This window comes from Arabidopsis lyrata, assembly GCF_000004255.2.
Source record: "Arabidopsis lyrata subsp. lyrata unplaced genomic scaffold ARALYscaffold_8, whole genome shotgun sequence".
Taxonomy (NCBI): Eukaryota; Viridiplantae; Streptophyta; class Magnoliopsida; order Brassicales; family Brassicaceae; genus Arabidopsis; species Arabidopsis lyrata.
In genome coordinates, this window is record NW_003302548.1 from 16,773,355 (window position 1) to 16,904,054 (window position 130,700).

General features: G+C 36.0%; 31 protein-coding genes, 3 non-coding genes and 2 pseudogenes across 43 annotated transcripts; 20 read left to right on the top strand and 16 right to left on the bottom strand.

Annotated features, from left to right (window-relative positions):
- The first annotated feature begins 3,621 nt into the window (after window positions 1-3,621).
- On the top strand, window positions 3,622-6,452 carry LOC9302136 (glucose-6-phosphate/phosphate translocator 1, chloroplastic). Its single transcript, XM_002864309.2, has 5 exons — window positions 3,622-4,360; window positions 4,771-4,996; window positions 5,161-5,383; window positions 5,643-5,856; window positions 6,103-6,452. The coding sequence occupies exons 1-5, from the start codon at window positions 3,875-3,877 to the stop codon at window positions 6,112-6,114; spliced, it is 1,161 nt and encodes a 386-aa protein (XP_002864355.1). The 5' UTR covers window positions 3,622-3,874; the 3' UTR covers window positions 6,115-6,452.
- A 552-nt stretch (window positions 6,453-7,004) lies between these two features.
- On the bottom strand, window positions 7,005-9,560 carry LOC9300432 (tryptophan synthase beta chain 1, chloroplastic). The gene is made up of 5 exons (XM_002866016.2): window positions 9,045-9,560; window positions 8,403-8,759; window positions 7,875-8,317; window positions 7,472-7,566; window positions 7,005-7,374 (listed from the first exon to the last, which is right to left on the bottom strand). The coding sequence occupies exons 1-5, from the start codon at window positions 9,387-9,389 to the stop codon at window positions 7,199-7,201; spliced, it is 1,416 nt and encodes a 471-aa protein (XP_002866062.1). The 5' UTR covers window positions 9,390-9,560; the 3' UTR covers window positions 7,005-7,198.
- A 4,038-nt stretch (window positions 9,561-13,598) lies between these two features.
- On the top strand, window positions 13,599-16,450 carry LOC9302137 (putative F-box/LRR-repeat protein At1g56400). Its single transcript, XM_002864310.2, has 3 exons — window positions 13,599-15,217; window positions 15,471-15,644; window positions 15,737-16,450. The coding sequence occupies exons 1-3, from the start codon at window positions 14,267-14,269 to the stop codon at window positions 16,040-16,042; spliced, it is 1,431 nt and encodes a 476-aa protein (XP_002864356.1). The 5' UTR covers window positions 13,599-14,266; the 3' UTR covers window positions 16,043-16,450.
- A 102-nt stretch (window positions 16,451-16,552) lies between these two features.
- LOC9300433 (putative F-box/LRR-repeat protein At5g54820) lies at window positions 16,553-18,649 on the top strand. The gene is made up of 3 exons (XM_002864311.2): window positions 16,553-17,652; window positions 17,957-18,130; window positions 18,213-18,649. The coding sequence occupies exons 1-3, from the start codon at window positions 16,705-16,707 to the stop codon at window positions 18,519-18,521; spliced, it is 1,431 nt and encodes a 476-aa protein (XP_002864357.1). The 5' UTR covers window positions 16,553-16,704; the 3' UTR covers window positions 18,522-18,649.
- A 142-nt stretch (window positions 18,650-18,791) lies between these two features.
- On the top strand, window positions 18,792-25,416 carry LOC110225793 (annotated as a pseudogene).
- LOC9300434 (cytochrome b561, DM13 and DOMON domain-containing protein At5g54830) lies at window positions 25,060-28,313 on the top strand. 2 transcript variants are annotated; one of them, XM_021033460.1, is made up of 2 exons: window positions 25,060-25,244; window positions 25,348-28,313. In XM_021033460.1, the coding sequence occupies exon 2, from the start codon at window positions 25,434-25,436 to the stop codon at window positions 28,134-28,136; it is 2,703 nt and encodes a 900-aa protein (XP_020889119.1). In that variant the 5' UTR covers window positions 25,060-25,244; window positions 25,348-25,433; the 3' UTR covers window positions 28,137-28,313. The 2 variants fall into 2 exon arrangements, with proteins under 2 accessions (XP_020889119.1, XP_002864358.1); XM_002864312.2 differs by having other exon boundaries at window positions 25,103-25,244; window positions 25,389-28,313.
- Window positions 28,314-28,761: 448 nt separating this feature from the next.
- Window positions 28,762-30,655, bottom strand: LOC9300435 (septum-promoting GTP-binding protein 1). Of its 2 annotated transcripts, none has more exons than XM_021016330.1 (6): window positions 30,189-30,655; window positions 29,968-30,085; window positions 29,752-29,872; window positions 29,605-29,644; window positions 29,111-29,194; window positions 28,762-28,965 (listed from the first exon to the last, which is right to left on the bottom strand). In XM_021016330.1, exons 1-6 carry the CDS (start codon window positions 30,540-30,542, stop codon window positions 28,795-28,797), a joined length of 888 nt encoding a protein of 295 aa, XP_020871989.1. In that variant the 5' UTR covers window positions 30,543-30,655; the 3' UTR covers window positions 28,762-28,794. The 2 variants fall into 2 exon arrangements, with proteins under 2 accessions (XP_020871989.1, XP_020871990.1); XM_021016331.1 differs by having other exon boundaries at window positions 29,752-29,851; window positions 30,189-30,653.
- A 5,195-nt stretch (window positions 30,656-35,850) lies between these two features.
- LOC9302138 lies at window positions 35,851-38,012 on the bottom strand. Of its 3 annotated transcripts, none has more exons than XM_021016140.1 (3): window positions 37,668-37,933; window positions 36,849-36,974; window positions 35,883-36,743 (listed from the first exon to the last, which is right to left on the bottom strand). In XM_021016140.1, exon 3 carries the CDS (start codon window positions 36,651-36,653, stop codon window positions 36,045-36,047), a length of 609 nt encoding a protein of 202 aa, XP_020871799.1. In that variant the 5' UTR covers window positions 36,654-36,743; window positions 36,849-36,974; window positions 37,668-37,933; the 3' UTR covers window positions 35,883-36,044. The 3 variants fall into 3 exon arrangements, with proteins under 3 accessions (XP_002866064.1, XP_020871799.1, XP_020871798.1); XM_021016139.1 differs by having other exon boundaries at window positions 36,849-36,995; XM_002866018.2 differs by lacking the exon at window positions 36,849-36,974 and having other exon boundaries at window positions 35,851-36,743; window positions 37,668-38,012.
- Window positions 38,013-38,099: 87 nt separating this feature from the next.
- On the top strand, window positions 38,100-39,787 carry LOC9302139. Its single transcript, XM_002864313.2, has 2 exons — window positions 38,100-38,376; window positions 39,362-39,787. Exons 1-2 carry the CDS (start codon window positions 38,217-38,219, stop codon window positions 39,640-39,642), a joined length of 441 nt encoding a protein of 146 aa, XP_002864359.1. The 5' UTR covers window positions 38,100-38,216; the 3' UTR covers window positions 39,643-39,787.
- A 94-nt stretch (window positions 39,788-39,881) lies between these two features.
- LOC9300436 (probable folate-biopterin transporter 4) lies at window positions 39,882-42,682 on the top strand. Its single transcript, XM_021016137.1, has 7 exons — window positions 39,882-40,257; window positions 40,663-40,790; window positions 40,896-41,117; window positions 41,213-41,656; window positions 41,738-41,935; window positions 42,031-42,168; window positions 42,248-42,682. The coding sequence occupies exons 1-7, from the start codon at window positions 40,177-40,179 to the stop codon at window positions 42,510-42,512; spliced, it is 1,476 nt and encodes a 491-aa protein (XP_020871796.1). The 5' UTR covers window positions 39,882-40,176; the 3' UTR covers window positions 42,513-42,682.
- A 274-nt stretch (window positions 42,683-42,956) lies between these two features.
- Window positions 42,957-43,028, bottom strand: TRNAM-CAU. The gene has a single exon. It is a non-coding gene; the product is annotated as a tRNA-Met (tRNA).
- A 1,555-nt stretch (window positions 43,029-44,583) lies between these two features.
- On the top strand, window positions 44,584-47,324 carry LOC9300437. The gene is made up of 7 exons (XM_002864315.2): window positions 44,584-44,950; window positions 45,264-45,404; window positions 45,495-45,860; window positions 45,950-46,195; window positions 46,288-46,380; window positions 46,637-46,837; window positions 46,924-47,324. Exons 1-7 carry the CDS (start codon window positions 44,624-44,626, stop codon window positions 47,137-47,139), a joined length of 1,590 nt encoding a protein of 529 aa, XP_002864361.1. The 5' UTR covers window positions 44,584-44,623; the 3' UTR covers window positions 47,140-47,324.
- Window positions 47,325-47,356: 32 nt separating this feature from the next.
- Window positions 47,357-48,746, top strand: LOC9300438. The gene has a single exon (XM_002864316.2). It carries the CDS (start codon window positions 47,452-47,454, stop codon window positions 48,658-48,660), a length of 1,209 nt encoding a protein of 402 aa, XP_002864362.1. The 5' UTR covers window positions 47,357-47,451; the 3' UTR covers window positions 48,661-48,746.
- Window positions 48,747-48,822: 76 nt separating this feature from the next.
- On the top strand, window positions 48,823-50,576 carry LOC9300439 (CRS2-associated factor 2, mitochondrial). The gene is made up of 5 exons (XM_002864317.2): window positions 48,823-49,394; window positions 49,565-49,692; window positions 49,796-50,021; window positions 50,106-50,233; window positions 50,323-50,576. The coding sequence occupies exons 1-5, from the start codon at window positions 48,908-48,910 to the stop codon at window positions 50,440-50,442; spliced, it is 1,089 nt and encodes a 362-aa protein (XP_002864363.1). The 5' UTR covers window positions 48,823-48,907; the 3' UTR covers window positions 50,443-50,576.
- Window positions 50,577-50,924: 348 nt separating this feature from the next.
- Window positions 50,925-53,923, top strand: LOC9300440 (polyadenylate-binding protein RBP45A). The gene is made up of 7 exons (XM_021016032.1): window positions 50,925-51,250; window positions 51,393-51,861; window positions 52,883-52,941; window positions 53,030-53,160; window positions 53,254-53,347; window positions 53,459-53,617; window positions 53,708-53,923. Exons 1-7 carry the CDS (start codon window positions 50,984-50,986, stop codon window positions 53,708-53,710), a joined length of 1,182 nt encoding a protein of 393 aa, XP_020871691.1. The 5' UTR covers window positions 50,925-50,983; the 3' UTR covers window positions 53,711-53,923.
- Window positions 53,924-54,897: 974 nt separating this feature from the next.
- On the bottom strand, window positions 54,898-58,241 carry LOC9300441 (DEAD-box ATP-dependent RNA helicase 32). Its single transcript, XM_021016029.1, has 8 exons — window positions 57,729-58,241; window positions 57,360-57,635; window positions 56,786-57,109; window positions 56,475-56,666; window positions 56,240-56,395; window positions 55,745-56,157; window positions 55,499-55,650; window positions 54,898-55,385 (listed from the first exon to the last, which is right to left on the bottom strand). Exons 1-8 carry the CDS (start codon window positions 58,110-58,112, stop codon window positions 55,057-55,059), a joined length of 2,226 nt encoding a protein of 741 aa, XP_020871688.1. The 5' UTR covers window positions 58,113-58,241; the 3' UTR covers window positions 54,898-55,056.
- A 250-nt stretch (window positions 58,242-58,491) lies between these two features.
- On the top strand, window positions 58,492-62,442 carry LOC9302140. 2 transcript variants are annotated; one of them, XM_021016030.1, is made up of 13 exons: window positions 58,492-58,805; window positions 59,028-59,149; window positions 59,235-59,380; window positions 59,565-59,688; window positions 59,973-60,007; window positions 60,262-60,325; window positions 60,409-60,436; window positions 60,534-60,757; window positions 60,894-61,157; window positions 61,488-61,586; window positions 61,703-61,753; window positions 61,858-61,945; window positions 62,037-62,442. In XM_021016030.1, exons 1-13 carry the CDS (start codon window positions 58,553-58,555, stop codon window positions 62,213-62,215), a joined length of 1,677 nt encoding a protein of 558 aa, XP_020871689.1. In that variant the 5' UTR covers window positions 58,492-58,552; the 3' UTR covers window positions 62,216-62,442. The 2 variants fall into 2 exon arrangements, with proteins under 2 accessions (XP_020871689.1, XP_020871690.1); XM_021016031.1 differs by having other exon boundaries at window positions 58,493-58,805; window positions 59,565-59,673.
- On the bottom strand, window positions 62,391-64,249 carry LOC9300442. 3 transcript variants are annotated; one of them, XM_021016035.1, is made up of 3 exons: window positions 64,145-64,249; window positions 62,683-63,553; window positions 62,391-62,591 (listed from the first exon to the last, which is right to left on the bottom strand). In XM_021016035.1, exons 1-3 carry the CDS (start codon window positions 64,177-64,179, stop codon window positions 62,553-62,555), a joined length of 945 nt encoding a protein of 314 aa, XP_020871694.1. In that variant the 5' UTR covers window positions 64,180-64,249; the 3' UTR covers window positions 62,391-62,552. The 3 variants fall into 3 exon arrangements, with proteins under 3 accessions (XP_020871694.1, XP_020871693.1, XP_002866066.1); XM_021016034.1 differs by having other exon boundaries at window positions 62,393-62,600; window positions 64,145-64,248; XM_002866020.2 differs by lacking the exon at window positions 64,145-64,249 and adding an exon at window positions 64,038-64,137 and having other exon boundaries at window positions 62,393-62,600.
- A 1,204-nt stretch (window positions 64,250-65,453) lies between these two features.
- LOC9302141 (protein translation factor SUI1 homolog) lies at window positions 65,454-66,484 on the bottom strand. The gene is made up of 2 exons (XM_002866021.2): window positions 66,377-66,484; window positions 65,454-65,985 (listed from the first exon to the last, which is right to left on the bottom strand). Exon 2 carries the CDS (start codon window positions 65,930-65,932, stop codon window positions 65,594-65,596), a length of 339 nt encoding a protein of 112 aa, XP_002866067.1. The 5' UTR covers window positions 65,933-65,985; window positions 66,377-66,484; the 3' UTR covers window positions 65,454-65,593.
- Window positions 66,485-67,911: 1,427 nt separating this feature from the next.
- Window positions 67,912-69,615, bottom strand: LOC9302142 (aconitate hydratase, cytoplasmic). The gene is made up of 4 exons (XM_021016232.1): window positions 68,644-69,615; window positions 68,474-68,572; window positions 68,135-68,377; window positions 67,912-68,056 (listed from the first exon to the last, which is right to left on the bottom strand). The coding sequence occupies exons 1-4, from the start codon at window positions 68,761-68,763 to the stop codon at window positions 67,988-67,990; spliced, it is 531 nt and encodes a 176-aa protein (XP_020871891.1). The 5' UTR covers window positions 68,764-69,615; the 3' UTR covers window positions 67,912-67,987.
- Window positions 69,616-69,708: 93 nt separating this feature from the next.
- Window positions 69,709-71,846, bottom strand: LOC9302143 (pyruvate decarboxylase 2). Its single transcript, XM_002866023.2, has one exon. It carries the CDS (start codon window positions 71,702-71,704, stop codon window positions 69,881-69,883), a length of 1,824 nt encoding a protein of 607 aa, XP_002866069.1. The 5' UTR covers window positions 71,705-71,846; the 3' UTR covers window positions 69,709-69,880.
- A 1,337-nt stretch (window positions 71,847-73,183) lies between these two features.
- Window positions 73,184-73,953, top strand: LOC9302144. Its single transcript, XM_021015640.1, has one exon. The coding sequence runs from the start codon at window positions 73,427-73,429 to the stop codon at window positions 73,826-73,828; it is 402 nt and encodes a 133-aa protein (XP_020871299.1). The 5' UTR covers window positions 73,184-73,426; the 3' UTR covers window positions 73,829-73,953.
- Window positions 73,954-76,465: 2,512 nt separating this feature from the next.
- On the top strand, window positions 76,466-77,414 carry LOC9300443 (CASP-like protein 2D1). The gene is made up of 3 exons (XM_002864321.2): window positions 76,466-76,832; window positions 76,909-77,020; window positions 77,113-77,414. The coding sequence occupies exons 1-3, from the start codon at window positions 76,618-76,620 to the stop codon at window positions 77,365-77,367; spliced, it is 582 nt and encodes a 193-aa protein (XP_002864367.1). The 5' UTR covers window positions 76,466-76,617; the 3' UTR covers window positions 77,368-77,414.
- Window positions 77,415-78,630: 1,216 nt separating this feature from the next.
- LOC9300444 (uncharacterized ATP-dependent helicase IRC20) lies at window positions 78,631-79,740 on the top strand. Its single transcript, XM_002864322.2, has one exon. It carries the CDS (start codon window positions 78,929-78,931, stop codon window positions 79,610-79,612), a length of 684 nt encoding a protein of 227 aa, XP_002864368.1. The 5' UTR covers window positions 78,631-78,928; the 3' UTR covers window positions 79,613-79,740.
- A 14-nt stretch (window positions 79,741-79,754) lies between these two features.
- Window positions 79,755-83,372, top strand: LOC9300445 (FH protein interacting protein FIP2). Its single transcript, XM_002864323.2, has 12 exons — window positions 79,755-79,797; window positions 80,049-80,119; window positions 80,572-80,681; window positions 81,092-81,226; window positions 81,323-81,469; window positions 81,861-81,944; window positions 82,070-82,116; window positions 82,205-82,278; window positions 82,385-82,443; window positions 82,610-82,669; window positions 82,829-82,909; window positions 83,067-83,372. Exons 2-12 carry the CDS (start codon window positions 80,074-80,076, stop codon window positions 83,118-83,120), a joined length of 897 nt encoding a protein of 298 aa, XP_002864369.1. The 5' UTR covers window positions 79,755-79,797; window positions 80,049-80,073; the 3' UTR covers window positions 83,121-83,372.
- A 295-nt stretch (window positions 83,373-83,667) lies between these two features.
- LOC9300446 (GTP-binding nuclear protein Ran-2) lies at window positions 83,668-84,739 on the bottom strand. Its single transcript, XM_021027889.1, has 3 exons — window positions 84,508-84,739; window positions 84,292-84,381; window positions 83,668-84,199 (listed from the first exon to the last, which is right to left on the bottom strand). The coding sequence occupies exons 1-3, from the start codon at window positions 84,645-84,647 to the stop codon at window positions 83,872-83,874; spliced, it is 558 nt and encodes a 185-aa protein (XP_020883548.1). The 5' UTR covers window positions 84,648-84,739; the 3' UTR covers window positions 83,668-83,871.
- On the bottom strand, window positions 84,667-86,436 carry LOC110229072. The gene is made up of 7 exons (XM_021027898.1): window positions 86,130-86,436; window positions 85,948-85,987; window positions 85,681-85,841; window positions 85,500-85,538; window positions 85,319-85,372; window positions 85,159-85,225; window positions 84,667-85,070 (listed from the first exon to the last, which is right to left on the bottom strand). Exons 1-7 carry the CDS (start codon window positions 86,130-86,132, stop codon window positions 85,012-85,014), a joined length of 423 nt encoding a protein of 140 aa, XP_020883557.1. The 5' UTR covers window positions 86,133-86,436; the 3' UTR covers window positions 84,667-85,011.
- A 6,139-nt stretch (window positions 86,437-92,575) lies between these two features.
- LOC9300447 (transcription factor MYB120) lies at window positions 92,576-95,716 on the bottom strand. The gene is made up of 4 exons (XM_021027914.1): window positions 94,443-95,716; window positions 94,225-94,357; window positions 93,105-94,145; window positions 92,576-93,016 (listed from the first exon to the last, which is right to left on the bottom strand). The coding sequence occupies exons 1-4, from the start codon at window positions 94,767-94,769 to the stop codon at window positions 92,751-92,753; spliced, it is 1,767 nt and encodes a 588-aa protein (XP_020883573.1). The 5' UTR covers window positions 94,770-95,716; the 3' UTR covers window positions 92,576-92,750.
- Window positions 95,717-95,885: 169 nt separating this feature from the next.
- On the bottom strand, window positions 95,886-100,733 carry LOC9302146 (bromodomain-containing protein DDB_G0270170). Its single transcript, XM_021027827.1, has 9 exons — window positions 99,759-100,733; window positions 99,306-99,330; window positions 99,137-99,218; window positions 98,994-99,039; window positions 98,791-98,889; window positions 98,511-98,579; window positions 98,080-98,410; window positions 97,820-97,965; window positions 95,886-97,730 (listed from the first exon to the last, which is right to left on the bottom strand). Exons 1-9 carry the CDS (start codon window positions 100,245-100,247, stop codon window positions 96,270-96,272), a joined length of 2,748 nt encoding a protein of 915 aa, XP_020883486.1. The 5' UTR covers window positions 100,248-100,733; the 3' UTR covers window positions 95,886-96,269.
- An 8,398-nt stretch (window positions 100,734-109,131) lies between these two features.
- Window positions 109,132-111,593, top strand: LOC9302147 (GDSL esterase/lipase At5g55050). The gene is made up of 5 exons (XM_002864325.2): window positions 109,132-109,525; window positions 110,012-110,157; window positions 110,474-110,704; window positions 110,792-111,047; window positions 111,205-111,593. Exons 1-5 carry the CDS (start codon window positions 109,252-109,254, stop codon window positions 111,426-111,428), a joined length of 1,131 nt encoding a protein of 376 aa, XP_002864371.1. The 5' UTR covers window positions 109,132-109,251; the 3' UTR covers window positions 111,429-111,593.
- TRNAF-GAA lies at window positions 110,360-110,432 on the bottom strand. Its single transcript has one exon. It is a non-coding gene; the product is annotated as a tRNA-Phe (tRNA).
- Window positions 111,594-112,169: 576 nt separating the features above from the next.
- TRNAF-GAA lies at window positions 112,170-112,242 on the bottom strand. The gene has a single exon. It is a non-coding gene; the product is annotated as a tRNA-Phe (tRNA).
- Window positions 112,243-113,499: 1,257 nt separating this feature from the next.
- On the top strand, window positions 113,500-118,419 carry LOC9300448 (rab3 GTPase-activating protein catalytic subunit). The gene is given in 15 exon segments (XM_021027833.1): window positions 113,500-113,820; window positions 114,081-114,121; window positions 114,463-114,663; window positions 114,777-114,874; window positions 115,108-115,301; window positions 115,405-115,586; window positions 115,774-115,786; window positions 115,789-116,093; window positions 116,173-116,237; window positions 116,494-116,542; window positions 116,653-116,788; window positions 116,913-116,997; window positions 117,091-117,160; window positions 117,513-117,653; window positions 117,882-118,419. Coding segments are annotated over 15 exon segments (1,977 nt in total). The 5' UTR covers window positions 113,500-113,711; the 3' UTR covers window positions 118,170-118,419.
- Window positions 118,420-119,212: 793 nt separating this feature from the next.
- Window positions 119,213-120,778, top strand: LOC110229059 (annotated as a pseudogene).
- A 1,754-nt stretch (window positions 120,779-122,532) lies between these two features.
- Window positions 122,533-126,080, top strand: LOC9300449 (dihydrolipoyllysine-residue succinyltransferase component of 2-oxoglutarate dehydrogenase complex 1, mitochondrial). Of its 2 annotated transcripts, none has more exons than XM_021027841.1 (15): window positions 122,533-122,669; window positions 122,919-122,987; window positions 123,077-123,148; window positions 123,328-123,382; window positions 123,456-123,474; window positions 123,559-123,626; window positions 123,869-123,943; window positions 124,040-124,095; window positions 124,208-124,252; window positions 124,334-124,594; window positions 124,712-124,806; window positions 124,922-125,012; window positions 125,103-125,213; window positions 125,332-125,526; window positions 125,620-126,080. In XM_021027841.1, the coding sequence occupies exons 2-15, from the start codon at window positions 122,931-122,933 to the stop codon at window positions 125,809-125,811; spliced, it is 1,392 nt and encodes a 463-aa protein (XP_020883500.1). In that variant the 5' UTR covers window positions 122,533-122,669; window positions 122,919-122,930; the 3' UTR covers window positions 125,812-126,080. The 2 variants fall into 2 exon arrangements, with proteins under 2 accessions (XP_020883500.1, XP_020883508.1); XM_021027849.1 differs by having other exon boundaries at window positions 122,533-122,646.
- Window positions 126,081-127,559: 1,479 nt separating this feature from the next.
- Window positions 127,560-129,689, bottom strand: LOC9300450 (GTP-binding nuclear protein Ran-4). Of its 2 annotated transcripts, XM_021027876.1 has the most exons (5): window positions 129,073-129,689; window positions 128,854-128,971; window positions 128,341-128,430; window positions 127,971-128,242; window positions 127,560-127,860 (listed from the first exon to the last, which is right to left on the bottom strand). In XM_021027876.1, the coding sequence occupies exons 1-5, from the start codon at window positions 129,368-129,370 to the stop codon at window positions 127,841-127,843; spliced, it is 798 nt and encodes a 265-aa protein (XP_020883535.1). In that variant the 5' UTR covers window positions 129,371-129,689; the 3' UTR covers window positions 127,560-127,840. The 2 variants fall into 2 exon arrangements, with proteins under 2 accessions (XP_020883535.1, XP_020883530.1); XM_021027871.1 differs by having other exon boundaries at window positions 127,971-128,430.
- Between the last annotated feature and the right edge of the window lie 1,011 nt (window positions 129,690-130,700).

The following is a 130,700-nucleotide window of genomic DNA, read 5'->3' on the forward strand; positions in this document are numbered from 1 at the left end:
GAAAAGAAGTGATGATAAAATCGGTAGCTGCAGCATTACCAACTTATGTTATGTCATGCTTCAGATTACCAAAAACAATCACTTCTAAACTTACTAGTGCGGTTGCTAATTTTTGGTGGAGCTCAAATGGTGATTCCAGAGGTATGCACTGGATGGCTTGGAATAAATTGTGTAATAGCAAATCAGAAGGGGGATTAGGGTTTCGGAACGTTGACGATTTTAATTCAGCTTTACTAGCAAAACAATTATGGCGGTTGATCATGGTTCCTGATTCTCTTTTCACAAAGGTGTTTAAAGGAAGATATTTTAGGAAATCCAATCCTTTGGAAAATATAAAATCATATTCTCCATCATATGGATGGTGGAGTATATGTTCAGCTAGATCTCTGGTTAATAAAGGACTTATTAAAAGAGTCGGATCTGGGACATCCATCTCGGTTTGGGAGGATCCCTGGATTCCAGCTCAATTCCCGAGACCAGCAAAAAGTAATGGTTCAATTGCTGACCCATCATTAAAAGTTAACGATCTTATAGATAGTCGGTCGAATTTTTGGAATATTGATCTCTTAAAAGCGATCTTTGATCCAGAAGATGTCGCGCTAATAAGCGCCATACCTGTGGGTGCACCAACAAAGGAAGATTCTTTGGGTTGGCATTTTACAAAATCCGGAAAATATACAGTTAAATCGGGATATCATACCATACGGATAGAAAAGTCGGAGACCAATTTACCTTTTTTTGGCCCTGACATCAAATTTCTAAAAGCACATTCTTGGAAAGTGCAATGTCCACCTAAGATACGCCATTTCTTGTGGCAAATCTTAACGGGTTGTGTACCGGTTACGGAAAATTTGCGAAAAAGAGGAATTGATTGTGACACGGGATGTGCTAGATGTGGCGCAATAGAGGAAACGATCAATCATACACTCTTTCAGTGCCACCTGGCACGGCAGATTTGGGCACTTTCACAGAATTCCTACGACTATAGGGATTTTTCCCACAGAATCAATTTTTGCGAATTTGGATCATTTATTTTGGAGAATACCTTCGGAATTTGATTCATCAGCCTTCCCATGGATTATTTGGTATATTTGGAAAGCAAGGAACGAAAAGATCTTTGAAAATTTAGACAAAGACCCAATAGAGGTATTACGATTAGCGGAAAAAGAGGCACAATTGTGGCAGTCAGCTCAAATTGAGCTCCATAATGAAAATCATGGGTCTATGGACTTGGTGAATCGAACTCGAGTGAGGGATGCTTTACTTGAGTCGAATTATTCTGGATACCGTTGTTTTGTGGATGGATCATGGAAAGAAAGTGATAAGTTCTCCGGTACAGGATGGTTCTGTACATCGTCAAATGGAGAACCGCCAACCATGGGAGGTGCGAACCTCCGTAGAAGTCTATCTCCACTCCATGCCGAAGTCGAGGCCCTTCTCTGGGCGATGAAGTGTATGATTGGTGCAGATCATCAAGAGGTAGCGTTCTTTACAGACTGTTCAGACCTGGTGAAGATGGTGTCTTCTCCAACCGAATGGCCGGCGTTTTCAGTGTATTTGGAGGAATTTCATAGCGAGAAAGAAGAGTTTTTATCTTTTTCTTTATCTTTAATTTCTCGAAGAGCTAATGTTAAAGCGGATAATCTGGCACGAAAAGTTCGTACAGAACCGCTTCATATCACATATGTAAACAACATTCCCCAGTAATGACTCTTTTGAGCTTTAATTAATTTCTAATGACAAAAAAAAAAAAAAAAAAAAAAAAAACTAGGTAAAAAATAATTTTATGGTAACAAATGATTTTATAGTACATTGATATATATCAATTGTCGTAATACATTCCAAGGTTATAAAAATAATAGATTAACATTCATTTTTGATCGAAATTTGATATCACCACATTATTTTTACAAATAAACCTCTAGAAGTTGCCTATTTAGTACATATACTAGGATCGGACCCGCGGTCCACCGCGGAAGAATATTGGTTTACATACGTTGATTTTAATAGTACGTGTTTTAAGTAGAGCGAATCGGATAGTGTACTTATAAATATTCATAATAACGAATTGTAGAGAAAATGTAAATTGTTTATAATTAAACCGATCATATTAATTATGATTAAAAAATAGAATTTTATGTTTTAGAATTCTAAAATTAGATGATTCATAGGAATTAGAGCAGTAAAAATAGGTCAAAAACCGTGGGTCGAGCCCAAATCAGCTCACTATGGGGCATATTTGTGAAAATATATTAAACCCGTAAATAAACGGGCCACACGGATTGATTCGCAGTGGATCATAGGTTTTTATCGGTTTTCGTCCGCGGGTTGGCGGATCAGCCCGCATGTTAGTATTTATTGATAAAAGTATAATTTATTCAACATTTGGTAATTTAAAATTTTTTTAATAAATGAAATTATAATATTCATAAATATAATGAGATATAAAATTATTTCCTCTAATTTTTATTTATTTATTTATTTTAGTAGTATTTAAAAATTTCGTTACTTTAAAATTATTTAAACAAAATCCACGGACAACCCCGCAAATCAGCATACATTCGCGGGACGGATTTGTGTTTTCATATATGCTATCTGCGGGTCGTGTGGACCAACTAACTATATGTCAAAATATATTTTGTCTATCACAAAACGGGCTTAACGGGATGAATCAACTCGCTTTGACAGCTCTAGTGGGAATATTATTTAGTCATACAACAAAATAGAGTTTGGACATAGGAATAATAGAATCTATATCCTATTTCTTAGATGAGATATTGAAAATTTGAAAGGTGAAATATAACGATTAATAATTAATTATTATTTTTCATGATTCGCAAAATTTAATAAATATTTATCATCTTGTTGAATAATTCTAAAAATCATATTCAAGAAATCTTTATAATTTTAAAATTAAATTTCTTTGGTAAGTTATAAATATGAAAATACCATAATTTCGTTTAATTTAATTAAATTTAATTTACACGACCAAAATAAAAATATCTATTTAATTTATAAAATAGATGGGTTAGTTGTGATAAATTTTCTAGAAATCTTTTGAAGCAAGTAAGATATCTTTCAATTAATGCTAATTGGCTAAAATAAGCAAAATTAATGACAAAAACGTTGATTATTATGGAATTAGTTCCAAAAATATATGAACAAATATATTATACGTAATTAATGTATAGTATTGTTCGGAATATGATTTTATAATTAGTTACCATAAATACAATCATATTTAATTTGATTTCAATAAATATTTTATTTTAGTTTGATTTTTTATTATTTAATATTAATTAGAAATCATAATCCAAAAAAAATTGAAAGATCCGATTTCAGAAGTTTGGGTCAATTTTCTGATTTTGACCCGACCCATTTACATTTGTACTTCTCTTTTAATAATATAGAGATTTTTGTTTTTCGAATAAGTTAACATTTTTCTTATGAACCTATAAAACCAAAAATACCAAACTGAAACTAAACCAAAACCTATTTGAAAGTACAATAATTCGTGAACCAAAAGTACATAACTTTGTATGTATTTTGTCAACAAATAACAATGCTTTAAGAAAAATATAAAACATTATTTTTTTCTTAAAAAGAAGTTCAATAGTGTTCTCTGCAACATGTAAGCATATATACTTATATACTCCTTAGTTTTTTTTTTTTTATATTATATTTCTCTTTCTCTAAGTATTGCGATCATCTAATTACTTAAAATCTCTCTCATTTGAATTCTTCTTCTGTTTTAGATTCTAGGTCAAAACACTTGATCCAATATCTTTGCGATCTGTGCCTAAATTAAGTTCTCTTTGATAGAAAGTTTTCAACTTTTAATTTTTTTTTTTATTCGACGAAAAAACCTCCGGCGATGGTTTTGTCGGCGAAACAAACCCTCCCTACGAAGATCGGACTTTTCCGACGAAACCCTTCTTCCTCACTACGAAGATCTCCTGTTTCTCTCTCGTTTCCATCGACGGAGCTTCCAAAACGTACCGTTTTAGCCGTCTCAAAGCCGCTTCATCTCTCTTCTCTGAGAGCTAAGTCTCCGGTAGTGAGATGTGAAGCTTATGAAGCTGACCGATCAGAGCCTCAGCCGATCGATGATGCTGCGGCGGCGGAAACGAAATCAGAGGCGGCTAAGAAATTGAAGATCGGGATTTACTTTGCTACTTGGTGGGCTTTGAACGTTGTGTTCAATATCTACAACAAGAAGGTCTTGAACGCTTATCCTTACCCATGGCTTACGTCGACGCTTTCTCTTGCCGCTGGTTCGTTGATGATGCTAATCTCTTGGGCTGTTGGGATCGTTGAGACTCCAAAGACTGATTTTGATTTCTGGAAAACTCTTTTTCCGGTAAGTGGGTTGGTGGGGAAACGAAGTTTGGTGGGTTGGTGAGAAAATTTTGGGAAAAAAGGTTGAAACTTTAGGTTTGATTTCGATGTTTACGATGATGGGTATTGAGGTTTAAGGTCAAATTGATGCAGATCTTGCAGGAATATTTGTTGTTTTTTTGTTACTTGAGTGATTTGCATAGTTTTGTTTGCTTCCTAAGAAAAAACTTATGGAGAGAGAAGAAAGTGATGTTTTTTTGGCTGTGTTTGTGTTCATAGGCTGCTGAATTTTAATAGCTAAATTCTGAAAATTCAAGTGTCAACAAAATCAGCTTGTTATTATTTAGCTTCTAGTAAATCATTCTTGTTTAAAGTATTGAACTTTTTGATATTTTGTTGTAGTAAAAGTGGTTTTTGTTTGAGTGTGTATAGGTTGCTGTGGCACATACAATTGGTCATGTGGCTGCAACGGTGAGTATGTCAAAGGTTGCGGTTTCGTTCACTCACATCATCAAGAGTGGTGAACCAGCGTTTAGCGTGCTTGTCTCGAGGTTCCTTTTGGGTGAAACCTTCCCTACTTCGGTTTACTTGTCCCTCATTCCAATCATCGGTGGTTGCGCTCTGTCTGCCCTTACCGAGCTTAACTTCAACATGATTGGTAACATATATCTATTGATACGTTTGGTCATGTATCCTATGCTTTTTCTTAATCTTTTTTGTTAGATATATCATATATTTGATGCATTGATGTGTAATTGCGACTGATTTGAAATGGCTTTGCATGTTTGATATTGGCTTTAAATCTGCAATCCTGCTTTTCAGGTTTTATGGGAGCTATGATTTCGAACTTGGCTTTCGTCTTCCGTAACATCTTCTCGAAGAAGGGAATGAAGGGAAAGTCTGTGAGCGGAATGAACTACTACGCCTGTCTCTCAATGTTGTCCCTATTGATCCTCACTCCCTTTGCGATTGCGGTTGAAGGACCTCAGATGTGGGTCGATGGCTGGCAAACGGCGCTCGCTACTGTCGGACCACAGTTTGTCTGGTAATTTCCCTCTACAATCTCTTACGAAAAGACAACTCTTTTAAACTCGAAAGATAGTTTTGTTACGTGTTTAATGCATACTTGTCCTGTTCCTAGAATCCATTGTGAATGACCCACTTGTTAAGTTCTTGTCTTTAGCTCTCAAATTTTTTGTTATCATCCAAATGATTAACAATCCTGGAGTCTTTTTAGTGATTAGGCCAATGAATCCATCTCATTCGCTTATCCGATTCCACTTTTTCTTCAATCAAATTTGCAGGTGGGTGGCTGCGCAGAGTGTGTTCTATCACCTCTACAACCAAGTGTCTTACATGTCTTTAGACCAAATCTCTCCCTTGACATTTAGTGTTGGTAACACCATGAAACGTATATCTGTCATTGTCTCATCCATCATTATCTTCCGCACTCCAGTCCAGCCCGTTAACGCCCTTGGAGCCGCCATTGCTATCCTTGGAACCTTCTTGTATTCCCAGGTAAACACAACCTTATATTGACCAAAATATCCTTATTATCGAAATGATAAATGATAAATAAGTCTTTGGCTTCAATTCACACCCACATGATGAGACTTAAGTCACATAACGCTATCTTCTTCCACATTATCAAGAAACCGTCTTTAGTTTATTGGTTTGGTGTAATGCCGCACTAATAATTCAAGAATCAAGATTCTTGATTCGGCGTTTAATGTTTCGTTATCCTGGTTTGCGCGTGATGTGCAGGCAAAGCTCTGATTCGGAAGACAGAAGGGTGTCCGGGTCTGGTGTTGAGCTCGTGATTTCGGTTAAAACCGGGAAAAGAGCTTAATGTAGATATTTGTCCTCAATAATGAAAGAAATGATGAGAATGGACACTCACACTACAGTGTTTAGAGTGTGTTAGGCAGTTTTTAATTTGAGTTTTTTTTTTTTTTAATTTGGGGGAAGTGAGAAGATTGCCTCTTTGTAACTAAAGTGGGAAATAGATATTTGTCCCCTTTGAGAATAAGACACCCTGAAACTCTCTTTTCAACTAGGAGAGAAATATTACTAAAAAGTGAGAATATTATCTCGAGATTATTCTGCTTTGCTGTCATAAAGAGAGAAATCAGTACATTTTCTTTTAACTTTCATGCTCTAGTTATGTCGGAAAAAGCTGATGTCGAAGTTATATCTTGGAGAGTAATGGAGAGTATTCTATTGACAAAAAGAAACCACCGACACCGAGACAAAAGTAATGCTAATGCATGGACACGGAGGGAGGCATTAGATTTGGTTCAGACTCGGAAAAGAGAGAGACATGTCTCTTGGGATTTCAGAAGAGGCAGAGAGATATGTTTGGTGAAGAATATACTCAAACAAGATTCTCTCTCTATTGCTTATATTATTATTTTCATACATCAAAGTCACCACTTCTCTTTTTTCTTAAATCTTAAGGGGAACATGACTTTGGCAGATGCTATATGAGTATATGCGAATATATGTCTTCTAGCAATTGGACCTCTTTCCAATGTTAACATCTATTATGAAATTAAAGAAGCTGTAGTAGAGTTCTGAGATAATATTCCATGTTTGTATCTGCAAAAGTAGGATTTCATTTTGAAAACCAAAAAGAAAGCAAATTGAGAAACGAAACATTCGAGCTCTTTCAAGAATATGAAATGTTTTTTTTATTCATGATACATTTATTCAAGTTTTGCTCTCTTCGTAATCTTTTTCTATTTCCAATTTTGTTGGAAACGTCGTGACCAGAGAGAAGCAAAGTACTTAACAGATTACAAGTACAAAAAGGATTTCATTGTCTTGAATAACTGAAAAAACAAACATAAGTGTTTCTCTTTCAAACATCAAGATATTTAGCCACTGTCTGAACATCTTTATCTCCTCTTCCGCTGAAGTTCAATACTACTCTCGTTCCGTCCGATAATGTGGGACACAGCTTCTCGAGGTAAGCTAGTGCGTGTGAGGTCTCCAGCGCTGGAATGATTCCTTCTAACCGCGACACTCTCTTGAACGCTACAGACCACAAATCAAAGGGAATGCAAAGGGTAAGCTATGAAACAAAGAACAGATTTCCGAATACAGAACTAAAGACTATGCATTGGTACATTACCTTCCAACGCTTCTTCGTCGGTTATGCTATAGTATTCAGCCCGTCCCATGTCTTTAAAAAAACTATGCTCGGGTCCGACTCCAGGGTAGTCCAATCTGTAAGAGAAAATCAAACCGTGTTCATGCGCAACCATGGCTAATTGAGTAGACTATTCGGTAATCTACATTCAAACATATGAATAAGAATGTTGTGATGGGCTTAATCCCCACGAAACAGCCCGCCATGGATCAATCAACCTGCAGCCTGGCCAGGCCAAGACCCATCAATTTCCTTTATATTAATTGGGTTAACCACGGGCCAAATCAGAGCTGGGCTTAGTATGGACCAAGCTGGGCTAGCTCATCACAACATCTCTACTTATGATAGCTATGTCCCACATTACCGAATAGAGAATTTCACTTACCCTGCACTAATTGAGTGTGGTTCAATGATTTGTCCATCATCATCTTGCAGCAAGTAACTCATAGCTCCATGGAGAACACCGACATCTCCCTTTGTCAATGTAGCAGCGTGTTTGCCACTGTCCAATCCGAATCCCGCTGCTTCCACACCGATCATCCGGACCTCTGTGTCATTTACAAATTCATGGAAGAGTCCCATAGCGTTTGAACCACCACCGACACAAGCCACCAAGACATCTGGCTTCCCGCCCCATTTCTCCAACGCTTGTCTCCTTGTTTCTTTACCAATCACAGCGTGAAAGTCTCTGACCATCATGGGGTAAGGATGAGGACCCGCCACAGATCCCAATATGTAATGGGTAGTCTCCACATTTGTCACCCAATCTCTTATCGCTTCAGATGTTGCATCTTTCAATGTTGCTGTTCCAGAGTGAACTCCTCTCACCTATAACACCAGAAACCCCGAAAAAAAGTTCAGAAACAAAGTTTTATCACATTTAAAAGAGATGGAGATGAATCTTAAGCATCACCTCGGCACCAAGAAGTCGCATTCTGAACACATTGAGTGCTTGTCTCTCCATATCTTGAGCACCCATATAGATAATACACTCAAGACCAAAACGGGCACACACAGTGGCTGTAGCCACACCATGTTGACCCGCTCCTGTCTCAGCAATAATTCTCTTCTTCCCCAACCGCTTGGCGAGAAGAGCCTGAGCCACAGCGTTGTTAATCTTGTGAGCACCTGTGTGGTTCAGGTCTTCCCTCTTCAAATATATAAGCGGCCCTTCGCCATTCTCGCGCCGGTAATGCTCCGTAAGCCTCTCTGCAAAATACAGAGGACTTTCCCTACCCACATAGTCTTTCAAGATCCCTGCCAACTCCCTCTATCAAAGATTCATTGACAAAACACACAGAAAACATAAATCAGACATTGAACCAGAGAAACCAAACCAAAACAAGATTCCAAATTTCATTTCTCTCTGTTTCCCATAATCTCTAACCATTCCATCTATGAACAGAACCAATTTCATTCAAATGCCCTAGAATTTACATTTCCCATCAACAAGATCCAAACTTTATCTCAATCTGCAAATGATAACGCTATAATTCCAACGACCCACAACGCAAAAGGTTTCATTTCTATCGAAATCACGAAGAACAAGGTCTACCTGGAAATCATCGTCGGTGGCGAGAGCATAGAAAGCCGATTCGAGCTCAGAGAGCGCGTGCATAAGAGTCTCAGGTACATACTTCCCACCAAACTTCCCAAACCGACCGAACGAATCGGGTCGTTGCCACAGGGTCGGGTCAGATCCGGCGGTCATGAGAACAGGCGGGTCTTTGGCGATAGTGCAGGTGACGGAGAAGGATGACTTGGAGCGAGACGATGGCAGAGGCGTAAATTTGAGAGCTTTGAAGGGTGATGATCTCAAATGGGTCAATTGGGAAGAAGAAGAAGAAGGAGCAGAAGAAACGGAGGCTCTGAAAGTAGCAGCGGTGCCTGAGGCTGCCATTACTGAATGAATCTCTCTGAGTCAAATATATTATTCTTCTCCTTCAAATATCCTTTCAAAGTAAATCTGTTTTTATAGATAGATTTTTTTTTTCTTTCAAAAAGAATTGGTCAAAATTCTGACCACAAAATTCATATTAAACTATTGTTGAGCTAAATATTTGTAATATCCTAAATCTGCGTTGATAAATTTGGTTATTTGTAAAAAAAAATACTAAAATTTAATATAGAAAATCACAAATATTTAAATTTGAATTTTTAGATATCTACGTATATCTTTTTGGAGATGTATAAGCAGACACATGTAAGCAGACCAAGAGAAAAAAAAAGAAAAAAAAAAGAGAAGGTTGGTAGGACTAGGAAAGTGGGATATAGTAATATAACACATGGTTTTGAAAAACATATTCAATTGAGCCATCATCACCTACCATTCTTTTTTTTTTTTTCATGAAAAACTAGGATCGGACCCGCGGTCCACCGCGGGAGAATATTGATTTACATACGTTGATTTTAATATTGTGCGTGTTTTTAGTAGAACGAATCGTTTAGTGTACTTATAAATATTCTTAATAACAAATTGTAAAAAAAATATTAAATTGTTTATAATTAAACCAATCATATTAATTATGATTTACAAAATAGAATTTTGTGTTTTAGAATTCAAAAATTAGACGAATCATGGGAATTAAAGCAGTCAAAATAGGTCAAAAACCGCGGGTCGAACCCAAATCATCTCACTATTGGGCAGATTTGGGAAAATATATTAAATCCGCAAATAAGCGGGCCACATGGATTGATTTGCAGTGGGTCATCGCTTTTCATCCGCGGGTTGGCGGATCAACCCGCATGATAGTATTTATTGATAAAAATATAATTTATTCAACATGTGGTAGTTTAAAAAACTTTTAATAAATGAAATTATAATATTTATAAATATAATGATATAAAAGATTATTATCTCTAAATTTTTTCTAATTTATTTATTTTAGTAGAATTTAAAATTTTGGTTACTCTAAAATTGTTTAAACAAAATCCACGGATAACCCCGTAAATCAGCATACATTCGCGCGACGGGTTTGTGTTTCATATATGCTACCCGCGGGTCGTGCGGACAGACTAACTACATGGCAAAATATATTTTGCCTATTGCAAAACAGGCTCAACGGGATGAATCAACTCGTTTTGACAGTTCTAATGGAAATATTATTTAGTCATACAACACAATGGAGTTTGGACATATGAATAATAGAATATGTATCTTATTTGTTATATGAGAGATTGAAAGGTGAAATATAATGATTAAAAATAATTAATATTTTTCATGATTCGCAAAATTTAATAAATATTTATCATCTTGTTGAATAATTCTAAAAATCATATTCAAGACATCTTTATAATTTGAAAATTAAACTTCTTTGGTAAGCTATAAGTATGAAAATACCATAATTTCGATTTAATCTAATTAAATTAAAATTAGTTACATAGATTTTATATCTATTTAATTTATATGACCAAAATAAAAAAATCTATTTAATTTATAAAATAGATGGGTTAGTTGTGATAAATTTTCTAGAAATCTCTAGAAGCAAGTAAGATATCTTTTAATTAATGATAACTGCTAAAATAAGCAAAATTAATGAGAAAAACGTTGACTATTATGGAATTAGTTCCAAAAATATATGAACAAATATATTATACGTAATTAATGTATAATATTGTTCAAAATATGATTTTATAATTAGTTACCATAAGTACAATCAAATTTTATTTGATTTCCATAAACATTTGATTTTAGTTCGATTTTTCATTATTAATTCGAATTTATATTCCAAAATTTTCAAAGATCCAATTTCAGAATTTCGGGTCAATTTTCTGATTTTGACCCGACCCATTTATATTTGTACTTCTCTTTTAATAGTATAGAGATACACTAGCAAGTAGCAAGAGTTGAAAACTCTTCTAGTTATAAGGCCGACAGAACGGACAACGAAAAATCTCAAGAAACTAAATCCTAAAACATAGAGTTTATAATCCACAAAACGTAGAAAACAACAGTGTTCCACCGAATGTGTGACTGATGGATCCGTCTAGTAAATTACTCATCTTTTTTCCTTCTAACAATTACTTTGTTCATTATTTTTGCTGTAATTTTAAATCCTTTTCAATTATTTTACATAAAAACACCTTTAAAAATTCAAAGACTCGATCTATAATCTTTCATAGTCTATCCATCTCTTCTTTTGAAATTTGTGTTTTGTGGAAACGTGGATTTAGAATAAGGGAAAACTAAACAATTTTTTTTTATATTAAACGTATACTTAGAATCAGGGTCGGTCATAAGCCTAGTAAAATAAAACATGGGTTTAGAGCTCCCAAAAATTTCACCAAAAATTTCATATTTTTTTACCCCCACCCCCGGGAGTTTAATTTGTTTTGCAAAAAAAGTCTCTAATTTAAGAGACTATTTAAAAACCTTCAAAATTTCAAGGTTGGCTAGGTTTAGAATTACAATATTATTTAAAAAATAATTAGATAAACACATTGTTTTATGTATTTAGTTCGATTTAAAACTGAACTGAACCGAACTATTCGGGTTGATAAAAGCTTAACCAAACAGTTTGTACATTGATTATGGTTCGATTTTGGATCATTTTAGGTTTAGTTGGTTTGGTTCAGTTAAAATGCATGCCTTAATCTCTCGGTCAATATATTCCTCTTCCTTAACATATCCGTCAAAGTAAAGGATTTAATAAGCTTCTTAAAAAAAAATGTTTGGTCAAATTCTTGACCACAAACATATAGTCAAAACATATTACGTTAATATAATACCAAATAAGTTGGTAGGCTTGAACGCAGTATTAGCAAACCTGGAATATTTTTTTAGTATATATATTATTCATTTCTAAGAACTCAAACAGGTAAAAGAAAAATGTTAAAAACAGAATCGAGATCCCTGACCTATCTATTTCATATTTTTCCTTTGTAGGTAGCTAGCAACATTCTTCTTGTTTTACTCACTCTTCTTTTTCTTATTTTTAGATTAGTAAAAGTTTCAGGAATTGCGATTCGAAGCTTTTGTTGTTGGTGAAGTTTTAGCGAAAGCATTTTTGACAAGGCTAAATATGTAACACTTCTTGTCTGTGTGGTAGGGAAGAGTATTACATGCATCCAAAGAAGTTTATGCGAATTAGGGTCCTCAATAATTTCTCGAATTTGGTGACACTTTCTTTTGATATTCTTCCTCCAAACTCTTTCAAAACAAGAAATTTACTATATATGAAATAAGAATAGTCACATTACTATTATGGATTTTATCATTTTATTAGTAGTAAATCTCATCATTTTCATTTGATATTTTGTAAACGACTTTGTTGTATGCTGGCATTGATCTATGAACATATTGAATGCAGAACATAATACATAAGTGTTTGAAGGTTATGTTCTGCATCCAATATGTTTGAGGATCGATGCAAGAATATGACAAAGTCGTCTACAAAATACTGGATAAAAATTATGTGTTTTATTATTAAAAAAGAAAATGATTACTCTCTATTGCATATATAGAAATCTTACCGGTGAAAGATGTGGAGGAAGAATATCGAAAGTTAGAGTCTCCAAATTTGGGCAATTATTGAGAAGAATCCTAATTCTATTAAACTTCTTGGTATATTTTGTTTTCACGGGATGAAATTAAAGGAATATTTTTGAAATCTTAGTTGCTAGAAAACCGTTAAGAAATTAAGAATTTTAACGTTTATTTGAGATGATTGACTTAATTTATCATATTTCTTCTCTAACTCGAAGTTCTCGAGGACTAGTTCTCATAGTCATAACTCATAACTGCCTGGCTATCCACATGATATCAAGGCCAACATTGTTTGATATTTAGAGACTCTGGAGCGAAGGAGATATTTTTTTTTTGTTCGTGCATATAGTAACATATTATATCATTTTTGATGTATATACAGCAATACATATTTTTTTTAGCAATACATATATATTTTTAGTTAGCATGTATATAGTATATAATGTGTTTTAGTTCGTGAAGCTAATAATATTTTTAATTGTTTCGAAAGAAATATCATCTTTTATTATTATTTTGATGTTATATAAACTTGCAATATTTTACATCCATTGCATAGACAAACGAACAAAATTATCGAAGATAAAATCCCCCCTTACAAATTCCATTCCTTAAAAAGGTAAAATATCCTGCAAATTAAGGGATTTCCTAGATTCCCTTTGTAATATTAAAGTTGGTCAAATTTCTGACCACAAAAATGTATAATCAATTAAAATGCATCTTAGGTTAATAATAATACCAAATAAAAGCCTATTTCAAAAAAAAAAAAAATCCAAATAAGTTAGCCAAATTAAGACTTTTACTTGTAAAAGACTTTAAACTTTTAAGTTGGGATATGATTTTAACCAAATAAGGTTCTTACTTAACAAATAATTTGTTTGCTCTATAACTCGGAAAATGAGAGAGGATTTTAAGACATGGTTTTGAAATACATAACCATGGGAGCCCATAGCCATCACCTACTCTTATCGTTTACACTAGCATATTCATTTACCTAAATATTTCTTCCCTTCTAAAACATTTCCCAAATTCACCCTCTGACTTTGACTCATCAGATTTATAAAATTACAAATTGATTAAGAAAAACTTTCAATAATCTTCGAGAAATAAACAAAAAATCCTGAGAAGTTGAACAGGCAGAACCACAAGAGGACAAAGTTTCAGGTGCGTCAGTTGTTCTTATATTTAAGAAATGATTGCATTTTTAAATCAATAGATTCAGACATGTTTTTAGAAATGAAATGACTTCACTGACGATTTTCATTTGATCCATTGCATGATTTTCATTGAAAGAGATGACTTCTAAGAGAATAGTTTCAAGTATCCAATCAGACAGATTATCGAATCTACCCGATACACTTCTGATTATTATCATCTCTTCCTTGTCCTTCAAGGAATGTTTAAGTACCAGTGTACTCTCTACGAGGTGGAGTTACCTCTGTCGAGAGACAAGAAACATTGCATTTAATGAATCCGAGTATGTCGACCACTCTGTATCCGACAAAAAATCCAAAAGGCTTTCGTTTGTTGGCTATATGAGTCAATGGATCTCTAGATATCATGGTCGTTACATCGAAAGCTTCGAGATTTGTTTCTCCCTTCCATTAGGCTTTATGGCAGAGATCGAGTCTTTGATCGAATTTGCAGTGTCAAGACAAGTCAAGAACCTGGTTATTGATTTCAAAGACCCTTCTTGGACAATCAATAGCAGTGCGTCTTGGTATGCCTATCTTGCTGTGAAATTGCCCGTATGCGTTTACAGTCTAACAACCCTCGAATCACTGAAGATTTACGCGTGCGGGTTTGATCCTTCGAAATTCACAAACTCGGGATTGCCTAGAAAGCTCTCTATTGGTTGGATCAACTTCACAGAGGCCGAGTCTTTGTTATCAAACTCTCCTACGCTCAAAAGTCTAAGTATTGATTACTGTTGGAGTGTTGATATCAAAAACATAGCCGGAGATATGAAAGAAGTTGTATTCGATAACTCCGACTTCTTCCCTAAAAAGGCTTGTTCCTTTGACCTGCCTAATGTAGAGATCTTCAAGTACTCAGGCTCAGTTCTCTCCTTCGATGTCAAGGGAATGAATAGGATAATAAAAGAAGTCTACTTGGACTTCTTCTGCGCAGAGGGCGAATACGATAAACCGAATCGAAGAACAAAATTAGATGGAACAGATCTTTCTGGCTTCCTTAACAGTTTTCGAGGTGCGAGGACCTTAAGTGTCTGCCCTTATCTCCTTCAGGTATATTGAAGTCTTAACATAAATTTACATTACATTTTAACGTTATTAACATATCTTTGAGAACTGAACAAAGTGTTTCTACGTCCTACGGTATGAAACTTTTCAGTAGCCTAGTGACTATAAAGTAAATGGTTTAGTTATGTAGTTTCCTTATCTAATACCTTAAAGCGATCACATTAAATTTGATATGTATATAAGACTGTTAGACAAATTAGTCTTGATCGGAATATGTGTGTTTTTTTTCTTTTTGAAGTCTATCCAAGAATGTGAAGATCCGTCAAGTTTACTTCGTCCTATGGATACAGAGCATTTGGTGCTGAGAATGAGGATGCATGTCATGGAGTTTAAGGGGATTAAGCTCCTTCTTGATAATTGCCCGAACCTAGAAACACTAACTTTCGATATCATCCGTCGAAGCAAGTTCTCGGTAAGATTATATACTTATATAGTATTGAATATAGATTAATAGTCACATTATTGTGTATGATTTTTTTCTAAAGCTCATCGTTTATTTTGCAGTACACTAAGTCATATTGTGGCATCTGTCCAAAAACATGTTGGCAAAATAGCCTTACCTACAAGTCTCTTCCTAAGACACTTAAAGTGGTAGTGGTAAGGAATTATAGTGGTCACTTTAATGAGCTAAATGTATTGAAGTTTTTGATTCAGTCCAGACGTGGGCATGCGGATGGGTCTATGTTGGAAAGAGTGGAGCTTTACATGCATAATAGTATGGAGGAAAGTCAAAGGATGTTGGCACATGAGGAAGCCGAGATGTTACAGAGTATTTCAGGGGCTGTACAGGTTCTTGTACACAACCTTTGAAAAGTTGGCATATTCAAGACTTCTCATTAGTGTGTTTTGTTTGAACCATTTAGTGATGTTTTCTTTTGCTTTGATTTATGAATAATGAGGACTTGGTCATCTTTTTGAAACATTATATAATATTTGTTTTTATATATTTAATAATTTTCTTTGATTTTTGAAAACTAAAATATTGTTTTAGGGCTAACAAAACTAGACACCAAAACTGAACTAAACCGGTTTAAAAGTAATCAAACTAAAACATAGGAAGAGGAGTCACTAGTTAAGTCTGAACCAAACACTATATCTTCGAAGATGAGTCGTGACGATGTGGCAAACAAATCTATAAGATGAGTTCAAATATTTTCCATTTCTATCATCGACTTTTGCATCAACCAAACCTATGTTTCTGTATAAATTTACAGTTGTTTCTCACTGTCAAATACTAATTTATAGTAGATTATCTTCCTTTTTTTGAGTAACTTTCTATGTCACATGTGGAAGTTTTATTCAACACGTCTCTCTCCGTTTACTAGGTTAAAAAACTTCCATATGAAACCAAAAAATCACGAAATTTATTCAAAAGAATATATAGAGGAGCCAATTAACATTCTCTGTCACTTGAGCATATCACAATTCACAAACATATCTCTTCTTTCGAAACTCACCACATTTCTCTTACAATGGATTCAATTCAACAAGACAGATTATCAAGTCTTCCCGACGTTCTTTTAATTGTGATCATCTCTTTCTTGCCGTTTAAGGAATGCGTAAGAACCAGTGCTCTCTCCAGGAGGTGGAGGTATCTCTGTCAGGAGACCAGAAACCTTTCTTTTAGGGAATCTGATTTCGTGAGTCCTTATATCACTGGTGAATATTCGAGATTTGCAGCTTGTGCTTCATTTTTTAGTTTTGCGGATAATTGGCTCTCTAGAATTCAAGATCAGGTCGTCGAAAGCTTCGAGATTTGTTTCTCCAATCCGGTGGGTTTCGAGCATAAGATCGAGGCTCTGATCGAATACGCTGTCTCCAAACGAGTGAAGAATCTAGTCATTGATTTGTCAAACCCCGCTTGGAGAAACTATAATGATATATCATCAGTCTGTGTATCATATCTTCATTTTATCGTTACATTGCCCAAAAGCGTTTACAGTCTAACAACCCTTGAGTCACTGAAGATCTACGGGTGCAAGTTTGATCCTTCGAGATTCACAAACCCGGTATTGCTAAGAAGACTCTCTATTGGTTGGATGAGACTTGAAAACCTCCAATCTTTACTATCAAAAGCTACTTCCCTCCTGAGTCTAAGTATCAAAGAATGCTGGGGCGTTGATATGACGTGGATGGCCGGGCAGTTTAGAGAGCTAGTCCTTGAGAATTTAGACTTCAGTTACATGCAATGTTCCTTTGAACTGCCTCGTATACACAGCTTAAAGTACTCAGGCCAAGTTTTTGACTTTTACTTCGACATCATGAATGTGATCATACCAAAGGTCTACTTGGATTTTGGAGAAGAGCGTGAGTATGATCAACCGACTCAGTCGACAAGAATATCTGGTGAAGTTATATCTCGTATCCTCAACGATCTCAGAGCAGCTAGCACCTTAGCCGTTTGCCCTTATATCCTCCAGGTATGTTTAAGTGTTCACATCTTAAAATTAATATTTGAATTCTTTTATAGTAGTAGTTTGTTGAAAACCAGAATAGAATTTACCAGGTTAAATATGTGCATTAGTTTTTAGATCTGAACATAGGTTTATCCAAATAACATTTTTGCATCTGAACAAATTATTTCCCTCACGTTATTTAGTTTATTAAAGTCATTTTGAAGAAGATGATTTATTTGAACCATTTATTCCCTAATAGTATATATATATATATAGATCGTTATTAATGTATTTTTGATATTGACATGTGTTTCTTTTCTTATGGAAGACAATCCGAGAATGTAAAAAGCCATTTTATATGCTTCAACCTATGGAAACACGACACTTGGTGCTAAGAACGAAGATGAGTACGAAGGAGTTGAATGGAATCATTATTCTTCTCAAGAACTGTCCAAACTTGGAGACTCTAAGTTTTGAGATTCTTCCTTCACGTCCTTTCCAGGTAAGATATCTATACATATATGCAACAGAGTAGTCACATTTATTAATACTTACATGCATGATTTTCATTTATTATTTTGTAGAGAAATTCGTCATATGAAGGGATCGATCCGAAAACGTTTTGGATGCAGAACAGAACATGTGAGAGTCTAAGGAAGACACTGAAGGTCGTGGTGGTAAGGGACTTTGGTGGTTCCTCAAACGAGTTAAATGTATTGAGGTATTTGATTCGATTAGCGAGCGGGGGTGGAAATGCATTGGAAAGGGTAGAGCTTTATGTGCCGAATGGGATGGAAGAAAGTCAAGCGATGGTGGTATTTGCGAAAGCGGAGATGTTACAGAGAACTTCGAAGCATGTACAAGTTCTTTGTGCACAACTCTTGGAAAATTGACCTTTTCAAGAGATTGTTCACTAGTGGGTTTTGTTTGCCCATTTAGCTATGGTTTTTGAATTTTTATTTATTGACATTAAAGGAAGCAGGCTTCCGAAGTTTGGTTTGTTTGATTTATGTTTAAGAACCTCGGAGAATTGAGAACTTTATTTATGTGAACCAAAAATAATAATAAATGTTTTGAGTAATATATATCAATATGATAATAATATTCTACAATTTAATCGCGTTTCGTTTAAACTACAGCATTTAGTGATCTATACATAATACATGAGTTTGGTGGACAACCACGTATGTACTTCATTAGAGATCGATCTGCCAAAACCCCGTCGAGTCGTCTGTACTGTTATCATCATCGTCTAGTAGTCCTAAGTGTTTCCAAGCAGCTCTGACCAAGCGAGGGATTGGAGGACGTAACATGGTTATTCTACGCTGCTTGATTTTATACATTGTTTGTACGTAGACAGGCTTGTATCTATAATCCCACCACCAGACAAAACGTGACCTTACCAGCCGTCAAATCCAACATCTTTGGCCAAGAAGAATTTAGTAAGAATGTCCTCTACTTTTTCGGACACGATCTTGTTCTTGATCAATACAAAGTAGTCTGCACTGTTGTGATATCCTCAAAAGATATTGAGAGGATAACATGATCTGAGCATTGGGTTTATGTACTAGAAGCTGGAGGTTCGTGGAAAAGAATTGAGTTTGATCAACCTCACCTTCCTACAAGACAAGGAGTGTGCATCAACGGAGTTATATATTATATGGCTTCCACTGGTTTGTCTCCCCTAGCCATTGCCAGTTTTGACGTTAGATCTGAAGAGTTCAATATGTTCTCATCATGTAGGTAAGCTTGTGGGTTTTATAGAGTATGGTGGAAAGCCAGCTATTATTGACAGGGCCGGTCCAAAGTTTCAAAATTTTCTTTGATACCCTACGCATAACTAAAAATTTAGGCCTTTTTGTTAATGTAAAAAAAAAAAATTCTCCCAAAAAAAATATTTTATAATGTGAGACCCTAAGCGATGGCTTCACTTGCTTGCCCTCCGGACCGGCTCTGATTATTGATCATACCCATCTTAATTATATGCAAAGGTTTGGTGGATTTATGGCTCTTTGAATATACTGGAAAATGGTCAAGGAAATCTCTGGTTTTGCAGCCTTATTGTCAGGTGCATTTTTTACTCGATAACAACATTAATCTGACGGTGGAAGGTACACCACAAAACGGTGAGGTTATCTTTGCATATAAACCTTTCCTTTACCACCCTTTTTACATTTTCTATTATGATCTGCAAAAAAACTATTTGAAAAAGGTTAGAATCGGAGGAATACCATTATATTGGTTTGGTAAGCATTACACCAACTTGAAATTTTATTTCAAGCATATGGAAAAAACAGAAACATCATGCACTTGGAAATTTGAAAGCCTCTGCTTTCAAGTTTTTCAACCTAAGATTTTTTTTTTTGGTAAGAGAGGGGGAGACAATGTCTCCCTATTTATTAAAAATAAAAAATTGACTACAAACGAACATCCCGAGGCCGCGAGGACCCAATAACATCATCTAGCACAATCGGACGAACACAGTCCGGGCTAGCTACAAAAGAATGAAAACCCAACGGAAGAGTAAACGCATAGTTCGCTAATCCATCGGCAAGACGATTAGCTTCCCTATACACGTGACCAATACGGACTATCCAGTCCCTCGAAATAAAGCCATAGCACAAACGTACTAGGAAAGACAGCGGATGAGAATCACTTATCCCTGTCTTCAAAAAACCGACCACAATCTCAGAGTCTACTTCCAACTCCAATCGCGTGATGCCCTTCTCCCACGCAATGTACAGACCGTAGTAAACTCCCCAAAGTTCCGCAAGCGGGGCGGAGCATATACCAATATTCAAAGCAAAGCCTCCCAACCAGTCCCCGTTTCCATCCCGCAAGACTCCTCCCGCAGTCGCCAACCCCGGGTTACCTCTCGATGCTCCGTCCGTGTTCAATTTGGTCCAACCCCCTACTGGCGGAGTCCACGCTATCAATCTCGTCTCCCTCACGATTGTGATACCATCCCCTGCCACGGCTTTATGAGCCACAAAAATCTCCTTTGCCAGATCTTTTAAGAATTGAACCCGATCACGACATTTACCCATCCCGCCATAGATGTCCCCGCAGCGCCACTTCCACCCCCACCAAACAGCCACCGCAAACAATGTAGCCCAAGAGTAACTATCCCTCTCCGCACTATCACCCAAATTCTCGTATAACCACTCAAGTAGAGAGGTAGCAAAAAAGGATGTTTGCTTCCTTCTGGGAACAAGTCTTCTCCACACTCCATCCATTGACAAGCAGTCTCGCAACACATGAATTATGGTCTCCTCTCCACTATTACACACCGTACACAAACCCGATGCACAGAGATGACGGCGGGCTCGCTCCGAGTTTACCATGATTGCTTGGTTCAACACGAGCCAGAGAAAAGTTCGGACTCTCTCCGGAGCTTTTACTTTCCAAACCCGATCAAAGAGTTTCCCCAAATCCTGTCGCGGTGACTCGTCTCTAATTAGCAATGCGTACGCTGATCTAACCGTGAACCTCCCATCGGAATTCTCACCCCACGATGGTCTATCTATAGCTCCGGTGACATTGTCAAGTACCACCGAGGTCAACTTCAGTCTCGTGCTCTCTGAGATGTATGGGCTGAGCTGAGAAAAATTCCAACCCATCCCGTTACTCCATAAGTCACAAACCCGAGTCTCCTCATACCCATCTGGTAAATTCCCGACCACCACTTCAGCTAGAGTCTTATTCATTAGCCACTTATCTGTCCAGAATCGAATCTCCTTACCATCTCCAAGGACCCAGCTTATTCCTGGCATCAATCCTTCCCGTATGCCCATACTCACTCCTCGCCAGGTTGAAGACCATAAGCTCTTCACCACCAGCCACGATTTGTCATGAATCAGTCCCACCTTATACTTGGACCGTAATACCCGCGCCCACAAGCTCACCTTATCATTCAGTAACCTCCATCCTACCTTAGCAAGTAGTGCTTTATTCATATCCTGTGAGATTCTTATACCCAGCCCACCTTCATGCTTTGGTAAACAGACCCATTGCCATGCTACAAGATGTTGCTTCTTCTTCTCATTTGTACTACCCCATAAGAAGGATCTTGACACCCGATCAAGCGAGTCCAGTGTTGCTTTAGGCAGTGAAATCGTGCTCATCGAGTGAACCGGTATCGATGACAATACAGATTTCGTAAGCGTTAACCTCCCAGCAAAGCTTAGGAACCTTCCTTTCCAGCCAGACAACCGCGAGGAAACTTTTTCCAATACTTCACCAAAAGTATCCTTATTGATTCTTTTGTGTAACACCGGCATTCCCAAATACTTCCCCAAATCACGAGTCGCTTTGATGCCGCTTTCATCACTAATGAGCTTTGATAGATCCCGACTTACATTCTCAGAAAAGAAGATTTTCGATTTCTCCAGGCTCACCTTCTGACCTGACGCAAAACAGAATTTCTCCAAAACTTTCTTAATCACACGAACTTGAGCCACCGATGCTTCAGCGAAGAGAATTAAATCGTCTGCAAAGCAAATATGAGATAATTTTGGTCCTCCTCTAGAGAGACTAATCGGCTTCCAGTCTTTCAAATCAACCGCCAATTCAATCAAATGACACAACCGTTCCAAGTATAACACAAAAAGGTATGGCGATAAAGGATCGCCTTGTCGCAGTCCCCTTTCCGGTTTGAACGGCTCAGTCTTCTCTCCATTCCATAAAACCGTCATCGAGGGCCCCTCCACACATTGCATTATCCAACGTCTCCAATCCTCCGAAAACCCTGCCACCTTAAGTGTCTCATCAAGAAAGTCCCATCGAATGCGGTTATAGGCTTTCTCTAAGTCTAGTTTGAGGAGCATCCAACCTTTCCTTCCTTTTTTGCGTCTCATCGAGTGTATCGCCTCTTGGACCACAACTATATTATCGGTACTTAATCGGCCCGGGATGAAGCTCGCTTGGGCGGGACCAATGAGTTTAGGCATCACCGTCTTAAGTCTCATAACCATGACTTTAGTAATAGTCTTAAATAAGACATTACATAAGCTTATCGGTCGAAACTGCGCCAACGTCTCCGGTTTAGCAACCTTAGCGATCAACACCACTAGTGCATCATTAGTCTCATCTGGCAATACGCCTGTTCTGAAGAAATCAAGCACAAAGCGTACCACTGACTGACCAACAACATCCCAACATTCATGGTAAAACACCGGTTGATACCCATCCGGACCAGGTGCTTTAAATCTTCCCATACTACGGATCGACTTCTCAACTTCTGTGGCTGACACTGACTTATTCAACTCTGTGATCTCTGCATATGAAAGCTTCGCAAAACCAGTTTGCAACAAACCCGCAGCATTCATATCCACACCCTCCGTCGAATATAGCTTCTTATAAAATTCCATCGCCAAGCCCTCTAGTTCCTGTGGATTAGAGACCCATCTACCCTCCTCATCCTTTAACATTTCAATTCTGTTCTTTCTTCTCTTGATTATAGTCGAAGTGTGGAAATATTTGGTGTTGCGATCACCCAACGCTACCCACTTCTCCCTAGATTTTTGATACCAAAGGAGCTCTTCTTGTTCCAGCACTACATCAATCTCCTTTGTTAACTCTTCCTCCTTACTCAAAAGAACATCTGTTTGGTGTAAATCCAATTGATCTTGAACAGCTTTAATTTCCTGTAACAAGCTCTCCTTTTTTTTTAATATGTCTCCAAAGATTTCTTTATTCCACTTCTTCAGATCCTCTTGTAATCCTTTCAACGCATCTGATGTTGATATATTGCCATTCCAAGAGTTCAACAACAGCTCCTTGAAACCAACATGACTCAACCATGCCGCTTCGAACCGAAACGGTCTGCGTCTCGGGTTACCCTTCGTCTCCGGGGAGAGCTGAAGGAACAGAGGAGCGTGATCAGAGGCAAGAAAAGGTAGATGTGTGACGACAGCCTCTTGCCACTTCAGCCGTGAGTGTGGACAACACAAAACCCTGTCCAAGCGTTTGGCCACAAAATTATTTGCCGTTCGACCTCGTCGCCAAGTAAATTTATTCCCCTTAAAACCCATATCAATAAGAGATCCTTCATTTATCCACTCTCCAAAGGATAGAGAATCCGGTGTTAACCTCCCGTTGCCACCAGTTCTCTCGTCAAGCCGAACAATTGTGTTAAAGTCTCCTCCAATTATGAGAGGTTCATTCACACCTTGTATCACCTCATTTAATTTTGCCCAAAGACCACTTCTTCTACTCACTGTCGGGGCTGCGTATACGACTATCATATGAAAAATATCTGTTCCAGTATCCACCTTCGCATGAATAAATTGATCAGAAGTTTCTATAATCGATATACTCCCCAGGCTCGACCTCCACAAAAGCCAAATTCCACCACTCTGTCCAACTGCATCAACTCTGAAAGAGTTTTCAAATCCCAAACCATTGCAAATGCGGCTTGCACGATCTCCACCAGCGTGCGTCTCAAACAAAGCCAACATATCTGTATGATTTTTCTTTAAAATGTAACGAATCGATCTTCGAAAATTGGGTTTATTCGCCCCCCGGCAATTCCATAGTAAGCAATTCATCATTAAAATGTATATTCGGTCGAGAACCACCGGGAAAAACCGTTATGCACCCGTCTGTCCCTCCTTTCCATCCGGAGGATCACTCTGCACGACCATAACCCCACTCCTCAATTCTTCCTCTGAAACCAGCTGTGTACTCCGCCTCCATCACTACATTAGTTTTTCAACCTAAGATTATCATTATCTAATTGTTTTTTGCCTTCAATAATACAATGCTACTATTTAATTATTTTGTAATTTCTATTCTACCATGTTACAAACAAACAATCGTTAGATATTATTTCTCTCTTTTTTTTTTTTATTATAATTGGATTAGTTTATCAATATGGATGGGTTTTTGGGAAAACGATGATGATTCATGAGTTATATATAATTAGGCCAACATTGTTAATCGCTAAAGGTACATGGTGTGAACTTCAAATCACAGAACAAATATAGTATACGAGGTATGTTGATCTAATGCCGGATAGAGTCTTTTGCTAGAGAGTTAGCAGCTTTCAATCAATTGCTTCTATATTGACCATGTCATGATCATAATCGGAGCAAGAGTTGCCGTATCGGAATAGAGACTGGATTTTGAGCCTGTGGAGACTGAATTTTAACTAATCACTATGCATGGTATCTCATCACTTTTAGCAGACAAAAATATTGATAACTCCGACAAGAGATGATAACAATATATGGTATTGATTTATGTTTCACAAATCGGGAGCAATATAAAAAAAAACTAAGATATATAAATAAATACAAACGGAGACTTGTTGAAATTTTTATTTTTTGGGAAAAAGATTGAAAGATACAGAATGACAAATTTGCATTAGCATGTGTACGTGTAACGAAAAAGTATATTTTTGGTTAAATTACCATATTTGTACTCGAAATAGTTCAACAATAATATAAAATTATACATAAAAATCACATTAGTCAATTTAAATCTCAACTCATAAGCGAAATCACATTCGCAAGAAAAAAACGAAACCTCTCTCAGATTGAAATCGAAAGCACGGATTTTTCTTCAAATCTGCAGGATCCATTCATGATTTCGAAGATCTGTTTATCAATTCTCAGGTAAATCTCCAGGATCCATTCATGATTCTCGTATTGATTCCGCTCTTAACCCAAGTTGGTTAAAAATCTAGAGTTTTGATCGGAATTGTGATTTTGATTTCAGATCAGAAGCTTCTACGAGTTGATTATATGCTGTGTTTGCAGATCTGGGTTTGGTTATATTTCTGAGTAAATCTCTCACCCAACACCATGTGTGATCAAAGACCAAATCTTTTAGGGTCTCTCGTGTTGTTGGGTTTCTTCATCTTCTTTGTTAATGGAGAAGAATGCTCAAACTCGAGCTCTTTGATTGGGCACGAGTCTGAGTTCAAGATGTTGCAACACCAGCTTCGTGGGGTTTTCACTGTTGTTGATGATTGTTCGTTTAGGGTTTCTCGTTTCGATATGCTCTCTGGTTCTGATGTTCATTGGTGGGGTGCTATGACTTCTGATTTTGATAATATGACTAATGATGGCTTTGTTATCTCTGATCAGAAGCTTAATCAAACATTCAAAAACGCATCTTTTATTGTTCGTTTGATAGGTAATGTTACTTGGGATAAGTTAGGTGTCGTTTCTGTGTGGGACTTACCTACTGCTTCTGATTTTGGGCATGTTCTGCTTTTGAATGCGACGGAATCACCTCCTTCAGAGGGCAATGATGTTGCTCCAGGGAAATCTAATAACAGTGAGCCTTTTAAGGCTCCAACCATGTTTGATAATTGTAAGAAACTTTCCGATAAGTATAGGCACAGGTGGAGCTTGAATGCAGAGAAAGGTTATGTTGATATTGGTCTAGAGGCTACTACTGGTTTATTGAACTACATGGCGTTTGGTTGGGCTAAACCGAATTCTACATCGAATCTGATGTTGAATGCTGATGTTGTGGTTACTGGGATTAGAGAGGATGGCTTCCCGTTTGCTGATGATTTTTATATCACGGAGTCTAGTGTGTGCTCTGTGAAGGAAGGTACAGCTACTGGGGTTTGTCCTGACACTGTGTATGAAGAGGCAGATTCAGTTGGTTCTTCGGTGAATAACACAAAACTGGTTTACGGGCATAGGATAGATGGAGTTTCGTTTGTTAGGTATAGGAGACCGTTGAATGATAGTGATAATAAGTTTGATTTTCCTGTGAATTCAACTGAAAATCTGACAGTTATTTGGGCACTTGGGGTGATAAAACCACCAGATGTTATTAATCCTTACTATCTTCCCGTGAATCACGGCGGTGTGGAATCAGAAAACTTTGGGCATTTTTCGCTTAATCTTTCGGATCATGTGGATGAATGTTTGGGACCATTGGATGCAGAAAACAAGTATGATCAAGATGTGATCATTGCTGATGCCCACGCACCTCTTGTTGTCACGGCCGGACCATCTGTGCATTATCCAAACCCTCCAAATCCTTCAAAGGTTCTGTATATTAACAAGAAAGAAGCGCCGGTACTGAAAGTGGAAAGAGGGGTTCCTGTTAAGTTTTCAATAGAAGCAGGACATGACGTTTCTTTCTACATAACTTCAGATTTTCTTGGTGGGAATGCTTCTTTAAGGAACAGAACTGAGACAATCTATGCGGGTGGGCAAGAAACTCATGGAGTACTGTCGAGTCCATTGGAGCTGGTTTGGGCTCCTAATAGAAATACACCTGACCAACTGTATTATCACTCAATTTTTCAAGAGAAAATGGGTTGGAAGGTTCAGGTTGTTGACGGTGGACTTTCGGATATGTACAACAACAGTGTTAATCTAGATGATCAGCAAGTTAAGTTCTTTTGGACCATAGTAGGGGATTCAATATCGATTGCAGCTCGTGGTGAGAAGAAAAGTGGGTATCTTGCAATTGGTTTCGGTAGTGAAATGACAAACAGTTATGCTTATGTTGGTTGGTTTGATAGAAATGGAACAGGGCATGTAAATACTTACTGGATTGATGGAGAATCCGCTTCGGCTGTGCATCCTACAACCGAAAATATGACATACGTGAGATGCAAATCTGAAGAGGGAATCATCACACTGGAGTTTACCCGTCCCTTGAAACCGTCATGCAGTCATCGAGATAGACCAGAATGTAAGAATATGATAGATCCCACAACTCCTCTTAAAGTGATATGGGCAATGGGTGCTAAATGGACAGATGGTCAGTTGACTGAGAGAAATATGCACTCGGTTACAAGTCAGAGACCTGTCCGTGTAATGTTAACACGTGGATCCGCAGAAGCAGATCAAGATCTAAGACCGGTCCTGGGGGTTCATGGATTTATGATGTTCCTTGCTTGGGGAATTCTGCTTCCCGGTGGAATATTATCTGCTAGATACCTGAAACACATAAAAGGCGATGGCTGGTTCAAGATTCATATGTATCTTCAATGTTCTGGTCTAGCCATTGTCTTCCTCGGCCTCCTCTTCGCAGTAGCTGAGCTTAATGGTTTCAGCTTCAGTTCAACCCACGTCAAGTTCGGTTTCACAGCTATAGTTTTAGCTTGCGCTCAGCCCGTGAACGCTTGGCTAAGACCTGCGAAACCTGCTCAAGGAGAATTAATCTCTTCAAAGCGGTTAATCTGGGAGTATTCTCATTCGATCATCGGTCAATCAGCTGTTGTAATTGGAGTTGTCGCGCTTTTCACGGGAATGAAACATCTAGGAGAAAGGAATGGAACTGAAAACGTGGACGGGCTTAACTTGGCCCTCGGGTTATGGGTCTTCCTCTGTGTGGTTACTGTTGCGTATTTGGAGTACCGGGAACGAAGAAGAAGAAAAGCGAGGAATCTAAGCAGAGGGAATTGGGTTTTGGGGAATGTTGAAGAAGATGATTCGATTGATCTAATAGACTCAAGAGGAGGTTTCAGAGATAAAGATGATGAAGATGGAAATGGAGGGAGGATGGAAATTCAGTTAGAGCCGTTGAAATAATAGTATTTTTTTTGTTTATCTTTTTTTGTTTCATTACCGAACAAGAAAGAAAAAAAAACAAGAGGGAGTTTTGTCTTTTACTTATAAATGCAACGGTCGATATATTGTATCTATGCATTAGAATTGTATACTTTTGAGAATTTGAATTTTATATACTACACAATCAGTTTTGAGTTATTTTTTACTTGACACTTGAACGGTCTCTAATAGTTGATTTCGTCAGTGACTTATTCCTCGACTAATGCGTTTAATTCCAGAACTCGAAGGAGGTATGATGATAACGGTCGTTACTGTGTCGCCAGCGACAAGAGTATGTGAAAAGAATGTTGATCATGGGGATAAAGACTTGTAACCATTGTAAGGTATCTCAAATTCTTCAGTATCAAGAGTATGTGAAACAATGATTATCTCAACTATTTGTTTTAAAAATTCAAATTATCCGTCCAATAAAAACAACAACATCCAAGCACATCACTAAACTATTGTCATTAAAATGAAAATGCACAAAACTAACGTTATTTTCATTCAACTATATATATATATATATATATATATATATATATATATATATATATATATATATTTTATCGACGATTTTCAGTCGACTCTTTTTAAAAAACTTATGTACAAAAATGATAAATAATTAAAGTAGACTAAATTAGGAATCGTAGTCGATAATGGGTTCACCTAAGGTCAAATTTCTGTCAATCTTCCAAGGCAAATTAAAAAGTTTAGCCAAAATGAATTTGAAGATCTTGTTCACATTTATGTTGTGTGTTGCACTTGAAAAGAACAATGATGCCTTCATCACCTTCGCGTACGCTCTCGCCTAATATATCAAAATATCAAATAAAACCAAAAAATATATTTTTATATGGAAATGAATTATTCCAAAAATCCAAATGTCTAAATCATCATGAAAACGTAGAATATGAAAAAGGGTCTTAATTAGTTACGTGGTATGATTGGTATACCTGAGTGACAATGGTCCACTGAAGATTGGGTGGGAGCCGAACAAAGTCATCGAATTTTGTTCCTATTAGAATCGGAATTGCCGTCTGATAAAAGAAAACACAAATTTATAAAACTACCTTTAAGATAAAAGTATTTTGTTGGAATCAGATTCTAATGTTCATAAATAATAGATTTGTATAAGACACTATGCATTGATCAACTAATAAGAAAATTCGACCGTGCTAAACCCAAAATATGAACCACTTTTATGTAAAATACCGTAACGCCGACAAAAAAAAAAAAACAAGTTATTGAAACTTTTAAATGTTTTTTTTAACGATGACAAAAAAACATTAAAATCCTTCTAAAGTTTTTAGTATACATTTTTTTTTTTACAAAACTCAATCTAAATCGATATTGAAAATGTTTGGAACAACTCAAGTTAAATTTGGTTTCTTTACTTACTAAATTAAAAAAATAATAATAATAAACAAAAAAAATTGCTTTAACGTACCTTGTTCCATTTTCTTGCCTGGCTATACCACCCGAAGACTCTGCAAAAAACAAAACAAAACAGAAAATTACGAGTTTTCTTAATAAATATCATTTCAGCTAAAAAAAATAGAAGAATTAAATTGATGAAGAAATTAAAAGAAAAAACCTGTTAAGAGTAGATCGACTGGTTAGATCAAACATGAACAAGATTGCTACTGCATCTTTACAAGCAATTGGTATATGATCTTTTGATCTCTTTTCATCACCTACAATCATTTTCCAATCTCCTAATAAATTATTAACAAAGTACGTAATTGCCAACACACTAATTAATCACCAATCCATATTTTAATTTGATTAATTAAAATTTAATTTGACTCACCTCCTACATCCCAAATGCTAAACGAAATAGTAACTCCTTGAACATAAAAAGTTTTGTCCATCAAATTCAAACCCGTCATCTCCAAGAAACCTTGATTCTCATCTCCAACATATTTTATCTTTCAAAAAAAAACAAAAACATATGAGAATTAGTCAGTTAATCTAAGTTATACTATAATCAAACGGTAATAATTAATACTTAACACAAGAATTCATACTTACTACAAAAGTAGTCTTCCCTGTTTGACAATCGCCTAATAGACTAATCTTGAGACTAACCAAATCCGAATCCGAACCTGAACCAAACCTTCTAGTGGAAACAGTATGTTCGGTCGCAGTGTCGTCGTCTCCGTCGAAGATATCACCGGCTGTTGAAGAAATCCGGTGAACGATTTGCCGGTAAAGAATAGGTTTTTCGATGATACTTGAACAAGAAACGATTTTTCTCCATAAAAACCTAAAAAAATCTCCAAAGATTGATACCCTCTCGATGATTCTCCATTTTATGTTCACGTGAACTATTTTCCGGCAGAAAGGAGTTAACTTTCCGGCGATCTCATGGACTTTCTCAGCCATTGATGAAACAGAGAGAGATAGAGATGTGATCTTTTGGCGTTCACAAGCTCACATCTTCTTTTTGTCTTCCCTTTATGTTTTTTTTTTTTTAAGTTGTCTCATCGATGTTACTGTGTAAATTGGTAGTTATCGGTTTATATGGATTGGTAGTTGACCCGTCTTCTTAGGAAATACCTATATTACCCCTAGTTGATGCGTTTATTCCTTTCGGTTTTAAGTTCTTGGCGTGTTGTGATGGAAGGGTATTATAGTCAATTTAAGAGCAAATTATCTACCCATGAAGTAAACCCCAAGTGTACGTGTCACTGCTCACTAGTTATCATTTGATTATTCATCTTTTGTTCTTTTGTCAATATTTGATTATTCGTCTAAATTTAATCTTTATCGATAGTGTTCTCTTGTAGTTTGTTCTTATTTGAATACTTATTCATTTGTATTGTTTATCTATTAAATAATTATGCTTCCTACAGTGTATTGTGATTTGATTTAAGTAATTTCTATAGGAAATTTACCAAGATTACTGAGAAAGGAAGAATAATTTTATCAGTTGATGTGTTATGTATGTATTTGGGAACAGAAAAAGGATAATCAAATGTTATTTGCTCATAAATTTGAATAAGTGACAATGACTGTTGCTATAGTAACTCCATTTGAAACACAAAGCACGAGAATCTTGAGAAGCGTTTTGTTGAAGGAAACAATTTTGTTATTTTTGGTCTTTTCTTTTTAAAATAGGCTAAAAAGTATAGTAGTTTCTTAAAGAATGGGTATAAGCAAAGAAAAACATTTGTGGTCGACCATCGATACAGATGCAGTTACTGTTGGTAGTTCTATGTCACATTTATTACTTTTTATTTATTAATCTCTCGAAAGGGTTCCATCCCTTGTTTTAAAAATCGCTAGGCGCTAGTCGGGCGCTCGGCATGGGCCTAGCGATTAATCGGAAAATCGGATTAAAATCGGAGATTAATCGGGGATTAGTTTTAGGGTTATTTTAATATTTTTAAAATATATTAATCCAATATTGTAAAAATTTATGATTTTTATTACAAATTTATGATTTTTATTAAAATTTGAACACAAGTTATTGTAAAACATCACAAACTCTCCATTCAAATGATTGAATAACAAAAATAAAAAGTTTTTTTATACTTGCAATCTAAAAAATAATCGGGGTATATAAGATTAGGCGGAAAGTAATCGGATTAGGCGGTGAATAATCGGGTTACTGATTTTTTAGGGGATTAGTCATTAATCGAGGCGGATAGGGTGGGCCTAGCGATTAAGCGGGGAGTAATCGGGACTAGGCGGGGATTTTTAGAACAGGGGTTCCATCCAACAAAAAGAAATCTATTTACTTCCAATCTTGTTAACATTTATGTTTACATGCATCTCCGTTTATGAACAAATAACAATTTGTAAGTAAATTATAGACTATCAAAATCAATAGAGAATCTAAAATTTAATGGTTAATTACAAAAAATATTAATGGCATAGCTTTGTAGTTCCTGAATAGGGCATTTCAAACACACGCACAAAAAAAGGAATTTGTTGGCTTGTCCCTCTCGCCTCTTCTTTTATAACACTTCTGGAATTTTGTTATTCATCAGCAATATTTCTTTTAAAATATTTTATTTTTCATGTTTATTATACGTCAATACATGTTTCGAAACCATGACATATTAAAGCTTTTGTATCTTGGACGTTTTAAGTAAAACAATTAGATATGAGATGATTTTAGAGAATCTATATGCGGTGACCACATAAGATTGAAAAATTAGTTCTCTCTCATTTTCAATTTTATCGTCTACTGTACAACAAATTTAGACTATTTTGCCCTTAACTTCAACATTCATATTTCTCTCTTTTGTCTGGTATCTATGCAAGAAGAAAGAGAGAGTAGATGAGAAAGAAGAAAAGAAATGGTTTGGAGGAAGAAGATCCGGATTGGACAGTATATACAAATGTTGGATGGAGAATCAAAGCTTGAGATTATTTTAATCCTTTCTTGTAGAGAACTGTTATGAGAGTGGATCTTATAAGCATCCCTAGTTTCTGGGAATTGAAATTGAATTGGTGATCGTAGATAAGAATTAGATGAAATTGGCAATTAGGGGGATGAGAACGAGGTAGTGGTCACTACTATTCCGGTGGATCCTTTGATGGAGACGAGAAGTAGTTTGATTTCACCGGAATTATGACACTGCTAGTGGTTACTATTACTACGGTGGATCCTTTGATGGAGACGAGAAGTAAGACGGCGGTTAAAGGAGAAGAGAAGAAGGAAGCAACGTCGCCTGCTCTTAGACTCACGGCAGTGGAATTGTCACAGATGGGGGAGAAGATGGAGCATCTCGGAGACGGTAAAGAGAGTTGTGACGAGGAAATTGAAAAAAACCCAGTAGATTATTTCAAGTTTTCTTTCTCTTATTTGATTTCTGATGTCGATAAAATACTTTTTAACATGTTAATCAAATAGTTATCCACATAAATATTATAATATATGTAACTAGTTATTTGTATATGATATAACAAATGAGTTGCCACGATAAATATAAATTTATTACATAAATTATAAACTTATCGCGATACAATATGATTTAACATGATATATTTATAAACTTATCGATATATATTATGTTATCATGCTAACCTAATAGATAATCAGTTAACTCATAATATGTTCTTACTTATGTATTTGATTCGTTAGAATCAGATAAAATACGTCGATAACAATTTTATTATATTGCTAAATAATTTGTTATATATGGAGGGGTATTTTTGTCCAATTTATATAAATTGATGAGAGAGAATTAATTATATAAAAACTATAGATGTATTCTTAATTTATAAGTCTTCTGTGTATTTATATTAATATAGCCCATGATTTTATCAGACGTCAGTTTTGTTTGGAAATGTAGAAAGAATCTAGATAACGTGTATGTTTGTTGTCATGGAATCTTTATCTTCAATCAGAAACTTCGTCTAGATGATGTAGTTAAAAAAGTGAAAATTATAATTGTTTAGTCTTTATGCATGGTCCAATATATATACAGTGCCATAGGTGTATGTATACATACAGATAATGGTCTAACTACCAGAACCACCCAAGTTATTATATTTTTGATTCCGAATCAAAATACAACACATAATTTTTTCCTAGAGTATATGTTTATTGTAATTGGAGTTGGTTGATGATAATAGATTAGTAATTTCTTTGTTGGTGGAGTCTAACATCACACAATATTTAATCTCAACACTTGTTAATAATTTGATATTTGTCTTAACCAAATTTATGATAAATTAATGATATATTTAGACAAATAAAATAAAATTAAATCCACTGAAATTAACATGACTTTACTAAAGTTCATCTAAATTAGTCAAATACCTTGATACGTATTTAAAAATTCTCACATCTTATGATTCTTTTCAATAATAATCGTTCACTATAAACAGTTCAAACTATCCACAAATAAATAATTTAACATAAGACTACACAATAAATATATTAGCCATTTTTTTTTTTGATATTTTTGGATCGACAAAACCCGATCCATAGTCAATCCTTACTATACGGGATAACACGACTTACTGGAGTCGAATTCCGGTGGAGAAGGCGGAATCAAATGAACTTAACCACTTGACTAAAGGCACATCTCCAATAAATATATTAGATAAATAATTTGATCTTTGTCTTAACCAAATTTATGATAAATTAATGATATATTTAGACAAATAAAATAAAATTAAATCCACTGAAATTAACATGACTTTACTAAAGTTCATCTAAATTAGTCAAATACCTTGATACGTATTTAAAAATTATCACATCTTATGATTTTTTTCAATAATAATCGTCACTATAAACAGTTCAAACTATCCACAAATAAATGATTTAACATAAGACTACACAATAAATATATTAGCCTATAAAATCACAATTTATAATCTAACTTCCATTCCTCGATAAGTTGGTTCTTCCAAGGTAGACCTGGGCATATGGGTAACCCGTTCGGGTTCGGGTAAAACTCGTTCGGGTTCGGGTTGAATGGGTAATGAATTTATGGTCTATTCGGATATTCCTATTGTTTCGGTTCCAGTCTAGTTCGGGTATTATCGGGTTCGGGTCGGTTTGGGTAATACCTGAAGTTTAAAATCACTTTACATACTCAAATGATCAAATAAAGAGAATAGAACATCAAACATGACATTTAAATACTAAATCCAATCCAAAATAACAAAGATGACTATTTCACTCTTAAGTGTTAAGAGTAGATTCTAATTATCTATATACATATATAAAAAAGTCGTCGGACTTGCTTTCGCCGGTGTGGTGCTCCGAGTCTCTGCTTTAGGTCTTTCAGCAGGGCAAGAGTCATTTTTCGTGTTGGGCCTTTTCTTAAACTCTCATTTTTTGTAACTGAGTCTCACTTGTATGCCCATGGCTTTAGCCCATTTTGGGAAAAGCTTTTTAATATATGAGTTTGGTTAAAAAATATATATATATATATATATATATATATAAACATATGTGTATTGCATATATATAAGTATAGACTATATATCTAATTATCTATATACATATATAAACTCAAACGTCAAAAGTCACAAAACCTAAAACCTAGGACATACATATAAGTATATAACTATATAAGACTATATATTTAATTATTTATATACATATATAAACATGTGTATTTCTTCGGGTTTGTGGGTACCCTAAATGGGTAACGGGTAATCCCCGACCCGACCCGATACCCACGGGTAATCCAATACTCTACTCAATGAATTAATTTTCTAATACCCTAACCCGCCCCAACCTAATTTTTTCGGTCCGGGTATCGGGTCCGGGTTTTTTGCTCAGGCTTATTCCAAGGGATTAAAATGAATCTTATAAAGGTAATTTAATAAAAAAATAAAATAAGAAAGAACCAATTGATGTGTTGGACGGTTGGACCACGTGGATGCGGATCAAAAGAGACTTGATCAACTTATGGAAACTCATGATGATAGGTGTTTGTTACCGAACATTCAAGTTCAATGATGTGGCTGGTCCTAACTAACCAAATCTATTTAATTTCTTGTTTTTCTTCTTCTTTTCAATTACCAAAATCGGAATTGTCAAGATTCAAGAAGAACAAAGAGAATGACAATAATATGCAACGTAGCTAGACTTCTACTTGTCAAAATAATTCTCTGCATAGTCTCTCGAAAGCTCAGTTTTATCTACTCGTCTTTTCAAACATATATACAAAACACAATTTAGTGCGTTTATTCATGAATCCGCCCACTATACTCATTTCAATTTAGGTGAATTAGCCTGTTGATAAAGATAGATGCCAAAAACAAAATGAATGTGAATGACCAATGTAGCTTCGTTTACAATTACATTGTTGGTTTGACAAAGAAAGATTACATTGTGATTTGGTTTAAACCGGTTCATACCCGATTTACAAACCAGATGTGTCACAGAGTATATGGCAAAGTTTTGCAGAGCTCTTAACCAATGCTCTCATTGAGTTTAGAGAATCCAAGCTTCTTGAGTCTACTAGTTATCGGATTAGCCCAAGCTCGATCTGGATTCCCGCATTTCACATCCACAATCTCCACAATGTTCATTCTCTTCTCTCTTCTCGGGGTTCCTTGCAACGATACATTTTCAGAGCCAAGCATTGGAAGCTGATGAGTGCTTTTGGTATTGTGGTGACCCTTTGGTGTTCTAACATTATCAGAGCCAAGCATTGAAAGCGGATGAGTGCTTTTTGTATTGTGACCCTTTGGTGTTCTGACATTATCAGAGCCAAGCATTGAAAGCTGATGGGTGGTTTTGGCATTGTGACCCTTTGGTGTTCTAACATTGTTAACATTGCTGCTGCTGCTAGCTTCGTCTGATGATTTTCTTGGTTTTGTTCTTCTTGGAGTTGAAGAAGATGTGCCACAGTCTACTGAGACAGGGATTGTTGTTCTAATAGGTCTCGTTGTGGGAGTCTGAGGCGAAGGTTGTTTCATGGAGTCTAGCTCTCGTGTCATTAGAGTTGCGACTGTTCCTGTTGCTCCTATTTTTATCGATCCTCCCCCACCTTTGATCAGTTCAAGCTTCTGAACCATTATGAATTTTGTAAATTTTCTTTCGCCTCTGCGACTCTCTAAGAGGACACTTCTTGAGTTTTATCCGGCTTTACGGGTCTGAAAACAAATCTGAATAAGCAAACAAAGCATCAATATAGATGGATAAGTAACCTTCTTATTTCAAAAAGCAGCAAACCAAAGTACCAAACAAATACGCCACTAGTTTTGCAGTACCTTGATGAGGAGTTCATGTTTTCAAATTGGGGTATATGCGAAAAACGATTTAGTAGATGAAGCAAACTTTGAAGCAGAAAAGAGGAACTGAGAATTCCATAGATAGCACCAATTGTGAAATGAAAACTGAGAACAAAAATCAATAGTCTACTGCATCATAACTAAAGTCCTTGACTTTCAAGAACCTGAGTAACAAAAGGAGAATGAAACCTACATATACACAGTTTCAAGCCATATCCAGTGTTTTTAATGTAAAAGAAAAGAAAGATGAAATCAAAGCACTAAGATCAAACTCTAACCATACTAATAAGCTGAGAAGAAAAACATCAAAGCTATTTATAGATACTAGACATGACACATTTGAATAAGAGCTTGGAGCATATCATATTATACCACTGGTTCTCTTAACTAATATCAAACGTTTAGTATTTACTTGTTTCAATCAGATTGATTGAAATACAAGGTTGAAACTTGAACCAATGCAATGTCAATCACAGAAACGACTCAACTTTTATTATCAAAATCAATCTCTATCAATCAAAAGCAAGAGGGAAACACAATAATCGAAGTGATAAAAGGGGGGAGAAAGGAGGAAAACGAAAACCTAGTCACTAGTGATTTGAAGTAAAACAAACATGAGAACGACATTTTTATGATTTTAATCCTTGACCAGTCACATTCAACAGCCAAGAAACAAATCCCAGAAAAATGAGTCAAAATCACACAAGAGCAATCACAAAATTCCCCTAACTAGAAACAACCCTAGCTAAATAATATCAACAGATCACCAAACAATGGATTCGCACAATAAAAGCTCACCGATTTATAATCGATCAAGTGATCAGAAGAAAGCTAAACCCTTTTCAAATTTCAAAACTTCTAGAACTCCACGATGTAAATTGATCGAATTGGATTAAGGAACCGCATTGAAGATTAGTAGTATACGAAGGGAAAAATAAAAATCAAAACTTTGGTCTTTTGATTGGTTTTGAAATCTGAGTTTTCTTGTGGAACGTGATGGATTAAGCAGCGACTAGTCAACGTTCCTTGTTTACAGTGTAGAGTAGATTCCTCATTCTTATTGGACTCGGAGAGTAATAATGTTTTACTTTTTGACGAACAAGAAGAGAAATATGCAAATTATATTAAAATCCCTAATCTTTTGAGTCTATCACATTTTTCACCTTAAACTATCAATTGTATCAGAATCAGAATGATTATATAAAAACGCAGCCGTTTAAAACGCAGCCGACAAAATGTAGAAGTAGCTCCGGTCATTTCAGAAACAAGTTCTGTTCTGGCTGTCGTGTGTTTTGTCTAAGGGAGAAGCGAGGGAAGAGATTAAAAGATTAAACCTTTTTCGCCTTCATGGATTCGAAGTTGAGGAATTTCGTGATGGGTCTGTTTGTGATGACTGCGATCTTGAAAGGTTCTGGTGTCGACGCGTGGACTGGCGAGATTCGTGGTAGAGTTGTGTGTGATGTCTGTGCTGATTCTTCAATTGGGCCAGAAGATCATGTTCTTGAAGGTTAGTATCTCTGTATCTCTGCTTTCTGTCTTCTCTTTAATCAGTTTTTAGATGTTCGATTGCCGGGAAGAAGAACAATTGTCTGATTTTGTGAAATTCTTTTGATTCAGCTGTGTAGAACTCTGGATTGACTTTTATGTAGTGGTTCTTGAGAAAAGACTGTTGTTCTGATGGATTTCTTCAGAGTGATTACTGTTCATTTCAATAGCAGTTGTTTCTTGGGCTTCTCACACATCAAATTGGTGTGAATTTATCATTTAGTGCAATGTTTAATTGTAAATATTTTTTAGTTCTACAGAGTAGTTTATTAGCCGAAGCTAGTTGGTACTGTTAGTTCTTCTTTCTTGAGCAAATGGTGCATATCTATGTGAGTGACTGAGTGTGTGTGTGCCTGCAGTTTTTGCAGATTCTTATTTGGCTTTTGTAATAACAGAAATCAAATTTAGAGCGGATTATGGTTTGTATCATCTCTTGTCTCGTTGCAACTTAAAAGTTTGTTATGTTCATCATCCTTGTGTTTTTAGCTGCGCTTTTGTATTTGTCCGATAGTGTTAAATCGTTTTTGCAGATTATGTTATGCTTCTATGTGAAATCTTGTCAAGTTTTCTGATTCATATTTGGTTCTTTTAATTACATGAATCAAATTTAGAAGCCCTTATGGCTTGGATCATCTCTTGTCTCTCCGGAACTTAGTAATTAGTTTGTTCATCCTTGTTTTCGGCTAGTTTTATGTATTAGCCGATTGTGTTAAATGATTTTTCAACTGTGCTTCATATTTCAAATAGTCTTGTTGATAACTCAAAACCTGGATTGCTTAGAAGCCACTTGGTTTTATGTGTTTACATTGAACATGAATGCATATTACCATTCTGCTAATGAAATGAACTCAAATTGGCACTTTTAAACTGTGTTATGTGATCCAGTCATTTCATGTCATTGAAGGATCAATCACAATTTGCGAGTTGTTATTGTTCAATCTTTACAGGAGCTGAGGTTGCGGTTCTGTGCATAACGAAATCTGGAGAAGTTGTGAACTACCAAGCTTTCACAAACTCAAAAGGTGTCTACACAGTTGCAGAGACAATGCCAGAGAGTGAACGTTGGGACGCTTGCCTTGCAAGACCCATCAGCAGCTTCCACACACCTTGCAACCGCCTACACCAAGCCAATACCGGAATCAAATTCACTTATAACCGCCCTTCCGGTTTCTTTCATGCCGTGAAACCGTTTGTGTATCGACCACAATATGCACCTTCTTATTGCTGATTCACAGACTCTTTGTTAAAGTCCTTGTAAGTTTTTTTTTTTTTTTTTTTTACCTTGTAAGTTGGTAATATAATTGAAATATACTATCAAAATATGAAATAGTTTGGATTTGTAAAATGCTAATATGGATCAAGCTTAGATCTTCCTCAAGTGTGTTTGATTAAAGGATAAGAAGTTTATTATATAAAGTCTTTAGTCAAAGTCAAAGAGAGACTAGTCTCACAAGGCGGTGACGGGGGAGGTAAAAAACAGTTAATGTTGAATGGGTCCTACAGATGACGTGTCTAAATATTATAGGATCAACAACGTGTCTCAAGCTTTTTGTTGGAGTAAAAGACGAAAATATCCCTATCGTCATTCTTTGCGTCAGTCAACTGAAAAATTGAATTTTTGTTCTAGACGAGGAAGGAAGCCATAACTCTGGGAAATCAAAAATCGTTATAAGAAGAAACAGAGAGATTGCGACGGGGACAAAATTCTGATGAACCGGAGAATCTAAGAAACGTGTTTTGTCTAATTTCTTGCGATTATAAGATGATACATTGGTTGAAGCAGCTGCGATCGGCGTTTGGCGTCGCGTTTCTGTGGCTCGTTTGTCTCATTTACTTCACTCAGGTTTGCTTTGGATTTTCTCTTAGAGTTTTGGCAAATTCATATGTAAATGGCGATTCTCGCGTTGAGCCGAAACAGAAATGGTGATTGATTCTCGTTGCTGATTTTTTGATTAAGCAGAGAACGCATTTTTCACGTTGTCGTTGTATTTACGCTAAATCGTGATTAATATCGTGAATCAAATGCGATTAGAGATTCAAAAAAACTTGTGATTTTGAGATGTTTTTAAATTTGAAACGTTATTGGATCAATTTTATCGCGTTTTCCTCTGTTTTCGTGTGTTTTGAGACGATCACCATACATTTGTTGAGATCGGTTTGGTTAATTTCATGTTATTTGGTGATTAATTATGTAGAAACTTAGGATTAGCTATAACTAAATTGATTTTGGTGATCTTGGCGTATATAGGGATTTAGATCGTTCGTGTGGACAGCAGTTTCTTACCAGCTCAAAGACAGGCTGCAATTATCACCATCAGCTTCTCAGTTTGTCTTTTCGGTGGCCTTTTTTCCATGGAGCATAAAACCATTATATGGGTATGAATCTTCATGAGTACTGATGATCAATGTATTGATTCAAGCTAAATTGGCAGTGATAGTAGGAGCTTTGTAATAATGACATGTTTTTTTTGGTTTTGGTAGAATCGTATCAGATTGTATACCCATTGGAGGGAAAAAGAGGACGCCGTATTTGGTGTTATCGACTGTGCTCTCTCTTGTGCCATGGCTCTTTCTTGGTCTAGATTCAACCTCGCGAAGTTCAAGTCTTTATCTGATGATTTTCTTGACTGTACAAAATCTGGGATCAGCCATGGCTGATGTTGTGATAGATGCCATGATAGCTGAAGCAGTAAGACTTGAAAAGTAAGATTTTATGTTCTTTGGTTTTGGATCCGCACTTAGATCATAGTTTAATGCACTTTGTTCATTAGTTGAGTTGTTCTTTCATTGTTTATTAGGGCCTCGTTTGCTGGAGATCTTCAGTCTGTCTCATGGTTTGCAATGGCTGTGGGTGGAGTATGCGGTAGTTTATTAGGAGGCTATGCATTATCCAACTTGAAGATAGAAACAATATTCCTCCTTTTCACGGTACTACCGACGCTACAATTACTATCATGTGCTCTGGTTGAAGAAATTCCTGCTAACAATGAACCATTGCCTGAGTTGTTGGATTCGAACGAGTTTGAAGAGAAAAGCAAGTTGAGCAGTGATAACTATCGAGATACGAATAAGTCTAGTACAAGAAGAAGGAAGGGGCAGAAGAAAGGTAAGAAAGGAGCTTCCAATGGAAAGTCTGAGAAACAGAAGAAGCAATCAAAGTCTTTAGCTTCACAGTGGTTCCAGTCACTGAAAGCAGCCACTTTTGGTTTGGGCCGTGCGTTCAAGCAACCAATCATTTTGAGGTAATGCACGCTTTCTTAAATAGTCACATTTGAAATTTCGTTGAAGTGTTGCTTTCTCATTTACTTTCGCTGGTTGTCCAGACCAATGGCGTGGTTTTTCATTGCGCATATCACTGTGCCAAATCTCTCTACGGTCATGTTCTATTACCAAACCGAGGTCTTGCAATTGGACGCTGCTTTCCTAGGAACTGCCCGTGTTGTTGGTTGGTTAGGTCTCATGTTTGGAACCTTTATCTACAATCGCTATCTGCAAGATATGACTCTACGCAAGTCTCTCTTGTAAGTCTAAATATTTCCCACGCACACATCAAGACTTGGTTGCATCTGATTACTTCGTTCTTTAAGTGATTCTAATGAACAAAACATCATCGCAGGTTTGCTCACATCGGGCTGTCTATAACGATACTCCTCGATATGGTTCTAGTATCAAGAGAAAATGTGGGCTACGGAGTTTCAGACAAGACAATGGTGCTCTTCGGATCAGCTCTAGGTGATGCCATCAATCAACTCAAGTAAGTGGCTTTGCCTTATTTATTTTCTCTGGAACATTTCTTCCAAGAATTGTAACTCAAAATTCATGCTTTGTCGCAGATTCATGCCGTTCCTGATCTTGTCTGGTCGTCTATGTCCACCTGGGATCGAAGGAACACTCTTTGCGCTGTTTATGTCGATAAACAACCTAGGAAACACAGTTGGATCGTTCATGGGAGCAGGATTGGCTTCACTTCTAGGAATATCATCAGGGTCATTTGAGAATATGTTTATGGGCTTAGCCATTCAAGTGTTTTGCACTTACATACCTGTTTTGTTTCTTTTCTTAATTCCAAAAGAAGCTACAGGAGTATCAGCATCATAGAGCAGAGAGAGAGCAAAGCTAGTTTGTCATAGAAAAAGTTTTAGATCAGAGTTTTTGGATTCTATTTTTTTGGCAGTTTTTAACTTTCTTAAAGGCTTGGAATTGGCACATTATACAGAGTGGAGACTTGTTATATACTAATACTAAAAAATATACAGCCTCATTTTTTTCTTGTCAATCTTACTTAATCCAAAGATGCATAATAACATTTACCCTTTTTTTTTGGTTGGAACTAAAACAGATTTTAAATTTTGTTGAAGTATGGTCGTGTTTCATCATATAGGCTAATCTCATACAAAGTCATACCAGGTTTGTTTTTTTTCTTTCCAAAATAAGCTAAACTGGTACAACGATCAATTTTCAACTTACGTAATTAGATGGTTATTAATTGGGCTTTTTGAAGTTGGACTCACATGGAAAAGCAAAAAAAAAAAACCAAAAGTTTATCAGAGCCAGGTTTCGATCCTGGGACCTGTGGGTTATGGGCCCACCACGCTTCCGCTGCGCCACTCTGATTTATTTGTTATTCATCATACATATAACATAATTAAATCAACTATCTATGATATGGAGATTGTCCGACGGGTATCGCGCGGAGAACAAAAATGCCGAAGATAAAAAAGATGAGACGACGACCAGGAACCGGAAGATTACGTTGAAGTTTGCACGCTAAAAAGGTTTCATAATGGAAATGGATGCTTGATCAGTTTACAGAAGCTATGCAACCATCTTCGTCAGAGAAGAAAAAAAGATCGTGAAGCTGTGACTAAGAAATCCACATTTTAGAACTAAAAGAAATGTTAACTTTTATGCTTATGTAGAGAGTCTCATGAGATTTAAAAGTTTCTTGCGTTTCAAGGTAAAGCTAGGGGTGGGCATTTCAAATTTCGGTTTGGTTCGGAATATGTTATACCAAATTAGAACTTGAATTATATAACTTGATTCGGTTAAGCGAAAGTGTAGTGCATAAGTGATTGAAACCTACGAAGTTTCTAATTTGCCATGATGTCGGACCATGTACATAACGTTGAAGATTTGATTTTTGTTGCTTTGAAAATAAGATTTTTTTTGTTTTTTTTTTTAGTTATAAAATTTTGGGTGGAAGAAACGGCGACGTATCTTTTAAATTTGCACGCCATTGAAACATACTTCAAGTATGTACACGTTAGATCATTGATGACGCAACGTAATTAGATGATGACATTGGGATTAAGGAATTGAAAATAAAATAAAAACGAACATGACGAAAAATTTCTGTTAATTTCGTATGTTGTGGTGTACGCTAAATTATCTATCGTGAATCCGTGTATAATGTGATGTACTTGTATAGATCATGTAATTATCGTTGATTGTCGAATTTACACAATATTAAAATATTTGGATGATGTGATCTTACTTTTGTTACCATGTTTTGGCTGATAATCTATCTCTATTTAAACAAAAAATTTGAGATCAAATCTAAACTATTTTCATAATCGTTGCAAAATCTTTTCAAAAATGGTAACAAAGTATTTGTGTCCAACCGTAGAGAAATCAAAAAGACAAAAAAATCAATCCACTATCCATCAGATCTCCAAACATTTTTTAAAAAAGTTACTTAAAATGTTTATGTTAATTGATCGGGTTAAAAAGAATAAAGATATTTTTTTCCTTCCGGATTCTAAGCTTTCTGAGATAAATTTCCTAGTTAGAAAATTTGTGAATTTTGGATTATATTTTAACAAAATACGTCAGAATAAATCACTCAATTATTCAAACACAATAGCGATGTATAGAACAACATAATTATACATTAAGTAATATATATGGCTCTGAATACATATCAATTTCCTGTTGATTTAAAATATGCTAAAAGCAGAATGAAATTGTTTTAATAAATTACATACAAGATTATATAAAAAAAATCTGCACCTAGTTAATGTATAATTTTGTTGATAATTAGGATATAAGCATCCCTCGACCGTATAAATTAATAGTAGATTTAATTTCAAAATAATTAAACTTGCCACTTTGATACGGAAGTTATTTTCCTTTTTTTTTCTTTTCTGTTTTATTTTTCTTAATATAAATAAATTTGATTAAATATCGTGGAGAGTCCCAGAACCGGAAACATGGCGTCTTCATCATCCTCATCGTCTTCTTCGCTTTCCTCAATTCTCTCCATCGTCGTACTGATTCTAATTGTATCAACCGCTGAATCAGTGAAATCACCGTTTCATCCTCGCGATTTGCTTCCGCATTTGCCCAGACAAGTCTCATGGCCGATTCTCAACTCTCTTTACGGCGCTGCCGATCTGCTTCCTACTTTCATCGGAACAGCGAGATCTGGGAACGATTCCGTTGACTGGAAAGGGGCTTGTTTCTATGATAACACCGCTTGGTTAGAGTTTCATAACAAGTCTGGTAGCGAGTTTGGTGGAGGCACTCTTCACATTAAGGTGAAAATTAAAAATTGAAGTCAAAATCGAATTTTGTTCCTTTGTCAACTATGATCGCTCTGTTACTTATTGAGTGATAATGGGAGATTTTGGTATATGGGCACTCTTCAATTTTGACTTTTGAAACTTCTATTGTTGACCGTTAGTTAAGTCTAGAAGTTTTGGGATCCTGGAAATTAGGAAAAAGATTTCGAATTGTATCTGATCTTCTTCTCTAGTGTGTATTCTTAGAAGATGCTTCCTAATTCTTACTCAAGTTTGGATTTTAAGTTGTATCCTAAGTTTGATTATGTTGTTGGTGTTGTTTATGAAGGCGGATAAGGCGCATAGTTGGACGTGTATGGATCTTTATGTATTTGCAACTCCATATCGTGTGACATGGACTTGGTACTTCATTTCACGACAGCATACTGTGGAATTTCCGGAGTGGGATGGCAGAGCTGAGTATGAATATGTAAGTTGTTGTTATCTTTTGTTAGAATTATGTAAGGATTTAATATCTATGACTTTTGTTTTATGTGTGTTTGGCTACTTATTGGATCAGGTTAAGAACCAAGGAGTTTCGATATTCCTTATGCACGCAGGGATGTTAGGAACACTTCAAGCACTGTGGGATGTTTTTCCTCTCTTTACCAATACTGGTTGGGGGGAGAGCTCTAATCTTGCGTTTCTCGAGAAGCATATGGGAGCTAATTTTGAACCTCGTCCTGAACCATGGGTTACAAATGTTACAACTGATCAAATCCAGTCTGGTGATCTCTTAGCTATTTCAAAGATCCGTGGGCGGTGGGGTGGTTTTGAGACCCTTGAGAAATGGGTGAGTGGGGCATATGCTGGTCATTCCGCTGTATGCTTGAGAGACTCTGAAGGGAAACTTTGGGTTGGTGAGTCAGGAAATGAAAACGATAAGGTAACAACAACACTTCAAAGTTCTGCCCTAACGTTAAGTTTTAACTACAGCAAGACTTTTTTGATGAAGGTTTTTTTTTCTTGTCATAGGGAGAGGATGTAATAGCAATCTTACCATGGGAGGAGTGGTGGGCATTTGAACAAACAAAGGATGACTCGAATCCTCAGATAGCATTGCTACCTTTGCATCCCAATGTTCGTGCTAAATTCGACGTTGCTGCTGCTTGGAAATATGCTCGCAGCATGGAGGGTAAACCATATGGTTATCACAACTTGATTTTTAGTTGGATTGATACCGTTAGTGAAAACTACCCGCCCCCTCTAGATGCCCATATTGTAGGTTTTTTTTCTTATTTCTCACAATTTTTGGTCTTGATGATTGAATACACTTTCAGATTGTATTAAATTTGAGCTTCTCTTTCTTTCAGGTTGCATCTTTCATGACTGTTTGGAGCCAAATGCAGCCTGAGTATGCTGCTAACATGTGGAATGAAGCCTTGAACAAGCGACTGGGAACAGAGGTATTAAAATTTGTATCTTTGTTTCTATATACTTTTCGTACTTCTTAATCACCCTAATTTCTTAACATCTTCATGATTTTTTGATGATTTTTTTTATTTAGTAATTATCCTCGTTAGTGATGGTCTTAATATCTGATTCTGTAATATTTTATCTTTGATTTCTGTATATGATCTACATATTTCCCTGCTTCTATAATTTGACTCTATTCGTTGTCCCAATTTTTTCTCTTCTTCTCTAACATAGTCTAAATTGCAGGGTCTTGATCTTTCTGATGTACTGGTCGAAGTAGAGAAGCGTGGATCCTCATTTGACAAACTACTGGCAGTACCTGAACAAGACGATTGGATATACAGCGATGGTAAATCAACCTCATGCATCGCTTTCATTCTCGAATTGTACAAAGAAGCTGGCTTGTTCGGTCCACTTGCTAATTCTATTCAAGTCACGGAATTCACGGTAAGAATCAGTACACAGTCTCTGTTTCCCTTCCTGCACGCAACCTCTTGTGACCATTTTCTTTTTTATATTTTTTCAATCTGCAGATCAAAGATGCTTACATGCTCAACTTTTTCGAGAACAATGCAAGTCGTCTTCCTACATGGTGCAATGCCAATGACAATGTGAAGCTTCCTTACTGTCAGATACTTGGGAAGTACAGAATGGAACTTCCTGGTTACAATACTATGGAACCATACTCGCACATGAATGAACAATGTCCTACTCTGCCTCCAAAGTACAACAGACCAGATAACTGCTAGAATACAACTCTTATCTCTTCCTCAGATGTCTGAATTTTAGGAAAAAAAGTTAAATGTAATACAGTTGAAAATTCAACAATTACTTGATCTGTTTGTATATATATCATTCAGGTTTGTAGCAGCTGCTCATCATGTAACTGTTTGGATATTTATACACACAAATAGAAAATTTAAAGTTTTATCTTTTGGACGTCTTGAACATAGTCATCTTCCGGTTTAGTTTGGTTTATCTGGATTGAACCGGTGTTGTTTAATTCGCATCATCGTCGTACAGAGAAAGTAGTAGCAAAGCTTGAAGCTTTCGATTTCTAAATGTGCGGTATGTCGTTATCAGGACAGATGATGGGCCATGTCGTGGCCCGAACTCAGATGATCTTGTCTCGAAGTAACTTCGCCGATTGTATACGGTGTCAGGGGGTGAGAGTTTCCAAAACCCTAACAATGGGGACTAAGCGGCGACCCACTTGCCCTTCTTGCGATAAACCTAGCCAGCTCTGCCTCTGCAAGAAGATGCGATCTCCATGTTTCGATAATCAGGTGAGTGTTACTATTCTTCAGCACAGTCTCGAGAGAAAACACGCACTTAATTCAACTCGAATCGCTAGATTAGGGCTTAAGAATGTTGGTGTGACTACTGTTTTCGATGTACATGATGAGGCAGAGTTCGTAATCAGGGTCATTGGATCGGGTTGCAGCAAGATTGGCACGAATCAGTCAGATTTTGATTATAGGCTAGAGAATGTTGCTTCTTTGGAGCTTGATGAGAGCTTTAAGTTAGGTATTAATGGAAATGTGGAGAACTTAGAATCTGAGAAGAATGTGGTGCTTGTTGCTCATAGAAGCTTGAAAATTGCTGAAAGTTTGAAGCTTTCTCAACATTCGGGTGAAATGTCTTGTCGGGATTTGCGGGTTACAGATAAGATAGGTTCTTGTGAAGAAAGTAGATCAGAAGATTTGATAAGAATCTGTATGAAGAAACAAGGTGTCATCAGCAATGTCTCACACTCTTTGATGCTTGAAACCAGTGTGGAGGATTCTAGTTTTGATCATATATTGGGTTCTCCTGCCGCCATGGATGTCTTGGCGAAAGGGTTTGTTGTAACAAAGTTCTCAGAAGGGAAGCGAGAATTTGAACTTGAGGTTCCTCCTGGATCAGCACTATTGTTCCCGAGCGAAAAATCGGTGAAGATCAATGATCTTAAAGAGAAAGAAGAGTTGCAGGTAAGGAATCTGCTTGTTCTTGATGGGACATGGTCAAAGGCAAGAAGAATATACCTTGAGAATCCATGGCTAAAGCTTTTACGTTGCCATGTGAAGCTAGAAATGGAAGGTACAAGTATATACAAAGAAGTTCGAAGGCAGCCAAGAGCGGGATGTTTATCGACAATAGAGAGTATTGTATACACGATGAAGGAGATCGGTGAAGATCCCGAAGGTTTAGATAATATGTTGAATGTCTTTGAATCCATGGTTGAAGATCAAAGAAGATGTAAAGATGAGAACTTTGAAAAGATTATCTGAAAGACAAAATGACTTTGCTGTTGTAACATGTAAGCTGAATGAATCAGATTCTTCAATTTTGATAAATTATGCGAAGTTGGAGTCGTTTTTGGCAATTTATTATATTTGGGGATGAACAAGAAAATTTCATAGTTCTGGGCTAATATGTAAATTATAGGAAATATAAGTTTTGTTGAGTTAAAACTTTTGTTGTCTTCAAAATTAACCCTACGAATTTGAACTCAGAGAGTGTTTGTTTCGTCTCCGAATGCTTTCAATACGCAGAAGCTTATTGACTCTAGCCAAAGAGCAAAAAGATTTGTTTTTGTTGTTGTGTAATCTCCGAGCTCGATTTGTATCTACAGATAACTATGATCCACCATTTTCGCCTCTCTCAAAACCCACTAAACCTCCAAAAGAGAAGAAGAAGACGAAGAAGAAGCAAGATCAGTCGTCGGAGCTGAAGATTCCGATGATTTCAGACCTTCCTTTCGATTTTAGGTATTCGTATTCAGAAACCAACCCGGAAATTGAACCAATTGGATTCCGTGAACCGAAACGGTTTTCTCCTTTTGGACCGGGTCGATTGGACCGGAAATGGACCGGTACTTCCGCACTAGTTTCGCCGGAGATTGATCAGAGTCAATGGGTGGAGGAGAGAGCAAGAGTTCTCGGCGAGCCTTTGACAGAGGAAGAAGTTACAGAGCTTGTTGAACGGTATCGGCATAGTGATTGTTCACGACAGATTAATCTCGGTACAATTTTGAATCTTTTTGCCTAAAATGTTTAGCTTTGAAATTAGTTTTCTTGTTCAAATCGAACCATCTTCAAAGTTAAGAACTTTCTTCATCGTTTCTTTGAAAGTTGAAACATTGAGTAACTAACTTATGTGATTGGTCTCTTCTAAACTTTGTGGTGTTATCAGGGAAAGGTGGTGTGACTCACAATATGATAGATGATATTCACAACCATTGGAAGAAAGCTGAGGCAGTGAGGATTAAATGCTTGGGAGTACCAACTCTTGACATGGACAACATATGTTTCCACCTCGAGGTGTCTGTTATTAGATCTCAAGAACACGGCTCTCTTCTTCTTTTGGTTGATCTAATTTTCGTAAGTATTCATCCTGATCTTACTATACTTGTGTTCTTGACAGGAAAAATCTGGTGGAAAGATTGTATACAGACACATAAACATTCTAGTTTTGTACCGGGGAAGGAATTATGATCCGAAGAGTCGTCCCATTATACCACTCATGTTATGGAAGCCTTATCCACCGATATACCCAAGACTTGTAAAGAATGTCGCCGATGGATTAACATTTGAAGAGACCAAAGAGATGAGAAATCGCGGGATTCATTCTCCTGCCTTAATGAAACTTAGTAAGTAGTACATTCGTCGCAAAGTTCTTGGTCATTTTTCTGGTTTTCCTCAGTTTTCATTGGCTTATTTGTATTGTGATACAGCTAGGAATGGTGTCTATGTTAATGTCGTGGGAAGAGTGAGGGAGGAGTTTGAAACAGAAGAGATTGTGAGACTAGATTGCACTCATGTTGGGATGAGTGACTGCAAACGAATCGGTGTGAAACTAAAGGTATAATAAACTCTAAATGGATTGCTTGTCTTATCTTCTCTGTCAGATTCTGTAGGAGATTGATCTTGATGGTGTGATCAAAATTGTAGGATTTGGTTCCATGTGTTCCCATATTGTTCAAAGATGAGCAAATCATACTCTGGAGAGGGAAGAGGAATGGTGAAGAAGAGCTTTTTTCACTCTGCGAAAACTTTAATCCGGAACAATGATCATGTGATCTTGGTTGATTTGTATATTGCATTACAAAATAGGGAAGGATCCAAATTATGTATTTTCGAAAAATAACTATGAGTTTCGGTTTGATTTAGCTCATAATTTGATTTCGGTTTGATTTAGCTCATAATTAGATTTCTAGAGTAATCAATCTACTTTTCTTTTTGTCATCTTACCTTCGAACACTAACCATGTTCAATTACTCAAATCGCCGGTTCAAAACCAAACCGGTCAATAGTATTTAAAACAGCTAATGGGCTGAGGTAGGGCTGGACTTTTAAACCGAACCGAAATTTCAAAATATCTGAATGGATACTAAATTTTAAAACCGAAAGAACCGAAAACCGAATGGATCCAACCGATAACCGAACGGATAACCGAAAGCTCAGGCCTAATAAAAGTTCTAAGAGTGGGCTTAAAAAAAGCCCAGAACTGTATCGTCATAACTATAATAAAGTAAGCGAGACATTTAAGGAGCTTTATTTTCATTTCTCTTCCCCGTAGCGAAATTTTAGGTTTTTTTATTCCGTCGTAGTGATGCAGCACCCACCGTCAAACGCCGCCGGAGCAGGACAGATACCATCGGGACAGCAACAGTTGTGGATAATGATGCAACAGCAGCAACAGCAGCAGCAGCAGCAGCAGCAGCAGCAGCAGAGGCAGTCTGCGGCGTTACTAGGTCAACAGCAGTACGGTGTTGGATCTCAGAATCCAGGATCCGAGGTCAAATCGTTGTGGATCGGAGACTTGCAGCAATGGATGGACGAGAACTACATCATGAGCGTCTTTAATCAGTCTGGCGAGGTAATTTACTTCACTGAGATTATGAAAATCCTGGGAAATAGTTTTGAAATTCGAGAAGAACAGAGTCGTGTTTTTACTAGTTATAGTCTTTTGCTTATCATGTAGAAGATTAAAAAGTATTGTTCTTTGTTTGTGGTTTCAGGCTCAATCAGCTAAAGTCATTCGTAATAAGCTGACGGGACAATCTGAAGGTTATGGATTCATTGAGTTTATCAACCATTCTGTAGCTGAGCGGGTTTTGCAGACTTACAATGGTGCTCAAATGCCGAGCACTGAACAGACGTTTAGGCTCAACTGGGCTCAGGCTGGGGCTGGAGAGAAACGACACCAGACTGAAGGGCCTGACCATACGATTTTCGTAGGCGACTTGGCACCTGAGGTGACTGATTACATGCTCTCGGACACATTCAAGAATGTGTATGGGTCTGTCAAGGGGGCTAAAGTTGTGGTTGACAGGACCACTGGAAGGTCCAAGGGTTATGGGTTTGTCAGGTTTGCGGACGAAAATGAGCAGATGCGTGCCATGACCGAAATGAATGGTCAATACTGCTCGACCAGGCCTATGCGTATTGGTCCAGCTGCCAATAAGAATGCTCTTCCGATGCAACCAGGTATGTTTTATATGTAGGAATGGTGTGCATTGAGTATGTTGAATGGTGTATGAAGTTTGTTTGTGTTTGTTTAACCTTCGATGTTGAGCATTATAATTGAGTGTCTTTTTTGCTTGCTGTATTTCTTTCTGATCAGTGATGTTTCTTCTTTCAATTAGTTCTCAAAGATTAAGAGTTCTTATCTGCTCCTTTTCCTTTCGGTTTTGGACTTTCTGCACAATGAATTTTGATATAGTAAAGCATCCAAAAACTTATAAAAATCAGCTCATGTTGTCTTAAAGCAGGAGAACAAGTGGCTCTCTTTGGGGGAGCCTGGAACTGATTTCAGCTGAAAATGATACCACTTTAATGCGTGGCCTCATTTAGGTCAGTTGGTTATGTTATCAGAAGAAGTTACATATAAGTGGCTGTTATTAGCCTACAGTTTCAAATTACTTTCAAGTTCCTTACTTATCACTTAGACGTATTTTATTTTTGAGCCTTTTAACTTCAAATTCATTCTTTTTATATTCCGTAGCTCATTTTCCCAGTATTTTATTTTGACCTCTACCTTAAAGTTAAATACTTCTCTAAGCAAACTGTTGCACGTATATTTCCGTCTTTTCATAATAGTTTTCCTCTCTAGATTTATACTATTAAACTTTGGCCAAATCAGTGTCCTACAAGTTGATTACTAGGAACTTCTAATATTGAAGAAATTTGGATGTAGGGTGAAGAGTTTCCTTTCATTATTCTATGCCTGAGTGTTACGTTCCACATGCACTTACTGTTTGATATCTACGCTCAACGATTTGTTATCAATAATCAACTGAATTCAGATTTTTGCACTGTATGTTATTTTGTTTCTTTGCTGGTATGGTATCTTCTTAGGTGTTGATGTGAATGATTTTTGCAAAACTTGTTTGAGTGAACGTCTGTTGTTCTGCAATTTAGTTTTAGTTTCTCACCATGTCGAGTGGGTTTTATGCAGTATTGATAGAACTTTCCATCTCTCTTAAGTTCACCCATCTGTTATTTGCAGCTATGTATCAAAACACTCAAGGAGGAAATGCTGGCGATAGCGATCCAAATAACACAACAGTACGTAGTTAGTTTTCTTTTGTTTTTCCCCAAAACCTTTAGTCTGATGTTTTTGATAGACTGCAAGTGTAATGCGTTCTACTTTCAGATTTTTGTTGGAGGTCTGGATGCTAATGTTACAGACGATGAATTAAAGTCAATTTTTGGTCAATTTGGGGAACTTCTTCATGTTAAAATTCCGCCAGGAAAACGTTGTGGATTCGTTCAATATGCCAACAGGTATAAAACATCATATCAACCATCCACTGTGAATAGAAAAACCCGAAGCATTCTTTTCTTGCTTACTTCATTATTCTCTTTGTTGTGCTTCAGGGCGACTGCAGAGCATGCACTTTCGGTACTGAATGGAACACAATTAGGTGGACAAAGCATCCGTCTTTCGTGGGGACGTAGTCCAAACAAGCAGGTTAGTTTGTTACCTGTTTTTACCTTTCTTCCACAGTTTGTCAAATCTATACCTTTAAAACTTGAGAGTGATATTATGAGCAGAATGATTACCTAAACTTCATGTTCACAGCCTGATCAAGCGCAATGGAACGGTGGTGGATACTATGGATACCCTCCACAGCCACAGGGCGGCTATGAACCATATGGTTATGCAGCTCAACCTAATCAGGATCCTAATGCGTACTATGGCGGTTACACTGGCTATGGCAACTATCAGCAGCAACGTCAGGTAACTCAATTACACTGACAAACAACAATATTTTTCTTAAGATTTACAACATGTGAATATGTTCTTACCTATCTTGTTTTTCCAATGCAGTGAAACATCAACATCAGCTTTTTCTACCAATGTCTTGGAACAAAAGATGTGTCATTAAGTCTTTTTAGGACTTTTAGATTTTAAGAGTGCTCTCTTTTTACTAGATGTGAGTTTTATTTTGCAAATGAGTATCTTGGATTTGCTATGAACAAATTGTTGGATGAATGTTGAAACTTTATTCTGTTGTTTTTTTTATAAAAATAATTATCCAAAATTAATCGGATTTATGTCAAAATTAATAGTATATAGTCTGATAGAAAATCTAACATAAAAGCTTATATGATTACTGCCAGAAGTGTATTTGGTAATTTACGAAATAAAAAGTAAAGTTCTTCGCTTAATAAACAAAAAAAGCTAAAATGTAAATCCTTTTCCTCACTCTCAAATTTTTCAGAGGAGGAAAGCTTCTTTCGCTTTTATTTCAGATCAATCGGATCTGAAATTGTTTGTTTTTGGTTCCAATCAATTGCTAGATTTTCAATTCTGGCGTTGATTCGGTTTGGGTGTCCCTCTTTTGGGCTTCGCTTCCCCTGTTGGGGCTTTGGTTTTCTTCTCACGGACCGGTGGCTCTTTTAGCACCGTTGCCGTCTATGTTTGCTCGGTCGTCTCATCTCCGGCCACGCCTCTGTCAGAAACAAACTCAAGCTTGGAATGGATCCGACGAAAAACGAAGACAGCTTCGTATGGTGTTTCGGATTCGTACCGGTTTGGTGACAACAAGCCTATGTTTGGTGAACTTAATTTTTTGAAGATAAAAAGCTTTTTGTAGAAGATGAAGATGAAGATGAATAAGATTTGCATTAAGTGGAGTCAAATTCTCATCAAAGCTTAAATGGAGATTTCGCCTTAATTTGTTTGGGTGAAGAATGAGATCTATCGCAAGTTTTGCGTAAGTTTTCCGGCGATTCCGGTCGGGATTGAAGTTTCCTGGCGTTACAACATTCTGCCGTGATCCTCGACTCCCATCTCTTCGACTTCCCACGTGTCATCCAACCTGTTTCGCATGTGCCACGTGTTCTCTGTGCTAGACACTAGACACCACTTTTTCTTCAATTAAAGGTTTACTTATCTGGGCTTTTAGGCTTTTCTTTTGTTTTAGTTTATTTTAGTGTGTTTGTAAAATATTGGCTTGTATCACTTGGCTTGTATCACTTGGCTTTTGTATTATAAATAAAATACACTTGTGACAAAAAAAAAAAAAAATCCTTTTCCTCACAAGTAGACGGTAAACAAACGTGCAAAATTCCAAAGGTGGAAACGAATCACAAAATTTTCCACAGAATTGATATAAACTACACAAATTCTCGGTGCACAAAGGAATAAACTTTAAAATGTCTATTGAGATCTTATCATTGCGTTATAAATTTGAGAGCCATTTCTTCAAGCTGAGCTACGGAAAGAGAATCTGTGTTGATTTTTCCTTCATTTTCTTCATTGTCAGAGACGATCTTCTTTGCTCTTTTGCGGTTTCTTCCTGTTTCTTCTTCTGATGATCCAGAACCATCATGGCCTTCTTCTTCTTCTTCTTCTTCTTCTTCATCCTCCATGGCTCCTCTCTTCCTCTTAATCTTCTGTTTCATTCTCTTTTCTCTCCTCTTTTCCCTCTCTACTTTCTTGTCCTCAGCATCAGCTTTCCTCATTTCCGCTCCCACTTTCTTATAGAAATCCTTCCTTTTCTCTGCAAAATTCAACAACCAATTTACACATGCTTTGTAAAAACTGATTCATTGCTAGTTTGTGTGAACAGAATAATAGGGATTTTGATGTAACTTGAAGTTCATGTTCCTCTACCTTCATCAAGGGCTACTTCAGTCCCTGCTGTAGCAGCTACACTTGCTAAGGGAGCCAAGGAATTGCCTTCCTCATCAAGCACAACCCTCGACCCAAATGGTCTGTGTAGATTGATCTTCAGCTTCTTGTTTTTCAAAACCCGAGTTCCTTGCCTGAAAATTCAAAGGAATTTTATAAACATATATAAGCATGAATAGACTGGATCGAATGAATGAAAAAATAGTTAATGGAATGTGAAAACCATACATGGGAACTTCTTCTTCCTTGGTTGATTTTTCTACTTCTTTGCCCTCTCCACGTGGCTTGAGAGCAAAATCTTCTTCCTCTAAATCTTCACCAAGAAGATCTTTTTTTACAACCAGAGGTGCTTCATATTCCTGTGCATTCTCAGGCTCCATAGCGATAGAACTCTCAAAGACCCCTTTTTTCTTCGTTTTAAGGTTTGTAAATCGGATTCTGGGAGTCATTGGCAGACCAAGTGAAGCAGAAAAGTTTTCAATCGACAGCTTTGACACATCAAAAATCTCTTTATCTCTTCTTTTGTGGATGGACCTCAAATATGTGATGAAGGCTCTCTGAGCAACACCTTGAAGATCTGGATACTTGACTAACAAAGCAGCCAAAAGCCTAGAAACCTCCTGCAACTTTTGGTTGTTTGCCTGTGTGAACAATTTTTTTTTTAAGTCAAATGTTTTCAACCATAGTCGAGACTAAAAGAAAATTGAGAACGGGATCTACTACCTTGATGAGTTTTACAGGCACTTTAGCTTCTTGTAATTTCTCAATCATTTTTTCCTCCGAAGGTGTCAGAAAGAGGAGCGACTTCCCTTGAGTATAGAAACGAGCTGTACGCCCAACTCGGTGAATATAAGAAGCTACATCTTCAGGACAATCCACCTATAAAATAAATACGATGACATCACACTTCAACCCTACAAGATCAAAGAGTATTGTAATTCTGAATGTGGATTCATACCTGAACAACCCAGTCCACAGCCTTATCAAAATCAAGACCTCTGGCAAGAACATCGGTACAGAACAGAACTGATTGTCTCTCAATGAACTGAGAGTATACTCCCATCCTTTTCTCCTGACTCATTTTTCCATGAAGGCTCTTCAAAGGTATTCCAGGCCGGAGCTTGTTGAATGCTTCATGAACAAATTTGACCTGCCCAAAATAGTGATCCGTTTATCAATCTCAAGATAGAAAAAAGTAGCAGAATAAAAGTGGAACAAACTATCTCCATGTTGATTATTCAAAGAGGAAGAGAGGTAAAATAATCTAACCTGTTTCTTGGTGGAGAGAAAAACAAGAATCCTGGAATTAAGGTGAGTTTTGATGAAGCTCCATAACATGTCTAATTTCTTTTCAACTGGGACAATCATCACAGTCTGCATCAAGGAAGCTGGAGTAGCTGTAGGCGCCTCTTCATGTACACTAATGTACTCAGGATCTCTCAAACTGAGTCTTGCTAAATCCTTGACTTTCTTAGTTTGGGTTGCAGAGAAAAGCAAAGTTTGTCTGTGCTTAGGCAACTGTGAGATTATAGGATCCAACTGCCCCTTGAATGCAGAATCAAGGACACGGTCGGCCTCATCTAAAATCAGAATCTGCAACAAAAGAGAACACATATTATGCATCTCAAATCAATAAGACTAAAGAAATTCGGCACACAGAAACATAGACGGAGACAGGGGATACCCATGGTACATTCTAATGTTCATAAACGTGTAGGAGAAAAAGGTAACTGCTACCTACTAACCTATTTTTTTCCTTAATATCCGCACAATGATTATAGATAGAGTTAAAACACAAAATGCCCAAATATTCTGTTTGGGGTAGTGAAAACATGATCAATACCTGAAGATGTGAACATTCGAAGTTTGGAGTCTCATCCATATGCTGCAGAAGCCTACCAGGAGCACATACCAAAATATTCATCTCATTAACTCGCTCCTTCTCAACATCAACTCCTTCACGACCACCAATTAAGAGCCCCGCACTGAACTTATGAAACTTTCCTACTTTATTCAAAACGCTGAAAGTTTGAGCTGCCAATTCCCTTGTTGGAGATATAATTATGCATCCCACTCCATCTTCAGGACTCCATCTCTCCCTATGTAACTTCTCCAGAATCTAAAAACACACAACAATCCATTAACATCTATCAAAAACCAAACATGATCAAGAGAAAAAGCTACACAGAGCAATAAACTCTATCGACTTTACCGGAATAACAAAAGCTAGAGTTTTGCCAGAGCCAGTTCTAGCAGCACCGAGAATATCTCTTCCACATAAAGCATGAGGAATAGCAGCGCTCTGAACATCAGTCATGTCAACGTATTTCGCATCTTTCAATCCTCTTTTGGTTTTATCCGATATCGGTAACTGAGCAAACTTCCTTACACCTGCGTACCGCGAGAAAACGGTGCCGTTTTTGCCGTCTTCGAACTTTCCGATCTTCGAATCTTTAGGAAGAGGACGTAATGAAAGTGGATTGGATCCTGAATCCGGTTTTTGTGATTCGATCCACTGGTTCAGAAGATTTATTTCTTCGACTTCGTTGAGACGAATCTGCTTCCGCATTCCCTTGGTCTTCTTAAGTTTTACCATCTTGACACGAACACGAAATTAGAGCTCCGGAGATAGAAAAGCTTACGACTTGAGATGCTAGAATTGGCAGGAGAGAATATATAAATTAGGGTTTTAAGAATTGGTAGATTCACAAGAAGAAGACGATGAAGCAGCCAATTGAAGGGTTTAACGATGACGATGTTTTTTCTTTATTACCACAAAAACAAAAAACAAAAAAAACTAATCTAGGCCCAATAAGATTGATATCGGCCCAATAAATAGGCCTTTTTCTTTTCCTTCATCTCTCAAAAATCTCTTCCCAAAGGAATTCCTTACCAAACAAAACTAATTTAGGCCCAATGGCCAAATGGGCCTTTTTCCCTTCTCTAGATCTCTTCTGATTCTCGAATCTCTTCATTTTGTCTTCGTCTTCTTTTGTTGCGATACATATTTATACATACACACACATATATACATACATGCGAGTACACCGGACTGTGAATTTCCCGATAAAATTGTGTGAAATTTTGAACGAAATTGATTTGAACATGGCAATCGCGAAGAAATTGGAAGATGAGATCTCTCGCTCTTCTCCTTCGTCATCATCATCGCTGAACGAGGCTCTGTTATTCTCTACTATGTGTATCATCGGCTTACAAGTCCATGTGCACATCAGCGATGGCTCAGTTTTTTCTGGGATATTCTACACCATCTCTCTTGAGAACGAATTCAGTACGTTTCCTTTGGGTTTAATGAGGTTTTGATTTGGTAATTTGTGTTTTTCGTTGATGAAATTGATTCGAATTTGTGTTGGCGATCACAGAGATTTGAATAGGATCTTACGAGATTATTATGCTCATTACTTAATTGTTCATTGCCAGTGTTTTCGATTTGTGTAATTATATGTTAGCATTTTGGTCTGTTTCTGAATTTTGTGGTTTGATTTTGGATTAGGCATTGTGTTGAAGAATGCAAAACTTACTAAGAAGGGAAGAAGTAAATCGAATGTAGCAAGTGGGAACATTGTGGAGACACTCGTGATTTTGTCTTCTAATATTGTTCAAATTGTTGCGGAGGTTGATCTTTTTTCTATGGTGATTTTACTTCTTGAGATTCGTTTTAAGCCAGATTGTGTGACTTTCTTATGGTTTTTGTTCGTAGGGAGTCTCGCTTTCGTCCAATGTTGCAGGCGAGATGGAGGGTGAAAATGTTGTGTCGGCCGTGGGAGTTTCTTCCGAGACTCGTTCTTGTATTGCAAATAAGTCCATAGATTCTGGCAAGAACAGAAGGGGCACTAATCGTAGAAGGTAAACTGTGTAATAGTTGTTATAAGTTTATATTCAGAGAGAAAAGTTGAAGGTTAAGGATTATAGATTCATCACCACTTTATAAATCTTGTTTTGCTCCTTGCACCCTCTTGTCTTTTAGTTTTGTTTCGATTTACTCTACGGCTTTAGGAAAGTTTTTTAATATCTTTAATTTATGAAACAGGAATTCCGCCAAACGTGAAAATCGTTTGGAAAATAAAGCAAGAACCTTGACATCTGGGAAGGTAAACGGAACCGCAGGTGCCATGAAAGAGCCAGGGGAAAGAGATGAGGCTGGTATTTTACAGGTAGCTTTGTCTTTTCTGTATTGTGGAATTTAACTAAGTAGTTTTCCTATTGTGGTGGGAACTGGGAACCATTACAAGATGGAAGTGAAACCAGCCTCCATTTAGTAGAATGTAGAATTATGCACTTGGTTATCGGTTTCTGTAATGGGTAGACATTAAAGTAGATGCTTTGTCTAGAGTCAATGATGAAGATTCTTGTCATGTTGTTTACTTCAGCTTTCACATTCTGAGTCCCTTTCTTGGTTTTCACTGTCTTGATACTTTTTCTGTTTCCTCTTTTGCAGAACAAACATCATCCTAGCTCACTGAACCATCAACGGTATGGATCATCAGTATACTGTTTTTGGTATATAACTAGTGTCCTGTTAAAATCTTTATCTCCGTCTTACTATTGCCAATATTTAACCAAACCTCTACTTATATCTCAGTTTTAGCAATCTAATTTTCTGGCTAAAATAGACCTCTCTGTGTCAGTGCTGCAGACTGAACTCTAAAGTTTCTATGTTTGACATATCAAATTCTTAAGTTTCCGTAGGTAACTCTCTGATTCTTGTATATTTTTTTGGCTGACAGACAGGCAGGAGCCCGCATTTTGAAGCACAGTAAAAAAAATACTGACGTTCATCAGGAGGATAACGTTAGTCTTGCACATAAATTGATTACTTCTGTTTTTCAAGATATTGCTCAGCAGCTGCTTATCATTATATTTACCTACTGCAGGTTGAAGCCAGAAGCTCAAGTTGTAGCTGTGAGTTCCTTTTTTGGGAGAAACTCTTATATTTTACTTTCAGAACCATGATGAACTCTTTTCCTGACATGTGCATCATCACGTGTGATAATAACAGTGGACAACATGTCTGAACGTGTAAAACCGATGGGACAAGAGAATACTATGCCGGAACCTTCTAGTAATGGTTTTCACGATCCTGCAGAAAGGCCCTCGTCAACTGAAAATTCTTCATCACAGAGCACAACTCTGGTTGAAAACTCAGAAATGAGTCGGGCTTTGGTGGCATCTACAAATAGGTTACTACCTACGCAGGCAACCGACCCTGATCAAAAGGCTAAGGTAATAAAGATTTCGTATTGATTTCCAATATTCAGAATGTCTGTCAGCTTGGGATGCTCGTTTCTTGGTTGTGAATTCTTGATGACTTGTGCATTATTTCATCTTACTTTATTTGTTACTCGTTTTTGAAATTCAGGAGTTTAAGCTGAATCCAGGAGCGAAGACTTTCTCTCCATCTCTTGCAAAACGTCTTACGTCAGCTCATGATGGTATGACGCCTGTTGTTGCAAATATGGGTTATGTGCCAAGCAATACTCCTATGTTACCAGTTCCTGAAGTTGTTCAACCGGAAATTGGAGTCAGCCCTTTGTTGTCTCATGCATCTTCACCTTCCAAGTTTGTTCCGTACACTAATTTGGCTACTGGGAATACTGGTGGTGGATCTCATTTTCCTCAACATGTAAGTATTAAACCATTAATAAGTCATCTACTATTCCCCCTCTCTCTAAATATCACGTTTTTAGAGGAACCTTTATTCATCTACTAGCTCCTTTTAGCTCTAAGTACTTAAAAGGCTGAATGCCAATATTGCATGACCAGATTATGAAACTGAGTATTATCTTCACACATGCGATGATATTGATATAACTCAATTAGAAACAACGGTTTGTCATGTTAAATGCTTCCTGTTACTTTCTACTATCATTCTATTAATTTTGTTCACAACCGGTGATTCAAAGTCCTGTGCAATCAATGAATCGTTTTTTAATTTGAACTCATTTTTCTGCAGATGGTTGGACCAACTATTAACAGGGGACAGCCACATAGATTCACCACTCAGTACCATTCTGTTCAAGCCACACCAATGCTTGTAAATCCCAATCCTCAGGTTGTATTTCATTAAGAACACCATATTCTCACTTATGTTCAAAAAAATAAAATTGTTTTTAAGAATTGAGTTGTAGTGTATGAGTTTCTAATTGCTAATTGAAGTGCATATTCCAGGTGATGGTCGGGAGATCAGGACAGCTTATGTATATGCAACCAATTTCTCAGGTAAGAAGAACTCGAATGATTGTTATTTGTGCAAACAAACAATCACACTAGCCTTATTTGCTTGCAAGAAACTCAAATCATCTTCCCTTTTATGTTCTAATAAGGATTTGGTTCAAGGAGCACCACATAACTCACATTTGCCTCCTCGTCCTCTCTTTGCTTCCCAACAGCTTCAATATCCAAAGCATCAAAGTAAAACATTCTTCTCTGTCCAAGTATGGTTTCATGTTAAGACCAAAGATTTTGGTTTTCACTAAAACAATTCATTTTTTTGGTGATTCAGGTCTAATCGCAACTGGTCAACCGATGCAGCTATACGCTCCACAACCGTTTGCAGCCAATGGACATCAGCCTTACACAGTCATGCCTACTGATATTCCAGTTATGCAGCCACCTTTTCCCATTAACAGGGTCATACCAATTCCGGTGCCTAATGGTTTCTATGGCACAAAGTTTCAATAAGAAGTCTTGTTTTTCATCTTCATTACCTTATTACTTACCTCCCAGCACAATAAGGCTATATATTATAAAGTTTTTGATCCATAGTTAAAACGAAATATTATAGATTCGTCTGTTGTTTTGGATTTTTTTTTTATTTTTTCTCAATGATATACAACTATTAGCTAAAGAAAACAGAAAGAGGAAGTTATTGAGCATTTATATAATGAATCACGGTAATTTTGCTGACATCTTTAAGCTAGACAATAGTTAGATTCTGTTTTCCTATTTCTGATTACAATGAGATTGAATCAGACTTTAAGCTCTTAAGAGTTTGCAAGAAGAAATAATCTTCAGAAGATCAATGGCCTTGAGAAAAATGGGTCTCTCTCACATTCTCCTGCACAGCCTAAGACAAATCAAACATGAATCTCTGTAGAGAAAAACAAGTAAACTTGGGATATTATCATTGGTATGGTTGGGTTTAGTACCTGAAGGAGTTCTGTCATCTTGCCTCGTCCGTAACTCGTCATGGGTTTCGGCATATGTACTGGATGGATCGGGTGTATCGCCTGCAATGGCTCAATAGACAGAGCTTGCTCATCTGACTCGGGTTCAATGGACTGTGCTGTGTGATGGACTTGACCTTTATTCATCACCTGTGTGAGCAGCGTCTCAAAAGGCTTGCTGTTACTCGCTCCACTCACTTGAGACCCCGTCTCAGTCTGCATGGGACTGTGGTGGATCGGGACCCGCCCACCACCATTCTGTAGATGGGATGGCTGAAGCACGACCGGAACCACAAGATTCTTTGGTGTTGTCGGATGAGCAGGCTGAATCGGGACAGGAACCAATGCTCTGGTTCTAACACCACTAGCACGCTTCTCCCGGAATCTAGATTTCCGACCTCGTTTAGCTGAGCCGTCATGATGCATCACATCACTGTTTCTTCTTATCATTGGAACATCAGGAGCAACATCGTTATCAACAGATACAGGATCACAGTGACCGGGCTTGAACACCACACCTCTAAGCATGCTATCTGAATTCCCAACCTTAACCGAAAGCAAGAACCCAGCTTCAAATGTGGCCTCAATCACGCCACTAATCGGTTGTCCAACCATAGCTTCATCCCCATCCCTATGGCGAGACTGCTGCTGACTGCTGCTAAACCTTGGAGAATGACCAAGAGACTGCTCATTCGATTCTAGCTTCAATTGTTTCTTCGGACGACCTCGTTTCCTTTTCGCCATTAAATCTCCTGAGACAGTGTGGTTGTTCTCCTCATGTCCTTCCTTCTCCATTTCTTGAAGATTTGATATTGCAGTGATTAGTGTTAAACCCTCTCCGGCTTTTGTTCCTCTGAGACAGTAACGATAAAACACAGGTGAGAATCATCAGTACACACAGAACAACACCACAGATCATCACTGTAACTAGAAATTAAAATGTCATATGTTCTAAACAAAATGTTTAACAAAAACCAAAACAAATTTCAAAAATCTAAACTTTTTTTTATAAATAACTTTCACAATCCAAGAAAAAAATCTGAATAATAAACTGTAATTTATACACATTTTGTACTAAAAAACTGGGATTTATACAGATAAGATCCAGTAATCCAAACACGAGCATGCAACCATTTCTAAACCCTTAAATCAGGACTCCTAATTACAAATTAACTCAGAATCAAACCACTAATCAACACACACACAAACAACAAAAATAGCAATTTCTCAGTAGCCCTAGAATCGAAATCACATAAAGAACAAAAAAAATCTCGGATTTCAAAAAAAAAAAAATCGAGTGAAGAAGAAACACACATAACATAGCAAAGTATTATTACCCAAAATAACCAAAACAAAGCAACGACCAAGGAAACACAAGCTTTAAACTTTTTCCGTCAATTTCTGTGTAAACACAAACATAGAAGACAGAGAAAAAAACACAGACCTGCGATATTTCGTCTCCCTTTCTTCTTGTGGCATTTAACAACAAACGAGTCAAAAAGAGGCTAATGCGAAAAAAGACAAAACAATTGCGAGCAACAAAAAAAGGGCCGAAAATTTTTATTACAACAAAAAAAAATTGTGGATTTGGTTATATAACACTTCCCTGTTATTAAATAAAATTAATGGTTTGTTTTTGTTTGGGCTTTTAGATAAATATCTTTGCTTAAGATATTACTTTTGCTTTTAGCCTTGTGTGTTCTTTGCAGTTACTTGTTTTATTTGAGATGTCACGTGAAAAACACGTGTAGGCTATGCAAAGATCTTCGATACTATCAGGCGGGCTAGGCCTGGGCTTTCGATTATCCGTTCGGTTATCGGTTGAATCCATTCGGTTTCGGTTCTTTCGGTTTTAAAATTTAGTATCCATTCGGATATTTTGAAATTTTGGTTCGGTTTCGGTTCGGTTCCGGTTCTTTCGGTTTTAGAATTTAATATTCATTCGGTTATTTTGCATAGGATATTTTCTGATATTTCGGTTATTTGTGAGTATTTTCGGATATTTTGTGATATTTTTCGGTTATTTTCGAGTATTTTTTTTACTATTTTTATATATTATTCAAGTATTTTTGATTATTTGATATATGAATAATTAATTATTTTGAAAATATAATTGTATTTCGGATATTTCGGTTACCCGAAATATTTTGGTTCGGTACCGATTCGGTTACAGTTATTTCGGTTATAAAATTTAGTATTTATTCGGTTATTTTCAAATTTTCGGTTCGGTACGAAGTAATATAAATAATCCCTCTTTTTGGATTATTAGCCCAAATAATTAAAAGATTTAAGCCCATTCAATCTTGGACTTATTTTTGCAAAAAATATTGGGTAATTAGAAAAATGTACCAACTTGGTTTACAATCAAATCCCGGTTTAACTTCAGATTCGTCGATAATTAGTTATTCTGATTCCAATTGCAAAATTATTGTTTACTCTTGATTCTCATACACACACAGCGGACGACATTCAACTTCTTATCTCATTTCTTGATCCATCAAATTAACAGGCCGTACGAAGAAAATCACGTCGAACCAAGCAACAACAATCGTCGGCAACGTGATGACAATAGACGCAAACGCGATTGCGATGACGACCGGCAAAATCCGCCCCTATTCGACAATGATGACAAGGATTTGGGGGCTAAGTCCACCCTGATTCAACATCAGTTTTTTCTAACTTTTTTTTTCTCTTTCGTTTTTCAACTTTCACAATCATATTTTCTTCTTTTGCAAGTAAAGGAAGAGTAAGAAAATTAGAACAATCGAAATATTTATTATCATTGCAAAAGTCAACAAGAAGAAAACCAAAGCTTTTAAAAACTCCTAATATTGTTCACACACACCAATTATTCGCATAAATAATAGTTCAAACGATCCAATTCGGATTCGATTTAGAAACCGTGGATCTTGATCTGATCCTTCTTAGCAATCCCAGTTTGGACCAAGAACTGAGACACTTTCTTCCTTTGATCACCTTGAAGCTGAATGATCTTGCCTAGCTCTTTGTCCTGCACAACGTTCCCGTTGCAGCAAAAGTCTTTCTTCAAATCCTTGAGAATCCTCTCGTAGCTATACTCTTTCTTTAGCCCTTGAACAGTCGTCAAGCTCTTTTTCCCATTCCTCTGCTGGATTCGGATGTGAATGTTCTCTTTAGCTCCTGGTGCATCTGAATCTTTGGCTTCTGCAAAAGGATCGAATGCTGATGGAATCTGAATGTCTAGCTCAACCATGTAAACTTGGTTACTTTGAACTAAGAAACTGCTCTAAAGCTGTTTGATTCTCTCTGCAAAACAAAATACGAAAACCAAGTTTAGATTCCAATCAACAATAAACAATGAAGAACCAAAGTCTAGTCTTTATCAACAATAAACAATCAAGAACAGAGTATATATTGGAATCTAATCTCAAACAAAACCCCCAAATTGACCAATAATAAATTAACATCAAACTTATCAAACCATAACAATCAAGTCGCATGACTATGAGAGAATCTCTAATTTTTCCTTCAAAATCAGAAATCAAAACCATACAAAGAAAACAGAAAGCAAAATCAAACCTATCTGATTCATAAAACGAAACAACGAAGACTGAATGAATCAAAGCCCTAATCCAATAAAAAAATTCCAGAACAATCAATCAAAGATCAAATCTACGAAAGAGAGAAGAAATCGTACCTGAAGGTGTTGTTGAGGAAGAAGACGATAGAGTCTTTGGATTTTTGTTAATTCAATTGATGAAGAAGAATGCTAAAGGAAGGTTTTGTATAGGGATTTTTTTTTTTACCATAAATCTTCTTTTTATGGCGGTTAAATCGTAGCCGTAGATCTATTATTTTATAGACACGTGTATGGATAAGCACGAATTAGTGACCAAGTGGAAGGTTTCACGTTAAGAATAATTTAATTGGTGGGAGACGCAGAGAATAATTACTCTCTTTGCGTATAATGGACGCGCATCCGTGTAGGCCCATTAAAAGAAAATATAATAAAACGGTCGTGTAATAAGAGCCACCAAGTGGGTCCAATATCAACACTTGCTCGAAGAATCTCGAAGTCAATAGCTATTATGATTTCGTATTATTCGATATCTGTGGTTGTCTGACAAAAGAAGAAGAGACCGTCTTATTGCAATTTGTTCGATACCTTTATTTTTAGACTAAATCTACTATACATTTTTGCAGCAGTTTTTGGGTACCCAAATCTGGTCAAATTTATTTAATTTTGACCCGGAAATCTTCAATCGGATCTTTCCTTAAATTTTGGCAAAATTAAAAAACGAAAATAATTAATAAAATCTTAAATATATATACTTTCTCAACTAATTACTATATTTAAATGCTTTATTTATGGTATATTCTCCACGATTTTTATAGATAAAGAAATCAAATATGATGATTTAATGCTAATATAACAATTTTGCACTAATTTCCTAAAACCTCTCTACCTAATTTAAACATAAATATATGATTCTTATTTCACTTTTATTTGATCTTATATTTATATTATTTTAAATTATTATAAAATATATAAATAGTTAGTAAATTTTAGTTTTTTTTTTTCTGCATATGTTACAATTCAAATTTTTTAAAACGGACATATATTACTCAATCGATGAATAAAAATATGTGTGTAATCTATATTAACATTTTTAAGAACAAATTGAGCATTTAATCATGTCGTTATTTTATTCAGACCCGAAATTGAGTCATTCGGATCTTTCTTTAATTTTTACAATTATCTAAAATGGGACAGTATATCACGGGTGAAATCCTAATTAGTATTTTAAGATACAATTATAAATTGTTTTTACGGGTTGGTCCAAAAACAAACACTAATTTAAAAATATACATGGAAACTATTTGAAAGCAACTTTCAAATTAACTCGAATTATATGACATTTAAATAAAAGTGTTATTAAAAAAATAACAAAATGATGTTTAATTTCATTTTAGATTATATGGTTGGACGGGTTTGGGTCAATATTAATACGAGACAATATACCACAGGTGAAATCCTATAAATAACAAATCAAAATACAATTATACAATCTTAAACACTAAACAAAACAAATACAACTTAAAATTTTTTATTTTAGATACAACGCATGTGACCCGCGGTATACAACAAAAAATATTATACACAATAAATTCATCAATTTATAAAAATAAAAAAATCAAATAATTAACCCGCGGGTCATATCCTAGTTGTGATTTTAAGACTCTTGAAAGTTTTGTTAAAGAATGGCATATAAAACAACACCTTTGCACCATGGAACAGCAAACTCACTCACTCATTGCTCAAACTTCGAATGATATACGAAAGCATACCGCCATGATTATAGCATGCCAATTCCACCTGATCAATTCCAATCAACCAAGTCAGACCATCAAATATATGGTCACAATCAAATCTAGACAAAGCTTTTGTGATTACCTCTGTGTCTAACCGCAAAGTGCAGACAAAAGAATTAGCAGTGTCAGTGGTCACAGTTATGTCCTGGCCTGGTTTTATCTCATTGACATTGCTAGGAAGGTGGATTGTGTAGCGTTCATGGCCAGTTAGTCCAAGGGTTTCTGCATCTTCACCGGACTTGAAACACAGAGGAACAATCCTTATACTAGCCAAGTTGCTGCGGTGGACTCTATTAAAGCTCTTGGCAATGATAGCTTTCACTCCCTAGTTATTGTTAAAATCTCTTAGGTTACACTGAAATAACTAAGCCGTCGAAAAGACTATTAAATGTATGATATAACAAATATCATGTATGGTTACCAGAAGCATTGGACCCTTTGCAGCCCAATCCCGAGAGCTACCACTTCCATACTCTGCACCAGCTAGTATGATCGTATCCTGTCCAGCGGTCTTGTATCTCTGCAGATATGATAAAATGAACATAAGTGATGGTTTAAGCTTTTGGAGTTTGTAATACAAATCTTACTCACACTTGCTGCATCATAAATGCAAATTTTCTCTCCTGTAGGAATGTGAACTGTCTTGGGGCCAACTTCTCCATTTAAGAGCTTGTTTACAAGACACGTACTGGCAAAGGTGCCGCGTTTCATCACCTCATGGTTTCCTCAACGACTTCCATAAGAATTGAAATCATAACGACACATCGAATACCGTTCTATGAGAAACTTTGCAGCAGGACTATCCTCGTGGATAGTTCCTGCTGGGGAAATGCTGCTTGTGGTTATGTTGTCTCCAAAGTTCAATAAGCAATAAGCATCCTTCACTTCACGGGGACCAGGTGGATTTGTGGTCATATTCGACATAAAAAGAGGGATATCAACTGATTCAGACCATTAATCAACAGATAATGACGTGATGGGTAAATCAAAGTCGACAATTCTCATTTGAAGATATATCTAAATACTACCACAAGCTTTACAAGCATCAAAAATGAACAAGAGAAATGAAGTTGCTATAAGGCTTTCTTGTCAATCTTAGTATAGACCATGTAACTAGCCAAAGCTTTAGTTTAATGGACTCTCAACTTTACCTTTTACACAGCAAAGGGAAACAACAGGTGAACCACTGAATGCAACAGCTTTGGATTTGAAGGCCACCAATCCCAGTTCCTGCGGATTCAAGCTGCATCATAAATTTGGACAGAGTGATCAAAGGCAAGACCAACAGGGAGAATTGCTATGGAATAAGCTATTTAATCCTACTTAAGTCATAAATTATCGCCAACTGTGAAAGATTTGTCACATCACAACAGCACAGCGATGAATTTGTTTTGTACACCAGTGGATCGCTACCAAGACTATTCATTGCAATCCCTCATAGAAACAAGATCAAATTTAGCCATGAACCAAAAAAACAGAAAGCAAAAAAACAAAAATTAGCATTAATGAGAAAAGAAAGGACTCTACCAACTGCCTTTAAAAGAATCACTGGCATCTTTGGATGGGATCTCAACTTTCGTAAGACAATCAACATACCAATCCAAAACACAAAGACCATAGCTCTGATGAATCTGCGAAAAGCTGAGGACGAAAGACGAAGCAGAGGAAACAGTTTGTTATTTAGGCACTCAAACAGCTTATATCCTCAAGGGGACACACATTGTTTTCCCATCCAGATGGGTGTAAAAGGATACACACTACTTTACATAAAACGGCGAAGAAACTACCAAATGGAAATATATATATAAGTTGATTGCATCTATTGACTCTACTGAGGATTTGGGGGACGACTATTGGCAGCAGAGACTCTAGAACCCCACTCCAAAAGCTCCTTGCTTGTATCGTCTTTGTGCACTATCACTTCAATGAAACAAAAGCTATCTTTTTCCTCATTGGTTGCCGTGTTGATCGCTTTCACAAGCTCCTCCTCGCATCTCACCTTGGCAGTCCAGCATTTTCCTTCTCCATTGTGGATGGCATCGACAAAGGCTGTGTAGTTCCAGTTCTTTATGACATTGTAAGGACCATCGTGAATCTCCACCTCAATTGTGTAGCCTCCGTTGTTGATGAGGAAGATTATGGTCTTTTGCCCACACCGTATCATCGTAGATACATCCTGAGCAGTTACCTGGAAACTACCATCTCCAATACAAGCAATGACACGCCTGTTTGGCATGGCTTGAGCATAGCCCAGAGTAGCACCCACTGACCAACCAATTGATCCGTACTGCATTTGGAATTCGTAACCGCATCCTTCAGGGAGCTTCAGCTTCTGACAATTGAACCAGGAATCTCCTGTCTCAGCAAGCACAGCAGTTTCAGAAGAGAGCATATTTTGAATGTGTTGGAACAGCACATTAACCCTCAAAGGCTCATTTGGGTTATCTCTCAAAGGCTTTCCTTCTGGGACAAAGATCCTGTGGTAATTCTCATAAGAAGTGTTGTTGTGCTTAATTCGTTTAGCCAACCCGCTAAGAAAATCCTTCATAAGAACACACCCAAACGCAGGTCCGTTACCAATAGTAACCCGATCAGGCTGCACAATGATCGCTTTCTCTTTCTTGAGAAGCAGAGAGTACCCAACAGAACTGTAATCGTTGAAAATTGGACCTGCAAACAAATAAGCATCCGCAGATTCAACAATTTCAGCACAGAAAGCTGTACTCACAGCTCCCCAATACGTCCCTATAAAATGCTTGTGATGCTCAGGTACTTGTCCTTTAGCAGAAGGCATCACAGCAAGACCATAACCAGAAGCATCAGCAAGCTCAACAAAAGCATCCGCGGCTTTCGCAACCCGCATTTTAGGCCCACCAACAAGAACTGGCTTCACAGCTTTGTTCAAGAATTCAGCAGCTGCCTCTACCGCCGCATCTATACCCATCTGATTACTCACCTTCGGCGTAAGCATGAACGGAACAGGATGACGACTAAAAGTCGGAAGAGGAATCGCCGGCAAATTACAGCTGATACTGATATAAACAGGTTTGCTTTCTTTCAAAGCAGTTGAAATCGCAGTATCGATGAGTTCATGAGCTTCTTCCAAGTTATTAATCACAGCTTGATAACAAGTAACAGCTTGAAAACACCTAAGCTCTTGAGTGAAATCAGGTAAACCAATCGTATGATGAAGAATCCTATTGGTGCCGTAATCGTTGGAGTTTGGACCACCGACGATGCAAATCAAAGGCAGATTCTCACTATAAGCACCGGCTATCGCGTTCAAGACACTCAATCCACCGACGGTGAACGTAACGACGCACGCACCAACACCGCGAGATCTGGCGTAACCGTCAGCAGCGTATCCGGCGTTAAGCTCGTTACAGCAACCGATCAGCTTGAGGCTTGGTTCGGCGATGAGGTGATCGAGAAGCGTTAGGTTGAAATCACCAGGAACGGAAAAAACATCGGTGACTCCGATTTCGACTAACCGTCTTGCTAAGTAACGGCCAAGAGTCGCCTCGCAGGGGCTGACGGTGATGGAGTGAAGTGGACTTGAGTTTTGGACGGTAGAGACACCGCCGTTTGGAGGACCGCCGATATCGTCATGGGTCGGGTTACAAACGTCGATGGATCCGATCTTAGTGTCCATAATCGGTGCTCGTTTCACTTAGAGCTGTGAGAAATTTGAGAGAGACTAAAAGTACAGTTTGAAATATGAGATTAGTGGTGAGGAGAGTGAAACCGCCACTTAATTATAGAGACTTAAAACAACGGTGGCTAAAGTAATCAAACGGTGGTATGAAACAGGCGGCTATAAGATATTTATGTGTCTCTGAGATTAGACACGTGTACCAATATAATTGGATATTGGAGAACAAGTTAAAAATATTCACGTTTAAAATTGGGAAAAATGTCGTTAAAATCTCAAACTTATTCAAAACGTTGATTTAAATCCTCATGACGAAACAAAATAAATATCAAACTTATGTTGACTTTCCAAATAAATATTAAACTTTTGTTGACTTTCCAAATAAACACCAAACTTTCATTGATTTTCCAAACAAATATCAAACTTCCGTTGACCTGATCATATTAGGTACGACGTTAAGTGGGTTACTAAATTCTCAACTCATGACAAAACAAAATAAATATCAAACTTATGTTGACTTTCCAAATAAATATCAAACTTATGTTGACTTTCCAAATAAATATCAAACTTCCGTTGATCTGGCCATATTAGGTACGACGTTAAGTGAGTTAATAGATCTCGTAAACGGAGGTAATTTTCTGTTAACATATATGTTAATTGATAACAACATTGTTTCATATAACAACAAAACGACGTCGTTTTGTCGTAACGATTGAATTAAATCCCTAAAGTCAATCTTAGATCCCCAAATCGAGCAAAATCCCTAACCCTAAATAGAGTATGATTTGAAACTCGAGATTTTATTGAACAGTTAATACAAAACAACGTCGTTTTATGTTTAGAAGGAATACTTGTTAGTGTTTTGATCAACAAACGAACTTTGTTTTAACAGAGTATTGAAGAACAAAACCAAAATGAAAAATAGAATATGAAGAAACTTGATTTTTATTGATAAGATAAAATGTATTACAAACAATGATGTTATTGAGTTTGACTCGATCTATTTATACAACACGAAACAACGTATACGTACATGTGTTAATCGAAAAGACACAACTTTACGAACAGACACAACTATACGTACGTACATTCGTGACTCTTACGTAAATAACTAACTTATAGGAATACGATTTTAGGTTATATGACTTAGATGAGATTTGATTATAGTTCAACAATACTGTCATTTTTAATTAGCGGGTCTGTTAACAGAAAATTAATCCCGTTAACATTGTCTGTTAACTCACTTAACGTCATGCCTAATATGGCCAAGTCAATGAAAGTTTGGTGTTTATTTGGAAAGTCAACATAAGTTTAATATTTATTTGGAAAGTCAACATAAGTTTGATATTTATTTCGTTTCGTCATGAATTAGACACGTGTACCAATATAATTGGATATTGGAGAACAAGTTAAAAATATTCACGTTTAGAATTTGGTTTGGGAGGCAGAGAATAATTGCTCTCACGTGCAGCCCCCCAAGTGGATCGGACCCGGTTCGTGTCGATACCACGTGACTCAAAAAAAAAAACTCCCGCTCTTGGTGACTTTTCAAAACCCTAAAGAGAGTCATAGTTTCCCCCCTAACGCCGATTTTCCCGCCGCTCTCACTCGATTACAAAAATCCTTAGATCCCCAATCTTCAATCACTTATCTTCAACAATCTCTCTCTCTGAATCCTCAGATTCTTCTATCTCTTTCACCAAGCTTAACCTAATCGTAAACATGAAGGATATCTCTAAATCTCCGGCGAGAAGAAGCGACGGATACCACCGCTACTTAAAACCAGGAGCGCTTGCTCAGATCCGAAACTCGAGAATCAACGCTAGATCTACAACTACGACTACGAAAACATCTCTCGTATCTCGCTCCTCCCTCTCGCAACTACTAGATCCGATTTCACCATCTCAGAACTCTGTTGATGAAGCAGCGGCGGCGCGAAATCTGACCATAGATCAGGTACCACATCTTCTAAGAAAGATCTACGGTCCTTATAGTTATCAGAGGAAGAAATTAGCCGCTGCTAGATCTGTCTCGTCGATGATGATGATGAATATCAATCCTCCTATAAATTCAGTTCTTGTTGAACCCAGTAGTGTGTTGAGTAGTGATGTTATTGCTCATTGAGTTAAACTAGTTTCTTCCAAATCTGTAATCTGATGATACAATTGGGGTAAAATGTTCAATACTCTCATAAGACTCACTATATGAATCATTAAATTCTCAATAAATTGTGTGTTTCAATCATTCAATTGATGGTTTTACCTTTGTTAATTTAATGTTTGTGTTGATGATTTGATATCTTCCAATTTGGATTTGATTATAGATTCCTTCACTATATATTGATCATTTTGGGATTCTTAATGATGTAATATCTAACTCTAAATGTTGTAGCTGTTTTGGAAGATTGATCAAATACTTGATGATTCAAAGAGTAATGATATTATTCCTCCAGAGACTACATATATTTTTTTCAATTTTGTTATCTTCTTGCTAGATTGTAATTGATACATAGGCTATGTTACCTTAGTCATTTCTTTGTTTTGCTTAGTCTAAACATCTAAATGCTAGAAGTTTTGTTGTTCTCTCTGTTTGTTGTGATGGATAACAATGTTTGCCTTCTGCCCATATGGTTACCGAAGATTGTCTATAGGTGTAAATGAATTTCGTTTGCTTGGTGGTATTACCGCATATGGAACACTGGTCTTGGTTTACTTAGTCTCTGTCATATCAATGGTAAAAGTTTGTCTATATGCTTCTGTTGTTTGATCCAATGGGTAATGAACGAATGATGGCTATCTATGTGTTGCCTTTAGCTAATGTCTTAGCACATATTGTTGAACTTGAATCATGATCCAAGTGAACCTCTTGACCCTCTGATTATGCATTTGGACATTAATTAATGGATACAACACTTGCTTCTTGTTGTCAACAATCCTTGACTGGTCAAGCAATGGAAGAGAGTGATCATTCAAAAGCTGATGCTGATCATCATCATAAGAAATTAAGAATGTGTATTACTTAATGATTTGGAACCGATCATAGTAGTTCATGGCTACGGATGGATTTTGTAGAATATTCGAAGTTATGAACATGATGCTGAAGAAAATCGTGAGTAGGCCAAGATTGAATCATCGAATGATTTCATGTTGATGTATATATTAGATTTAACCGGTGAAATCAATTGGCAGAGTACTATTAAATCAACAAAACTTGCAGCAACGTAAAACTGAATTGTTGTTGATAAACATTGTTACCTCCCCAGTACATAAGTAAGAGACCATTCATTACTTTCACTTTCTAACCTTCAAAGTTTTCCAACTCTTTCATTGTTAAATCCTTCATCTTTTCTACTTTTTTTCAGTAACTCCCCATTATGTATAAATTCAATGCATCAAGGACTACAACTATTCCACATGTGCATTGATAAACTAACCTCAAAAATAAAATAGAGGTAAAAGAGAGAACCACTTTTTAGAAAGGAGTGGAATTGTTCTCGTATCACGAGATTACATAAACGTGAATCGTCCAAACTACTAGATTCGAACAAACCAACCAAATCACAATTTTTTTTTCTTTTAAAATAATGAAACATGATGTGAAAACACAAACATGATGACCCATTTATCTTAGTAGGTTTTGAAGTAAACCTATCTAGCCCAATCTGAAGCTACCAAACCACAGTAAATAGAACCAAACCGACGTAAATTCAAAGCTATTACTCAAACCGAATTATGAAATACTATGAAGTTATTTTTTATTTTGATAATTTTCTCACTGAATCTAAACCTAAACCCAAATTGCGAAATCTGAAAAAGATGGAAATAATAATAATGATGTGAAATGCAGACTTCCTATGGTCGATCAATTTTGTTGTTGTAAAACTCTTTGAACTATGATGTGACATCACCTTGACATATGCTAATGTCACCACTTTATGTCCCGAAAAAATATCACTACCGTTAATAAAAAAGTTGTTATGGGCTCCCACATCATAAAAACTAAAATATGGTGGTGAAAAAAACAATTATTACACTTTACACATTATCAAAATTTGGCCACCAAAAAATGTAATCAAACAACACCGACAAAAAACATTCAATAAAACAACATAGTTTAAATAGTAGAGTCGGTTACAACACAAAACTCTTCTGTATATATTAGCCCCAAATTAAATTAATCACCATTTGACAGTAGCTCAGTTTGGCAACGGTGAAGGTTAAATAAAGAACGAACTAATGTTTAGTAACGATTTTAAAAATAATAAGCATCTCAATATTTGGATTATCTCAAGTAAAGTAGTATTAATTAATCCAAAGCCATGATGATTTATATGAAGCCCACCAAGACGAAGCCAAATGTCGATCTGTCTCGCTACCAGCAACCACCGCACTTGTGCCTCGTCCCTGTCACTTCCACTACCAGATTTTTGGTGCCACTCGAAATAAATTTATCAAATCACTAATCTTTTTTTACATCAATTTTCTAATTTTAATAATCGCTATAAAAGTTACCAAAATGGCAAATCTTATTATACAAAGTTACATACAATCCGGAGACCGTGAAAAAAAGAACTCTTGATTAGGATGCTTAATCCACCATATTCACATTTGCAAGTTTTTCTAGTCTTATCATTTTTATATGGAAAATCACTTCCTCCTTTTTTTCCACGCGGTTTTAAAAGATTAATCATAAAAGAGTAGAAATTAAAGGAACTTTTTTTGTATCTATTATAATTTGTTTTTATATGTCTTGTGACCACAAACACACAGATAATCTACATATTTATTTTATATATAAAGAGATGGATAATCTAACTGAGAATGAAGTTAAGAATTTTTATAGCTTTCTTCCTCTCCAAGACCACACACAAAATCAAGAAAAGACATTTGAGTTTAAGATCCAGTTAACCAGAGATGAGAGCCAACAACAACAACACAAGAGAAGAAGAGAGAAGCAGTTCTTCAAAGCAGCAGCAACCACAAGCTCATATGTCTTTGAAAATCATAGATTCATGTCTCAGACTCAGTGTGGTTCCTCTCAGTGTTGCAACCATCTGGTTAACTGTCACTAACCATGAATCCAACCCTGACTATGGCAATTTAGACTACAACTCCATCATGGGTCTCAAGTAAACTTACTCTTTACTTTCTCTTTCAATTTTTGAGTTAGTATTTTATAATTATTAATTGATTAGTTATTTGTAGGTATATGGTTGGTGTGAGTGCCATATCTGCTATTTATGCTCTGCTCTCTACTATCTCTTTATGGGTCACATGTTTAGTCTCCAAAGCTTGGCTCTTCTTTGTTCCTGACCAGGTTTATGTTTAAGTCTACTCAATCTTTAATCAAAATCTAGTATGCAAATTCTTATGTAAGTGAATAATTTTTCTATTTTCTTGTGTATGAAGGTTTTAGCTTATGTGATGACCACATCAGTAGCAGGAGCAACAGAGATAGTGTATTTACTTAACAAAGGAGACAAAATAGTGACATGGAGTGAAATGTGTTCTTCTTATCCACATTATTGTTCAAAACTCACAATTGCTTTGGGACTTCATGTCTTTGTTCTTTTCTTTTTCTTATTTCTCTCTGTAATTTCTGCCTATAGAGCTTTTAGTCCCTTTGATCCTCCTTGTGATTCTCAAACCAATATTGATGCTTAAATTAGTCAGTTTTGGAGTCAACTTTATCAAAATGTTGCAGAAATTAAGGTGTTGTAACTTTCTTCTCGAATTAAGGGTGTGATTGGTTGGGACGTAGCTGTGGTTGGGATGTAGCTGTAGGTTTGTTTTGACCGTAGATCTTAAATTTTCTACAACGCTTAATATTTTTTGCTTTTAAGTGCTGTAGGTTTTTTTATTTCTCTTCTAATTTTTTCTTTTCTCGTGTAAATGGATATATACAAATAATATAAATACCATGTATAGTCTCGTTTGTTATATATACTATATATATATATATATATATATATATATTGAACGAAAAAACTTATATGTGTATATTCTTTTCAATTAATATGTAGTTATTATATGAATACCATATCAAATATTTTAATCATTTATATAAATGATTTATATGTTTATATAGATTCCATTTAACATATATGCATAAATTTGTGTTGTTTTTTATTATATAATTGCTATTAAATAATTTTATTAACTATAATATAATTTAAGAAAATGTAATTTATAAATAAAAATTCAAATATTTACTAATCATAATTTATAATTACAACTAATAATTTACTGTCAAAATTCGATATTCCTAAAATCTACAGTTACAGCTACAGCTTACACATTAGAGCCAAAATTCTACAGCAAATAATTTACAGCTAAAGTCTAACCAATCACCCACTAATACGATTTCTTTTTGTTTTCTCCCACTAATTGTTGTTGTAGGCACCAGTCCCATGGATTAAATAATCGTTTAGGGCTATCTCAATTTATTTTATGTTTCTGAAGACCACCAAATTATTATTATAATAATTATAGGTATATCTTAAAACAAGTCATAAAATCAATTTCACAAAAAATCGTTGTTTAATAAAATATTTAACACAATTTTACATAATTTTAAAACTAATATTGTCTACAATTTTGAATAATATATAGAAAGAGCGTTACAAAAAAAACTTTTCTTCGAACTACCATTTTTGTTGGACCGGCATAAAGCTTATTTTGCGGAAAAACAAGATTTTTACCTGATTTTACCTACATACTAAATCTTACCATTTATGTGCAAAATTTTACAAAATAATAATTACAAAAGCATTGAAATAGTGTTATCAACAAAATTGTGTACTGTAAACTATATAAATTTTTGGTGTAAATCTCTAAAAAAAATTAAAGTATAGTCAACAGAAGGAAATATCAAATGACTAATCTATTAAATTAATAAGGTGACAACCAACAAATATTGTACTTAATATAGTAAAAAATCTTACATTTCTGTCAGTGAGTAAAATCATATATAGTCACTAATAAATAAATTGTCGGAGAATTAAAAGAAAAATTGAAAACTTCTGTTCCTAAACGACTTTAAAACCCGCACATCGGACGGATCCTAATCTAGTTTCATTATAAAAAATGGCTAGTTTTGCAAATCGTCCTTATATCTTTACACAACAATAGAGAGTAAAAGTTCAAAAAAAAACATAAGATCTAATTAGTTATCGTTCAAGAGAGAGATTAGGGTCTGTTCCTTTTGGTTCATACCACACCAACCATGAGGGACAGCTACAAGCATGAACTTATCTCAACCTCAACTAACGAAACTGATCGAGTCATTAATCGTTGCTTTCTCCGGAAGAAGACCACACAAGAAATCATTCATCTCAGGGCTTTTCAGGTAGAAGAATCAGATTCGTACTCTTTCACCGTAACATATCAGCCAAATCTACGGATTCGTCATGAAAATCTCGATGGACACGAACTTAAGACCACTATTGAACGTCATCGCGATCGTGCACTTCAACTCGAAGACAGCATCCCAAAAAAGTTTCTTGTCTCTCAAGAAACATGTCTCGAGCACGTCATGATCATCTTGTCGGCGATGTATCTCCCGCATTCGATTCAAGAACGTCTTGTCCGTTACATCTCAACAGAATCAGTTAAGTTCAGCAACCGCCGCCGCGGAAGAGGAGGAGGTTTGAGGGTAGAAGTTGACGTTAAAGTGGACGTGGAACAATGGGTGAGGATTGATTGTTGTTGTAAACAAAAGGGTACTTGTCTGGTTCCGGCGATGGATTGTCCGATATGTTTGACGGAATTATCTAGTGAGGTGAGTCGCATGGAGTTACCATGTTCCCATGTTTTTCATAGAGACTGTGTTATGACGTGGCTGAAAATGAAGCCTTCTTGCCCTATCTGCCGAACCAAACCTCTTGGCGAAACTGTTTCTATCTATTAAACTCTATGTGGGTTTGTAAACTTTTATATTGGGCTTGAATATGTGGTTTGGGCTTCTATCTAATCCTTTTAAGCCCATTTATTTGCCTTAAAATCGGAATCAATAAGAATCTATCTTTTCTCTGTCTCCTCGACCAAAACTCTCAGCAAAATCAAACAAGAACCCAAAAGACGAAATATTCTCAGGTAAAATTTACACTTTCTACTTGTGAAATCCAATCCATTTTTCATTCAATTTTTTTACGAAATCTGAGTAACCCTCGTATTGTGAATGAATTTGAGTTACTGGATCGCAGTATTTTGCTATGAAATGTTCAAAATTTCAATAGAATTAGACCGCAAAGAGATTCGAGATTTTGTGAACTCTAGTTCTGTTTAGGCTTTAAGTTATGTTATGTAGGCATCATCATCATCATCAAGTGATAGTCTGTTCACAGGTCAAAGCTTGGTGCTATCTCTCTCATGGAGACGAGCTCTGACTTGTCTTCCAGGGTTCGTCTTAACATTGGTAAATTTCTTCCATTTATATTTCTCTTGAAATCCCATTACTCATCACTTAGTTAAAAGTTTTAAATCTTGTGAAAAATCAATCCTTTTTGATCCAAAATGTTTAAATTTGAATCAATTAGTACTATTGATTAAGTAGAAGTGGTAGCTAAATCGTGTGAGAAAGAATGTGCTTGGTTATCTTATATTCGTTATGTTTCTGGATTCTGTAATTGAGATGGTGCATTCTCAATTTCAGTAAAGTTTCTCTAGAAAAATGAAAACTTTGGCGCTTAGGTTTCAGTTGTAAACCCAACGTTTCATGGGTTGATCATAATTAACTGTGATAAGGACAGAACAGTGTTTTTTCTCCTCTTAGATATTTTTGTGGTTCCTCAACCATCTTCAGAGTAGAGTAAAACCTTTTTTCTTTCACGAGACTTAGCTCCTCAAAAAAATGTTGTGTTCATGTAGGTGGAAAGAAATTTTGTACGACCATTGATACTTTGACTATCCGTGAGCCAGACTCAATGCTCGCAGCGATGTTTAGTGGTCGACATGCAATGTGCCAGGAATCCAAGAAGGTAAATATTGCATTCTATGTTACTTGATTGCAATCCAATTACTTGTTTCAGGATGATGTTAGTTCAGACTAGTTGGTCCTTGTATCGAGTAGCCTTGATTTAACGATAAATTAAAATTTAGTTATGTAGAGAGACTGTGATTTTAGCTACCCACTTTAAGATTTGCTTCAGAATATAAGAATCGAGTCAACGTATATTTGAAGCCATGTACCAGAAATCTGTTACACATAACAATATATACACTCACCTTTATATGTATGAGTAGTATGCTCTTTCCATTTAGCAGCACCTTAGGATGGCATAGCCTTAAAGTTTAGGGCGAGCTTCAAACGAGGAAAGGCTTACGCTGTATGCATATGTGCACTTGTGACGAAGTATAACCACTAAATTAGTTGATTTTATTGTTGCAGGGATATGTATTCATAGACAGGGATGGAAAGCACTTCCGTCATATTCTAAATTGGTTGCGTGATGGCGTTGCTCCAAGTTTGTCAGATCCTGATTGTTCTGAACTTTTGCGCGAAGCAGACTACTATCAGCTTCTTGTAAGCTAAGCTTTTCTTTTACCTTACTATTCTCCTTTTTTTTTTTTTTCATTTTTGCTGGAGATGAAATACATTTGCATTCTCTTCCTATTTTAGGGGCTGAAAGATGGAATAAAAGATTCGAGAAGAGAAGTTGGTGAAGTAGAAGCTGAATTAACGCGTATAGATATCATCAAATGTATACAATCCGAAAGAGTCAGGTTCCGAGGAGTTAATCTTTCTGGAATCGATCTTTCTAAACTAGTAATATTTCTTAATCTTAGATTCTTGTAGGTTACCATGCTATTAGCTGATTTGTACTCACTGCATTTCTGATCCTCAAAACAGTTGTTTCGAAGATCATTTGTGGGTTGGATAAACTTCTGTGGAGTAAAATTAATAGAACATATAGGCTAAATGATTCTTGTTGTTTTAACCTGGAGTTTAAAAAGAACTTGCAGTTACATTTCTAAGAACATATTTATTTGATATTTTCAACTGGATTACACATCTGCTGTCTTAGTGAGTGTCTTTATATTTTATCAACATCATGGGATTAGTAAACCTCTCCAGGAAGAAGAGCTTCGTCTTAGTCAGTGTCTAGAAGTAACCATTTCGTATTTATTGTCTGAATATTTATCTTTGAATAATGTAGGATCTATCCCTTGTGGATTTCAGCTATGCTTGTCTCAGGAATGTGTTTTTCTCTCGTACAAATCTTCAATGTGCCAAATTTCGGGTAAATATGTTATATCACTATCAACTTTTTTTTGTGCTATGTGAGAAGAATATATCATCATATCATGGGAGTTTCCTTGAACATTTGCTTAATCATATCTACTGAATTACTAAATGCTCAAACAGGATGCTGATGCTGCAGGCTCCATCTTTCACAATGCTATTTTGCGCGAGTAAGAAATTTTCAAATCCCATTACATATGATCATCTGTACTTGGTAACATTTCCTGAAAGATTTAAATTTTTTCCATCCTATTAAAGGTGTGAGTTTACCGGTGCAAATCTTAGAGGAGCGTTGTTAGCTGGTACAAATCTTCAGAGTGCAAATTTACAAGGTGCATATAAGCCTAATCTTGCTTGTTAGTGATCTTTCAGACTGCCATGAAAGGTTTTTACATCTAAACATAATTTGACTAATATGATCCTACTTTTGTACTGTAGATGCCTGCTTAGTGGATTGCAGCTTCTGTGGTGCAGATCTCCGCACTGCACACTTGCAGGTGCCTTAAGTAGTCTGTAGAATTATAGTTTTAGCTTAGACTTTTCACCATGACAGTGGTTATCAATTGCCGGTTTAATCCACCTTTCAATCCCACTTATCCAGAAGGTATTTATGAGCATAGCGTGATTCGGTGATAATGTTTGATTCTCTTTCTTACCTAACAGAATGCGGACCTTACAAATGCCAACTTAGAAGGAGCAAATCTAGAAGGTGCAAATTTGAAGGTAAGCAATTCCTTTTATTGACAATATATATTCAGCCTTAATTTGATATGTGCTTAGTGTAGTCTGGACGAGTTTGTGATGAGACGGATAAGTGATATGTGGCTCTTAATTTAGTGTTTAGTTGCGGTTTTAATTAGATCATACATATATCTGGTATAGGGTGCAAAATTGAGTAATGCCAACTTCAAAGGAGCAAACCTTCAACGAGCTTACTTGAGGCATGTGAATCTGCGAGAAGCGGTAAGTCCAAAACCAATACTTCGGTATTGGAAAAACATACATGCACAGATTGATATTGGCCAGTTATTGGTTTAATCTTTTTTTTTTTTTCTACTTTTTCTTTAAGTTTCTGAGTAAATGCTTAAATGGTGAATCTTTAAGTTTCTTTATGTAACAGCATTTGGAAGGGGCAAACCTCGGTGGCGCTAATATGACTGGTGCTATTCGATAAACTCCCTTTGTTGAGACTGACTGTAAGTGTTGTCGTCCTATAAATGATTTGTAACTGCTTTTGGCAAAACGTGAATGTAGTGGCCATATCTCAAAGCTTCTTGTTGTTGAAATAACAAAAATATTCTTTCTTCAAGATTATTATCTATAAGGCATTTTTTCTAATAATGTTATCTTTCGCTATTTCTGTTGTTTATAAGTGAAAATAGCTCTGGCAAAGATGATGTAAACTATAAGGTTTATCTTTGAGTGCTATCTTTTTTTTTACTATTATGTTAGTTATGAACTTTACTTTGTAACTAATCTCAAATACTTGAAACTCTTTAATTCCGTTTAAACTTGCCTGCCTTTGAGGTACTACTAGCCTACTCTGGGCGGGAATGCAAAGATCTGGCTTTTAGTGACTAAACTAACAATTTCAATTACCTTTTTTTTTTTTTTGGGTTCAACTTAAGAATTTCAATCACAAGATGGTCGATTCAGAAAATCCACCAATTACACCAATTTAATCGACCAAATGAACAGAGATGCTTGCAAAAGTGCAGAAAATTTCAAGACTCTTGTATAATATTCTTGGGCAGAAAAGACTTGGCTACAAATCTCTTTGGGGTCGAAAATATAACTCGATCTATTCCCAACGGAACAATTCCAATATGTCCCCAATTTGGTTATAAAAGACCGATGTAACATCAAAACAAACCTAGGAGAACCTGGAAAAGAAAAAGTAACGGCTTCCCACGGTAGACAGTGTTTTACTCGAAAGCGTCGTCATCATCATCCGGGAGTGGCTGACTTGCAGCCGCAATGAGATCAGCCTCGTTCTTCTGCTGAGCAGCATGGTCGATGTGAACCTCTGGTGGAGCAAGAGCAGGTGACTCGACAAAGTGAAGGTTTTTGTCGCCAGCCAGTTTTCTAGCAAGGTACAAGAATGGCTTCTCGAAATTGTAGTTGCTCTTGGCAGATATTTCGTAATACTGGAGATTCTTCTTCCTGTGGAATGTTACTTGCTTGGCCTTGACTTGCCTGTTCTTCACATCAACTTTATTCCCGCAAAGAACAATTGGGATGTTTTCACAGACCCTGCAGCATGAAATTTGATGACATTATCGTTTAGCAATATGCCACAAACAACAAAGGTCTAGAAGGTCTAGCTTCTGCGTGTGAGTTCATACCTGCAAAGATCACGGTGCCATGTTGGAACATTCTTGTATGTCAGACGTGCTGTGACATCAAACATGATGATGGCACATTGCCCATGGATACTGTAACAAAACAAAACACATATTTTGTATCCAACAAAGTATTTGCAACAATAACCTTATATATAGCTTTTCATGTTGCTAGCTAGCGATCATGCTATTGAGCTTTAAATCATAATCAGTACTTACTAGTAACCATCCCTCAGACCACCAAATTTCTCTTGGCCAGCAGTATCCCAACAGTAAAAACGGATCTTGCCACAGTTAGTGAAGAAATCAAGAGGATGGACCTCAACACCAATAGTGGCTGCAAGAAAACAAAAAGACATCAGAATGGGTGAACTCGTGAATCAAGGAGGGGCTTGCTTGCAAGAACTTATGTTACAAGGTCAATCATCCCACAGCTTCTTAGGGGATTGGAAAATACTTATTACTACTGATGTATTTCTAAACGAGAGTAGAGAAACTCATTAATAAAAAAAATAAAGAGTGACTCAAACTTGGCTTTTTCTAACTATATAGGCATAAAAGCTATGTCTGAAGATTCCATATCGAATGACTTGATGAGCTATTTCTTGGTTCTGAAGTTTCCATATCAAAAACTTGATCAGCTTTCCCGAGGTATCCGTTAATGAAAGGCGAACTAGCACCACAAGATGATGCTTCCCAGTCAAAATGCTCTAACGCTATACATTATATAACTGTTGGGATATTGACAACCTTGACAGCATCTTTGTAGGTGAGCAACTGAGCTGTAAAAATATAGAGAAACAAATGTTAAAAGAGGATTGAAACAAGTTAAAGAAAAAGATAAGCCGGAGGGAGAAACAGCGGGCTAACGTTCTGGAGTGACGACAAAAACAAAGACTTTCTTCCCATAGAGCATTCCTCCTTCCTCTAATGCTTCCTGACACAAAGAAGAAGAAGAAACGTCAATACCAGAATCTCATCGACAATAGACTAGAAAAATGGAGAAGGTGTAAATCCAAAAAAAACTTACTTCAAGACTTTTGAACTGCCAATTGCATTTATAAAGATTATCAAATTCTTCCCACTGCCATCATAATTTAACAAAATGAGCAAAAGAACATCTAATGGAGACAGTACAAAGTACAAACTCCGAATCTCCGATGATATGTTAAAGCCAAATAAATATAATTCCTCAAAACAATATATTATACCTCAATTCCCACCGGAGATGCAACCTTCCACAAATCTTCCTGATAAACATACAAAACAAGGCGCACATGTGAATTGCCAATAGATTAAATAACGGAAGACCCAAATTGCATTGAAATTCAAGTGATGAATCATACATAAGCAGTACTATACATAGACTAAGGTTAGCAAGCAAAAGCATACCAGATTACGTTTCTCTTCAAAGTACTCAGGCTCTTCCTTTGTTTTGGTCGCTCGGGCTTTCTTTACACCTTTCTTCTCAATTTCCTTCTTGGTGGTCCTCTTTCGCTTACCACCACCACGAGCAGGTTTCTTCTTATCCTCATTCACTGATAAGATCTCTTCTGGATCACCCAATCACCATCAACGTAACCAAACCTCAGTACATCATCAAAACCTCAATTGCGTCTAAGTATATTCAAAAGAAGATAAAAATTCGGATAAGAGTACCTGTGCCTCCATTATGGACGATTTGCTGATTAGGTATAGCCTAAACACATAAACAAAGACATCAGCGGATCTGAGACAGTGAAAACCCCTAAACCCTAGTCCCTAGCACCGGAAAAATCCTTCTCCCCGGAACGTAATCTAATCGTAGAAGAAGAAGAAGAAAGCAAAGAGGAGAATTTTACCATTTTTAGTTTCGGGTTTGCGAGAGGAGATCGAAACAAGGCGACGAACGAGAGGGTTTTAAAAACATAGTTGTGAGGCTTTGTTGCTTAGGAATGACGCTACGCTATTTATTACTGGCTGTCTTTTTCGTTTTTCCTTATTGGGAAACTTGAGAAAGATAAAAAAAAAAAAATTGGAGGGGGTTTTCACTTAGGATTGAAGCTAATCTTATGACCGTAAGATCTTTTCCTTTTTTGTTTCTATAATTCTCCACCGTTGATATTCTATCTACCAGTCCACACATGCTCATCATCCCTTCCTTATTCTCCACCGTTAGAGCATGTGCGTGCATAGAGACTTTGAAAGTCTCTCAAATATATTATTCTAATATATATTATTTAATTTAGTTATTTATTTTAATTTTAAATAACAAAAAAATATTTAAAACCAATAATATGCTGACATGTGTAAAAGTAGTCTCTCAAAGGGTTCTCAAATAAAAAACATGAAAAAAGCTCCCGAGAAAAGTTGGAGATGGTGACGGCGCTAGGGTAATCACCCGACCATGCGTTTGTTTTTTGCGGCGAGGGTGGATTGGGATTCAGTATGGAAGACTGAGATCTCTCTCGGAGGATTTGAGGGAGGTGTATCTCTTGGGTTTCAATTGGTTTTATCGGTTAATTTGGTAAAAAAGGCACTTTGCCGATGGTTTCGACTGAGATGTAATCCGGCCATGCGTTTATGGTCTCAAGCAATAGAGAATCAGGGAGTCTTGGGTTTCTTTGGGATCTTCATCGAATGGTTTGATGGGGTTTTTATTTTTGGGATACGATTGGTTTTGAGGAATATTTTGGTAGTCAAGGCAGGTTGTCAATGGGTTAGAGGAGATTCTATCTCTTGGGGGAAGCAGGAGTATGGTTGTGAGGAAGCAAATGATAGATCTGGGCGAGTAAAGTTGTGTATCGGGGGCCAATGGAGGAGAGAAGTGAAGATTGTTTCAGGGAAAATGGAGTCTCGATCTGCTAGATATGGTGTCGTAAGTTGGATCTTGATTCTGGGAACTGGACGTGGGGTGAAGGAGATCCGATATGTTCATGGGTCTTTCTCGAAATGGTCTCAATGGTGGGTTGGGGACAGCATTTGGGTGGTTTCCGGGGAACTTTTAAATGGGGGAGTTTTGGTTTTGATCTTGATTTTGGAATATGAATGCGAGTTAAAGGAGCTGCGATGTCTTCGTGGGGAAGTGTTGAGTCGGGATAGATGGTGGCTTGTTTGGGGGCGAATCCTAAAGCTAGATTGTGTTTTGAAGGATCTAAAATCTATTCAGGCTGATGCGTTGTATGGCTATGGTGATGAGAAGGATGGTGATAAAGAGGTAGACTCTAGGGTTCTACACCCAATAATGAGGTCTAGTTTTGTTTCCATCATGTTTTGCTTCAGATTTGGCTCTTCTCGGGTGATTCTAAGGGTCATATCCAATGGATATGTTTCTGGTTTTGAAGTGGAGGCCTTCAATGGAGGATTGCAATGGTTTATTACAAACAAAGAGGAGGATTCATCACAATCGAAGTTATTGTGGATGGATTTTCACTCTCATTCTTTGGTGGTTTCTCAGATTTGCATATTTGACTCATCATTTTCAATTTGGAAAGATGTTTTCATATCTCTATTACTCAATTTCGGAGATTATTTGGTCTCCAATTGGTTTTTAGGAAAGCATAGTTTTGGGATTTGGTTATGGAAATTGTGGTTCGTATTTCATGTAACACTTTATATGTTGAACGATTTGGTGTTCTGTTTTTCTCAAAGTTTTGAAACAGAAGATCAGACTCTTTTCTTTAATTGGAAAATTTGGGTGACAAGGTTGCAAAATTTGGGAGATTATGGGAATGAAGGCCATAAACCGACGCACCATGGCACGGTAAAAGGTTTCACGGGTGGACGCAACCCACCAAAACACAAAGTTTATAAATGAAGGTTTTGAGTTGGAATTGTCAAGGGCTCGGGAATAAGGCAACTATCGGTTATCTTCGGGATATTTGGAAACAACACCGGCCAGATTTTTTATTTCTTTCGGAAACAAAACAATCCACCTCTTTTATGGAAAAATTTGTAGGTCATTTTGGTTATAAAAATTTAAGAACTGTGGATCCTATCGGTTGTAGTGGCGGTTTAGCCCTCTTTTTAATAATGATTATCATGTTTCGGTTTTATTTGAAAGTAATCGGTTAATCGATGTTGAAGCAATTTATAAGGGCAAAGTAATTTATCTTACTTTTGTTTATGGAGACCCGGTTCCTAGTAAGAGGGAACAAGTGTGGGAAAGGTTAACTAGAACCGGCTTATCTCGAGACTCTCCGTAGTTTTTAATTGGTGATTTTAATGAATTAACTGGGAATCATGAAAAGAGAGGGGGTAAATTAAGACACGCATCTTCTTTTATTCCGTTTAATTTAATGATTCAAAATTCTGGTCTTCTGGAATTTCCATATATCGGAGATTGGTTGTCTTGGAGGGGCTGGCGGGATAAGAAACCGATACGATGCCGTCTAGATCGGGCCCTGGCAAATGAAGATTGGCATGAATTATTCTGTAATTCTTTTGTTGAGTATTTACAAATGGTAGCCTCTGACCATTCACCTGTTTTAGCTACGATTGCGGATAAGATACCACGCGGGAAACAAAGTTTCAGGTTTGACAAAAGGTGGATAGGAAAAGAAGGGTTATTGGAGACAATTGAAACTGGTTGGAATTTTGATACTGAGCCAGGAGATGGGAAATTTGTGGAAAAATTGACCAATTGTCGGCGAGCAATATCGAAATGGCGACGGGAGCTGACCCCATATGGTCGACAAACAATTGAGGATTTAAAATCACAACTATCCGCGGCGCAGCGAGATGATGGTCGATCACGGGTGGAGATTACGGATTTAACAATTCGGTTGAAAGAGGCTTATAAGGATGAAGAATTATATTGGCATCAGAAAAGTAGAAGTTCTTTGCTGCAATTAGGAGACAATAATTCGAAATACTTTCACGCTCTAACGAAACAGAGACGGGCGAGGAATCGAATTACGAGTTTACACGATGAGAATGGGATCTGGTCAACGGAGGATAAAGTGGTTCAAAATATTGCGGTTTCTTACTTTCAGACGTTATTTACTACGACAAAACCCGAAGAATTTGAGGATGCGTTGGAAGAAGTACAAAGGCTGATTACGGATCAGATTAATGATTTTTTAATAGCTCCGGGAACGGAGGGAGAAGTGAGAGCAGCTCTATTTATGATGCACCCGGAGTAGGCTCCCGGGCTAGATGGTATGACAGCTTTGTTTTTTCAAAAAGCTTGGACTACCATTAAAGTAGATCTTTTATGCTTGGTTAATTCTTTCCTAGAGGATGGGATTTTTGATAAACGGTTGAATACGACAAACATTTGTCTAATTCCAAAAACGGAAAGACCGACCAGGATGACGGAGTTACGACCTATTAATTAGTCTCTGCAATGTTGGTTACAAGATTATATCGAAGATTCTTTGTCAAAGACTAAAGACTGTTTTACCAAAACTGATCTCGGAAACACAATCGGCTTTTGTTGAAGGGCGGTTAATCTCGGATAACATTCTTATTGCACAAGAGATGTTCCATGGGCTAAGAACTAACCCATTCTGTAAAGGAAAATTCATGGCTATAAAAACGGATATGAGTAAGGCTTATGATAGGGTGGAATGGATTTTCGTTGAAAAGGTTTTGAACAGATTGGGTTTCTGTGAAAAATGGATTAGTTGGATAATGTGGTGTATCACTACAGTCCAATACAAGGTTCTCATTAACGGACAACCTCGTGGTCTAATAATTCCGGAGAGAGGATTACGACAAGGAGATCCGCTTTCTCCTTATCTATTCATTCTTTGTACAGAAGTTCTAATTGCGAACATACGGAAAGCTGAACGGGAGAAATTAATTACGGGTATAAAGGTAGCAAATGCATGCCCTCCGGTTACTCACTTGTTGTTTGCGGATGATAGCCTTTTCTTTTGTAAGGCTAATAAGGATCAGTGCGGGGTAATTTTGGGGATTTTAAAGCAGTATGAAGCGGTCTCGGGACAACAAATTAACTACTCGAAATCTTCGATTCAGTTTGGACATAAGGTAGTTGACGATGTTAAGGAGGAGATTAGATCTACTTTAGGTATCACTACCATCGGTGGTATGGGTTCTTATCTCGGTTTGCCAGAAAGTCTAGGTGGCTCCAAGACGAAACTTTTCTCTTTCGTCCGAGACAGATTACAGACAAGAATTAACGGATGGTCGGCAAAATTTTTATCTAAAGGTAGGAAAGAAGTGATGATTAAATCGGTAGCTGCGGCATTACCAACTTATGTGATGTCGTGCTTCAGACTACCGAAAACAATCACTTCTAAACTTACCAGTGCAGTTGCTAATTTCTGGTGGAGCTCGAATGGTGAATCCAGAGGCATGCATTGGATGGCCTGGTATAAATTGTGTACTAGTAAAATGGAAGGAGGGATAGGATTTCGGAACGTCGATGATTTTAACTCGGCATTACTTGCTAAACAGTTATGGCGATTAATCACGGTTCCAGATTCTCTCTTTGCAAGGATTTTTAAAGGGCGGTATTATCGGAAATCCAACCCATTGGAAAATATAAAGTCTTATTCCCCATCGTATGGGTGGCGGAGTATATGCTCAGCTAGATCTCTGGTTAAAAAAGGACTTATTAAAAGAGTCGGATCTGGGACTTCTATCTCAGTTTGGGAGGATCCATGGATTCCAGCTCAATTCCCGAGGCCAGCAAAAAGTAATGGATCTATTATGGATCCATCTCTTAAAGTAAACATGTTAATCGACCGCTGATCGAATTTTTGGAACATTGATCTCCTTAAGGCGATCTTTGACTAGGATGAAGTCGAATTAATTAGTGCCCTACCAGTGGGAGCGATGCACAAGGAGGATACTTTGGGTTGGCACTTTACAAAATCCGGCAAATATTCAGTTAAGTCGGGGTATCATACCACAAGGTTGGATAAGTCAGAGTCTAGCTCCTCTTTCATTGGGCCAGATCTCATTAAGTTAAAGGCTAACACTTGGAAAGTACAATGTCCACCAAGGATACGTCACTTTTTATGGCAAATCTTAACGGGTTGTGTACCGGTTACAGAGAATTTAAAGAGGAGAGGAGTTGTTTGTGACTCAGGATGTGCCAGATGTGGTGCACCTGAGGAGACAATCAATCACACACTCTTTCAGTGCCACCCAGCACGACAGGTTTGGGCACTTTCTCAAATTCCTACGGCTATGGGGATTTTCCCCTCGGATTCTATTTTTGCGAATTTAGATCATCTATTTTGGAGGATACCTTCGGAGGTTGATTCCAGTGCTTATCCATGGATTCTTTGGTATATCTGGAAAGCACGGAATGAAAAGATTTTTGGAAATGTTGATAATGATCCGCTAGAGGTTTTACGGCTAGCGGAAAAAGAGGCACAATTGTGGCAATCAGCTCAAGTGGAGCTTCATAGTGAAAATCAAGAATCATGGGCAACTCCAAACCGGCCTCGAACGAGGGGGTGTCTATTGATTCGAATTTCACGGGATATCGTTGTTTTGTGGACGGATCTTGGAAGGACAATGATAAGTTTTCCGGACTAGGGTGGTTTTGCACACCATCACATGGTGAGCCGACAACAAGGGGAGCTGCTAACCTCCGTAGAAGCCTATCTCCGCTACATACAGAATTCGAAGCCCTCATGTGGGCGATGAAGTGTATGATTGGTGCAGATAATCAAGATGTAGCTTTCTTTACAGACTGTTCTGACTTGGTGAAGATGGTGTCTTCCCCAACCGAATGGCCGGCCTTCTCAGTGTATTTGGAGGAATTTCAGAGCGACAAGGAAGAGTTCTCCAATTTCTCTCTTTCTCTAATTTCTCGATGTGCTAATACTAAAGCGGACAATCTGGCACGAAAAGTTCGTACGGAACCGCTACACATCACCTATGTAAACAACATTCCTCAGGAATGACTCTTTTGAGCTCTTTTTAATTTCGGATGACAAAAAAAAAAAAAAAGGGTTCTCAAATGTTTTTCTCTCCACTTTTTATTATTTTCTTATTTTTTATTAGTGAAAATCTATGTGAGAACTTTCCACCGCACATGCTCTTAATTACTATATAGCACACCAAAAAGGCAATAATCGTGACTTCTGTCTATTTACAAATAATTTGAAATCAAACAAGATGTTAAAATAAACAAGGAAAATTGGTTACGAAAACCTCTATTTCTTTAAGGGGTTTTTTTTTGTAATAAACCCTAAAATCGCTACTTTTTATAATTTTACTTTTTATTTTTTTAAAAATGCAGGTCATGAAGTCAAAATGACTGCGTCTAGGTATTTTCATGAAAGTAGTGAAAACTTTGGAGTTTGAAAATCAATACACGAACGTATCCATAACCACAAAATTAAGTAAGGAATCAAATAGCATTGAATAGTTAACAGAAGATTTGCAACAAAATATAAGAAAAGAAAAAAATTAATGATACAAATACAATCAAAGATCAAAAACCTCTGTTCTTTGTTAGTTCTTGATCTTGGTCCGTAGATTTTTTTCAGACATTTTTTCTACCTTATTCCCTGCATGTCGTCCCAGGAGCAAGTATTGTTATTATTGTTGTTGTGTTGGTCGTTTGTTGCGGTTGCGAGGGCTGTAGAATCAGCAGGGAATAGTGAAGCTAATTGATGAACATCAAGAACGAGATTGTCGTCAGTGACAACAGATGATTGTCCGTTAGAGATCTCTCCACTATCACTTCCCCAATCAAGGAGCTTAGCTATGTCCTCTTGCATTGTGTTCATTTGAAGAGACTCTTCTTCCTTTGATTTCAGATCTGCGTTTCAGTCAAAAACATTTAAAATTTTCCCTATAGAGAAGTAAATAGTTTAGATTTGAAGTGTTTTGAGTGGTTTAAATTGTACCTTGTACGGAACATAAGTTGTCAGAAGAGTCATAATGTCCGAAACTAACCGAGAAGAAGTTGTCGTTGTTGTTGTTATCGTTGTTGTTTGGAGGAGAAGCTGTGAGTTGTCTTCGTTTTGGAGGCCGGCCTCTGCCTCCAGAGGCTAAAGCTTCGGCTTCTTCAAGGACATCCTCTAAGAGGCTGCAGCTACTACTTCTTCTATGAACACCGGAACTGTTAAGGTTATGATTTTGTCTCTCATTGTCTGTGAAGTTGTTGACATTATTGAAGGCATCTATTTGGGGAATTTGGTTTGAAGGGAGCTGCTCTGGTTTCATGGAGTAAACCGGGTTGGTATGAAAGGAGGTGGAAGAAGGAGTGTAATGGGAGTGAAGAAAGCTTGGGGAAGAAGTTGCTGTAGGGTAAGAAGAAGAAGAAGAAGGGTTTAAAGAGAAGGAAGGAGAGGAAGAGTAATTGTTATTAGTGTTGTGGTAAGTAGCTGTTTGAGCGGTTGGGGAAGGGTAAGGCAATGTTAGAAACGAAGTGTAGGAGTCTCTTGAAACAGGGGAAAATGGAGCGGTTGAGACGCGGTTGATGCAATTGAGAGGAGTATTCGCATTGTTGTAACGTTTAGCGAAGAGCGATGAAGGCGGTTGAAGGAGAGGTGGAGGTCTAGGGAAAGTGAAATTTGCGTTATTGTTATTGATTTGGGAACTTGGGAGGGCGAAGAGAGGAAGAGTCGGGTATTGGTTGTTGCGAGGGGAAGATAAAGGAGAGGAAAGTGGCGGTGGAGGCGGTGTGGAAGAGAGTTGAGAAGGAGTTTGGGGTGTGTTTGGAGTGTGAGGGCTAAGTGGATGGAGGAGATTAGCGGTTGTGGTATGAAAAGTGAAAGATGATGAGGAGTTTGCGTTTGCGGATACTGGTGTTGGAGATGGAAGAGGGGAGGATGATGGTGTGTTTGGTTGTGAAGATTGTGGTTGAAAATACATTTGTTGATGATGATGTTGTTGTTGTTGATGATGATGATGGTGATGATGATGGTTATGTTGTTGTTGTTGTTGTTGTTGATGATAATGTTGTGGATGTGGATGGAGTTGATGGTTAGGGATAATGTTGTTGTTGTTGTTGTTGTTGATGATGATGTTGTGGATGTGGATGGAGTTGATGGTTAGGGATAATATCTGGAGGATAAAGAGGAAGTCCTTGGCGTTGAAGGCGTTTCAACCTCGTGTTCCAATAGTTCTTGATCTCGTTGTCTGTTCTTCCCGGCAACTAATTTATGAAAAATTTGCAAAGAGATTAGTTAACGTGTAACGCAGGTAACACCAAGTATATATGTATAAGTTGTTGTTTATACCTGAGCAGCCATGCGAGCCCATTTGTTTCCAAGCTGAGCATGAAGCTGAATGATGAGACGTTCTTCATCGCCGGTGAAAGAGCCTTTTTTGAGATTGGGCCGGAGGTGATTGGCCCATCGAAGACGGCAGCTTTTGCCGCAACGAGCCAAACCTGTGTTTTTCTGAACGGCGTTCCAGTTTCCTTCACCGTTCTCTCTAACGTACGCAGCAAGTATCTCATCTTCCGCCGCCGTCCATGGACCTTTCTTCAATATCACTCCTCCGTCTGATAAGTGATTGGTGGATCCACCGTCTTTCCCTGCTCCTCCTCCTCCGTACAGGATCATAGCTTCTTCCCTCGCCGATTCGAGAAGAGAAAGAAACAAATAAAAAAACAGAGTTTTGTGTTTTAATAAAGTATTTTCTTTTTGTGTTTTGGCTTATGATTGGGGGGATTTGAGAAAGGTAGGACCCACAGAGTGATTTTCAACCCCCAAGTTCGGCCATCGGAAAATATTTGTTGTTTTGTTTTTTTTTTTTACTGAGACAAATGATGACAAAGAGGGAAAAACAGAGAAGAGGTAACTTAGGTAATTTACGGTGTAAAATTACAACGGAAAAAACAAGAAATAAAAGAGATATAAATAAAAAGAGGAGAGAGAGAACAAATTGACAGTGTTTGTTTCTCTGGACACAACACAAGTCTTCTTAAGACAACTCACAATATCGGTTGTTTTTTTCTGAATTACTAATGTTTTTTAATCTTCTATTTTAAGTAATGACATTTGTAACGCGCTTATTTTAATATCATCTTCAACGTGAACTATCTTCTCTTACAGTTTTACTACATGTGAAGAGGATTTGATCGTACGACTTATTTTTTACATAATTAGCCTTTTAAAGATTGTAGAAACAACTTATTTTTACAGGACTGGTCAAATGTTTTCAACCTTCAAATAACATTTTTCCCCCATAAAACCATTGTCAGCTTGGATAGATTGGCATAGTTGACAAACATTATCAGATTCTACCTACAAACTCATTTAGTTTTTGGTTTAACTCAGTGCAACGCATTCATATTGAAAAGTTTCGATTTCAACCCATGAATCAAACATGAGATTGATTTGTGAATAATGTTTTGTACTCATCCTACAATTATTCATGTTGCTTGGCGTTTCAAACATTGAGGTGCATGAGGAATCAAATTGATTTAGTGGTAAAATGCTCTTTTGTCTCATTTATCATAAATGCCTTATGGAGTTCTTTTCTTATCTTTGACCAAACACAGAAAACACTTGTTGTGTGACCTTTCCTTCTTTCAAAGCAAATGACGCGAGCCACTTGTGTGTGCCATAACTTGAAGACTCGGCCAAACAACCTTCACTATGGTCATATGATATAATACTAATTCATATATTATATAACAAATAGAGAAGTGTAGGAAGACCAAAGACTTCACGGAATCAGGTGAATCAAGAACTTGGATTGGTTTGATGAAACATCTACGTTAGGAACATAGTTAGCTAACCGGGATGTCGATATCAATAAAAATCTCCAAATTTTAACTCTTAGACCAACTATACTGATGACTGATGACTCTAACCAGCCTGAACCTCGAAATAAAACTAACCACATCAAAAAAAATAAAGAAGCCTGGTAAAAGATTTTGATTCACATGTAGACTCACCCGGTAAAACAGCTCTTGGCCTTATGTTTGTTTCCGTTTTGATACCACAGCGATCAATTACATATCCAGCCCACTTTATCGCCTGGTGTAATGATGAGCACAGAAAACAGAAAAGGCTGTGGCGGTATCATTTGCTTGGGTTTTCTTCATGGCTGTTTTTTTAGAGCTGTAGCGCCAAATCAGGCTGTTGGGAATCGACACGAACACCAGAAGATTGTTTTGCAGGAGAATCAGGCGAATGAACTCCGATGTTCAAATCTGGTGGGAGATTGAGATTCTCTTGTCTCTGCTTCAACTGGACTTGTGGAGTAATGCCTCCTCGCCATGGAGACTGGACATGGAATCTTGTGAAATCAGAAGTTGGAGCAGCCATCTGAGGAAAAACAATCGGTCGGTTGTTCTGAATTGGTTGTGATCCTACGTTCATCATCCCGTGAACAGGCTGGTGCACAAATGTCTGGAAAGGGAAACCATTCCTCTGAGGATGGAACTGTGTCTCTTCGGGGTCTCTTGGTTTGAAAGCTTGTTGGTGAAGTTGTTCCCTTGACGGATTATACAAGGACTCCGCAGAAATGTGGCTGCTCCTCAGATTAGTAGGATTTTCAAATGTTTGTTTATTATTCCCTCCAGCTCCTATCGACATCCATGCTCTTGCAGCTGCTACAGAAGCATTGCTCGAATCTTCACTTCTTGCGGATTGTGGTGACGAGACATTAGGTGGAGCATCAGCTTTAGGATGATTATAAGTAGAGTTGTGCTGTGTTCTAGCCTTCTCATTGAAGTTTCTCATTAACTGTGCTTGTTCACCGTGGCTTTGACTCTGTTGTCTCATGGGTTGTTGTGAACTTGTTGCTGTGCGACTCATTTGATTAGCAAAATCAGTAGATAGATCAAACATTCTGTTGCTCACACCAGGAGAGTCTTTGCCATTACTCAATCCACCAGGAAAGATCCCGTTAGTAGTCATCTGATGCTTGTAATGTTCAGAATCTTTAGAAGTCATGTTCCTCATCATGTCACTTGATGACCTGTATGATGCCACTGTATCTGATTTTCCAAAGCTACGGTTTTCCGAAACACAAGTAGAACCGGAATTGGATTGTTCTGCTGGTGGGGGTAAATTCAGTTCTACTTGCTGAGGAATCCTATTTTGGGACTTGACAAAATCTAGCGGAGAAGGATTTCGATATTCATGCTGGCTCATTGATTTTAGGTTTCCTACTTGAGTAGCAACAAAAGAAGGACTCCCTTCTGACGAAGCCCCAATAGATGTTGGAAATGGGAATGCACGGTTTCCATCTCGAACGGGTCTGTTACCCTGTTGTTCCTTTACGGGCAGAGGAGTCTTAAACAGTGTCTCATTCTTCTTTGCAGCAGCATTTGATTTTGGCTTTGAAAAGACAGATGCTTCTTTAGGTGGTTCTTTAGGTGTGTAGGTTTCAAATAGAAGTACTGGCGTAGGAAGCGGCTCGTATTCTCCAACCCATCCCCGACCAAACTTAAAGTCTGCAGGAAGTGCTTGCTCAATTCGCTGAGAAGCTATTTTCCATGCAACGGGTCCAAGAGTAGCAGCAAAACGTGCAAGGCTCCTACCATACGCATGTTCTGCATGAAGCCCTACCTGATGATACGGGAAAATAATTTAGTCAAGAAGGTTAAGCGCAATCATAAAATGACAATGAAACTTTGAGCATAATAGTTATCACTTACAGCAACAAACTGCTTGATTTCACTCTCAAATGTTGTGAATATGGACTCCGATCTATCGGCCTGCTGATCAGAATTTTCATAGGTTGCACGGCGGTCTTCCTCAACAACCGACAGCTTCCTCCCACACTTACCAACAAGACCCTTTCCTAGGAAAAGTGAAACAAAATGGAAATATATCAAGAAAAGAGAAGAGGTGGGTGGAAGAAAAAACCATTATTCTTAGCATCTACAACTAATTGAAGTATGTGTTTCCCTCATACCGGATGACAAGTCTTCTGCTTTCTCCAGATTGTCTACTAAGGATGCATTTCCCTCAAAAAACACATCTGTACAGCTGTGCTTTTCATGTCCGCCAGTTTGAGTTAAAACAGGTTCATTTTGAGAAGCTCCTCCACTTGCAAGGTTCGCACCAAAGGAGAAATCAGAACCAACGGGCTCTAGACCATTTCGACTAAATGGCTGTCTCACTTGCTTCTTCACAGAGCTGCCAGGTTTCACCTTTTCATCTGTTTTAAGCTCTTTCTCAGCACGTTTAATCTTAATTCTTGCCTTGTCAAACTTCCTCTTCCCCATTTCCTGAATAGTCCTTGCCTGGTAGGAAAAAAAAACGAGTTTCAAATGCCGGGGAGCAGAAAAGAAAACCCAATTTGCAAAGAAAGAAGATTGGTGAGAAAATAAAAATATGATTTACCTGTTTATAGTACACAGTATCTGAGGAATTGTATTGCATCGCATTTGAGCAAATCAATAAGACATCGCTCTGCAGTCAAAAATACAGTTCCAAAAACAGCTTAGCAAAGGAAGTCAAGCAACAATATAGGTGATGGATTTAATTCATGATCCTAGCAACTACACTAGAGCAGTATTATCACAAACCAATTCTTCTACAAAGAATATCCTGAAAAGTTACAAAATCAGTTCATCATGTAAAAGCTCTCCATGTAAACTTGAGAAACAAACTTATCACCCACCTCAAGCTCTTCCAATGTAGAATATGATCCATGTGCAAGCTTCTTCCTCACTGTGGAAAAATCCATGGGATGCTCTATCATCTCATGATAATCAGGAAGCTGCAAAATACAATCCCAAAAAAAAAAATCAAATAAAACAACTTAAAGCTCCAATTGCTGAACAGATTAGTCAGAGATGACTCCAGGGAATCCTCCATTACTACCTCTTCAGGATCAACCGGTTCTGCATACACACCATAGATGTCTTTCCTGTTTGCAAAAAGAACTCCCAAGTAAGATAAGATAAACAATGTGATTACGCAGTCGCACACAACAGAGAAAGAAAAGGATTTTGTGAGTTGTGTACTTCTGAAGTTTGTCAAGAATCAACTCCAAAGACTTCTTGTCAAGGATAGGTGTTGTTTCTGAAAAATGATCACACTGAATCCCTAATACAACAAGAACAATAACCAAAATCAGACTGAGAGGAGACTAGTCATGATAATCAAAACTCAAAAACCAAGTAAGCATCATACCAGAAGCACTCCTCCTCTTCCTTTCCTGATAAATTCACAAGAGAACTCATATCAGAAACCTCAAAAATGTACTTGAATCAAAACCCAATGCCACACAAAAAGAGACAGAAGTGATTGACCAGATAGTGTGAGACAGCAACAACAACAACAACAACAACAACAACAACACACATCAAGAATTGAGAGAGAGAGAGAAAGAGTAAAAGATGTGGGTGATGGAGAGAGAAAGGTGGGAAGTGTGATCAGATTCTGTGGGAAGAGAGAGAGTGAGAGACAGCATAAGTTAGTGTTTTTTTGACAGTTGACCCCGACAGTTTAAATTATCTCCCAATTCCCCAACACTCTCATTGCAAGCAAAGAACCACACACACAGAGACAGAGACAAGAAACCTATATATACACACACACTGACTGTGATAAAGTTCATCACTTTCTAGGGTTTCCGTACAATACCTTATCATCATATTCCTCAGAATCAGCTTCTTCTTCCTCTTTCTCTTCCACATCATAATCCTTCTCTTCTTCTTCATCTTCGTCGTCGTGACGGTTAATCTTCCTCTTCTTCACTTGCCTCTTCTCACTCACATCTTCCTCCTCCTCCTCTGCTTCATCGTCCTCATCATCTTCTTCTTCTTCTTCTTCATAATCAGACGCGTGTCTCACACGCGCTCGACTCTTAATCGGAGGGTCAGCTCTAGCACGGCTCTGGTTCAGCTTAAGAACTTGTTTCAGCTTCTTCTGTCTCTTCTTCTCCTCTTCAACATCATCCTCTTCCTCCTCGTCGAAGTAATCATCGAAATCGAAGTTATACCTCACATTTCGCTGCCTTTGACCTCGCCGGAGCTCATATCCCGATTCACCCGGAGACGAACTACTACGCCGCGCCGCCAGATCCGCCTTCGACGGTCGACCTTTCCTCCGCCGTCTCGCGATCTGACTCATCTTCTTCTCTATCGAACTCAGTGCACAACACCCAATCCCTTTCTCTCTCTACAGCTAAGGTCTCTCTCTCTCTGCAACTTTCTATTTTTTTTTTTCCGGGTAGGAGAGAGAAAGGAAGAAAATGAAGAAACTTTTGGTCAACCGAAGCTAAGTCTGAGCCTTAGGTTCGGATAATTTGATGTATTCAAAAAAAAACTGCGCTATATAAACGGCGTTAATAGACGGACGTTAGCTACTACCCGTTGCCCGGCTAGTTAAATTTGTTATTTTTATTAATTATAGTTTCCACGTCATCAATTTCTTATTGAAGCTTAGACACGTTACTCACGCGCTTTACACTAGGCACTCGTGTTTAAGGAATTTCATTTAAAGTTACTTAATCAGAAGTGTAATTTTAAAATTAAGAGAACGAGTAGGATCATGTACTGTATTTGTGTTTTTGAACTTACCTAAAATGTATAAACACGTTTTAAAATGAAATATTATGTTGAAGTACAACATCTGAATTTTCATTAATATTTCTGACTATGCTCATTTAATTGATGTCGGACAATTGTATGCTCTTATTGATCTTATTTTCTTACCACAAAATATAGTTTACGGTATTTCCTATAGTTAATTGAGCGATACGAATGTGTTATGTGTATATCTAAACAAATATATATATATATACTTTATCTTATATTATTATGAGAGAATTAGTGGTAGACTTTTGTGAAAAATTTTAGAAAGAAAGAAAGAAAGTATAAGCTTAAGAGTTAAGAGAGAATGAGCAATTTGGATTGATGCGAATTTGCGAACACAAATTTGACACGACGCCTATTTCAAAAGTGTAACCTTTTTTTGTCCCATCCTTTTTGACAAAATGGTACAGCCTAACCACTTTTACTAGAAATATATTCTCCCAATATGCATGAGAAGTTCATTGACGAATTGCTATAATGGATTGGTAGGAAAATATAATTAAATTTGAAATTTAGGGATCATTGTTACTGTTAATCTTTAATAAGTTTCTGTCTCTTAAGGTACTAATTGTTATTTTTCATTTTGAGTTTGATATTCTTAATAGGCTAAGATACGTAATTAGTAATATTTTATCCCTGACATACGATAAGGTAATGTACTGTTTTCCTTATAAGAGAAAATAAACGATAAAAAAATGATAACCTAAAACAGAACATAAACAAAACAAAGATATAAAAGTTTGGAATTGTTTGCTATTTTAAATCATTTTTTACTATTTTATAACTGATTGGATCCAATGTTTTTTTCATGAAAAAGGATTATTTAAAAGTTTGCCTTGGTTTTATCAAAGTTATTATGTACTAGATCTATTAAAAACTGACTAACAAAACAACCACTATACGTTATTTATATTTGACATGACAATTCTCTTTCAACGCTATAATATTTTACCTTATAATTTCTGTATATGTAAAAGTGTTAGCACAATGATCTTGGTCTTTGTGGTCACATTTTCAAATGGTTGTGACACGATCATGTCACCATCCGTTTTTAAAAAGCATGTAATTAGCACTAGTTTTTGTAGTCTTAATTGACCATTCTTTTTACCTTATGTACACCAACTGCATCATTTCTTGCGGTGGCATGCAGCAACTTACCATAAGATACATGCAAATCAATAAAATTTTTGTTTTTACATCAAAAAAATCAAAGAAATTTTAATGGACCAATATGTTATGACCACAAATATGTTGAAATGCCCCGAAGTTACTTGTGAACGCGCTACAAAGCACGCGTGATCTGCAAAACTCCAAATGGCCTGCATGGAGTTCGAAACATTTTTTCTCTGACATAGCAAACAAATTAATATTGCAGAAAAAAAAGAGAGACCGAAATTAGTTTTACTAACCTTAATATTAATAGTCAAAGCCAAAACTATTTATAATGAATTAGAAAGAAAAATTGAGTCGGCAAACTATATAGCAAACAAATAACATTGACTTATATGGTTCCTAAACGGTTGAATTCGCCATATTTGATACTCTTTCCGTTTCGATTTAGTTGTCGTTTAAAGATTTTTTACACAAATTAAGAAAAACATTAAATTTTCTGTTTTACCCTTTATTAATATATTTTATAAAAAAATTCATTGGTCAAAACATTAAAACAGTAGGGATAAAACTGGAATTTTCACCAAACATTTGCATTGAAAACCTAAAATAACAACTATTATGAAATAAAATTTAAATCCTAAAACGACAACTAAATTGAAACGAAAGAAATAATAATAAGAAAAAGATACGACGTGTGACTGGAATCTGCATTAAATCTGAGCCGTCCAATTAAATCACATTGAGAGAATCTAACGATTTAGAAGAAGATAATACTAATGGGCCCCACAATCATCAGAACATTATACGTTACTTCTGATAGTTTTGGCTTCTGACCTTCAACAAAAACTAGTATTTATTACGTATCACCAGTTTTGACCAAACTTTGATGTAAATGAACACTTGAAATTTGTTTTCTTGTTTCAACATTTGGAAGATTGAAATGAACTAAGAGCAGGTGCAGTAGGACTCTCAAATTCTCTTAAAATATATTATTATAATATACATAAATTAATTTAATTGTATAATTAAATTTGAGAAATTATTAAAAATGCCCCTTTTTCAATATCCTTTTTCAAAAATATCCCCTTTGAGAGTCCATTTTTAAGTTTGTCATCTTTTAATTTTTAATGACCATTTTACTCTTATTTGAAACAAAATTAGGTCCACAAAATACAAAATATTTTTTGGCGGGAAAAGTGATCCCGCGATTTTCCCGCCAAAACACTTGTAAAAACCTTTAAAATACCTTGTAAAATTTTCCCATAAAACTTTTTCCCGCCAAAAATTTTTTTTGCGGGAAAAGGGATTCTGCAATTTTTTTGGCGGAAAAATTTACAAGGTATTTTAAAGGTTTTACGGATTATTTACAAGCGAAACGGAGACATTACAATGAATTTTCAAAGGTTGGAAAAGCACCGTTATAACTTGTAAAACCTTATTAAAATAGCCTTGTAAAATCTTATAATATCTTATAAATACCCTTATAAATACGTTGTAAAACCTTTTAAAATACATTGTAAAACCTTATAAATACCCTGTAAAAAACTTTTAAAATACCTTGTAAATTTTTCCCGCCAAAAAAATTGCAGAATCACTTTTCCCGCAAAAAAAAATTTTTGGCGGAAAAATTGTGGGATCACTTTTCCCGCCAAAAAATATTTTGTATTTTGTGGACCTAATTTTGTTATATTTTCTTATATATTTGTGATATCTTTTATTAAAAGAAGGGTAATTTAGTCATTTGTACATAAAAAGGGGTATTTTTAAAAATGGACAGCCAAAGGTAGCATTTTTGAAAAGGGGTATTGAAAAAGGGGCATTTTTGTGAGTCTCCCATTAAATTTTAAGTAATATTCTCTCCGTTTCATAATATAAGTTGTTTTAGAGAAAAAATTTTGTTTCATAATATAAGTCGTTTACAAGTTTCTATGTACTTTATATATTACTTTAATATTTTATAATTATTTATATTATGCAGTCTTTTTTATGATTGGCTGAACTTTTTAAAAGTAGATCTTCTTAATCTGCGTGTTTAAAGCTAAAACGACTTATATTATGAAACGGAAGTTGTAAATTTTATTTAAAACCAATTACATGTTGTCATGTGTGACATGAGTCTCTCAAGAGGTTCTCAAAAGTTCTCATGTGAGAACCCATGCTCATGTCTCTCTCTTACTTTTTATTATTTTTATTTTTTATATTCTTGAAAATACTTGTGAGAACCGGAACCTTCCACTGCACATGCTCTAAGGCATGTTTATTTTCTGATTACTTTGACCAACTATGTTCAAATGTTCTTTGCCAAAAAAAAAAATCATGTAATGTATGTCTAAATTTAAATCTTTTAAATCTCTTTCATGTCTAATCTCAAATTATGAAACTCAACTTTTAATCGTACCAAGTTATTTTATTGGCAATTGATGGATGATAATATAACAAGCTTAATTACCTAATATTCGATGAATTTGTTTTTACTGGGCTGGTTTTAAGGATTATCTCTCAAGCTTTAATTTGAGGACAAGAAAAACAAAAAGCCCACAATGGAAATGACCCAACACCCCAACTCAACCATAATCCAAACTATAACCAAGCCTTATAAATTAACTAAACAGACAAACAGTATTAAAACATGGACTTATAACATCATTATGTAAAGTTCTATATAGAAAATGCATTAAAATTGTAATATTTTATAATCTTGTTGATTTTAGCTAAAGCTTCCCATAAAAGAAATGAAGCATGTATAATTTGATATTAAATTATTAATGGTGATTGGCGGCAAGCCGGCAAGGCAACAATCAAAATATTTATAATTTCATACGTTGGTTGAATGTACCAGATTAATCATTAATCAAACATTCAACGTATAAAGTATAAACGCATAATAGATAAATTATTCAATATTAGAAACCGTGTCAGAGGATTATTGGAGTTGTAAACTAAAAGATACTATGAGATGTTCGTCGTTGACAATCCCACGTTTTACGGTGAATTTATTTCCCAAAGTACCACCTTATCTATAATCACATTTGTTTATACATATATATCGATCCGTTAATTAATAGTTTGATTCGTATATGTATCAATTAGTGACTGTGTCCTCTAAATTAATCACTGTTAGATACTAAAATTACAGGTAGGCGGTAGGCCGTAGTTGTTTGCATATAATTTGTCTTCGTACATGTATAGATCACGTAATAATTGGTAGAGTATACGTATTAAGTTGCAAAGACTACGTATACAATAATTGGTAGTTATGTTAATTAAAACTATTTAATAAGAGTATTTTATTTAGACAATGCCACAAACGTGTAGTGTTCTACCTCTACAGTATATTAGGAGTTAGTTTAGGTCAAAGTGTCCTAATTTGTTTCACCGTACCAAAATGTACCATTAATTAAATTAGTCTTTTGATGTTATTTACACCCGAATATAAATGAATATAATTAATTCGAACAAAAGACAATTAAAATTTGTAGTTACTTGCAAATTTTCCAAAGAGTGATATGTTTTGGCATTTTGCTAGATTATACCGACATCAAACTAGCTTAAATCCAAACCTTACGAAGCTTAATGAAACATTTTGATTTGGTTGCAAAAATTTTGTTTTCCCTTAAATTTAATTCGTCAAACTTAAATTTTATCAAACTTAAAATTTGTACCTAATATCCAAAATCATACAAAAAAATTCGATGAAACACACTTAATGAGTTATTTAAGAAGGTGCTACTTTAGATGGTAAAAGATAAAACTGCTGAATGATAATTTGATATAGCGTATATTAGGTATGGGCAAAATATTCGTTAGATACCCTTCGATTCGGTATTCGTTTTGATTCGATTAGAAAAATCTGAATATCCGTAAAATTTTGGAGCAAAGCAAATTGGAAAACGTAGTATTCGTAAAAACTGGAGCAAATAACAGATACTATTATTTTTTTAAAGTTGGATTTGTAACATATATATATATATATATATATATATATGTAGTATTATTGACTTATCCGATTATGTAATTTGTTTTTTTTTTTTAGTGAAGTATCTCGATATATATTTGTAACATATATAGATATATATATATATATGCAGTATTGACTTATCCGATTATGTAATTTGTTTTTTTTTTTTTATTGAAGTATCTCGATACTACATAATACATATCTTATCGATATGGGATATGTATGAACGATTTCTGTTTCTTTTGTTCTTATTTATGTGAATGCAATGATTTAATTTCTTTATTTACGGTCTTTCTCTCGCAATTTCTGGAATTCTGCATAGTGGGGATCATTAGCCTAGTTGACACGGTTACAATTACAAACTGACAGTGACCACATCTATTGCATTCACATATCGGATAAATCTATCACACACAACTTTTAGGTAGAAAATAAAAATAAAAAAAGAGATGACATTTATTTTATGAGAGCAGAGAGAGTGCTTGCAAAAAGATAGAAATAGTGAAAGCTCTCCGAAAAAATTATGAAGAAAAAAGTTATATATATATTGAAAAAATGTGAGAAAAATATGAGTTGTTAAAAAAAATTATAAATAAACTTATATGTATACTTCTATATAAAATCTTATCTTTAGAAGAGCTATACTAAATAATACAATAAAAGTAGATAAAGAACAATAGTGAAATTGCAAATACCAAAATAAGAAAGTCGTCGAAGTTAGTCCCCATACAATGTCTTTGGTCTTTTTTTTTTTGGTAGGCACAATGTCTTTGGTCTTGTAGTTGGGTTTCCCCGCCCAAAGCCATTTCATGAAATTCAATCAAAATATCGTACGTAAAAATATCCGATCATCCAAAATATCTAAAGCTAAAGAGAGAACTATTAAACAAAAAATTGGTCTTTTGATAAATATTGTAAGAACCTAAAAGTTGTATAAGAGTTTTTTTTAGTTGTGTATTTAAATTAAACTATTTACCATGGTAATCTTAAAATTCAAGGAATTTAAACTATACACAATAAGTAGACATATATTTCAGAATTTTCAACAAATATTATTAGTCACACAAAAATTTACTAGAAATTCTAAAAATAGACCCACGCGTAACGTGGGTTCATAACCTAGTACAATTATTAAAGAGACACATCATGCAATTATACAATGGGATTCAGACGCGTTTAAACTGACTTTTTAAATCAGTTCACGAAGTGACAAATCATTTCTTTTTTCCTTTATTGATCTGACAAATAAAACGAGTACGTATGAACTTGGTGATTTATATTAGGGCGGTGTTTTTTTTTTTTTTTACTGTGACTTTATGTGGTTCACTAATCACTCACGAACTGAGTCATAACGTACTAGAATTCGTTTCTGAAACTTTTTTCAGTTAATTCAACCACCTAATTAATTTATTAAACGAATTTTAGAACATAGTTTGAACTTATAAAAACTCGAACTGAATTGAAACGGTTCATGAACTATATATTTATTGACTTATTTTGACATCTTACGCTTATACGTGCTAAGGGACTACATCATCCAAGTTTATATAATCTAATGATCACCTAGAATCCTTCTAACCGACCAAACTTAATCGGTTGTTTTGTCTCACAAGTTTTAATTTTATGTAATCTATATCTACTAAATCAAGAGTTACTTTAACAAAAATTGCCACATTCTTCTTCTGACACGTGGCATAAGTCTCATTTTTTACTCTTTTGCTTTGATTTAGACCAACTCTATTACTTTACCTTTTTCTTTTTCACACCTACGGAGAAAAACTGTTGCCAATTTTTTTTTTTTTTTTTTCCACTTTCTTTTTGCCACGATCTCCACCTTTTCTACTTCTCTCCTCCCAAATACTAATATTAAAAAAAAAAACTAATATAAAATATAATTTTAATTTGTAAAATAAAAATGATAATTCTAAGTTTTTGGGAAAAAATAAAATAGCAATTACTACTTTCGTGCATAGCACGGGCCACATACTAGTTATCTGTTAACTCGTTAGACGCGTTCCTCGTCGATTTTGTTTGACTCGTATCTCTATCATTCAATCAACACACCAATAATAAGTTGAATAAAATATCTATAAAAGATAATGGAAAGGGGAGGATTGCATGGGCTAAAATAGATACGATGGAACTAGTTTTAGTGGTGCACATCACAACTTTAGTGCAAGAAAGAACATCCAAAATAATATTATTATTATATAGGTTGGAATGAAAAAAAAAAAAAAAATCTAGAAGTTTTGACTTGTTTGCAAAATAAATATTGAGAATGATCATGTTTCTCACGATGATTACATTTCGGATCAAACCCCATCTTCATTTTCGAAAATTTGTCCAAAATCCAACTTTTATATGACTACATGATGATAAATCGCATGATAGTAACTAATTATGTTGGGCTGATGCAGTAAATTACACTTAACTAGTTGAAAATTTGAAATATATAGTTTATATTATTAAATACTCCTTCGGTTTTCAATTACTAGATCTTTTGAGTTTTTCACACATGACACATCAAAAAGAAATTTTTAATTACATAATCATCCTTATTTATAGTAAATGTTATTAGAAATTTAAAATAGAACATGGTAGAGGCGAACCAAGAAAAAACAAAACTTCGTGAAGATTTATAAATTTGTGAAACTTTCCAATTCATTTATCAGATCGAACAACTCAATAATATTTTTATATATTTATACTACCATAAGAAAAAGCGCAATAAATAATGTAGAAACCTAATAATAGTTTGAAACAGAAGGAATTGTATTTATAACTAGTAGAACTATATAAATTTCTATATTTACTTGCCTAAATAAATTAAAATAGTGTAAGAAACTCTCAACTCTTTTGGTTTTCCCCTTGTTTATTAGTCCCTCCGTTCTTATATAAGTGATGTTTAGAAAAATACTCACAGATTAAAAATCATTTAATTTTTGTTTTTTTTATAAACTAAAACATTATTTATTATCTAATCAACCAATAAAAAAACAATGTACAGAATATAAATCGTCAAAATCAATAAAAAATAATTAATTTTGCATTAAAAATTGAAAACATCATCTATTTATGAACGCAATTAAAAACTTAAAACATCACTAGAACGGAGGGAGAGGATATAAAAATAGTTCAAATCTAACCGTGTAATAACATACTTTTAACAAATTTCTTTAACAAATTTGAAATTGCCATAACAGTCGCAGGAAAAACCATAGTACTAGTGACATGAATGATCTGTCTGACAATGACAACAAAAGAAGTTGCTTATATTCTTCATTTAAATATTTTCCTCTTTTCACATTATGATCAGTCTTTATTCTTTTTTTTAAAAAAAATTCTAGTAATAACGTCAAATTCACATTTATCTTCTCTCTATATAAACCACACTAAGTATGCATCTCTCTTACAAACTCCAAGAGCATCGGAGCAATAAAACCAAATTTAAAGAGTTCGCCGGAAAAACATGCCGACGAACAACACACCGTTCCTCACTATCTTTCTCCTCTTTCTTGGTTTATTCCGGTTCGATTCGTTTCCCGGTTTAGAAGCTGCAACCGGGAAATTAGCATCGGTTCCAGGATTATACGTGTTCGGAGATTCGTTAGTTGATGCCGGAAACAATAATCACTTACTACTTTCAATATCTAAAGCTAACTATCCACATAACGGCGTTGATTTTCCGAACAAGAAACCCACCGGAAGATTCTGTAACGGCAAGAACGCCGCCGATGCTATCGGTGAGTTTTTTTATCTGTATGAAATGAAATTAATAGTGTTAACTGGTGTTATGTTATGGTAGGCAACGATTGGTTTGATTTAGATAGCGTAACGTGCTGGCCATTAAAATTAAATATTTTCACTCATTTATACAGTAACTAAAAAAAATTGTCAGGCGTTGGAATATAAATCAACACGTAGATAATATTACACGTAGTTCTAACAATTGAATTAGTTGTGGATTTTGAGCCCAAAAAAAATATATATAGTTGTGGACGTCAATGTTTGAAAAACTGTTTTTTTTTTCAGCAGAATTATTTCTAAAAACGATGTACTAGTTGTAAAAACGTACTATATTTTTTTAGAATTTTATTTAACATTGGAAAGAAAAAAACTGTTTTTTTTTTCTTTTATTTAAGATAACTCGAACTTGTTGCTATGACATATGAGAATTTCTACTAGTATTTTTCAGAAGAAATTTAATTTGTTTTTTTTTTGTTGCTTAGCTGAGAAATTTGGTTTACCGTTACCGCCTCCGTATCTCTCACTTAGAGGCTTACTAAAAAGGGAGCAGAGAAAATCTGCCGCCGTGACAGGTGTGAATTTTGCTTCCGGTGGAGCTGGAATCTTCAACAGTTCCGACGAAAAACTTGTAAGTTTTTTCTTGATAAATAATTAAAAATTCTGGAAAGAATAAAATAGAGTATTGATGAGATGGTCAGCTTTAATTGCGAACCGAAAGTTGGGCGGAGGAACTCATGTCCTTCAATATCATCCGGGAATATTTATTTAATAAAAAATTTTATTAAATTTTTTTTTTTTAAATTTAACTAACGGAAAAAGGGGAAAAAAAATGCGGTGAGCGTGGATCGAACACGCGACCTTCAGATCTTCAGTCTGACGCTCTCCCAACTGAGCTATCCCCGCTATTTGTTTCACAAACGTTAATTCTTTTAATTATCTGACAGGGACAAGGTATTCCCTTATCAAAGCAAGTCAACAATTGGCTCTCTATTCACGAAGAACTCATGAAACTTGAACCATCCGAAGCACAGATTCACCTATCCAAATCTCTATTCACTGTTGTCATAGGAAGTAACGATCTTTTCGATTACTTTGGATCATTCAAACTTCGACGACAGAGCAATCCTCAACAATATACACAACTAATGGCTGATAAACTCAAAGAGCAATTAAAGGTAAACAAAAATTTGAATACCCAAGCACTTGTCTTCTTGGTTATATCTTTATAAGTTGATTAAATTTATTGAGAGTTGTATCCACAGAGAATTCACGATAGTGGAGCGCGTAGATTCCTTATAGTCGGGGTAGCACAGATCGGTTGCACACCGGGAAAAAGAGCGAAGAATTCGACAATCCATGAATGCGACGAAGAGGCAAACATGTGGTGCTCTTTGTACAACGAAGCTCTAGTAAAGATGCTGCAACAACTCAAACAAGAGTTGCAAGGCTCATTGACTTACACTTACTTTGATAACTACAAGTCCTTACATGACATCATCTCCAACCCTGCCCGTTACGGTACGTTGAAATATTTATATTTTTGTTATCATCGCATGACCCACGTACCAAACAAAAGTGGTGAGACAGCTAGAAGAAGAATAAGTTAGGAAACAATATCGAGCCAACGTGTATCTAACACATAAAAACAAAACATGTTGTCGTTTTCTGATTTCAGGTTTTGCGGATGTGACATCAGCGTGTTGTGGAAATGGAAAATTAAACGCAGACCTTCCTTGTCTTCCTTTGGCAAAGTTATGTTCAGACAGAACCAAATATCTTTTCTGGGATCGCTACGGTCATCCCACAGAAGCTGCTGCTCGGACCATCGTCGATCTTATGTTGACTGATGATTCACACTACTCATCTCCTATAACCCTTACTCAGTTGGTCTCTACATGATCAATAATACACACGGCTTCGTTTTTTTGGGAAGAGTAGTACATAATCAAGTAGACAAATGGGATTTGGAAACTTGATTTGTAATCAAGTATACGTTACGAAATTTGTTACTTGTGAAATATATAAGTTTTTTAAAAAATAATCTCAATTTACTAGTTTTTCTAAGTTTTACCGGTTTAGTTAAATTTAATGATGAATATTCTAAACCAAAAGTTCATAAACCGGTTTGCCTGAGCTTCCTTGCAATACACTGTTCCTCAACGTGTTGCTCTCCCTTGGGTTGTTTTTTTTTTTCTTCCTTGAACTGAAATTGGTAGTGTATGGGATGTAAGGCCACGATGGGTCATGCATGACATTTAGATATCTTGACTTGCAAGCCATTCAGATATGTATATATATATATATATATATATATATATATATAAATTTAGATAAAACAGTGGTTAGGTGTTGTTGATAAATCAATTTAAAACCTATACGTACTGATCAGTATTAATTGTTACATTGAACGGAGTATGTAATTGAATATAGTATTGAGACTTGGGATGTCATTAAATGTCATTATGCAATTGAATGTAATCGAATGACTAAATGTCATTAAATTTGTTTCTACGATCAAGACTTTGAATTTATTTTACGAGAGTAAAAGTTGACTCTTGAGTGTTTTCGGGAATATTTATCTTGACTTTCAGAAATCATTCAAAAACTAATCAAGCGAAAATTGGAAAAAAAAATGAAAAATGCGGTGAGCGTGGATCGAACACGCGACCTTCAGATCTTCAGTCTGACGCTCTCCCAACTGAGCTATCCCCGCAACTTGTTAAATGCTTGTTAATGTTTAATTAATTACTCAAATACAAGCATAATTCATAAATCACATATCGACATTTCTGTTCACGGTGGTATAGCCTTTTAGGCAGCAACCATCTTTTTGACTATTTCAGATTTTGAAAAATTCGAATAGAGCATATGCCCGCAAGATACGAGTATACGACCGAACCGATTAACTTAACAATGGTCCGACCTTCTGCCACATATTTTTATTAAACAGTCTAATTCATAAGATCTAAATGATTTTAGTTATATATTCACAATTTCACAAATAGAGATACCATGAACAATAAGAAAAAAAAACGATTTTTTTATAAAACTTCATGATATGTTCACCAATATTAAGCTGTTATTTTTCTCTTTAAATTTTATTTTATAATTTATTATGTGATGACTTTTCTACATTATATTTTAAGAAAAGGGTTACAAGCCTACAACTCTTTTAAATCGTCTACAAAAATCTAGAAACGACATTAATTGGAGTAACAATGATGATTTCATACAAGTCATGCAACCACTACAAAAAGTAGTGTTGGTAGTACTAGTTACAGTTTAGTGGTTAAAAAACGTGTGAGTCAAGCTATATTGGCCCTATCATGGTCCGAGTCAAACTTTTTTTACAGGCTTCGAAAAGGAAAACCAAAGTCAGCTCTTGGTCACTAAAAAACCAACTTAACCAACCCTGCCACAGTACCACTGCAAGACCAAAGCTATAGTTTATACCTTTCAAACTCATCATCATTATGAATAAACTATGGATTGGCTATAGATAAAAGCCTAAAACCAAACCGGGTTGATTACGGCTGGACCGGGTCATCACTACTCTTCACAACATCTCTAGATGATAGCAACGTTTAGTTAAAATTTACAAGTTACACTGGAAAAATTGAAATTGGAATCAGTCCTACCAAAGCAGGTTATAAAACATACAACTTTCTTTACTCGTTAACCAAAAAAACTATATAAAACATGCAACTTTACCCAAATGTTGAATTTCCACAGAAAAAAGTTTGGACCATTTCAACACAACAAAATCATATAACTAGACAAGAACACAACACCTAAAATGATAGAATTTCTATGGAATACTATGTATGTTTCTCTATCATCCAACTTTATAAAATTTGATTTTGATTCATAGAAGAAAAAAAGGAATTTTATTTTTTATTTTAGATAAGATTTATCACAAAAATGGCTTTACCCAAGGCAACGATACAGGAAGTATCAATCAATTTCTCGATATTAAATTCTATACCATAAATTATAAATTGCAAAAACATTACTCTATCTTATTTTTATTAGTACTAAATCTAGAAATAAACATTTAAAAATTGACAATTGTCTTCGTAAATTCGTGTGCTTGATCTCACACCTTCTTCTTCCTCGTCTTCTCTATTTCCTCAACCTTTCAATGCCGGCATTGACAATAGCCAAACTTTCGAACAGGTGCGCATGATAATGGAGACGGCGCCGCCGTCCTTGGTCTCTAAAGCTAGAACCGCTTTCAATTCCGCCGCGGCTAAAGCGGAGCGCGTCTTCACTGATCTCAAATCTGATCGAGGTTTTTTTTTTCTATTTCCTCTCTCTATTCCCGTAGCTTCCGCTTCAATTTGACTTGTTTTTTTTTTCTCTCCGAATTTTCTCATTTACTAAAATTTGACTGATGAATAAACAAACGCTTATCTCTCGGCCTCTGATTTTTATCTCTCTTTCTTCGTTTGGATTAATTCGAATTCTATTTTGGGATCTTCTCTCTTTTCAAATTCAAATCTATTTCGGTGATGTTTATTTGATTTTTCTTTTAATTGGAATTTGTTGAAGAGGAGGAGAAGCAATCGACGAGGGATGTGAATGACTCTCAGGTAGGTTCATTGCTCAGAATAGATTCGATTTCTGAGGAAAATGAATAGAAATAGAGGAACATCAATGATTTGAAAGATTATACTTTTTCAAGGATTTGCATTTTGGTATTGAGAAGTAGTAAGCTAGAACAAAGGTGTGTGTTTTTGTGGATGATGAGAAGTCAAAAAGAGTTTACTTGAACCATTTTTAGAGACTGTTAAAGAGCTCTTTACTGTTGTTATATGTGTTGGCAAATTTTCGGCATTTCTTTGGGCTTTCCAAGTTTCATGATCAAGTGTTTTGTGAGTGTTGACTATAGGTACATTTTTTAGTTTCTGCTAATTGGAAATGTTGGTAACAGGAGGAGAATGAAGTGAAGCATCAGGGATGGAGAACTGCACCTATTAGGAAGAAGCAAGAGTGGCAAAATAAACTGAAATACTTGAGAATTGGGAGGAAAGAAGTTGAAGATCAAGACAAGCTTGAGGATTCAGCCATGGCTGCCCCTTTCTATGACGAGAATTTATTTATTCTTAAAGCAAAGCAAGAACAAGAAGCCAAGGTATCATCAAAAGGTCCACCTTTTCAGATCAGATTTTGTTGCTACGGGCATTGTCAAGATTTTGTTTGCTTCTCTTTGTTAAATGATTGTATTTTTTTAACGCCAATTCCTAGGCATCTGATGTCGGCTGCTTGGTAGAATCTCTAAATGCCGTTGATGCAAATAGCATTCCTCCGGCATCCATTGTAAAGCAGCTGGCTGCAGCAATCGAGTGAGTCTTGATGCATAAGTTTTAGCACAGTTTAGATCTTTCCTTCTTTCTTTTTCATTTAGTTTCTGGCGGAAAAGTTTTCAAAAGATTCAGTTATACCCACTGAGGTCTGAATTTGTAGTAATCCATGAGGCTGTAGTATATGTGTTCACCGATTTATGTTTTTTCTGGCTAAAGCATTTTGCAATGTTTCACTCTGCTTTCTCATTATTACCTTATGACTGTTTCTTCAGAACAGGAAAAAGGGCTAAGACTGTGAAAGACTTTGTTGCATCGTCAGGAAGTTCATCACCAGTGAGGGAGAGGGGAGGCTTGAGCCTCTCTGCAGTGAAATCGCTGGTTCTTGGTGAAAAAGAGGATAAGCTTGGTTTTGATGCAGGAGATGAGGAAAAACTTGTTTCTCTAATAAATGCCTTGTTTAATGTTGGTAAGTTTGCCTTAGACGGAGTAATTTTTCTTCATCAACCTATATTCCAGTTACAGCTATTTATCTTCCCACTGTTTGTAACTTTGCCAAATTATTTTTACAGATAGTGGCTTCCTCAGCAGAAAGATTGTCTCTGATTTGGAGTCTCCTACCAACAGACCATCTTTCTCAAAAGATCTTCATGCTGCTCCCCCTAGTAGCTTTGTTGTTAAGCTAGCAGAAGTAATTGGAAGTTTTACAACACCAAGGAGAATGGCTTTGTTCTGGTGCAAGGTGGTTGATGAAGTAAGTTTTGTGTTGCAAATTTTGGATTTGAAATGTCCTTCTTCACTTTTGTAGTGAGATAAACATATGAATTAAGATTAGTGGATAGTTCTCTCTGTTGGTGAATGTCCTTTGATAAGTCACTACAACAAAATGTGAAGTATTGTAGCTCTTTTGATAATTTCTCTCAAATAATCTGCATGTGCAGTTGAGGAGATTTTGGAACCATGGATACCTCTGGACAATAATCCAGATTTGAAAAGTTGCCTACTGCACCAATGGTTACAGGTTATAAACTGTTGTCTTGCCAGGAAAGCACGCAGCGTAGCTGCTTCCGAAGCATTAGATGCGGTAATGAGGCAAGCCAGTTCTGCCAATGAAGAGTCGGACATTTCAGAAGCAACAGGTTCTCTTTTGTATGCTAAAAGTAATTCCGGGGAACTTATACTCCGCTTGGGCGTTTATCACCAAGTTGAGAACTTATCAATGTTGGAAACTGGTGAACCTGTGTATGCCCCAATAACTCAGGTTCGGAACTTCCGTCATAGTTGATAAAACTGTAGCTACCTTCTCTATCTCTAAAGTCCTAGTGTTTATATCCTTGTAGGAAGGTCCGCTGTTGACGGAAGATCTTATTAGAGAAACAGAGGAATTAGTACTTCGGACAGGAAGGTCAGTGCCATCATCTTATATCTGTTGTAGTTTGATATGAAATTTATATTCCACAGCAATACTTGTCCTAGTGGTTGTGAAAGTTAACCAAATTCTGAGTTGGTGATTGAAAGACCAGGAACAGTGTGTTAGATGAAAAATAATAGACGTGTTATCTGGCTGAATAATATATAATTTCATTTCAATAATATTTCAGACATTTTTCAGATATCCAATTATCTTGATAAATTGGATTGTTGTCTTTCTTATGGTTCAGCATGGGGGCTGGATGTTCTCAACTCTTGTCTGACATGCAGGCTTTCAAGGTGATTATCTAAAGATGTATAATTTTATTATTGTTTGGTATATAAGCACTCATATAAAGAAAGAAATTGTAGCTGGTATGAAATTGATTAGATCTGTTCCATTCTACCAGGCAGCAAATCCTGGCTGTATTTTGGAAGATTTTGTGAGATGGCACTCTCCACCAGACTGGACTGAAAATGGTAACTTGTCTGGAGATGACTCTTCACCCGTTCGAGGTCAATTAAGTACCCGGATGCAGAAAGAAGGTGCGACCTTTTCTCATATATTTGTGTCCCCAGTTTCTCTATGTGGTTAAACCATAACTGTAATCTTTCAAGTCGTGAGTTCTCAACAAGTCTTCCCAACTCTTTTTTTATTTTTTATTATTAGGTAATTTATGGCGCGAGCTGTGGGAAACAGCTAAACCACTCCCTGCTGTTAAACAAGCACCTCTCTTTGATGAAGAATTAGCTGTGTAAGTTTCAATAGCATGTCATCTTAAGCGTAGTGAAATCTGTATTTGATCACTCATGGAGATCTTGTCCGTTTCTCATTTAACTTATAACAGAGAAGGAATCTTGAATTATTTGGAAGACATTCCAGCTGCTGAACTTTTCGAGCAGCTGTTTACTTCGCTAGTAAGTCTTTTCCCATCAAATTGCGTATTTTTCTTAAAGTTAAGCTCTCTATCTGTAAGGTCACCGTGCAGTCATTGATACCTTGTCTAGCAGAAGATTCTTCATCTACTATTCATATTTCCTCACACTCAATTATAGGCACTAATTATAAATTGCAGTTTGTATACACTCTCCTTAAAATTCATGTTGTAGTATTTTCGCAGAACTAGGTTCTTTGATCTCCAGGAAAATGAAAAGTTATAATCTCAAATTCTCTCACTTGCGCTATGTTAAATGGATGTCGTTGATTACACAGCTAAGATTTGAGCTGTAAATAGCACTTTGACAATTAGATTGGTTTTAAAAATTTCAGCTTTCCCTGGGGTTTGTGATGGTGGAGCCAGTTTTAGCCACAAACGATGACTTGTCAAAGCTTTTCTTTGAATGCAAGGATTATGTAGTCGCTATTTGTCAGGGGGGTGGATGGACCGATAAGCTTGATGATCTCTGCCAGGTACTTTACTAGAGCTGTGAACAGATTCAAAAACGTATATACATGCTTGGAAATCTCAAAATAATGATGCAGCTATCACTTAAATAGAGTTAAGAATGTTTTATCAGATGACAAAGTAAGGCCATGTGGATATGAACATCGTGATCACTAATCATACATTCTAATTGCATTTATTTGTAGAATCGAAAGAGAAACTAAAGATTTGGTTTGTTTTATTTCTCTGAATAGGTATACGAGACCGTGGAAACAATGTTATTAAGTCCAGAAGAAGTCTTGAGATCAATGAAACAAACAGAGGACTCGCCATCAAGTGGGAGCGAAACAAAACGCCGGTTTAAGCGGCTCGGTTTCATCTTTCGTGGTAGTAAAGAACAAAAGCAGACAAGAGTTCCATCAGAAACTGAACAGAAAAGCACAGAACCTAGCCCGCGCCAATCGTTCTCTAGTCTTTTTGATGGCAAGTCGTCTCTGTTTGCAAAGAGACCTCCTAGACCTGAAAATGTGACGCTTGTCTGATTTCTTCTTATTTATTTTATTTGTTTCATCTGCTTTTGAGTCATTTCTCAGCTTTTTTTTCTTTCTGAGTTTTTAGGTTGTTAAGCTGATCAATTGGTTGGTAACTGTAAAGTTACCTCATTTAAAACATTTCTGAAGGGAAATTTAATTTGGTGAAATGGAATAAATGGAAATGAATAAGATGTGTAAAAGCTTTTTAGAACGTTTGTGTAAACTGTGAAAGTATTAGGAGGGTGTATTGAAGAAAGAATTTGGAGTGATTTGAGTTTTAATGAGTTTTGAGATGATTTTGGTGAATTTTGGTGAATTAGGGAATTTGATATCAAAACTCTCCCAATTCCCACCTAAAACCATGAGATTTGGATATTTGAATTTTTAACTAAGATGTTCTCTGAAATCCCACCAAAAATCACTAAGGGGGTGTATTGAAGAAAGAATTTGGAGTGATTTGAGTTTTAATGAGTTTTGAGATGATTTTGGTGAATTATGGTGAATTAGGAAATTTGATATCAAAACTCTCCCAAATCCCACCTAAAACCATGGGATTTGGATATTTGAATTTTTAACTAAGATGTTCTCTGAAATCCCACCAAAAATCACTCAAGTCATTTCAAATCCACAACTTAAAATGTTTCCAATAACAGTGGATTTGATTGTAGATTTTAAAATCACTAATCCAATAACACTTGATTTTAAAAAGATTTTTAAAATTCATGTTTGAATAACATATGATTTATCTTTTTAATACAAATCATTTCAAATTCTTTATTGAATACACCCCCTAAGTCATTTCAAATCCACAACTTAAAATGTTTCCAATAACAGTGGATTTGATTGTAGATTTTAAAATCACTAATCCAATAACACTTGATTTTAAAAAGATTTTTAAACTTCATGTTTGAATAACATAAGATTTATCTTTTTAATACAAATCATTTCAAATCCTTTATAATTCTCTTACTGAATACACCCATTCTTGCATTTTAGATTTGCCCAAACAAATGGTTAAATTTCTGAGATGCTGTACTTTAAAAGTAAAAAATAAATAAGGGAATTTAATGATACTTTGGTAATAATGCTAAGAAAGAAAAATATCGAAAAGGATTGTGTATCACCATAATTATTTTGAAGACAGGAAACGTGGTAGGCAAGTCTCTTCCTCTGTATAAACGGAGGGTTTTGAAGTGGATATCACCAATTATTCAATTAGGGTTTCTTTCTTATAATCTCTTGTTTTTTCATTAAGAACATTATTCATGCCTCTGCTTCTCAACCAGCCCTCGAAGCTTTGCCTTGGGAAACCGGTGTTGGTAAGAAGATCCTCATCTATTCTTTGTAATGGCTTATCATCTTCTTTGCTGCAAACCCCTCCTTGTTGCATCTTCTTTGCTGATCCTTGTGGAGCGGGTTTCGGAAAACTCGTCATTAAGAATGCTACTGATTATAAAATCACTAAATTGGAAAAGAAGGTGTCTCTAGATTTGTTGGATAGTGATGAGATGATAACGATCGGGGCATCTCATGGCTAGGTAGCTACTATGGAGGAAGACAGAATAGTGTGTCTCGGAGACTTTCTAAACCCGGTTGCATCGGATACAGACCCGAAATACATTCCACTAGTACCTCGTCTTGTGACTCTGCCTCATTGCCAAACCCAAATTGTCACCAATATAGCCATGTCCAAATCTTCTCCAGAGGATGAAGACTGTATTGTGGCTGTCAAGTTCTTGGGACCCCAACTCAGCTTTTACAGACCCGCTCACCGTTACTCCGGGTGGATCAACATCAGAATCGAAAACCCCTGCTTCTTCTCCTCTCCTGTCATGTTCTCAGAGAAACATGACATGTTTCGCATACCGGGATCTGGAGGCCACCTCATTGGATCATGGGATCTCCACACACACACACACAATCCCAAGCTTCAGAGGTTGCGGTTACAAAACCATCCCAAGCTGCTAAAGAGTTTTGGATTATGGGAGCTCCAGGATGCGTGCTACACAAGCGAACACTTGGTGGAGTCAAGAACCACCGGTGAAACTTTCTTGGTTAAGTGGTATAGGAAGGCCGTCTGGAGAGGTATGTCGAAACTAAAAACAAAAGCTATAATGGTGTTCAAGCTAGACGACGAAGGAAATGCTGTTTACACTACAGACATTGGAGATCTCTGCATTGTCCTCTCAAAGTCTGAACCTTTTTGTGTCAAAGCCAGCTCTTTTCCCGGTCTGCGCCCTAACTTAGTCAATTTCTTTGATGTCGACGAAGTCGGATATGCCGATCTGCATAATGCCTCATCTAATAGTAAACTATATCAATACAGTTTCGGGGCACCTTACCATATTCCACCTCAAAATATAGACTAGTACTTTGGAATTTAGTCTAATTATGAGTCTATCTTTTTATATGTAATTTGTGAGACTAATTTCCATAAGTATCCTGGAAACAATTTGAGAATATGATGATGCATCTTCATGAAGATGCCATTACAGGAATAAGATGTCTCGATAAATTTGGATAGTTAACACGTTACCTTACAGATTTCAGAGAGCCACTTGTCAGGGAGCGAAGAGATTAATGATCCCTGCCAGGTGCATACATACTATAGCGGTGCACGTAAAAATTCAAAAACTTGTATAAATAAACTAGAATTTAACCCGCGGTACACCGCGTGGCTATATTTTTTTTAAAAATATAATGTTATTTTTTAAAGTTTAACTGAAGATATATCATATTAATTTGTATTTTTAAATGTAGATATCTATCTATGTATTATCTAGTGTATGATTACTATTGTTTAGGTTTCAATTTTTAAAGTATAGATACGAAAACATACATTTTTTTTAAGTAACGATGTATGGTGGATTTTAAAATTTTGAATATTTGACTCCGAAGTATACCGTGGGTCGGTTTTTTAATAACTAAAAATTTTAAGTTGTATTTGTTTTGTTAATATTGTTTCTTTTGTTTTGTGTTTAAGATTGTATAATTATATTTTGATTGTTAATTTTAGGATTTCATCCTTAATATACCGTTATTAATATCGACCCAAACCCGTCATTCCATATAAACCCGTCTATATTATCCCATTAGCTAAATTATTAGTGATAAAATCCAAGAAAATAAATTATTATTGTAATAAAATCCAATAATTTTAGGATCTCACCCATGGTATACCGTTCTTTGAATGATTTTAAATTTATATTACTAATATATATTTTAAATTTATCATATAAAATATATGATTTCAGGTTTTTGTGTTTTTATTTTATTTAAATAAAGCAACGGCTGAAATGATGACATATATAGTTATTTTCTTGTATGTGTATATAATTTTTCTATGTGAATATTTTGATTATTATAAATTAGTATTTTTATTACTATGCAAAATGTTAATATAAATATTTGCTATAAAAGTTTTTTGAAGATATATGGAAAGATTGTGTAGAGATTTTTAAAAATAAATTAGGCAAGATATTGTTTGGTTCATATCTTTTATTTAAATTTTGTAAAAGTAAATAATAAATGCCAATGGCATTCTTTGTAAATACATTCCAACTCCAGGATTTATTTGCTAAAAGTCATCCAAAAATGTATATATAGATGCTTGGCAATCTCAAAATACTGATGCAGCTATATTAATTAAGAATGTTAAAAAAAAAATGAAGCTATTAAGAATGTTTTTAGTAGATGACAATGTAAGGCCAGGTGGGATATGAATGATCACTAATCATACATTCTAATTCCATTTGATTTGTAAAATGAGAGTTCTAAAAATTTGGATTGGTTCTCTTTGGTCTTAATGTCTATGCAACCGTGGAAACAATGTTATTACGTCCAGAAGAAGTGTTGAGATCCATGAAGCCAAGAGACCTAAAGGATTTGAATTTTGTGATTGATAAGTCACTTTCTTGCTCACTCGGGTAAGTAAATGTGCAAAACATATATATATTCTCGATGATAAGAAGAAAAGGCAGTATTCTTTAACCATTTGACTAATATTGCGCTTTTCGAATTTCATAATTATTTTACTATTTTTTTCCTAATGTTTAGGGTGAGTTAAGTTGATCAATCTGCAAATTTATTTCATTTAAAACATTTCTCAAGTAAAATAAAAATCTGATGGAAATGGACATGGATAAGAAGTGAAAGTGAAAAAAGCTTAGCGTTTGAGAAACAATTCACTTGGTAATATGGGCTGTTGGGCCTATGGGCTATTTGCTGTTGGTAAAAACGGCGCCGTTGCGAGAGTTATACTACTGAATCCAAATTTAGAAGAGTAATAAATAATAAATCAGAGATCTGTTCATATTATTCGTTTTACACAAGGAAAAAGGAAATAAGACACGTGTAAAATCCTCTGAATTTTCCATATTCTTCGTGACTTTGCTCAAAGCTGAGAAAGGTCATATGCTTTTCTCCAGTTCCTCTCTCCTCCTTCAATAATTTCTGCAAACCCTAAATTTCTCATTCGGCGCTCAAGGTTCTTCTCTCCACCTCTTCTCGGTTAGATTTCAATTCCTCGATTTTCTCTTGATTTCATTTTCGTTCTTGTTGTTGAAAATCACGAATCTGAGCAATTTTTTGGTTTGAAAAGTTTGATTGAAAGCTATAATAGCAGGATTTAGGTTTCTGATTTTGAATAAATGTTGTCGAATGTGAACAGATATTCCATTTTTCCGATGATTTGTTCGTTGTTCGTGTTGCGTTTATGATTACGAGTGTTGAAATCTCACCGACATCTTGTTGTTGCAGAGATTTGGTGCGATGATGTTGCGTGCTCTTATTAGGAGAGCTTCCACGAGAGGCTCTTCTTCTGCTTCGGTTAGTGTTTAGATTCGTTACCATTTTGATTTGATATTTTTCCGTTGTGATTTTTTTTTGTACTTGATCTCTCTCTCCCTCTGTTTCAGGGATTGGGAAAATCTCTGCAATCTTCTCGTGTTGTAGCGTCTGCCCAATTTCATTCCGTTTCAGCTACTGAGGTACTTTTTATTCATGATTTTCGATTTATTCATGTTTTTTTTTTGTTTTGGGTTTTTGACATTTCAGTTGATTCATGGCTATTCATGAACTCAATCCTCTTAGGATGTGTTTAACCAGTTTTGATTCTTTATGTTTCGTCCATGAACAAGTTTTGTAAGTGTCATTTTGAATTGTACAGACGTTGGTACCTCGTGGAAACCATTCTCGTAGCTTCCATCACCGTTCTTGTCCAGGTTATTATTACAACCTTTGTGTTTTTGGGGTGGTATAGGATCTTTAACTTGACTATTTTTCTCTTATTTGCAGGGTGTCCAGACTGTTCAAGGTGAGGAAGCTCAGTTATATGTATAGACTATACGACTCAACTCTCCCACCATTTTCGTTGAATGTATTATATTCATCTGTGTAGGACTGTTTTCAACGGTTACCAAGGCACAGCCCTGCAAAGATGGGCCAGGCCCTTTTCATCTGATAGTGGTATGATTGCTCTAGCTGAAACTTTTCCTTTACGTGAAGTTATTTTGGTTTTTTTTCCCCAAGTTTTGGAACACAAGTGTCTTCATAACTGCACCATCAATATCTGGATAAAAATGCTAATTGTGTTTCTCATTCTTCTTCTTATGAATCGTGTGGCTCAATTGGATTTGCTCTTTTACTGTTACTGTAACTTGTATTTCTATGCTTTTTAACTCGGTATTTTCTGGTATATGTGATTGTAGGGGATGTCGTGGAAGCTGTTGTGCCACACATGGGTGAATCAATCACCGATGGAACCCTAGCCACCTTTCTGAAGAGTATACTTTTCTTTGCATTATCTTCTTCTTGCTTGTTTCTTTCCGATGCATGTATGTATCTTATATTTCCATTGTATGTGCTTGTTGTTCTTGCAGAACCTGGTGATAGAGTAGAAGCTGATGAGACTATTGCACAAATTGAAACTGACAAGGTATCAAACAATTACCTGCTTTATTATCTCTATGCTATTTTTCCAATTAGATGTTGGCCGGTATCTGGTATAGCTTTCCTAATACTCGTTTTGATTCATCTTTGTGCTTTAGGTTACAATAGATATTGCTAGCCCAGCAAGTGGAGTGATCCAAGAGGTAAACTATTTGTGTCCTTTAATGTTCCTGTCGTTCTTCTTCTGTGTTCCTATGCCCAATTACTTTTTTTCTTTTATGCAGTTTCTAGTCAAGGAAGGAGATACTGTTGAACCGGGAAACAAGGTTGCTAGAATTTCTACATCTGCGGATGCTGTGTCTCATGTTGCACCCTCAGAAAAGACACCAGAGAAACCTGCTCCCAAGCCTTCTCCTCCTGCTGAGAAGCCCAAAGTTGAAAGTACTAAAGTTGCAGAGAAACCCAAGGCACCATCACCGCCACCGCCACCGCCCAAACAGTCAGCTAAAGAACCGCAGCTCCCTCCTAAGGATAGGGAAAGACGGGTATGAAAACTGTGTCATTTAGTCTTTACTTTTATAATGCTCCATGTGTTTTCTCTATGAAAGAAGAGATTTTTACGATCACAAGATTTGATGATATGTCATCTAACATCATTGCAGGTTCCTATGACAAGACTTCGCAAACGGGTGGCAACTAGGCTGAAAGACTCTCAAAACACTTTTGCTTTGCTGACAACTTTCAATGAAGTTGATATGTGAGTTATAGTTGAAAACACATGTTGATATGTTTCTTATCATTTGAAATTCTCTTAGTGCACTAATTATAATTCAACTCTTAGTTCACCAACAAAATTTTCCTTCCTTGTGTAGGACTAATCTGATGAAGCTCCGATCTCAGTACAAGGATGCTTTTTTTGAAAAGCACGGAGTGAAGTTGGGGCTTATGTCTGGTTTCATTAAAGTACGCTAAAAAAACTGTAAAGTTTCATCAACTAATTAACATATCAGAACTTAATCAATTAACTAATCTTGTTTTAACTATTTGTATCAGGCTGCTGTTAGTGCCCTCCAGTACCAACCAGTAGTAAATGCAGTTATCGACGGGGACGATATCATTTACAGAGACTACGTGGATATCAGTATCGCTGTTGGTACCTCTAAGGTTTGTTTTCGCAATTCTTTTGATAGAAAGATCCAAACATTTGAGTTATAATATCATCTTGGGCTTTTGTGGTAATATTGATTTATTCCTCTTCTCTTCTCTGTGTATTGTATCCCAGGGTCTTGTGGTTCCAGTCATAAGAGATGCTGACAAAATGAACTTTGCTGACATAGAGAAAACAATAAACGGTCTTGCTAAGAAGGCTAATGAAGGAACCATATCAATCGACGAGATGGCAGGAGGATCATTCACAGTATCAAATGGTGGTGTCTATGGAAGTCTTATAAGCACTCCTATCATCAACCCTCCTCAGGTTCGGTTCAATCCATTCCTCACTATACTAAAAACCAAAAGGCAGATGTTTTTTTTGTTTGTTACTGATGCAAAAAAAATCTCTCATATGCAGTCTGCTATTCTTGGAATGCATTCGATTGTGCAACGTCCAATGGTTGTGGGAGGAAGCGTAGTACCGAGGCCAATGATGTATGTCGCACTGACTTACGATCATAGGCTAATTGATGGAAGAGAGGCTGTGTATTTCCTGCGCCGTATCAAGGATGTTGTGGAAGATCCTCAGAGGCTTCTTCTCGACATATGATAAAGATCTAAGACAGGAGAGATCATAAGTTTCTGTCTTTTTACCAGTTTCCGTTCAGGTTCAGGTAAACCACTACAGATATTGCAATCTGCAAATGATACTTCTGAGAAAAAAACGAAACTTTTTTTGGAGTTCCTTAATAGTTCCAAGAGTTTTTACCGGGCGAGGAAAGCATCGGTGTTTTAATATTCATATACAGTTTGAACAAAATGTTACAATTTTGACTTAAAAAATAATGCTACTATTATTTATTGGTTAAAAACGATTTCCATTTCCATGGACTTGCATTGTTCATGATAGCCCTGGGCATAAAAACCGAAAAACCAAATCGAACCGAAACTATCCGAATGTTTTGGTTTCGGATGTCACAAAATAACCGAATGGTTCTCTTTCTAAACTATCCACGGATATCGGTTATTAACCGAACCGAACCGATATTCATGGATATCCGTTTTAAACCGAACATAATTTATTTATGAGGCCTAAAGCCCATTTGTCTTCCCTACCCAATTTACCCAACCCATTGCCTAATCCCTACCCTACTTACCCAACCCATTAAGCCCAAGCCCATTGTGTGTGATTGTGTCACAGGAAGAGAAGAATGGAAGATCAATTCAAGGACTTGAAGATGCTTGTAGAATCTAATAATCTTTTACTCTCTCTTTCTCAAGTCTCTTTTGAACTTGATTATTTTGTTGCGGTCCCAAGTCTAAACTCTTAAGTCTCTTTGAAGTTTGAACTTTGTTATTTTGTTTCGGTCTCAAGTTTTATTTGGGTAATGGTTCGGTTATTTGGATAGTTCGGTTATTTGGTGGGTAAATAACCGAACCGAACCATATCCGAAAGTATTTCGGTTATTTTTTGGTTCTCTTCCCAAGTATCCAAACCGAACCGAACCGAAAGCTAACCGAACCGAACCGAACCGAAAACAGTTCGGTTCTCTTATGGATGCTAAGTGCCTAAAACCGAATAACCAAATAACCAAATAACCGAACCGAACCGAACCGAATAACCGAACGCCCAGGCCTAGTTCATGATGTGATGCTAAGTATATGGGTTAATATCATTACGTTTCCGTGTATATATTTCAGAGCTTAACGAGACGAATGAAATGGTTTTTACTTGTTGGGGATAGTCCCAAAGTTATATTTTTAGTATCAGTTTAGCCAATATCATAAACACAAATTACAAATGTGTGACCTCACATTATTTGTTTACCTGTAATTAGGTAAAAAACTGTTGAAATTTTATGACATTCTTAAAGTTATACAATAACTGAAATTTGATCTCACACTAAATAGTTATGGATGTTTTCGATAAGAATCCAAAGCGATCTACACGACTACACTTGTAGTATTAAAGCAATCTAAACATCATATATATTTATGTCCATATATTTTTGATTATACTAGAACTAGATTGATCTCGTTTTATGTTGCTAAATCTTTTGTACTAAGTATTGAAAATTTGAAATCTTAAAATTGGTAAGTGAACGTGTATATTTACCATTCATGATTTTTAAATTAAAGATACTTAAATATACAAACGATTCGATTGGGTGATTTAGGTAAATATACAAACGTTTTTTTTTTTTTTTGTTGAAACAAATATTAACAGAAGAAGCCCAAAAGCATAAAGAAAGTAAAGACAGTCCAGATAGAAAGCCTACAAATAGAAGGCCTACAATAAAATAACCGATTCGTAAGTTTCAAGGAATATATTAACATGCAAAGAAATATACCAATTTATTTGTTAAAAGGGAAAGAAAAATACCATTTATAAAATATAGTCACAATCTCATTCTTACATGTCCATGCAATTACAAATGTAAAAACATTATATTCCACATGAACATTACTCAATCATCACCAAAAAGGTAGATAATTTTGTCTCATAAACCACGCAATTATTTTTATTACACATGACTCAAAGCTAAAAACGACAATCAATTATTAAACGATTACTCAATCGATAGGGTTTTCAATTCAAACGATATCCTCGTCATCAGGGAGTGGCTGAGTTCCCGCCTCTACGAGCTCAGCTTCAATCCTGCAAATACACAAAAAAAAAAAAAAAAAAAAAAAAAAAAGATTAATCAAAAGAGCAAACAAAACAAAAAAACTTTCTCATGATAAAACATTTCAAGTTTAGCTTCATACCCAACAGTTGCAGACAATCAACGTCAATGTCATCAATGTGAGCTTCTGTTGGAGCAAGAGCTGGTGACTCCACAAAGGATAGTTTTGCGTCTCCAGCAAGTCTTCTAGCAAGATACAAAAAGGGTTTCTCAAAATTGCAATTGCTCTTCGTAGACATCTCATAGTACTGCAGACCCTTCTTCCTGTGGAACGATACATGCTTCGGCTTGATTTGTCTACTCGGCACATCAACTTTGTTACCACACAGAACAATCGGAATGTTCTTGCATACCCTGTATAATTAATATCCAAAACCCACATTATAAGTATTTCATGTTTCAAAATATAGACGCAATTATACAAAAAATCAGAAAATAAAAATTTCTTGTACCTGCGGAGATCACGGTACCATGTGTCTACGTTCATGTATGTGTTCCGTGCGGTGACATCAAACATGATTATTGCACATTGACCATGGATGCTACAAGAAAAATGAATAAAGGTTAGCTATTTATCAAGCTGTATCTTCGGCTTAAGTTATATTTCCGGTTAGGTTATGATTGAGGTTTGGATTTAATTGTGTATTTAAGAAACTCTACACGCTTCTATGAAGGCAACACACACTATTTCTATCTTTCTTTCTCGTTCCGTTACGAAAGATTTTAAACTTCAAAAGCTATACATAATAACCTATTAGATTCAAATCAACCATTTTCAGAAAACATTTTACAAGTCATATATATATTTCTATTATCTAGGTACTTAACAATCAGTGGCTAATGTGAAAACATGAGAAAAAAGATTTGTAATGGGAGATGGACGAAACTGACCAAGACCAAATCAAGATCGACCAAATTTACAAACAAGGGAATTGATATATTAGATATTTGTCAAGACCACTTACTAGTATGCATCCTTTAGACCACTATACTTCTCTTGTCCAGCAGTATCCCAGCATTCAAAACGGATCTTGCCGCGGTTAGTGAAGAAATCTAAAGGATAAACCTCCACCCCAACAGTAGCTACAAAGTCCAAAATTTTGATAATCAACATCACAATCCTGCATAGATCATGACCTAGGCATTGTTTGTTGCATTGAAGATCAATCTATATAAACACTTACGTTCATGATTCTGCTCAAATTCCCCAGTCAGATGTCTCTTCAAAAAGGTGGTTTTTCCAGAGCCTCCATCACCAACAATGAGAAGCTTGAAGGTTGGACAATCGACGTTTTGTTCGTTAGATAAAGCCTGAAACAAACAAGATACACACAACGAATTTAGCCAAGAAAGAAAAGAGAACAAAGAAACAAACAAAGGGAAGAGCACTTTACCATCTTTTAGGAAGCACGAGAGAAAGAAAGAGTAAAATCTAAGATGATTTGATGTGATGTGGAGGTGTAAGGGAGATTTTTCTTGCATATAAATACTAAGTGATTACCCGCGCTATTTTTAGACGAAAGTTTTGTTTTAAATTATTTTTGTTTATAACATTCATAAATTTAATTATAAGGAGATAATTTTGTTGTCTTAAAATTATAATGCCTAAAACAATAATGTAAAAAGATATCTTCTATATTTATTTCCCACCCTATTTTTAGGCGAAATTTTGTTTTAAGTTATATACAGTATGTTCATAACATAAATAAATTTGGCCACAACATTAATAAGGAGATAGTCTTGGTGTTTAAACATTAAATAATGATTAAAACAATAATGTGATTTTAAAAATTTAACCATATTTGATTATGCGATTTTTTAATGATATATGTTAAAATATCTATGCTTTTTTCAAATATTCAATGTGTTGCAAGTATTAGATTAGAGAGTGACACATGATAGAATTATAATTTATTGATTTATTACATGTGTCAATGTTGTTTTTATATTTTTAGTATAAATATTTTGGAAAAACAAACATAATTATTTATTGAAATAGTTATAAAATGAAATTTTTTACTATATTAAATGTATTGAGGAAAACAATTTTTTCAAATTTTTACTTGGCTAAAATTGAATGAAAACTTGGAAATCTATAAATTTTATGATAATCAGAAAACATTAAAAGGAAATATATATATATATATATTTAGACTATGAATACAGTTAACAAAAATGCCTATTAATGCTACACCCCAATAAAGATAATTTAATCATTAAACGAAACACTGTCGTTTAGGTTGTTAAACTGGAAGATGCTTGTTTAAAGGGCTTATAAATGGGCCTGGATAGTTTGGCCCAATATTACATAATAGTTTCAGGGGAAAAAATGTTTATAGGTAATAACTGGTGGTGGTGGATGGGATGTGCTGCCTGCACAATGTTTTGGTAATTGATTGTTGGAGGAAGAAAATGTGATAAAGATTCGTTGATTTTTTATATTTGATTTATATGAGATGCTTCTATGAAAACGTTAACAGTGTGATTATTAATTATATATATATATATAAAATCAGTTAGGTATCTGGATAAAAAAAATGTTATGAACTAAATACACCATACACAGAAGAGCATAACAACTATAGAGAAATATTAAATATCTAGATGTAGGTTTCGTTAGAAAGAAAATTTGGTCATTCTCTTTTGGCAGTATTATAATATGTAAAATATGGATTAGAAGTTGAAATGGATAAGGGTTTAGGGTTACACACCTACTTATGCAATCCAAGTGGAATACATGAAAGATGAGCAAAACTATTTTTTTCAAAAAGGTCATTAAAGATGATTTTTATGGTGTAGTGAGTGTGTGTGC

Excerpts from the sequence above, each read along its gene's own strand:
- LOC9302136 (XM_002864309.2), top strand. The coding sequence starts at position 3,875 with ATGGTTTTGTCGGCGAAACAAACCCTCCCTACGAAGATCGGACTTTTC. Across the intron at positions 4,361-4,770 it reads TCTGGAAAACTCTTTTTCCG|GTTGCTGTGGCACATACAAT; the intron begins GTAAGTGGGTTG and ends GAGTGTGTATAG. Across the intron at positions 5,384-5,642 it reads GTCGGACCACAGTTTGTCTG|GTGGGTGGCTGCGCAGAGTG; the intron begins GTAATTTCCCTC and ends TCAAATTTGCAG.
- LOC9300432 (XM_002866016.2), bottom strand. The coding sequence starts at position 9,389 with ATGGCAGCCTCAGGCACCGCTGCTACTTTCAGAGCCTCCGTTTCTTCT. Across the intron at positions 7,567-7,874 it reads CCACACTCAATTAGTGCAGG|ATTGGACTACCCTGGAGTCG; the intron begins GTAAGTGAAATT and ends TTTCTCTTACAG. Across the intron at positions 7,375-7,471 it reads CGACGAAGAAGCGTTGGAAG|CGTTCAAGAGAGTGTCGCGG; the intron begins GTAATGTACCAA and ends TGTGGTCTGTAG.
- LOC9302137 (XM_002864310.2), top strand. The coding sequence starts at position 14,267 with ATGACTTCTAAGAGAATAGTTTCAAGTATCCAATCAGACAGATTATCG. Across the intron at positions 15,218-15,470 it reads TCTGCCCTTATCTCCTTCAG|TCTATCCAAGAATGTGAAGA; the intron begins GTATATTGAAGT and ends TTCTTTTTGAAG. Across the intron at positions 15,645-15,736 it reads TCCGTCGAAGCAAGTTCTCG|TACACTAAGTCATATTGTGG; the intron begins GTAAGATTATAT and ends TTTATTTTGCAG.
- LOC9300433 (XM_002864311.2), top strand. The coding sequence starts at position 16,705 with ATGGATTCAATTCAACAAGACAGATTATCAAGTCTTCCCGACGTTCTT. Across the intron at positions 17,653-17,956 it reads TTTGCCCTTATATCCTCCAG|ACAATCCGAGAATGTAAAAA; the intron begins GTATGTTTAAGT and ends TTCTTATGGAAG. Across the intron at positions 18,131-18,212 it reads TTCCTTCACGTCCTTTCCAG|AGAAATTCGTCATATGAAGG; the intron begins GTAAGATATCTA and ends ATTATTTTGTAG.
- LOC9300434 (XM_021033460.1), top strand. The coding sequence starts at position 25,434 with ATGTGTGATCAAAGACCAAATCTTTTAGGGTCTCTCGTGTTGTTGGGT.
- LOC9300435 (XM_021016330.1), bottom strand. The coding sequence starts at position 30,542 with ATGGCTGAGAAAGTCCATGAGATCGCCGGAAAGTTAACTCCTTTCTGC. Across the intron at positions 30,086-30,188 it reads CAGGGAAGACTACTTTTGTA|ATAAAATATGTTGGAGATGA; the intron begins GTAAGTATGAAT and ends TTTTTTTGAAAG. Across the intron at positions 29,645-29,751 it reads AGTCGATCTACTCTTAACAG|AGTCTTCGGGTGGTATAGCC; the intron begins GTTTTTTCTTTT and ends TGTTTTTTGCAG.
- LOC9302138 (XM_002866018.2), bottom strand. The coding sequence starts at position 36,653 with ATGGTTCAGAAGCTTGAACTGATCAAAGGTGGGGGAGGATCGATAAAA.
- LOC9302139 (XM_002864313.2), top strand. The coding sequence starts at position 38,217 with ATGGATTCGAAGTTGAGGAATTTCGTGATGGGTCTGTTTGTGATGACT. Across the intron at positions 38,377-39,361 it reads AGAAGATCATGTTCTTGAAG|GAGCTGAGGTTGCGGTTCTG; the intron begins GTTAGTATCTCT and ends CAATCTTTACAG.
- LOC9300436 (XM_021016137.1), top strand. The coding sequence starts at position 40,177 with ATGATACATTGGTTGAAGCAGCTGCGATCGGCGTTTGGCGTCGCGTTT. Across the intron at positions 40,791-40,895 it reads AGCATAAAACCATTATATGG|AATCGTATCAGATTGTATAC; the intron begins GTATGAATCTTC and ends TGGTTTTGGTAG. Across the intron at positions 42,169-42,247 it reads GATGCCATCAATCAACTCAA|ATTCATGCCGTTCCTGATCT; the intron begins GTAAGTGGCTTT and ends GCTTTGTCGCAG.
- LOC9300437 (XM_002864315.2), top strand. The coding sequence starts at position 44,624 with ATGGCGTCTTCATCATCCTCATCGTCTTCTTCGCTTTCCTCAATTCTC. Across the intron at positions 45,861-45,949 it reads CAGGAAATGAAAACGATAAG|GGAGAGGATGTAATAGCAAT; the intron begins GTAACAACAACA and ends TTCTTGTCATAG. Across the intron at positions 46,196-46,287 it reads CCCCTCTAGATGCCCATATT|GTTGCATCTTTCATGACTGT; the intron begins GTAGGTTTTTTT and ends TCTTTCTTTCAG.
- LOC9300438 (XM_002864316.2), top strand. The coding sequence starts at position 47,452 with ATGTGCGGTATGTCGTTATCAGGACAGATGATGGGCCATGTCGTGGCC.
- LOC9300439 (XM_002864317.2), top strand. The coding sequence starts at position 48,908 with ATGCTTTCAATACGCAGAAGCTTATTGACTCTAGCCAAAGAGCAAAAA. Across the intron at positions 50,022-50,105 it reads TCCTGCCTTAATGAAACTTA|CTAGGAATGGTGTCTATGTT; the intron begins GTAAGTAGTACA and ends ATTGTGATACAG. Across the intron at positions 50,234-50,322 it reads GAATCGGTGTGAAACTAAAG|GATTTGGTTCCATGTGTTCC; the intron begins GTATAATAAACT and ends TCAAAATTGTAG.
- LOC9300440 (XM_021016032.1), top strand. The coding sequence starts at position 50,984 with ATGCAGCACCCACCGTCAAACGCCGCCGGAGCAGGACAGATACCATCG. Across the intron at positions 51,251-51,392 it reads TCTTTAATCAGTCTGGCGAG|GCTCAATCAGCTAAAGTCAT; the intron begins GTAATTTACTTC and ends TTGTGGTTTCAG. Across the intron at positions 53,348-53,458 it reads GACGTAGTCCAAACAAGCAG|CCTGATCAAGCGCAATGGAA; the intron begins GTTAGTTTGTTA and ends TCATGTTCACAG.
- LOC9300441 (XM_021016029.1), bottom strand. The coding sequence starts at position 58,112 with ATGGTAAAACTTAAGAAGACCAAGGGAATGCGGAAGCAGATTCGTCTC. Across the intron at positions 57,110-57,359 it reads TCGAATGTTCACATCTTCAG|ATTCTGATTTTAGATGAGGC; the intron begins GTATTGATCATG and ends CTTTTGTTGCAG. Across the intron at positions 55,651-55,744 it reads AAGGAAGAAGAAGTTCCCAT|GCAAGGAACTCGGGTTTTGA; the intron begins GTATGGTTTTCA and ends TTGAATTTTCAG.
- LOC9302140 (XM_021016030.1), top strand. The coding sequence starts at position 58,553 with ATGCGAGTACACCGGACTGTGAATTTCCCGATAAAATTGTGTGAAATT. Across the intron at positions 59,689-59,972 it reads ATGAGGCTGGTATTTTACAG|AACAAACATCATCCTAGCTC; the intron begins GTAGCTTTGTCT and ends CCTCTTTTGCAG. Across the intron at positions 61,158-61,487 it reads GATCTCATTTTCCTCAACAT|ATGGTTGGACCAACTATTAA; the intron begins GTAAGTATTAAA and ends ATTTTTCTGCAG.
- LOC9300442 (XM_021016034.1), bottom strand. The coding sequence starts at position 64,179 with ATGCCACAAGAAGAAAGGGAGACGAAATATCGCAG. Across the intron at positions 63,554-64,144 it reads AGGGAGACGAAATATCGCAG|AGGAACAAAAGCCGGAGAGG; the intron begins GTCTGTGTTTTT and ends TTACTGTCTCAG. Across the intron at positions 62,601-62,682 it reads AGATGACAGAACTCCTTCAG|GCTGTGCAGGAGAATGTGAG; the intron begins GTACTAAACCCA and ends GATTTGTCTTAG.
- LOC9302141 (XM_002866021.2), bottom strand. The coding sequence starts at position 65,932 with ATGGTTGAGCTAGACATTCAGATTCCATCAGCATTCGATCCTTTTGCA.
- LOC9302142 (XM_021016232.1), bottom strand. The coding sequence starts at position 68,763 with ATGAAACGCGGCACCTTTGCCAGTACGTGTCTTGTAAACAAGCTCTTA. Across the intron at positions 68,573-68,643 it reads GCATTTATGATGCAGCAAGT|AGATACAAGACCGCTGGACA; the intron begins GTGAGTAAGATT and ends TCATATCTGCAG. Across the intron at positions 68,378-68,473 it reads CAAAGGGTCCAATGCTTCTG|GGAGTGAAAGCTATCATTGC; the intron begins GTAACCATACAT and ends AACAATAACTAG.
- LOC9302143 (XM_002866023.2), bottom strand. The coding sequence starts at position 71,704 with ATGGACACTAAGATCGGATCCATCGACGTTTGTAACCCGACCCATGAC.
- LOC9302144 (XM_021015640.1), top strand. The coding sequence starts at position 73,427 with ATGAAGGATATCTCTAAATCTCCGGCGAGAAGAAGCGACGGATACCAC.
- LOC9300443 (XM_002864321.2), top strand. The coding sequence starts at position 76,618 with ATGAGAGCCAACAACAACAACACAAGAGAAGAAGAGAGAAGCAGTTCT. Across the intron at positions 76,833-76,908 it reads AACTCCATCATGGGTCTCAA|GTATATGGTTGGTGTGAGTG; the intron begins GTAAACTTACTC and ends AGTTATTTGTAG. Across the intron at positions 77,021-77,112 it reads TCTTCTTTGTTCCTGACCAG|GTTTTAGCTTATGTGATGAC; the intron begins GTTTATGTTTAA and ends TTGTGTATGAAG.
- LOC9300444 (XM_002864322.2), top strand. The coding sequence starts at position 78,929 with ATGAGGGACAGCTACAAGCATGAACTTATCTCAACCTCAACTAACGAA.
- LOC9300445 (XM_002864323.2), top strand. The coding sequence starts at position 80,074 with ATGGAGACGAGCTCTGACTTGTCTTCCAGGGTTCGTCTTAACATTG. Across the intron at positions 81,945-82,069 it reads TTCAATGTGCCAAATTTCGG|GATGCTGATGCTGCAGGCTC; the intron begins GTAAATATGTTA and ends ATGCTCAAACAG. Across the intron at positions 82,670-82,828 it reads TAGAAGGTGCAAATTTGAAG|GGTGCAAAATTGAGTAATGC; the intron begins GTAAGCAATTCC and ends TATCTGGTATAG.
- LOC9300446 (XM_021027889.1), bottom strand. The coding sequence starts at position 84,647 with ATGTCTTTTTGTTTTCTTGCAGCCACTATTGGTGTTGAGGTCCATCCT. Across the intron at positions 84,382-84,507 it reads GGTCTGAGGGATGGTTACTA|TATCCATGGGCAATGTGCCA; the intron begins GTAAGTACTGAT and ends GTTTTGTTACAG. Across the intron at positions 84,200-84,291 it reads TGGCACCGTGATCTTTGCAG|GGTCTGTGAAAACATCCCAA; the intron begins GTATGAACTCAC and ends TTCATGCTGCAG.
- LOC110229072 (XM_021027898.1), bottom strand. Across the intron at positions 85,539-85,680 it reads TTGAAGAGAAACGTAATCTG|GAAGATTTGTGGAAGGTTGC; the intron begins GTATGCTTTTGC and ends TATGTTTATCAG. Across the intron at positions 85,226-85,318 it reads GGCAGTTCAAAAGTCTTGAA|GAAGCATTAGAGGAAGGAGG; the intron begins GTAAGTTTTTTT and ends TCTTTGTGTCAG.
- LOC9300447 (XM_021027914.1), bottom strand. The coding sequence starts at position 94,769 with ATGATCCTGTACGGAGGAGGAGGAGCAGGGAAAGACGGTGGATCCACC. Across the intron at positions 94,146-94,224 it reads CCATCCACATCCACAACATC|AACAACAACAACAACATAAC; the intron begins ATCATCAACAAC and ends ATCATCAACAAC. Across the intron at positions 93,017-93,104 it reads CAACTTATGTTCCGTACAAG|ATCTGAAATCAAAGGAAGAA; the intron begins GTACAATTTAAA and ends ACTGAAACGCAG.
- LOC9302146 (XM_021027827.1), bottom strand. The coding sequence starts at position 100,247 with ATGAGTCAGATCGCGAGACGGCGGAGGAAAGGTCGACCGTCGAAGGCG. Across the intron at positions 98,411-98,510 it reads ATACTGTGTACTATAAACAG|GCAAGGACTATTCAGGAAAT; the intron begins GTAAATCATATT and ends TTTTCCTACCAG. Across the intron at positions 97,966-98,079 it reads AGCAGAAGACTTGTCATCCG|GAAAGGGTCTTGTTGGTAAG; the intron begins GTATGAGGGAAA and ends CACTTTTCCTAG.
- LOC9302147 (XM_002864325.2), top strand. The coding sequence starts at position 109,252 with ATGCCGACGAACAACACACCGTTCCTCACTATCTTTCTCCTCTTTCTT. Across the intron at positions 110,158-110,473 it reads ACAGTTCCGACGAAAAACTT|GGACAAGGTATTCCCTTATC; the intron begins GTAAGTTTTTTC and ends ATTATCTGACAG. Across the intron at positions 111,048-111,204 it reads CTCCAACCCTGCCCGTTACG|GTTTTGCGGATGTGACATCA; the intron begins GTACGTTGAAAT and ends TTCTGATTTCAG.
- LOC9300449 (XM_021027841.1), top strand. The coding sequence starts at position 122,931 with ATGATGTTGCGTGCTCTTATTAGGAGAGCTTCCACGAGAGGCTCTTCT. Across the intron at positions 124,595-124,711 it reads CTAAGGATAGGGAAAGACGG|GTTCCTATGACAAGACTTCG; the intron begins GTATGAAAACTG and ends ACATCATTGCAG. Across the intron at positions 124,807-124,921 it reads ACTTTCAATGAAGTTGATAT|GACTAATCTGATGAAGCTCC; the intron begins GTGAGTTATAGT and ends TTCCTTGTGTAG.
- LOC9300450 (XM_021027871.1), bottom strand. The coding sequence starts at position 129,370 with ATGCAAGAAAAATCTCCCTTACACCTCCACATCACATCAAATCATCTT. Across the intron at positions 128,972-129,072 it reads ATTTGAGCAGAATCATGAAC|CTACTGTTGGGGTGGAGGTT; the intron begins GTAAGTGTTTAT and ends TGGACTTTGTAG. Across the intron at positions 128,431-128,853 it reads GGTCTAAAGGATGCATACTA|CATCCATGGTCAATGTGCAA; the intron begins GTAAGTGGTCTT and ends TTTTTCTTGTAG.